The sequence below is a fragment of the Podarcis erhardii genome (genome assembly GCF_964252035.2).
Source record: "Podarcis erhardii genome assembly, chromosome: 1".
Classification (NCBI taxonomy): domain Eukaryota; kingdom Metazoa; phylum Chordata; class Lepidosauria; order Squamata; family Lacertidae; genus Podarcis; species Podarcis erhardii.
The window spans coordinates 6,811,885-6,956,063 of NC_138497.1; positions in this window are offsets into that span (position 1 = coordinate 6,811,885).

Sequence of the window (144,179 nt, forward strand, 5' to 3'; positions counted from 1 at the left end):
ATAGCATAGTCAAGGATGATGGGAGTTGTAGTCTAGCAACATACACAGGGCACTCGTTTTCCTACCCTGGCTTTCGATATGTTGGCTCTGTCAGCAGAAAGAATTTTGTCTTGGGCTGGCACAGAAAATGGACTGGAGAGCTGTGAGGGCCTGCAGGTACCTGGACACCTGAATAATGAGAATTCCTCCACAGACCAGCCCTAACACAAGCAGGTCTGTAGGCCCCAAAGCAACATCAGCTTCGTTGGACTGGTCATGTTGTGCAGATGCCTGATGATCGTCTTCCAAAGCAACGACTCTATTCCGAACTTAAAAATGGAAAGCGTAAGGCTGGTGGTCAACAAAAGAGGTTCAAAGACTCTCTCAAGGCAAATCTAAAAAAATGTAGTATAAACACCAACAGTTGGGAAACACTGACCTGTGAGTGCTCCAGTTGGAGAACAGCCTTTACCAAAGGTATCACGGGCTTTGAAAACACTCAAACTCAGGACGCAAGGGAGAAAAGTGCTAAGATAAAGGCATGCTTGGAAAATCCACACCGTGATCAACTCCCGCCCACGAACCAATGTTCCTGGTATGGAAGGATGCGTAGATCCAGAATTGGCCTCCACAGTCATGTACGGACTCATTGTTAAAACCGTGTTTTATTTACACGGCTTTGAGTGATGGCCAAAGAAGAAGAACAGGATACTTCCATCCAGTCTCCTGCTTCGGTTTCTGCCTCCGATTCTGGATTTCTTTCTGCCATGGATTCTTCTCTCTCACTAAACCCTGTGACCACTTCAGCTTCTGACTCCTCCTTTTCCCAGTCTTCTCCCTCTGACCACTCCTCACTGTCCCACCACCAATCCCCTGGCTCTGAGCCTTCTTCCCTTGGGGGCTCCCCAACTGGTTCCTCCCACCATTCCTGTGTCCAACCAGCCCACGACATAGTCAGGGACAGCCTTATGCACTGTGAATTTTGTCTAACCCCTTTTAAAGCCACCCAAGATGGTGGACATCACTACTTCTTCTGGGGTTGAATTCCATAGTTTAACTATGTCCTGAATCTCCCAGCATTGAACTTTATTGGATGTCCCTGAGTTTCACTATTATGAGAGGTGGGCATCTCTATAGTCCTTCTTCACAACTTGGAATTATTCCATACGTCTCTATATTGTCCTCTTTTACTTGACCAACATCTGATAAACATTTTGAAGTATTGCAAAAGGAGCGGGAAAACCACATATAATTTGCAAGGGGAAACATTTTGTCTCTTAACCTGTTTCCCCCCTTTCCTGTGCATTGAGGAGGTGGTAATATATTGGAAGTGTGAGTGTAACCTGGGAAGATTATTCATGTCACATGCTTGCCGACTTCTTGGCTAGGTAGCTTTCAACAAAAGGAGGATATTCAGTTACATTCATCTTGGTTCTTAATAAACTAGTAAATCTCCCATTGTTCTTTGTTGTTCAATTATAAAAAGCCATGTGTACGAGACTCTAGGTACTTTAAGATAACTGCAGCTGTAAAGATAGACAAAAAGAGAGAGACAAACCCTCTAAAAACACTTTATAGATTTGCATCGGAACAAAAAAATTGCCATTGTTTATCACATTTTGATGAATACGGTTTTGCGAATTGAAATGGCTTTTCTTAGGAAATGGCCGTAGAGATTGCTCTTTGAATGTGGCACACAATGCACACTTTTTATTCATCCAGGTAATGAAGATGTGTGGAACCCTGGCCGAGAGGAAGATGCCAGTGAAACCTGATTTGAAAGCTACCTTATAAAGATGTTTCTCAGAATGCATTTGTCCCCAAATGTTTTTGTTACGGAACATAGGTAGATAAAGATATAAATATAAAGATATATTCATTCATATCCTTAGGGCTGATAGTCCCTCTCAGCGCAGACCCATTGAAATTCAATTTGCATTACTTTCTCTCTCTTCTGTTGGTGTCTTGTAATATCTATATCCATAACTATATCTGAATGAAATGAAAGAACCTTAGCTACTCATTCACATCCATATCAGTGGGTCTGATACTAGCGACCAATGAGCATGCTGCTTTATGGTAGTGAGACATGGGGACTTTTACCCGCCAGGAGTGAGGCCTCAGTGCCTCCCACATGTGTTGCATCATGAAGATTTTGGACATGGTCTGGCAGGACACAGTCTCAGACAAATATGTGCTCTCCGAAGCCAACATTCCCAGCATGTTTGTGCTCTTGTCTCAGCAACGTCTCTGCTGTCTTGGTCATGTTGACAGTATAGGATAGCAGGAGCCTCAAGGATGTGCTCTACGGGGAACTGGCTTCAGGCACCAGAAGGGGAGAAGGGGAGGAGGAGGAGAGAAGGAGGAGAGGAGAGAAGGAGAAGGAGAAAAGGAGATGGGAAGGAGAAGGAGAGAAGGAGAAGGAGAGAAGGAGAAGAAGAGAAGAAGAGAAGAAGGAGAAGGAGAGAAGAAGAGAAGAAGGAGAAGGAGAGAAGAAGAGAAGGAGAAGGAGAAGGAGAAGGAGAAGGAGAAGGAGAAGGAGAAGGAGAAGGAGAAGGAGAAGGAGAAGGAGAGGAGAAGAAGAGGAGAAGGAGAAGAAGAGAAGAAGAAGAGGAGAAGGAGGAGAAGGAGAGGAGGAAGAGAAGAAGAAGAAGAATTTGGATTTGATATCCCGCTTTATCACTACCTGAAGGAGTCTCAAAACGGCTAACGTTCTCCTTTCCCTTCCTCCCCCACAACAAACACTCTGTGAGGTGAGTGGGGCTGAGAGACTTCAGAGAAGTGTGACTGGCCCAAGGTCACCCAGCAGCTGAACGTGGAGGAGCGGAGATGTGAACCCGGTTCCCCAGATTACGAGACTACCGCTCTTAACCACTACACCACACTGGCTCTCAATGAGAGAAGGAGAGGGAGAGAAGGAGGAGGAGGAGGAGGAGAAAGTGGTGGTAGTAGTTGCAGTATTTATATCCCACACATCTGGCTGGCTTTCCCCAGCCACTCTGAGCGGCTCCCAACAGAATATTAAAAACACGATAAAAAATCCAAAGTTAAAAACTTCCCTAAACAAGGTTGCCTTCAGCTGTCTTCTAAAATCAGATAGTTGTTTATTTCCTTGACATCTGATGGGAGGGCATTCCACAGGGCGGGTGCCACTACCGAGAAGGCCCTCTGCCTGATTCCCTGTAACCTCACTTCTTGCAGGGAGGGAACCGCCAGAAGGCCCTCAGCGTTGGATCTCAGTGTCTGGACTGAACAATGGGGGTGGAGATGCTCCTTCAGGTATACCGGGCCGAAGTTGTTTAGGGCTTTCAAAGTCAGCACCAACACTTTGAATTGTGCTCGGAAATGTACTGGGAGCCAATGTAGGTCTTTCAAGACCGGTGTTACGTGGTCTCGGCAGCCGCTCCCAGTCACCAGTCTAGCTGCTGCATTCTGGATTACTTGTAGTTTCTGGGTCACCTTCAAAGCACCAACTGTGGTGCTGAACCACATCTCTAATCAACCCCAGCACCCATGCTAAGTGGTGTGGGGTGATGGGAGTTGTTCAATGACTGGTGAGGCCCCAAATTTTCCTACACCAGGCTTTGTCTTGATGCTGCAACCCACAGTTACAAATACTTCAGCCGAGAACTAATCTTTTGTGGTCTGAAACTTGGGGAGGAAATGTCCCCAAGAATACTGGAAGCAGCAATGGAGAAGGAGCCAGGAGCTCTGGCTCCAGAAGTGCCAGGAAAAAAAACAGTTGCCAGTCCCTGGGAGGAGATCCAAAACAGAACATCTTGTGCCTACTTGGTCCTAATTCAAAGTTTTAGCTACCAAGGCTCCAGAACACCCGAAAGCCATTTTTCTAGCTACTGAACGCGCCATTCCTGCAAGTAACATATAACACCCAGGCTTGGCCTCTGAGCTTGAAATCCCTGAAGCCGTGTATCTGCTCACACAACTTCCTCACAATTATTTACGAGCTCTTCTTCTTTTTTTTTAAATAGCTGCTCTGGAACAGATGGATGAAATGGGGAGGGGGGGCGGGAGAGAATGAAAGAAGCAAAGGCGCCCACAGGAAAGAATCAAAACGATGGAAATGTAAAGCAGCAGAACATATAGATGAATACCTGCTCTGAAATGCCACCCAGCATCCCAAATGTGTGTTTTCCCCCAGGGGAAACCTCTTATCAAAGACTGCAGGTTGTTCCAGCAGAGCTGATCAAACCAGTTCCTCGTTAAATGAGAGTCGCTGCCTCTCACGCGAACCTACCTCGCAAGGTCGTTGTGAGGATGAAACAGGGTGGGTGGGGTAGAACCCATGGCACACATGCTACCCTGAGTTCCCCGGGTGAATGGCAGAATATAAATGCAATCCTAAAATAAATTTTAATACGTGAGTGAACGTGTTAATAAAGCAGTCCGAACCACCTTGGGAAGCAAAGCAAGGAATGGAAATGTTTTGAATAGTAACAAAGAGAGGTGATGTGGTGCAGTGCTTAGATTGCGGGACTAGGACTTGGAAGTCCACAGTTCGAATCCCCACTGGGCCAGGAGGCTCACTGGGGGACCTCGGAGGAAAAATGGGATATAATGACCGCTCCCCACATTAAACGGGGGGCGCCCTTTGCGTGGTCACGCGCAGCCCCCTGGACCCTATGCGGCACTATTAGCACAGGCTTGGCTTCGCCTTCCCCAGGTGGGATACCTGGAGGTCTCCGCCTACCTCAGCCAGTTGCCCAATCCCGCCTGGGGAGGCGTTGCCAAGGTGATCAGGCCAGGTAGGGGGAGGGACCACCCTGCCCACACAATTGGGGGAGGATCTTACCTGGGAATCGTCAGTTGGCTCCAGAGCTTCTCCCAGACTCCTTTTGCAGGTTAACCTTTTCTCCACAGGTACGCGGGCGCTGCTACGTCAGGGTCGATGTTGAAGGTCCAGAAAGGAATTCCCCTGCATTGGCAGGTTTGCATTTCCCGTAGCAAAACGTCACAACTTTGGCGGTATCAGGCCTTGGGCGGAATCCTTTAGTCTAGCTTTCCCTAAATTGGGGGTGGGCGTGTAGCCCCCCTTCTCTTTGTGACAGTGATACCAGGGTTCCCCATTAAAGGGGTTGTTTTGAGGGGAGGTTTTGGCTGTACGCCGAGAGGTTGTCATTGCTCTCCCCTGTGACGGTGGCCTAACGGGGGCGGGCTCTCTCTGCTTGAACATACCGTATTTTTCGCTCCAGAAGGCGCACCTGACCATAAGGCACACCTGCTTTTTTGGGGGGGGGGGAATTCAAGAAAACAAAATTATTTAAAGGGAGCGCTGAGCAGAGCCTGTATGCATGCCAGGCTCTGCTCAGCGCTCCCTTTCATGAGCCGTGTGGAGCGTGTGTGTGGCGCTTGCAGGCTTTTCCCCGAGGAGGGAGGGCCTTCCCGCTACTCCCCGAGCTTGTGGGGCTGGCGGTGGGGGGAACCCGGGTCCCCCCCCCAGCCCAGGGACCACACATTTGCTCCATAAGACGCACAGACATTTCCCCTTAGATTTTTAAGAGGAAAAAAGTGTGTCTTATGGAGCGAAAAATACGGTATGTTCTCCAGAGCCAGCCCATCTCTCGCACACACTCTGGATAACCCTGATGTTCCCCAGATCTGCGGCAGGGGACTGGGAAGGATAAACGCCCACTGCCTGAGCCAAGGTCTACCCACATCTGAAACATAATAAAGTTGTGGCCAATTTTAATCCCATAGCACATTGTTTTGAGTCGTTATTCCACAAGGTTTTGGGGACTCCGCCTGTCCACGCAAATGTAATCAAAAAAGATATTGGCATGACCTATGCCCTTATACTTCCTTGCAGAGAACCATGGGTATTTGTTTATTTCTGCCACCTCCCAGCCACCTGCCCTCTCCTTTGACCCAGTCCCTGCCCAACTGTGTGAAAAGGTATTTCTTTAATCTCAGGTCAGCGACTGAGATGAGGGGCTTGAAGGACATATATTAAGCATCTCTCAGCAATCCAGCCGTCCCGAGAGCGGAAGGTCAGGCGATTTGACTCTTCCCAGAAGCCCTTGAACAATGCAATTATTCAGGAAGGAAATTTCAAATTATTTTCATTAGACTTCTGTTTTTCCAATCTAACCAAAGTGATTAATTAGGGATTAAAATATTTACACTCTGCGCACTGCCTTGGCACAGCGCTAGAATATTTAAGCGTTCTGCTAAAGGGGTCAGCTATTTTCCAGGACTTCTGGTATTCTGTTTTTTTTTTTTTTTAAGAAGCATTTTTTCCCCTGGGGAGTGGAAGAAGGACACTTGTTGCGGTTGCATATAGAAGCTGAACTTCAGAGTAATCTTTTTCTCCGCGGCCAACATTTGCACTTAACCACACCATAACTCTGGAGCAAAGACTTAAGAAAAATGCACATATCTACCGAGGAATCAGTTTACCAGCTATGAACGTTTGCTCCAACCGTTTTTGGAATCTGTCAGCAAACTTTTAAGACTTGTGAGAAGCCCCCTTTTTTTTAATGGATTTTATTATGAGGAGGAAAATGTGCAAAACATTTAAATGCCTTTTGTATACAAAAGAAGTATCAGCAGGCCGCTCCCAACAGAGGAAAGCTGTTGTGCTCATTAATATCAAAATAATATCTAGCTTTTGTAAAGTTAATAAAAGGGGACTATCGCCTCGACCACCACCACACAGAGGTCTGTAATTGTTTTCTGCTCTCTCTCTCAAGGGGATCCATTCAGCTGACACGGAAATTTCAGCCAGTCTTGAAATCTTCCCAAACCATTCTTTCAATGAAGGGGTTGTTGAATCGTGCCATTTCTATGCAATTAAAATCTTTGCTGAAGTTAGCAGATTCCATGCTTGCTCCTTCTGCTGTTACATGGAAAGCTACTGGCAGTTCAAAGCGATACTAGGGACCATATTGCATTTTGTGCTTGTTGTCCTATTTTAACCCCCCCCCCGGTATTTCCTACACATGCACAAACACCCAACCCCAGAGATTAACTTGTGGGGTGCAATGATGTAATTGTCTAGTATTCTTTCTTTCTTTCTTTCTTTCTTTCTTTCTTTCTTTCTTTCTTTCTTTCACCACACCTAAACCCCAATTAAATATTTGTTAATTAATCTAAATTAATTAATCTAAAGATTTCACACTTTCCCATTTTTCTTGACTTAACACACAAGTCATGTCCCTATTCCATGTGGTTAGCCTCCGACCGAATGTCTGAAGCATCGATCTTGAACACCGGTCTTGAAAGACCTACATTGGCTCCCAGTACGTTTCCGAGCACAATTCAAAGTGTTGGTGCTGACCTTGAAAGCCCTAAACGGCCTCAAAGGCCCAGTATTCCTGAAGAAGCGTCTCCACCCCCATTGTTCTACCCTGACACTGAGGTCCAGCTCCAAGGGCCTTCTGTCAGTTCCCTCGCTGCGAGAAGCCAAGTTACGGAGAACCAGGCAGAGGGCCTTCTCAGTGGTGGCACCCGCCCTGTGGAACGCCCTCCCACCAGATGTCAAAGAGAAAAACAACTACCAGACTTTTAGAAGACATCTGAAGGCAGCCCTGCTTAGGGAAGCTTTTAATGTTTAATAGACTATTGTATTTTAATGTTCTGTTGGAAGTTGCCCAGAGTGGCTGGGGAAACCCAGCCAGATGGGCGGGGTATAAATAATAAATTATTATTATTATTATCAATCGATTAAATAACTAGATTCTGCTTAAAATAGTACTGAGCTGCATTTAACCGGCTGAACATTTTCAGCCACCTCTCACAATATTGTGTCAGGTGGTCTTGTAAGTTAGGGGAGTTTACTTCCAGCTATGCCTGGTTCACCAGCTACAGCAGTTCGTGGATCAAAATAGAATCATAAAATCGTAGAATTGTGGAGTTGGAAGGGACCCAAGGGTCATCTAGTCCAACCCCTGCAATGCAGGAATCTCAGCTAAAGCATCCATGACAAGATGGCCATCCAACCTTTGCTGAAAAACCTCCAAGGAGTGGGAGTCTGTTCCACTACTGAACTGTCAGAAAGTTCTTCCTGATGTTTAGTAGGAACGTCCTTGTAACTAGAAGCCATTGGTTCGAGTCCTACCCTCCTGAGCAGGAGAACACAAGCTTGTTCCCTCCTCCATGTGACAGCCCTTGAGATATTTGAAGATGGCTATCATATAGAATCATAGAATCATAGAGTTGGAAGAGACCACAAGGGCCATCGAGTCCAACCCCCTGCCAAGCAGGAAACACCATCAGAGCACTCCTGGCATATGGTTGTCAAGCCTCTGCTTAAAGACCTCCAAAGAAGGAGACTCCACCACACTCCTTGGCAGCAAATTCCACTGTCGAATAGCTCTTACTGTCAGGAAGTTCTTCCTAATGTTTAGGTGGAATCTTCATAATTGTAGTTTGGAACCATTGCTCCGGGTCTGCTTCTCTGGAGCAGCAGAAAACAACCTTTCTCCCTCCTCTAGGTTGATGCAGCCTAGAATAGCACTGGCGTTTTTTGCTGCTGCATCACACCATTGACTCACACTATTGTCTGCATTTGTGCCTTCAATATTTCTCCTTTTAGAAACTCACATCCTTCTTGGACGACTCCCTTCTCGCTGAGTATTTCTGACCACGGGATCACACCCAGTAGCTCCTTCAGCTTTTCAAAATTGGCCTTTTTAAAGTCCAGAGTGCGTGTCTGACTACACTCAGTTTCTCCTTGCCTCTGTATCCTCAAACCCAAGTTTCTGAGAACTTCTACTTCATCAATCAGCTCCTCCCTATTGGTGAGGACCAGGTCCAAGATAGATGATCCCTTTGTTGGTTCTTCCACCTTCTGGGAAATGAAATGGCCAGTGATTCCATGGAGGGATCTGTCAGACCTTACACTCTTGGCAGAGTTTGAGTCCCAACAGATATCGGGGAAGTTGAAGTCCCCCATGATTACTGTTTCTCTCCTTTTTGAATATTTGTAAACTGCTCTTTCCACTGTCAAACAGCTCTCACCGTCAGAAAGTTCTTCCTGATATTTAGTAGGAATCTCCTTGCTTCAACCTTGAAGCCATGGGTCCGAGTCCTACCCTCCAGAGCAGGAGAAAACAAGCTTGCTCCATCTTCCATGTGACAGCCCTTGAGATATTTGAAGATGGCGATCATATTTTCTCCAAGTCTCTTCTTTTCCAGGCACAACACTGGGTTCTCTAGACACCTCAGATGTTGTTCTTGTTCTTTAGTCGTTTAGTCATGTCCGACTCTTCGTGACCCCATGGACCAGAGCACGCCAGTCACTCCTGTCTTCCACTGCCTCCCGCAGTTTGGTCAAACTCATGCTGGTAGCGGGGGCCACTAGGTGGCGCATCGGAAGATGGCTGACAATAACATCTCTCCGACCCACATGAGGTAATTTGGAGGCTATGATGGGGGTAATTAGCCTCCTTAACCCCACCAGGATTGTGGTGGGGACGGCCCTTGCCTGCTGTGCCCTATACCACCCCCGAATTTGTGGGGGTGGGGGCACTAGGCACAAAGCCCTCCTGTGGGATTTTCGGCACTCCTTGACGCCATCCCTGATTCGCGCCGCTGGTTGCAATGATCTTTAAAAGAAACAATTTGGACCTGTGAAGAGATCCAAGATTTAGAACCTCAAAGCCAAAGTGAGAGCATTTGGGTCAAAATTAAGGGAGAGAAGAATAACAGGGACCTCATTGTGGGAGTTTACTATAGATCCCCAAGCCAAACGGAGGACATAGATGATGCCTTCCTGGAACAGATGGCCAAGCATGCAAAAGGAAGGGAAATAGTAGTAATGGGGGACTTCAATTACCCGGATATTTGCTGGATGTCAAACTCAGCCAAGAGCATAAGGTCAAACAGATTCCTCACTGGCCTTGCAGACAACTTCATTGTCCAGAAAGTGGGAGAAGCAACAAGAGGAAAAGCCATTTTAGATCTGGTCCTAACCAATGTTGATGACCTGGTTAGTGGAGTAGAAGTGGAAGGATCATTAGGCGCGAGTGATCATGCTCTTCTGAAGTTTACTATACAGCGGAAAGGAACAGCCAAGCATACTAGGACTCAATTTCTTGACTTTAAGAAAGCCGACTTCATAAAACTTAGGGAAGTGCTGGGTGAGATCCCATGGACAGTAATACTAAAAGGAAAGGGAGTTCATGATGGCTGGGAGTTTGTTAAGAGGGAGATAGTAAAAGCACAACTTCAGGCAATACCAATGAGACGGAAACATGGAAGGTGCCTAAAGAAGCCAGGGTGGCTATCTAAAGAACTTTTAACTGAGTTAAGATTAAAAAGGGATGTGTACAAAAAATGGAAAAGGGGGGAACCACCAAAGAGGAATTCAAACAAATAGCCAGCACGTGTAGACACAAAGTCAGAAAAGCTAAAGCACAGAATGAACTCAGGCTTGCTAGAGAGGTTAAAAGCAACAAAAAAGTGAACAAGCAAAAAACCAAGGTCCTGGAGAAAAACTTGACACCTTTGGAAATAGATGGGTTTCAGAAAGAGACAGAATTAAATGTTGTTAAAAAGGTAAAATACCTAGGGGTAAACTTGTCTGCCAAAAATTTGAATCTATTTAAAGACAATTATGAAAAATGCTGGTCAGAAATTAAGAAAGATTTAGAGATTTGGTCAAGATTGAAACTTTCCTTGATAGGCCGAATTGCAGCTATAAAGATGAATGTATTGCCGAAGATGTTATTTTTGTTTCAGACCCTACAGATTGTAGACAGAGTGGAGTGTTTTGGGAAGTGGCAGAAAGATATCTCTAGGTTTGTCTGGCAGGGCAAAAAGCCCCGAATAAAATTTAAAATATTAACAGATGCCAAAGAGAGAGGGGGGTTTGCCCTGCCAGATTTAAGGTTATATTATGAAGCTGCGGCTTTCTGCTGGATGAAAGATTGGTTACTTCTTGAGAACACTGATGTCCTAGATCTGGAAGGGTACGATAATGCTTTTGGATGGCATGCATATTTGTGCTATGACAAGGTAAAGGTTCATAAAATGTTCAGAAACCATATTGTCAGGAAAGCTATATTTATGGTCTGGACAAAATACAAAGACTTATTAGAAGGTAAGACTCCGAGGTGGTTATCACCAGCAGAGGCCAAGGCCAGAAAAAGACTCAATATGGAGGTCGGATGGCCAAAATATTGGGAAATAATAGAAAAAACTGGAGATAATTGGAGGCTGCAGAGCTTTGAAAAATTAAAGAATAGGGTGCAAGACTGGCTTCATTATGCTCAAATTCAAGAGGTTTTTAAGTTGGATAAAAAAATAGGATTCCAGGTGGAAAAATCGAAATTAGAGACAGAATTGTTAGAACCTAAGACCAAGGTACTCTCGAGAATGTATAACTTGCTGCTTAAATGGAATACCCAGGATGAGATAGTTAAATCAGCCATGATAAAATGGGCTCAGGACATTGGGTACAACATTATGTTCGAAGACTGGGAAAGGTTATGGACCACCGGAATGAAATTTACGGCATGTAATGCCCTGAAAGAGAATATTATGAAAATGATATATAGGTGGTACATGACCCCAGTCAAACTTGCAAAAATTTACCATCGGTCTGATAATAAATGTTGGAAATGTAAGGAGGCTGAAGGGACATTCTTTCACCTTTGGTGGACTTGTCCAAAAGTGAAGGCCTTCTGGGAAATGATCTACAATGAGTTAAAAAAGGTGTTTAGGTACACCTTTCCCAAGAAACCAGAGGCCTTCCTCCTGGGCATTGTGGACCAAAGGGTGTTAAAGAAGGATAGAACACTTTTTATGTATGCAACTACAGCAGCAAGAATACTTATTGCAAAATATTGGAAGACACAAGATCTTCCCACGCTGGAAGAGTGGCAGACACAGTTGATGGACTATATGGAACTGGCTGAAATGACTGGCAGAATCCGAGATTTGGGAGAAGAGACAATGGAAGAAGACTGGAAAAAATTTAAGGACTATTTACAAAAACATTATAAGTTGTATGAATGTTAAGAATCTGCATGACTTGGAAAATTTAGCTCCTGCAACTAGATTGAGAAAACAGAAAATTAAGTTATAAGTAAGAAAAAGTTGAAATTTAAAGCTATTATATGTATTATTTTAAGGTATAAATATTTGACAAAAGGTACTTTAAATTTAGAAGTAAAATATTTTGAAAGATATAAATAAGACATGAAACAAGGTAATAATTTGCTGATATGTTTTATTGTAAAGAACGCAGGGTGAGGGAGATGTGGGGAAGTTCAGTTAACAACTTAAAAATGTATTCTGAAAGTTGGATTATTTTTCTTTTTTCTTTTCTATCCTTTTCTTTCTTTTCTGTAAACTGAAAATATAATAAAAATTTTATTAAAAATAAATAAATAAAAGCAACAAAAAAGGCTTTTATGGGTATGTTCGTAGCAAAAGGAAGAACAAAGAAACAGTGGGGTCACTCAGAGGAGAAGATGGTGAAATGCAAACAGGGGATACAGAAAGGGCTGAACTCCTCAATGCCTTCTTTGCCTCAGTCTTCTCCGATAAAGAAAACAATGCCCGACCTGAAGAATTTGGAGCAAATGATTCAGCAGAGGTAACACGGCCCAGAATAACTAAGGAGATAGTACAAGAATACTTGGCTAGTTTAGATGTATTCAAGTCTCCAGGGCCAGATGAACTGCATCCAAGAGTATTAAAAGAACTGGCAGATGTGATCTCAGAACCACTGGCAGTCATCTTTGAGAATTCCTGGAGAACAGGCGAAGTCCCGGCAGACTGGAGGAGGGCAAATGTTGTCCCTATTTTCAAAAAGGGGAAAAGAGAGGACCCAAATAATTACAGCCCAGTCAGTCTGACATCAATACCAGGGAAGATTCTGGAGCAGATCATTAAGCAAACAGTCTGTGAGCACCTAGAAAGGAATACTGTGATCACCAATAGTCAGCATGGATTTCTGAAAAATAAGTCATGTCAGACTAACCTGATCTCGTTTTTTGACAGAATTACAAGCCTGGTAGATGAAGGGAACGCAGTGGATGTATTCTACCTTGATTTCAGCAAGGCATTTGACAAGGTGCCCCATGATATTCTTGTAAAGAAGCTGGTAAAATGCGGACTTGACTAGGCTACCACTCAGTGGATTTGTAACTGGCTGACTCACCGAACCCAAAGGGTGCTCATCAATGGTTCCTCTTCATCCTGGAGAAGAGTGACTAGTGGGGTGCCACAGGGTTCTGTCTTGGGCCTGGTCTTATTCAACATCTTTATCAACGACTTGGATGATGGACTCAAGGGCACCCTGATCAAATTTGCAGATGACACCAAACTGGGTGGGGTGGCTAACACCCCAGAGGACAGGATCACACTTCAAAACGACCTTGACAGATTAGAGAACTGGGCCAAAACAAACAAGATGAATTTTAATAGGGAGAAATGTAAAGTATTGCACTTGGGCAAAAAAAATGAGAGGCACAAATACAAGATGGGTGACACCTGGCTTGAGAGCAGTACATGTGAAAAGGATCTAGGAGTCTTGGTTGACCACAAACTTGACATGAGCCAACAGTGTGACGCGGCAGCTAAAAAAGCCAATGCAATTCTGGGCTGCATCAATAGGAGTATAGCATCTAGATCAAGGGAAGTAATAGTGCCACTGTATTCTGTTCTGGTCAGACCTCACCTGGAGTACTGTGTCCAGTTCTGGGCACCACAGTTCAAGAAGGACACTGACAAACTGGAACGTGTCCAGAGGAGGGCAACCAAAATGGTCAAAGGCCTGGAAACGATGCCTTATGAGGAACGGCTAAGGGAGCTGGGCATGTTTAGCCTGGAGAAGAGGAGGTTAAGCGGTGATATGATAGCCATGTTCAAATATATAAAAGGATGTCACATAGAGGAGGGAGAAAGGTTGTTTTCTGCTGCTCCAGAGAAGCGGACACGGAGCAATGGTTCCAAACTACAAGATAGAAGATTCCACCTAAACATTAGGAAGAACTTCCTGACAGTAAGAGCTGTTTGACAGTGGAATTTGCTGCCAAGGAGTGTGGTGGAGTCTCCTTCTTTGGAGGTCTTTAAGCAGAGGCTTGACAACCATATGTCAGGAGTGCTCTGATGGTGTTTCCTGCTTGGCAGGGGGTTGGACTTGATGGCCCTTGTGGTCTCTTCCAACTCTATGATTCTATGATTCTATGAGATTAATTGCACATACATCAAGGAAAAAGGGGAGTAAAGACTGCTGACAGAAGAGATCTCTGATAACAAGACAACAATAAAATACGAGAAGATACGTCAAGATACGGTATGATAAATGACTGAGGGGGGAGGGGGAAAAAAACCTGCCTTTCCCTTTTCTATGTGATTTAACAAGAATCCCCCTCCCCTAATGAGTCAGAAATTAAGGACTTAAGCTATGGATTTAAGGCTGTGTGGAGATAAACTTTCAATCCAAAGCAATGTTTCAAGATGAAGCTGGAAAGCTAAGAGTTTTGGAGTGACGCAGTCAGGAAAAAATGCCGTCGCCATTTTGTGAGGCTTTGTGGGAGCTCTTGGGTCTGGGAGGAGAAAGAGAGAAATAGAGTTGTTTACATATCGTGAATCAACTTCTCGGTGGGACTTAAGAGCGACAAATGCCAAAATTTACGATGGAAAGAGTGACGTTATCTACGAAGGAGATATATGGAAACCATCTGGACTTAGTGGAGGAACGGGAAATCCACACAGGAATATAACACTTGCTATCGGCTTAAGGAGACTAACAGAAGAGATCGTAAAGGAAAAAGAGAAATTATACGAACAAGATATGATGTGGCAACACCAAGATAAGACTGGATAGAATTATGAACTTTGTTTGGACTGATTGGGCCTGATTTGGACATTAACGCAGTAATAAGAAGATGATCTGAATCCCCCTTTGGATCTTGAAGTATGGGTTCCCCCAACAAAATTTAAAAATTTGGCTTTGTAATTTGGAATTTATATGATGTGATTTAATTTGATGTGATTGGCCAGTTAATAAAAATTATTAAAAAAACAAACAAACTCATGCTGGTAGCTTCGAGAACACTGTCCAACCATCTCGTCCTCTGTCGTCCCCTTCTCCTTGTGCCCTCCATCTTTCCCAGCATCAGGGTCTTTTCCAGGGAGTCTTCTCTTCTCATGAGGTGGCCAAAGTCTTGGAGCCTCAGCTTCAGGATCTGTCCTTCCAGTGAACACTCAGGGCTGATTTCCTTAATAATGGAGAGGTTGGATCTTCTTGCAGTTCATGGGACTCTCAAGAGTCTGCTCCAGCACCAGAATTCAAAAGCATCAATTCTTCAGCGATCAGCCTTCTTTATGGTCCAGCTCTCACTTCCGTACATCACTACTGGGAAAACCATAGCTTTAACTATACGGACCTTTGTTGGCAAGGTGATGTCTCTGCTTTTTAAGATACCTCAGCTATAGACTGCTGCAATGTGCTCTTTGTAGGGCAGCCCTTGAAAACAGTCCAGAAACTAGCGCAGAAAGCTGCAGGAAACATCTTAACTGGCACCTCTGTGTAATGTCATATTACACTGATTCTGCGAGATCTGCACTGCACGTCTGTATGTTATCACCTACCAGGCCTTGTTTAAAGGATGAACATTAACATATAAATTCCTCAGTGGCCTGGGACCTAAGCCATTGCTGGAGTGCCTCTCTCCATATCAACCAGCCTGAGCTGTGCTCACAGCTGCTCTGATAGCTACTGATCTATTTCCCCAAGCTTATAGGCCAAGTCTGGTTTAATTTCAGCCTTTAATCTTTGCATTTCTTCGTGGGAGTGTTGCTGTATTGCTCTTTTTGATTATATGCTGTGAACTCCCTGGATGTTACTGTGCTGGTTTATGTAAACTGCTTTGGGGTTACTTGGGAGAGAAAGCTTGATGCAAGAAGTCACCAGAAGAGGAATGACTGCTGTGAGGAGCACAGAGAGAAGAAACTGCAGCAGAAACTGCTGCTGTATCTGCAGCGGCACAACTGGACTGTCATGGCTAAAAATTGGCCGCTGTTTCTTTAATGCTAAAAGAACCAAGTCAGCATGAGTCAGTGGCCTACAATGACTCATGCAACCTTTCACCAAATTGTACCTGTATATATAGAGTGGTCAATGTTAGTGTTGTGTTGTGTTGGTTGGATGGTAAAAAGCTGGTTGCGTTTGGTGTGTGTAAAAAAAGCTGTCGGTCGTGGTTGTAGAAGACTTTTTAAGAATAAAAGCAGCAATACTCTGCAAGAATACTCTTTCTCAAAGACTCTTTTGTGCCAACTAAGGTCTGAGGACTAGGGAATTAGTAGAAAGGAGGTCAGAACCTTTGTTGTTATGTACTGAGTTGAATAGGATCCAAAAGGCAGCAGTCTGACTGGTCCTAGAACAATAGGATTCAGAATGCAGCAGTCTGATTGGTCCTAGAACAATAGGATCCAGAATGCAGCAGTCTGACTGGTCCACAGGAGCCACCCAATCCAGCTCCAGGTGGAAGTGAATCCGCAACCTGATTGGCCTACAGGAGAATCCCGGAATTAGCCAATCATGTGGGGCCCATTGTGTAAATAATGTATATAAAGCAGACATTCTGGGGGAACCTCCATTCCTCCTCACCACTATGAGCTGAATAAAGTGCATGAAATTCACTCTCAACTCCGAGTATATTTCATCCTTTTCAAACACTGACACGGACAACTTCCTCTGCCCCAGCTGCAACAAAACATTCCATATTGGTATCTGTAGCTGTAACTCTCCAACAGTTTGACCTCACCCCCAAAGGCGCACTCCTTCGTTGCCTCCTGAAACAGACGCATGACAACCGAATATATAAATAATGAATAAATGATACTTCAAAAAATAAAATAATTAAAGGTGGGATTGTCTGGCTCAGATCTCCTGTCAACCAGATTTGTTGCAGAACCCTGGGTTCTAATATTAAAAGAGCAGCACAAGAAAAAAATAATGTATCTTTTGACTTATGAACAAAAGATGAGCCTCCTGGATCAGGCCCATGTAGTCCAGCATCCTGTTCTCACAGGGCCTGACCAGATGCTTGTGGGATATCCAGAAGCAGGATCTGGGCACAAGAACACTTTTTCCTGCTTGTGATTCCTTGTAATCGTATTCAGAGGTATCCTGTCTCCGTCGGTGGACGTAGAGCATAGCTTTCCTGTTTGTTGTTGTTGTTTAGTGGTTTAGTCGTGTCCGACTCTTCGTGACCCCATGGACCAGAGCAGGCCAGGCACTCCTGCCTTCCACTGCTTCCCGCAGTTTGGTCAAACTCATGCTGGTAGCTTCGAGAACACTGTCCAACCACCTTGTCCTCTGTCGTCCCCTTCTCCTTGTGCCCCCAATCTTTCCCAATATCAGGGTCTTTTCCAGGGAGTCTTCTTTTCTCATGAGGTAGCCAAAGTACTGGAGCCTCAGCTTCAGGATCTGTCCTTCCAGTGAGCACTCAGGGCTGATTTCCTTAAGAATGGATAGGTTTGATCTTCTTACAGTTCATCGGACTCTCAAGAGTCTCCTCCAGGACCATAATTCAAAAGCATCAATTCTTCGGCGATCAGCCTTCTTTATGGTCCAGCTCTCACTTCCATACATCATTACTGGGAAAACCATGGCTTTAACTATACCGACCTTTGTTGGCAAGGTGATGTCTCTGTTTTTTAAGATGCTGCCTACCTGTTTAGTAGCCATCAATAGCCTTTCTCCACACTTTCCACAATTTTTGTAGACCTCAGTCCTATCCAGTCACCAATTTTTCCTAAATGGGAAAAAAAACCAACCCCACACATTTTTCACATAGGGAAATTGCTTCAACCACCCGATCATCTGGGTTGCCCTTTCTTCTCGCTCCTTTCTTGGTCTACCATTTTCCTGTATTGCCAGGCAGGGCTTTGAGCAAACGTATCATATACCTAACATAATTTGTGGCCACAAGACATGGTTGTGGCCATTAGAGAGGATTAGATATAGAGCAATTCATGGAGAATTATTGATGGCTCCTGGCCCTTTCAGCTCAGTCAGAACCTCTACATTCATGCAAGTTGCTTTGGGTTACTTTGGGAGAAATGTGACTAACTAATAATAATAATATTAATTCAGTGTCTCTGCTAGCCAGATCCTGGCTCCCAGCCACGACAAATGGCTGTCCTCTGCCCATGTCTCCCTTGCATGATCTTCCCTGCAGAATCTGCCTGGTCTAAATGGACCTCGATCTGCTGCAACAAGGGAATTCTCAAAGCATCCAGACGCGAGGTGCAATAAATAAATAAATAAATACATAAGAATGCGAGTGAATCACGGCGAGAATACCAAGTGCGCTTCTGTGACCTTTGAAGTTAAGGATAATCAATTTGCTTCACATCTCAATCCTCTCCCGCCTGCTTTGCTGCATCAAAAGAGGTCAGATAAGTAAGAAAGCACAGAGTAACATGCAGTCAACTTGGAGTTTACCTGCTACTTTGCCCCGGAAGTGCGGCCATGTCGCTTAGGAGCACTTTGCCTTGATTTTATTAAACTGAGCTCTGAAGATGCCTAACTTGTGTTGCCTTCCACGATGGGCTCGATGGAAACCAGAGGGCTGGGATGGTGGGGGCAAAGGGGGGTCATTCCTCGCAGCCTCCTGCCGTAGTCTCTGCAACTTTCCCCGAGATGAAAAAGGAGGTGAATAACAGGATTTGCATTCCTTTTCCCCAGAACGAGACTGCTGCTGCAAGCAAAGGTTTCTCGGTGCTTAATATATGTCGCCAATATTATCAGGCTCGTCAACCCATTTCCTGGCCGGGACATCTTTCCCCCAGGGGCCTGGAGTTACCTGCCATTTCCTGATGTTACTTAATCGTTTTAGCCCAAGCTGCTAACCGGTATTTATTTAGTTACCTTGAATGCATGTCCACTGATGGCGCAGGGCGACCGGCAAGGAATTCTTTGCATCTTTCTTTGGAAGGGGGTCACCAGGTAGCGTAACGGGGGCTGAAAGACAAGATTGCTCACTGCATTTCCTCCAACGTGTTTAACGGCGTGGAAAAACACCTCCCCTTTCTGGCCACGTTTCCATTTTTCCTCCCCTAAAATGTTCACATTCTCGTGAAATGCCCTCGCTTACCCCTTGTCCTCACTTGCCATCAGTGACTCCATCATGCTTTAGGACAATCCTAGAGAACAAAGACAACAGTACAGTGTCCAACAAATATTTCTTGTGCCAAAACTGGGGTGGCATTTTCGATTTCAGCGGGGAGGGAGAAAGTGATCAATGGCAACGGAGAGGCATGGCTGCCACTGTCTGCTCCTCTCTGCCCGCCTTTCTTCTCCCTCACCGCCTTCACATACCCTCCAACATCCCTCAGGTGAAAATAGGGACATTTCCTCCGAGCACAATTCAAAGTGTTGGTGCTGACCTCGAAAGCCCTAAACAGCCTCGGCCCAGTATACCTGAAGGAGTGTCTCCACCCCCATCCAGCCTTTCGCATGATGAATTCTGCATATAAGTTAAATAAGGAGGGAGACAATATACAGCCTTGTCGTACTCCTTTCCCAATTTTGAACCAATCAGTTGTTCCATATCCAGTTCTAACTGTAGCTTCTTGTCCCACATAGAGATTTCTCAGGAGACAGATGAGGTGATCAGGCACTCCCATTTCTTTAAGAACTTGCCATAGTTTGCTGTGGTCGACACAGTCAAAGGCTTTTGCATAGTCAATGAAGCAAAAGTAGATGTCTTTCTGGAACTCTCTAGCTTTCTCCATAATCCAGCGCGTGTTTGCAATTTGGTCTCCGGTTCCTCTGCCTCTTCTAAATCCAGCTTGCACTTCTGGGAGTTCTTGGTCCACATGCAGTCATACCTCGGGATAAATACGCTTCAGGATAAGTATTTTCGGGTTGCGCTCCGCAGCAACCCGGAAGTAACAAAGTGCGTTGCTTCCGGGTTTTGCCGCTTGCGCATGTGCAGACGGTCAAAATGACGTCATGCGCGGAAGCGGCAAAATGCGACCCGCGCATGCACAGATGCACAGTCGCATCTAGCATTCTGTTCAGGATGCAAACGGGGCTCCAGAACGGATCCTGTTCGCATCCCAAGGTACCACTGTGTTTGTTTTTATCTTATATTTTGGAAATGTACATCCAGTTTTTCCCCTTTAAATTTTTTTGGGGGCCCCTAAGAGAGTGGGGCCCTAAACCATAGCTTGCTTAGCTTATACATAAATCTGGCACTGCCTTCAGAGCACGAGGGCTTCCCCAGACTGCTTCCAGTTGCCTCAGGCGGTGGCGGCGGGAGAGCCAGTGGAGGTGGGGGCACCATTTTCAAGAGGCAAAATGTTTTGTGCCAGCCCTGGCCTTCTGAAATGAAAAGAAAAGGCTCTTGAAGACAGTATGGAAACCAGCAGGGAGGAAAGGGAGTGACACGCTGCTGACGGCAGAGATAAATTTGTGATTTCCTCCCTGATTTTCCGTGCTCCTTTCCCAGAGAGAATGACCAGATCCGTTCTTTCTCGATGCCACAACCAAAGTGGCCACAGGCTGAACAGAACAGGGATGTTCCTTGGACAGCTTTGGAAGAAACGAGGATCTTTTTAAATAGAAAAACCTTCTCCTAATCAACTTTCCGTACAAGCTATCCCTTCACAAGTCTCAAACCAATATAATTAGCATTATCTAAATTAGTTATCACACAGGGCCTCCTTCTTTCTTGGGGCAGGAAAATGAAGACGAGGAAGCAGGTTTCATTTTGATGTTATAGGTGTAGCTATAGGCTTCAGCAGAACTATATGCTTGGGCACATTTTAGTAGATAATATTTTTAATCCTAATTAAAAAAAAAACCTCTTCTCTCACATAAATATTAAGATTCATGAATAACTTTATTTTCCTTTAGAAATCAACTGATTTCCATATATCTATACTTCACCTATCTTTGGAATGTAGCAGTTTTTAATTTCAGCTCCCATATAAACAGATTTGCATTATGTTAAGGTTGCATTAAAGTTTTTCGGCATTTTAAGTTTTCAACCGAGTTGAATGTTAATACTTTTTTTTTCCTGTAAAGAAAGTCTATAAAGTTCAGGCATTGGCATTCAAAGGTAATGTTTGTATCTCTGAAAAAAATAATAATCCCAATAATTTATAAGATGAAAAACTGCAAAAGAAGAGCAGGACTACATGACCTCATCCCTATGTTATCTTCTATATTCACAACATTAAGGACTAGAAAGTTGCTTCTTTTTAAGGAATTAGGAAGCTGAATTCTGTGCCCTGATTTTTTGTGTGTGATGAGGTTTCCCCTCTATGTTTTTAGCTTGCTCTTATTTTTATCTGTAAGCCACTTTGGGTTCCCACTCGTGAAAAGGCAGGATATAAATAAATATACAACAACAGCAGCATAATGTTCTTGGACTCACATTAGCCCTGGCAATCATCATCAATGGTTAGGGATAATGGGAATTGTAGCAACGCCTAGAAGGCTACAGGTTCTCCATCCCTAGTGTAGACGAACACAAGACTCACCTTGCTGGATGAGCCCATGTTCTAGCTATTGCCATTGCCAAATTTCCCACAAATAAAATGTGTGCTCAAAGTGGTACATACACAGAATCTAAATACAAAAATTCAATAACAATATATGCAGGTCCTGTTTACCAAACACAACATGCTCCCTAGAAATCGTTCGTTAGGCGAGCATTCACATAATGAGTCCATGATTTCCATTGATTCCGATGGGGACATTTCTAATCGGGGATTTGTCCGAACACCCCTGCACCGCTTTTTCAATGGTTTCTTCCTGACATGGCTGCAGCCAACCAGCAAAAGAGAGACAAAGGAAAAACTGATTTATCTGATCTCTCCTCTGATTCGTCCAATCTCGTTTGCTGGATTCCTGCATGGTTTCTGCCCGAAAATGACTGACCAGCAAAGCCCAAACAAGTGAGGAAGTGGGGCAAATTCTGGCTGTTTAGGATATCGGAATCTGTGGAGTGCATAGCAAAGTTTCGGCATAATTCTTTACTTTTGGATAAGTGAATTTTCACATAGGGAGCAAGCAGATAGCAGGGTCCTGTTTATAGATAGTTGTTGTTGTTGTTGTTGTTTAGTCGTTAAGTCGTGTCCGACTCTTCGTGACCCCATGGACCAGAGCACACCAGGCACTCCTGTCTTCCACTACCTCCCGCAGTTTGGTCAAACTCATGCTGGTAGCTTCGAGAACACTGTCCAACCATCTCTGTCGTCCCCTTCTCCTTGTGCTCTCCATCTTTCCCAACATCAGGGTCTTTTCCAGGGAGTCTTCTCTTCTCATGAGGTGGCCAAAGTCTTGGAGCCTCAGCTTCAGGATCTGTCCTTCCAGTGAGCACTCAGGGCTGATTTCCTTCAGAATGGAGAAGTTGGATCTTCTTGCAGTCTATGGGACTCTCCAGAGTCTCCTCCAGCACCAGAATTCAAAAGCATCCATTCTTCGGCGTGCAGGAAAAGAGGGAATCTTGTTTTATGCTCCATGATATATAATTACAGACTTCAGATCTTTCTGTTCTCGGCTATTCTGTATCAGAGGGGCAGGAAATGAATCTTCCCAGGCAAATAATAATAATAATAATAATAATAATAATAATAATAATAATACCCCATCCATCTGGCTGGGTTTCCCCAGCCATCTGTGTGGCTCCCAACAGAATATTAAAACCACAACAAAACATCAAACATTAAAAACTTCCCTAAACAGGGTTGCCTCCAGATGTCTTTTAAATTCAGGTAGTTGTTTATTTCCTTGACATCTGATGGGAGGGCACCACTACCAAGAAGGCCCTCTGCCTGGTTCCCTGCAACCTCACTTCTCGCAGCAAGGGAACTGACAGAAGGCCCTTGGAGCTGGACCTCAGTGTCCGCCCAGAACGATGGGGGAGGAGACGCTCTTTCAGGTATACTGGGCCTTTGAGGCCGTTTGGGGCTTTCAAGGTGATTACCAACACTTTGAATTGTGCTCGGAACTGTACTGGGAGCCAATGTAGGTCTTTCAGGTGTTATATGGTCTCGGCAGCTGCTCCCAATCACCAGTCACTCCCAGCCAGCGTCCTACATTCTTAGGGATGTGCATATTTTAACTGAAACTGTGTTGTGCAATTCCGAGAAGCGCACAACTCAGTTGACAGCTGTGTTCCTTCCAACCTGCATATAAATCAGAGACTGGCAAAAAGATTAGGCTGGTTCATTTTAAAACGCGGCACAGATTCTGCTCTCCTCCGTCCCTCGGCTCCTTGCAGCATCACGCCATCTCCCACGGCACATCGGGGAGGTCTGCTGTGCCTTTACTCAGCGAAGGGGACCTCTGCAAGTGTGACAGACAGCAGCACCGTCCTCCCGTTCCTTCCCTCTGTCAGGCCCGGCGCTAACAAGTGCTTGTCAAACACAAACAGCAGCGCACAAGAAAGGGGGCCTTGGCAGAGAAAAAACAACTGTGTATTTCCTTTCTTGTTGGCCGCTTTCTTGCAGCAGAGCAGAGCAGATGGCTTTCTGGTAATGATGGAGTAAAAATTAATTACTCTTGTGTGTGTGGTTTTTTTTTTTTTAAATGATTGCAACTCGGGATAGGAGTTAAAATATTCAGTTGCTAGGACTACAGGAAGTAAGGCGCTCGCAAACAAACAAGGAAGTGGGGAGCGAAGGATCGCAATAACTGTTTAAAAAAAGGTCGGGGAGGAAGGAGACTTTTTTGTGCAATGCCCACAAGGGAATCCAGGATCACTTGACCATTGTCCTCCAAGGATGGGGTCGGCAATGTGTGACACATCGATCATGGCCGGACTTCGGCCATGCTGGCTGTGAGGCAGTGCGTAACCATCCTGGATGGTAGCCACTGAATTTGTCAAATCTGCTTTTAAAACCGTCCAAGCTGGTGGCCGTCCCTGCCTCTTGTGGCAGAGAGTTCCAAAGTTTATATGCTGCATGAAAAAGTTATTTTCAAAAACCTGCCACGAATCTTCCAACATTCCTCTTCATGAGTTGTCCACAAGTTTTGGTGATAAAAGGTAAAGGGACCCCTAACCATTAGGTCCAGTTGCCAATGACTCTGGGGTTGCAGCGCTCATCTTGTTCTATTGGTTGAGGGAGTCGGCGTACAGCTTCCGGGTCATGTGGCCAGCATGACTAAGCCTCTTCTGACGAACCAGAGCAGCACACGGAAACACCATTTACCTTCCCACCAGAGTGGTGCCTATTTATCTACTTGTACCTTGACATGCTTTTGAACTGCTAGGTTGGCAGGAGCAGGGACCGAGCAACAGGAGCTCACCCCGTCGTGGTAATTCGAACCGCCGACCTTCTGATCGGTAAGTCCTAGGCTTTGTAGTTTAACCCACAGCGCCACCCGCGTCTCTAGTTTTGGTGATAGATATAGATATAGATATAGATATAGATATAGATATAGATATAGATATATAGATATAGACTTTTCTCTTCCCACTTTCTCCATGTCATACACCGTTTTTAAAAACCTCTATAGCATTTCATGGCAGATAAGCCAACTCTTAGGGGCTTATCTTAGGGACCAACTCTTAGGGACCAAGGCCCCCACAATAAAATATTTGAGGGGGCCGGGCTCCCACAAGTTGATGGGCATTCCCATTCAAATGCTGTGTGTGCACTGCTTCATGTTATTGATTATTTGGGATGGGGCTTACCTGGGCCCCCACAATATTTTATTCAAGTTGGCACCCCTGTTTCACGGCCAGGCAGGGGATAGACAAAAGTACAGTCTTTCTGGTGTGAGCAACTGCAGTGCCCAGAATTTTGTTTTTAACCCGCCTACACTCTTCAGTAATGAGCCCCATTTACCTCTCTTAATTAGTCACAGGGAATATTAATTAGCACGATACCTGGGGAAGGAAGCAAATTCCTTGAGCAAACTCCACGCTCCTCAGGTGACTCCAGAACAAATACATGCCATATCTCGGAGCATCGACTCTTCAAAAAGCCTGGTGGAATTCAAGGTCCTCCTCTCAAACTTGACAACCAGACAATGGGAAGACTCAAGGAGGACATTTTATGGCCCAGCTAGGGGCTATTAGAGGGGAACCACGAAATAGTGGCTTTGTTGAAGCAATTGCCCATCGCACTCTGGCTCTAGAGGTCTTCCCAGCTAGCTGCAAAAGCATCGCATATAGTGGGAGGAATTTCCTTCACATTTAAAAGCAAACCTGTTGGATTTTCACTTTCTGAAACGTCGTTTGAAATGCAGCTCTCCTGTGAAATTTGCACTTCTTCAAATTTTGCGATGCAATTCTCCAAGCAAACAATGATTACGAAAATGCATATATTGGGAAAAAGCCTGTGTCAAAGCCAATGTGTTAGTGAAAATGGCATACAAAAATGTCTTACATTAGGGATAATTGCTTGCATATTTTTTATGGTCACAGACAAAACAGCATTAGGAGAAATTCGGTGTAGAATGCTGATGGGTTTTGCAATTCCCTCTCTCCAAACGAACCTACCCAGACCCTGAGATCATCTTCTGAGGCCCTTCTTCATGTGCCCCCTCCTCGAGAGATCCGGAGGGTGGCAATTCGAGAACAGGGCCTTTTCTGCAGTGTCCCCCTATTCATGGAATACTGTGGGAATGTTCTGGGGTGCAGGAGAGGATATATTGACTAATTATATCCTTATCCAACTTGTACTAACAAGTTCCCAAAATATCAGCAGAGTTTATAGACATTCCCCTTTAAGTTCGCAACGGTAACGCTTGCACAGGTTCGCTAGAACCTCTATAATAATTACTCTGGTAATTTCCCCTTTGTTCCCTCTTAAAATACAAGACACGACACAGTCTTTATAAAAGTATAAAAGAGTTTACTCACGTTCTGTTCACAATATGATCCCAGAAGGTAGGCAGGCTTAAAAAGGTTACATGCACTTAGAAACATGCACTTATAGGAAGATAGTACTGTCCTCTCTTGGCTGAGAGCCAAGAGGGCATGTTGCTCCTTCAGAAGATGAAGATGGCAGAGAGGCAAGAGGCAAGAGGCAAGAGGCAAGAGACAAGAGGCAAGAGAGAGAGTGGCTGCCTGCCCTGTGCTTTTATCATTACCTGCACAGGTGAGGCCACACCCACCTCTGGTCACATGCGGAGGAAGTCCGTCCCCAGGAAGTTTACCTGCTTGCTGGACAGACATCCCTCCCCATGTTCTAACATGTACACTCTAGGAATGTTGTCATTGACTGCTCCTGTGTTTACATCCCACAAATACTCTCCCCAGGGAAGTTTGCCAGGTGACACCAAACTGGGAGGGGTGGCTAACACCCCAGAGGACAGTATCACACTTCAAAATGACCTTGACAGATTAGATAACTGGGCCAAAACAAACAAGATGAATTTTAATAGGGAGAAATGTAAAGTATTGCACTTGGGCAAAAAAAATGAGAGGCACAAATACAAGATGGGTGACACCTGGCTTGAGAGCAGTACATGTGAAAAGGATCTAGCAGTCTTGGTTGACCACAAACTTGACATGAGCCAACAGTGTGACGCGGCAGCTAAAAAAGCCAATGCAATTCTGGGCTGCATCAATAGGAGTATAGCATCTAGATCAAGGGAAATAATAGTGCCACTGTATTCTGCTCTGGTCAGACCTCACCTGGAGTACTGTGTCCAGTTCTGGGCACCACAGTTCAAGAAGGACACTGACAAACTGGAACGTGTCCAGAGGAGGGCAACCAAAATGGTCAAAGGCCTGGAAACGATGCCTTATGAAGAACGGCTAAGGGAGCTGGGCATGTTTAGCCTGGAGAAGAGGAGGTTAAGTGGTGATATGATAGCCATGTTCAAATATATAAAAGGATGTCACATAGAGGAGGGAGAAAGGTTGTTTTCTGCTGCTCCAGAGAAGCGGACACGGAGCAATGGATCCAAACTACAAGAAAAAAGATTCCACCTAAACATTAGGAAGAACTTCCTGACAGTAAGAGCTGTTTGACAGTGGAATTTTCTGCCAAGGAGTGTGGTGGAGTCTCCTTCTTTGGAGGTCTTTAAGCAGAGGCTTGACAACCATATGTCAGGAGTGCTCTGATGGTGTTTCCTGCTTGGCAGGGGGTTGGACTCGTGGTCTCTTCCAACTCTATGATTCTATGATTCTATGATTCTATGATTCTAGGTGCCTTCATTAAACACCTTTGGGTCCAGGCAAATACATTCCAGGCCTTGGGCTGATTGATATCCAATGCACTTTTAAAATGTGTTGTGGAAAGGGGGGAGGGTTATCAGGTTGTCATTTTTATTTTTATTACATCTCCTGTGGTTTTTATGTTGTGGTTTTATGTTATAAACCGCCCAGGTATAGGGCGGTATGCATATTAAACAAACAAACAAACAAACTTGCTGCAGAAAATGTGGAGAACTGAATTTAGGACTGGGAAAATGTGAAATGGGGAAAATCAGAACTGACATCCCTAACCAAGTCTGGAAAGTCCATCACTGAGGGAACTCTACTCATATATTCAATTATATTCACTATTTTGATAGCCAATAATTTTTTTGTTGCCACTGACAACGTTGGATGCAACCTTCCAAGACATTTCACAGAGTTTGAAGTCCATTGGAATATAGCAAGAATGGGGAATCTGTGACCCTCTAGAACATGGGTAGGCAAACTAAGGCCTGGGGGCTGGATCCGGCCCAATTGCCTTCTAAATCCGGCCCGCTGATGGTCCGGGAATCAGCATGTTTTTACATGAGTAGAACGTGTCCTTTTATTTAAAATGCATCTCTGGGTTATTTGTGGGGCATAGGAATTCGTTCATTATTTTCTTCAAAATATAGTCCGGCCCTCCACAAGGTCTGAGGGTCAATGGACTGGCCCCCTGCTGAAAAAGGTTGCTGACCCCTGCTCTAGAAGCTCTTAGACTTCCAGCGCCCATTGGCCAATGGTCAGGGAGGATGGGAGTTGTAGCCTAGCAACTTCTGGAAAAGCTATAGGTTCTACATCAGTGAAATGGAGAACTGCCCTCTGCGTAATAGGGCACACGACCACCCTAGTAACTAGTTGGGGATCTCCAGTCCCCTTACCACATTGTGTTCTGCTTTAAGAAGCTCTGCAGATCTGAAGGGTAGAAGATGCTTCATCCACCTGGCAATCTTCCATCATTTTCCTGTCACACAATATTGCATTGTGGGAGGTTTTTTTAAATAAATATTTTAAATCTAGTATGTCCCATTCATAAATAAAGGGTTTATGTCGTCTCCTCGCCTCTCTTGGTTCCTTAAGCACATTTCACTTGAAGACCACACACACAAGCCAGGAAGAAATGAAACAATTGCCCAATTCACAAATTAACGGGGAGGTCAAAGCGCTGATTTAGGCTGGTGCAACCGACTCAAAGCTATTCACTCCTTTTGCCACATGATCCAGGCTGCCCTGAGCTGAAACAGCTGAGCCACTTTAATCCTCCTTAATTTGAACGCAGAGTGGCTCACATGTGATACTAAGAACATTTCAAGAGTACACTGTGCCCATTTTGCTCAGTTCGGCTCCTGACCTGAAATATATATTGACACACACATGGTCTTTGGACCTCACTCAGAGACTCGGGGAGGAATTAAAATGCTTGGGGACCGGCCACATGACTCAGGAAGTTGATAGTGCTTGCATTACCCAGGATCAGTGGCGTAGCGTGGGTTGTCAGCACCCGGGGCAAGGCAAGTAATTTGCGCCCCCTAACCCGTGGATTCGCGCCCCCTAACCCTAACCCCCAGATGTTGCGCCCGGTGTGGCCGGCCCCCCCTGCACACCCCACGCTACGCCACTGCCCAGGATGGACTGGTTACCAGAAGGATCTGAAAACAGGACATATGTACATCACTCACTCACACTGGCACAGAGAAAAGGTGACTCCAAAGGAATAAGGAATTTCACCACTACCCAGAAAGCTGAAATTTAGCATACAGTGGTACCTCTGGTTACAAATTTAATTCATTCCAGAGGTCCGTTCTTAATTTGAAACCGTTCTTAACCTGAGGAACCACTTTAGCTAATGGGGCCTCCTGCTGTCAGATTTCTGTTCTCATCCTGAGGTAAAGTTCTGAGAAAAGCAATGACAAACCTAGATAGCATCTTAAAAAGCAGAGGCATCACCTTGCCAACAATGGTCTGTATAGTTAAAGCTATGGTTTTCCCAGTAGTGGTGTATGGAAGTGAGAGCTGGAGCATAAAGAAGGCTGATGGCTGAAGAATTGATGCTTTTGAATTCTGGTGCTGGAGGAGACTCTGGAGAGTCCCATGGGCTGCAAGAAGATCCAACCTCTCCATTCTGAAGGAAATCAGCCCTGAGTGCTCACTGGAAGGACAGATCCTGAAGCTGAGACTCCAAGACTTTGGCCACCTCATGAGAAGAGAAGACTCCCTGGAAAAGACCCTGATGTTGGGAAAGATGGAGGGCACAGGGAGAAGGGGACGACAGAGGACGAGATGGTTGGACAGTGTTCTCGAAGCTACCAGCATGAGTTTGACCAAACTGCAGGAGGCAGTGGAAGACAGGAGTGCCTGGTGTGCTAAGTAAATAAGTAAATAAAGGAAGGTCTCGTTCACTCACTAATATTGAAATACTTTATTGTCACTTGTACAATTTATATACAGTGAGATTACACGAGCGCCAGTAATCTCATGGTAATCTTATGGCTACATATATATATATGTTACTCATGTCATTCAGATTTGCTTTTTCTTAAACCGTTCTGATGCATGCAGAAGGTCCCAAGTAGTAGTAGTAGTAGTAGTAGTAGTAGTAGTAATAATAATAATAATAATAATAATAATAATAATAATAATAATGTCTTCTAAAAGTCAGATAGTTGTTTATTTCCTTGACATCTGATGGGAGAGTATTCCACAAGGCAGGCACCACCACCGAGAAGGCCCTCTGCCTGGTTCCCTGTAACCTCCCTTCTCTGAGTGAAGGAACCACCAGAAGGTCCTTGGAGCTGGACCTCAGTGTCTGGGCTGACCGATGGAGGTGGTCCAATCCCCAGTATCTCCAGGCGAGGCAAGGAATGTCCCCTGCATGGAACAATGAGAAACTTCTGCCAGGTCAGTCTAGATCTGGCACCCCCAAACTCGGCCCTCCAGATGTTTTGGGACTACAACTCCCATCATCCCTCGCTAACAGGACCAGTGGTCAGAGATGATGGGAATTGTAGTCCCAAAACTTCTGGAGGGCCGAGTTTGGGGATGCCTGGTCTAGATGATACTGAGCTCAGTAGTTGCTGCAAGGCAGTGTCCAGTGTTGTGCTCTCATGGAAGAGCAGCAGGATAACTCCAAGACCAACATTGTCCAGCAAGTCCACTTCTAAAGCATGAAGGCAGGAGGCATCAGTGTGTGTTCATGTGTCTTCAGAGACCCATAAGCCATAGCTGTCAACTTACAGATTTGAAAATAAGGGACCAGCAGCCTTGAAAATCAGGGACCAGCAGCCAAAATAAGGGATTTTAGTCAACCAGTTAAAAGGGACCAGATAATTTGGGAGAGCAGCGCCAGTTTTTAGCCCTTCGTTTCCAGAGGTTGCTGCTCAAGACACCAGCTGATGAAACACTGCAATTAAATAACTACAAGCAGCAACCACTTTTCGCGCAAAACGAAGTCCAAGCTACGAAGATGCTGCTGCAGTTCTGTATCTTTTCTCTCGTGCTCCATCTGCAGCTCTCAGTTCCATCAGGCGGGGCGGGAGGAAGGGGGGGAAAATAGCGCCCGAAGTAAGCCCCCAGATCAGACCATCTATGCATCTATGCTAGTGAGGGCGATCTGGCTGCGACATCTGTCACCCCATTGATCGCCAGGGTTGATTCGGCTGATCTGGCTAGCTAGGCAGGTGTCCCCTTCAGTGGCATAGCGTGGGTTGTCAGCACCCGGGGCAAGGCAAATAATTTGCGCCCCCCAACCTGTGGATTTGCGCCCCCTAACCCGTGGATTTGCGCCCCCTAACCCTAACCCCCAGATGTTGCGCCCGGTGCAGCTGGCCCCCCCTGCACCCCCCACGCTAAGCCACTGGTCCCCTTCCTCCCTCACCGCTCCATGTGCGTCCCTCCCGAAGCTGCGCGCTCGGTGGAAGAGGACGACCATCCCAGATAGAAGGAGTGTACCGTTCTTTGGTCAAGGCTATACGATAGCTGTGCTCCCCTGCTAGAACCTCCAAACAAGTACAAATCTATGGGAGAAGCGCTTGCGGTCCTTCCCTTGTAGCCCTTGGAACACCTGCCCACGCCTCCGCCTCCGCCTCCGCCTCCGCCGCCTCCTCCTCCTCCTCCTCCTCCTCCTCCTCCCTCTGAACTGCTTTCTCCTATGGTTGCCCTCGCTCTCCTCTCAAGGCTCCTCAGCAATTCATAGGCCACGCTAGGCTGCCCATCTCATCCGGGTCCTTCGGTGGCGCAGCCGCAGTATGGCCTAGCGGGAGCGCCGGGCAGAGGGGAGGCCCCAGGCAGAGGCGCTCAGTTCAGCGGCTGCAAGGAGGATGGTGGCGGAAGGGCCTGAGGCTCCCGCCAGTCCCCGCGGGGAGGGGCTCCCGGGGGCCAAGGCTGGTGAGAGGAGGCCGGAGGGGGGCGGGCCGGGCAGCCAAGCAACGCAGTTGGAGCCTCCCTCCTCCCTGGCCAGCAGGGAGGGAGGGAGGGAGAGGAGCTGCTTCCTTTGTAACCCGGGAAATTTAAGGGACATCCATCAATAAGGGACAGCAGCGGGACACGGCGCTGGGATAAGGGACTGTCCCTCCAAATAAGGGACGCTTGACAGCTATGCCATAAGCCTTTGGAGAGGCCCTTTCAGATGCCGTCAGGTTTGCTCAGTGGCTTCTGCGCTTGCATCCTGCGCTGGGGTTGCTTATCACCCACGAGGGCGCTCAGCTATTCAGCAAGCTGCAGGAGGCGTCTGATACAGTTCCGTGGATGTGAAAGGAACCTATTGAGCACTAAAGGAGCAAATTATCAATAAAGGAAGACGGAGCAATGAAAAGGCTATAATAAAGTTCAAACAAAGTGTGCCTGTCAGTTCACAAGATCCGCATGCATGCAAAATTTTCCTGAAAATTACACATCTTACGGTCGATTACATCCTCCTCCTTGAGCTCAAGGAGCCGCTTCGGCATTTTCATTAAATGTGGAGTATTTGGGGGGATGATAACGATAATTAATAGAGCAAAACCACTTAACATGCAGATAATAAAGTATACGAAGCACTCCTTCTAAAACTGTGACCCTCACCATAGGATATGGATTTGCTATTTTTGACAACATAATGAAAAATCTTCCCCCCTTTAGGCGACTCGATCCGCTCCCAAGTTCGTATCAAGATCTGCCGGCGTGCTCACAAATCGAGAAGGGCACTGGGGGAGCTGAATCAGCCGGTTCCAGGCCCAAAGAGCAGAAACAAAGGAGGTTGGGTTTGTCCTATCAAACTGCCCATCTATTTAGTCCTGTAGTGTCTACTTTGACTGGAAGCCTCTCTCTGGGGCTTCATGTAGAGAAAAGCCAGTGGCTATTAGCCACGATGGCTACGTTCTACACCCACCATCAGGGGCACTATGCTGGGCACTCTGCGGGTTTCATAATAATAATAATAATAATAATAATAATAATAATAATAATAATTTATTATTTATTATTTATACCCCACCCATCTGGCTGAGTTTCCGCAGCCACTCTGGGCGGCTCCCAATCAAGTATTAAAAACAATACAGCGTTAAATGTTAAAAGCTTCCCTAAACAGGGCTGCCTTCAGATGTCTTTTAAAGATAGGATAGCTGCTTATTTCCTTCACATCTGAAGGGAGGGCGTTCCACAGGGCAGGCACCACTACTGAGAAGGCCCTCTGTCTGGTTCCCTGTAACCTTACTTCTCGCAATGAGGGAACCGACAGAAGTCCCTCGGCGCTGGATCTCAGTGTCCGGGCTGAACGATGGGGGTGGAGATGCTCCTTCAGATAACAAATTGAAAACACTTAATTGATGCAACAAAAAACAGCATAAAATACCTTATAAAATGTGAATAGTAAATTAAAAAATCAATTTAGGGGGGAAATCCATCCAATAAACATTAGATGATCAACAGGGCTAGCTGGCTAAATTAGTCCTATTCGGGCCAGTGAGGAGACCAGGGGAGAATTAGCTGTGGGATCCCAGAGCGGGTAATTTTCCTTAAAAGGGGAGAAGGAGGGAAGGAAGGGGAATAAAAGATCAGGCTAAGTTCAAGTTGAAAGCCAGGCGGAATAGCTCTGTCTTACAGGCCCTGCAGAAGGAAGTTAAATCCTGCAGGGCCCTGGTCTCACGGGACAGAGCATTCCACCAGGTCGGAGCCATCACTGAGAAGGCCCTGGCCCTGGTGGAGGATAATCTGACTTCCTTAGGGCCCGGCACCTCTAAACTATGATTATTCATGGACCTTAAGGTCCTCTACAGTGCAGACCAGCTCCTTAAGGCAGGGGAATCCTCTGGCTTTTTTTTTAAAGGAAGTGACGTGATGGATCAGATGATTCTGAGCCCATCTTATCTCCGTTACCATACTTTTCCGTGTATAAGACGCCCCCATGTATAAGACGCCTCCTATTTTGGGGGACTCAAATTTAAGAAAATGGGTGGAGATGGCGCATAGTTGCTGAGCTTTTTTTGGGTGGGGTTGCCGAAAATCGCTCACCCGCACGCGTTGCTAAATCCGCCTCCCGTCTGTCCCGTCGCCGGCAGAAGCTGCCAATCGCCCACCCAACCGACGGAGCGTCAGCCAATCAACATCCCCCACTGATGCAGCAACCAATCACACACACAATAGCCGCTGACAGCCTCAGCAGCAACCAATCAAGCATTCACCCTATGCACTACTCCCACTTTTTAGCATGATTTTTAAACTAAAAAGCTTAGTCTTATACATGGAAAAGTACGGTACTTCTTTTCTGTTGGATGTCACCTTAGGTTCCTTCCAAGATTCTTTGATTCAGCAGATGGTTACAGGACATGCACCGAAGGGAAACAAAGCAGCGTGTCTCCCCTGAAAGTTTTGCAGGGGGGAAACGGTATTAAAAGTGGGATTGTGGGGATAACAGCCATAGTGCTGTCTTGAGCACAATCATCATGGATGCACAGTCCAAAGGATGTGACGCTGCTTTTTGTGGGTGAGAGCCGAGCGCTAGCTGGGTGATCTTGCACCCCTAAGTAACCAAACAATTTAACCCCTGTGTTGCAAACAATAGTCAGTAACATCCAAGGCAACATGCTGACCAAATACACTGATATGATATCAATATACACTCTTTATATAATATGGTGATACCTCGGGTTAAGAATTTAATTCATTCTGGAGGTCCGTTCTTAACCTGAAACTGTTCTTAACCTTTAGCTAATGGGGCCTCCTGCTGCTGCTGTGCTGCTGGAGCATGATTTCTGTTCTCATCCTGAAGCAAATTTCTTAACCCGAGGTACTATTTCTGGGTTAGCGGAGTCTGTAACCTGAAGCGTCTGTAACCCGAAGCGCCCGTAACCTGAGGTACCACTGTATGAAATATATGAAAGTCACAAAATATGCACTCTTAATGGATTCTCTTGAGAACATAAACTTATGTTTATTTGGTTTTATGTTTTCAAGAGAATTCATTAAGAGTGCATATTTTGTGACTTTCAGAGATTCATAAGTTTTCTGTTTATGTGATTTCATATAATTCATATTATATAAAGAGTGTATACTGATATCATATTGTGTTTGGTCATCATGTTGCCTTGGATATTACAGATGATGAAGAAGAAGAGTTTGGATTTGATATCCCGCTTTATCACTACCCCAAGGAGTCTCAAAGGGGGCTAACATTCTCCTTTCCCTTCCTCCCCCACAACAAACACTCTGTGAGGTGAGTGGGGCTGAGAGACTTCAGAGAAGTGTGACTAGCCCAAGGTCACCCAGCAGCTGCATGTGGAGGAGCGGGGAAGCGAACCCGGTTCACCAGATTATGAGTCCACCGCTCTTAACCACTACACCACACTGGCTCAGATCCTGGTGCCTGGCTGCCAGGAGGGCCAAAGGGTGAGAGGGGCAGCTGGGAGCAGCTGCTGCCCAGAGCACCCTCTCTCTTGCTCTGCCTGGGCTGCGGGCAGGGAGCGCTGAACAGACAGGGCACCTGGTGGAGGGTCCCGGCAGCCAATTTTGTGCCCCCCTTTCCTGCCCCCCTGGTGGGGGCCCACCTCACCACCCCCTAACTACGGCCCTGGCTGAGAGAGAACCTCACAAGGATGAACATAAGAAGAGTCCTCTGGAACAGGCTGGGCATTGGCCAGTCAAGTCCACCATCCTGTTCTTATAGTGGCCAACCAGATGCCTTTGCTGGAAAACCCACAAGCAGGATTCGAACACAGGAGCCCTCCCCCCTCCTGTGGTTTCCAGCAACTGGTACTTAGAAGTATTAATTATCTCCAACTGCGGAGGCAGAGCATAGCCTTCCTGGCTGGTATCCGTCAATAGCTCTCTCCTCCATGAATTTGTCTGGTCCTCTTTTAAAACCTGTTGTCTTTGTCCATGGAGTTTTCTTGGCAGTGATACTGGAGTGGCTTGCCGGTTCCTGCTCCAGGTGGATCACGTTTCGTCAAAACTCTCCACTATGACCTGTTCATCTTGGGTGCCCTGCTCAGCATAGTTCATAGCTTCTCTGAGTTCTTCAAGCCCCTTTGCCACGGCAAGGCAGTGATCCATGAAGGGGCTCGTATAGTTAAAGCTATGGTTTTCCCAGTAGTGATGTATGGAAGTGAGAGCTGGACCATAAAGAAGGCTGATCGCCGAAGAATTGATGCTTTTGAATTCTGGTGCTGGAGGAGACTCTTGAGAGTCTCATGGACTGCAAGAAGATCAAACCTCTCCATTCTGAAGGAAATCAGCCCTGAGTGCTCACTGGAAGGACAGATTGTGAAGCTGAGGCTCCAGTATTTTGACCACCTCATGAGAAGAGAAGACTCCCTGGAGAAGACCCTGATGTTGGGAAAGATGGAGGGCACAAGGAGAAGGGGGCGACAGAGGACGAGATGGTTGGATAGTGTTTTCGAGGTTACCAGCATGAGTCTGACCAAACTGCAGGAGGCAGTGGAGGACAGGAGTGCCTGGCGTTCTCTGGTCCATGGGGTCATGAAGAGTTGGACACGACTAAACGACTAAACAACAAACAACAACAACTTTTAAAACCATTCAAGATGGCGGCCATCACTTCCTCCTAGGGGAGCAATTTCCATCGTTAACTGTGGTGCACAATTAAGTCCTTTCTGTTATCTGTCCTGAATCTTCCATCACTCAGCTCCATTAGATGTCCACCATTTCTAGTATCAGGGAGAAAAAACTGTTCTCTATCCACTTTCTCCATTCCGTGCATAATTTTATATTATTTTACATCATGCCACCTCTCACTTAGGGACACGGGTGGCGCTGTGGGTTAAACCACAGAGCCTAGGGCTTGCCGATCAGAAGGTCGACGGTTCAAATCCCCTCGACGGGGTGAGCTCCCGTTGCTCAGTCCCTGCTCCTGCCAACCTAGCACTTCGAAAGCACGTCCAAGTGCAAGTAGATAAATAGGTACCGCTCCGGCGGGAAGGTAAACGGCATTTCTGTGCGCTGCTCTGGTTCGCCAGAAGCGGCTTAGTCATGCTGGCCACATGACCCAGAAGCTGTACGCCGTCTCCCTCGGCCAATAAAGCGAGATGAGAGCCGCAACTCCAGAGTCGGTCACGACTGGACCTAATGGTCAGGGGTCCCTTTACCTTTACCTTTTACCTCTCACTTGTTCAACTAAAAAGCCCCAAATGCTGCCATGTTTCCTCGGGGGGAGGGGGGGTCTCTCCATCCCTCAATAATCCTGGTTGCCCTTTTCTGAACCTTCCCTTGAAATGGTAGGAAGGGCCATTCCAGCTACAGGCTCTCTGGCTTCTATGGGATCTTTTCCCACATGAATCTGATTCCTAGATCAGGGCATCTGCCTTTGACACAGAATCCTGCTTTCTTCCTTACTTGCTCACCATCCTGTTTCGCGAACATAATGCATGGGAGGTTACAATGCATCTGGTTGTTGCAGCCCGTAATTCTCCTCTCCTCTGGTGGGTGGTGGGTGAGAGTTACTAATCCTGTCTCCTTGAGGTTAACTCAAAACAAGGATTAGGGTAAAGTTCCAGAAAATGTTAATCTTCCCCCTTCAGAAGAGTAAAGTTGAGTGCTGTTATCAAGCCCTGTTGGTACAGAACTCCCAGGAACAATGGCTTGATTTAACAAGGTGCAGGAGAAGAGAGAATCTTGCTTTATGCTCCTTGATAGTTACATACAGACTTTAGCCACTTTGGGCGGCTCCCAACACAATATTAAAAATATAATAAAACATCAGACATTAAAAACTTCTCTAAACAGGGCTGCCTTCAGATGTCTTCTAAAAGTCATATAGTTGTTTATTTCCTTGACATCTGATGGGAGGGCGTTCCACAGGGCAGGTGCCACTACCGAGAAGGCCCTCTGCCTGGTTCCCTATAACCTTGCTTCTTGCCGTGAAAGAACCACCAGAAGGCCCTTGGCGCTGGACCTCAGTGTCCGGGCAGAACGATGGGGGTGGAGACACTCCTTCAGGTATACAGGATCGAAGCTGTTTAGGGCAATAAAGGTCAGCACCAACACTTTGAATTGTGCTCAGAAACGTACTGGGAGTCAATGTAGAAGAAGAAGAAGAGTTTGGATTTGAGATTCCACTTTATCACTACCCGAAGGAGTCTCAAAGCGGCTAACATTCTCCTTTCCCTTCCTCCCCCACAACAAACACTCTGTGAGGTGAGTGGGGCTGAGAGACGTCAGAGAAGTGTGACTAGCCCAAGGTCACCCAGCAGCTGCAAGTGGAGGAGCGTAGATGCGAACCCGGTTTCCCAGATTACGAGTCTACCGCTCTTAACTACTACACCACACTGGCCTATGTAAATGTAGGTCTTTCAGGACTGGTGTTGTATGGTCTCAGCTGTCTAGCTTCCACATTCTGGCTTAGTTGTAGTTTCTGGGTAACTTCAAAGCTTGCCCCACATAGAGCGCATTGCAGTAGTCCAAGCGGGAAATAACTAGAGCATGCACCACTCTGGCGAGACAGTCTGCGGGCAGGTAGGGTCTCAGCCTGCATACCAGGTGGAGCTGGTAAACAGCTACCCTGGACACAGAACAAACAAATGGAAGATCTGAGACCCTTTGAACCAGGGGTCAGAGTCGAAGCGCTTACCACTCACTCCGAGTTGTGCTCACTTAGAAGTGAACCTCATCGCTTTTAATGGCACTTGTGTCCCAAGTAGGGAAGTTGTAGGAGTTCGATGAAAATAGAAACGGGAGCAGAAATTGGTGACTTTTAAAAAATTACCTGTTCTCTCCCTGTTCCTCTGCCCTTGTGTGCTATGTTTTTATTAGATTGCAAGGCTGTGGGTAAGGACTGTCTTAGGTTAGACCCCTATTCCCAGAATGCTTTAACAACAAACCCCTTTTCCTAGGGAGCTGTGGGAATTGTAGCTCTGTGAGGGGGGCTCTCCTAGCAACCCTCAGCACCTGTAACAACCTACAGTCCCCAGGGTGTTTTGGGGTGCGGGGTGGAAAGCACGACCCTTTAAAGTGGGGTGATACTGCTTTAAATGTGTGGTGCAGATGGGATCTCTCTGTGTGTATGGGAGGCTAAGTAGCTCTAACTGCATTTTGAGACTGGAAGGAAGGGGGAAGGGTGATTAATTCGAAAGCCAGCCTTTTGGTTGCAGCCAAAGATGTGGGGAGCATGGCTCTCTGCCCCCCATCCCTGCACCACAGAAAGAAGGGGAGCAAACGAGTTTGATGTGAAGTTAAAGCAGTCGGGCGGAAGATGCCCAGCGAAGCTGCCAGGATGAGTTTCCAGGCCGGCTGTACATATTCCCATCACGCTTCCAGCCGTGAGATTAAGGCCATGTCAAAGGGAAGAGGTAAAGTAGTTCTGTTTATTTGCTTGTTTGCTTCTTAAATGTAGAGTCATAGAACTGTAGAACCATCGCCATTCTAGGAGAAAGAGAGAGGCATTCTTAGTGAGTTTCGGCACATCTTTTTCTAGAGTCATTGAATCATTCCTCACTCATTCTCTAGGTCAGTTTGACAACTCTTCTTTTTTAAAAAATTCTTGGGCTTATCAGTCTTACTGATTATCAGGGGATCCTGCTCTGCTCACCAGCCACCCTTCCCTCCGCCTCTTATGTGAACGAAGACGCTCCAAACTCTGCAAGCTTTCTTCCTTGGGGAGTCTCCCCCTCCCCACGGTAATTTTGCTTGCCCCTTTCTGAACCTTTGCCAACTTTACAATATCCTTTTTGAAGGTGCCTTTCTCCCCCGCTCTCTGGGGTTTTAGACAGGGCACCTCCTCAGCACAGCCTGGAGATAATGCGGAACGAACGTAACGTAAAGGAAGTGACCTGCCGCTGCGCTGTGACCTTTGCTTAAAAACAGTAAGATGCTAGTCCCTGTGATTCTGGAGCTGCTCATTTAAATAGGAAATGGTGAAGCTGCCATATGCAGAGTCCAATGGCCTCTCTAGCTCAGTATTGTCTACACCAGGGTTTTTCAAACCTGGGTCTCCAGTAGTAGTAGTAGTAGTAGTAGTAGTAGTAATAATAATAATAATAATAATAATAATAATAATAATAATAATAATAATTTATTATTTGTACCCCGCCCATCTGGCTGGGTTTCCCCAGCCACTCTGGGCGGCTTCCAACAAAGATGAAAAGTACACTAAAATGTCACATATTAAAAACTTCCCTGAACAGGGTTGCCTTAAGATGTCTTCTGAATGTCAGGCAGTTGTTTATCTCCTTGACATCTGATGGGAGGGCGTTCCACAGGGCGGGCGCCACTACCGAGAAGGCCCTCTGCCTGGTTCCCTGTAGCTTTGCTTCTCGCAGTGAGGGAACCGCCAGAAGGCCCTCGGCGCTGGACCTCAGCAGGCAGAATGATGGGGGGTGGAGACGCTCCTTCAGGTCTACTGGGCCGAGGCCGTTAGGGTTTTAAAGGTCAACACCAATACTTTGAATTGTGCTCGGAAACGTACTGGGAGCCAGTGTAGGTATTTCAAGACCGGTGTTATGTGGTCTCGGCGGCCGCTCCCAGTCACCAGTCTAGCTGCTGTGTTCTGGATTAGTTGTCGCTTCCGGGTCACCTTCAAAGGTAGCTCCACACAGAGCGCATTGCAGTAGTCCATGCGGGAGATAACCAGAGCATGCACCACTCTGGCGAGACAGTCTGTGGGCAGGTCGGGTCTCAGCCTGCGTTCCAAGGTGGAGCTGTACAACTCCCATCATCCCTTGCTAGCAGGACCAGTGGTCAGGGATGATGGGAATGGTAGTCCAAAAACAGCTGGAGACCCAAGCTTGGAAAACCATGGACTATGCTAAATGGGAGCAGCTCTCCAGAGGGTTTGGGCAGGATTTTTTCCCAGCCCAACCCGGAGAGACTGGGGATTGAACCTTGGACGTTCTGCATGCATAGCAGGTGTCCTGCCGCTCAGCCACAGCCCTCCCCTGAAACATCATCTTCCAAGTTCCTTTAAAGCCTGCTTGATTTGCAAGACCCCTCTTTAGGCTTCAGTCGATGAATGAGCAGACTGAACAAAAGGGCCCTTTATTTGTTTTTGTTTCGTTTCACGCATAGCAAATATATAATTTTCTCCTTCTCTCTCTTAAATCGCAGTAATTGTCTTGTCACGATTAGGGTCTCTCCCTCCCCCCCCCGCTGCCACACCTCCCCCTTCTCTTCCTTTCCCCTCCATTCGCTGTTATTTTACATGGAAGCCCCGGGAAAGAGAATTCTCAAAAATTAAATTTCATGCTTGCATGTGTTTCTGTGATCTGTCATGTGTATGATCTCCGAGTGGAAAACTTCTCTAAAAATAAATGGATTACCCTTTTTACTACACCGTCTGATGTCTCTTCAGTAGATATCGCTGCCTGCCTCTGATCTCTAACCCGCCGCAATCGGAATGACAGGCATTGAATTAAAAGCCGCTGGGTGACGCCCTCTGCCTTTGTGGCCCCTTCCAGAGGGTGCCAGGCTGGTACAGCAGGCCTGCCACCCCCCCAGCCCCCGTTTGTCGACTGCAAGTACACCATCACTCTTTGGCAAAGGACAAATCTCTGACCTTTTCTCAAAGAGCATTGTAAATACCACACTCACTTGGCTCCTTGGAAAAGATGATTTTTATTTTTTAAAATATCGCCTAAGAACCACAGCACCTTAAGAATTGGAAAGGATCACCATGAATTATCAGGGCCAAGCCCTTCCTTTGAGGCCGGATAACCCAGGCATCCCCTGACAACAGTTAATGGGTGAATACCTACAACCACTTATAAATATAAAGGTAAAGGGACCCCTGACCATTAGGTCCAGTCGTGACTGACTCTGGGGTTGTGGCACTCATCTCGCTTTACTGGCCGAGGGAGCCGGCGTACAGCTTCCGGGTCATGTGGCCAGCATGACTAAGCCGCTTCTGGTGAACCAGAGCAGCGCACGGAAACGCCATTTACATTCACGCAGGAGCAGTACCTATTTATCTACTTGCACTTGGACGTGCTTTCGAACTGCTTGGTTGGCAGGAGCAGGGACCGAGCAACGGGAGCTCACTCTGTCGCGGGGATTCAAACCACTGACCTTCTGATTGGCAAGTCCTAGGCTCTGTGGTTTAACCCACAGCACCACCCGCGTCCCTACTTATAAACATGGAGCACTTATAAATGCCATCTCCAACTCCTCAGAAGATTCCAACAATGGTGTCTCCGAAAATTTTTACACATCGCTTGGGAAGACAGGCGAACTAATACCAGTTTACTGGAAGAAGCAAAGTTCACCAGTGTCGAAGCAATGATTCTTCAACATCAATTTTGTTGGACTGGTCATGTTGTGCAGATGCCTGATTATCGTCCTCCAAAGCAACTACTCTATTCTGAACTTTAAAATGGAAAGCGTAATGCTGGTGGTCAATAAAAGAGGTTTAAAGACTCTCTCAAGGCAAATCTAAAAAAATGTAGTATAAACACAGACAACTGGGAAACACTGGCCTGCAAGCGTTCCAGTTGGAGAACAGCCTTTACCAAAGGTGTCATGGGCTTTGAAGACACTCAAACTCAGGATGCAAGGGAGAAAGGTGCTAAGAGGAAGGCACACTTGGCAAATCCACACCGTGATCAACTCCCACCTGGAAACATATGTCCCCACTGTGGAAGGACGTGTGGATCCAGAATTGGCCTCCACAGTCACCTACGGACTTACTATTACAACCATGTTCATGGAAGGCCATCTTACTTGGCTACGAGTGATTGCCAAAGAAGACAAAGACTCACGACCAACTTTGAAGTGGCCATCTTACCATGTGACCCAGGCGTGGGGAAAACCCACGATACTCCGAATGCTGCCAAATGACAACTCCTGCAATCCCTGACCATTGGCAGTGCTGTCTGGGACTGAAAAAATATCCAAAGAGCCACAGGTTCCACACCTCTGATGTTGTTGTTGTTGGCTTCCGTCTGTCTCAACAGACAATGGAGTGCATCTCCGGGGGTGAAGCCAAACCACTGGAGAATCACAGCACCTGCAGTGGCTGTGGAGACTGGTAACTCGCAAGTGCTGCCTCCCGTGTTGTTTTTGCTGTGTGAATAGCACCTAAGTGGCCTCTAGGGGACAAGCTTGGCCAGTGTGTATGGAGGTCCTATGCTGCCCAGACAACAAAAGCCCTCTCTCGGCCTTGCTTTGGGGGTCCCAAGGAAAGCAGAGCAATATATTTGGCCCCACTACACTTGATCTTAGCCAAAAGGCCCAGAAGCTTGGCTGCAAGAGTTCCAGGAAGGAACTCTTCAACTAGGTCTTTGGGTGATCAATCAATCAATCAATCAATCAATCTTTATTACGGTCCAGAGACCCAACAAATCGTTACAAAGCAATGCACAATTCACACAGCCTTGTTGTTGTTGTTTAGTCGTTTAGTCGTGTCCGACTCTTCATGAACACTATCCAACCATCTTGTCCTCTGTCATCCCCTTCTCCTTGTGCCATCCATCTTTCCCAACATCAGGGTCTTTTCCAGGGAGTCTTCTCTTCTCATGAGGTGGCCAAAGTCTTGGAGTCTCAGCTTCAGGATCTGTCCTTCCAGTGAGCACTCAGGGCTAATTTCTTTACGGATAGATAGGTTTGATCTTCTTGCAGTCCATGGGACTCTCAAGAGTCTCCTCCAGCACCATACCTCCAGGTTAAATAAGCATTTTGTTCAAAAGATAAGGATCATTGGTTCTTGCAACCACTGATAAAAACTTTGCCACTGCTAATGTTCTAGCATTTGTCTGGTCTTCCAATAGGAACCTGACATAGTGAGCCTCTGAGTTTCCCGGGAAAGGTACCAGCAAGGGTAATATCATTTCAGCCCTGGCTTGCTCATATTTTGCACAGTGCAGCAAAATATGTTTTATGGAATTGATGTATTGAGCACACGAGCAAAGTCTGTCCTGGTAGGGAACTCCTCTCAACCTGCCTATGGATGATAAATGTGTTGGCGGCGGCAGCGACAGCGGTGGGGGTATTGTTTTGTTTTGTTTTGTTTTTGTTCCAACTATTTATTTTGTGCTTTGATCCTTTATTTTTACCTTGTGAACCACCTTGAGATCTTCAGATGAAGGGCGGTAAATAAATTTAATAGATAATTATAATTGTCAGATGTTATGCACAGAATGGGGAATGTGCCATCTTGCCGTCAGGCAACAATATTCCTCAAGGGGGATGCGGGGGGCGCTGTGGTCTACACCACTGAGCCTCTTGGGCTTGCTGATCAGAAGGTCGGTGGTTCAAATCCCCACGACGGGGTGAGCTCCTGTTGCTCTGTCCCAGCTCCTGCCAATTCGAAAGCACACCAGTGCAAGTGGATAAATAGGTACCACTGCTGCAGGGAAGGTAAGCGTTTCCTAGTGCTCTGTTTTCTGTCACTGTGTCCCGTTGTGCCAGAAGCAGTTTAGTCCTGCTGGCCACATGACCCAGAAAGTTGTCTGTTGGCAAACGCCGGCTCCCTCAGCCTGAAAGAGAGATGAGCGTTGCAAGCCCATAGTCACCTTTGACTGGACTTAGCCGCCCAGGGGTTCTTTACCTTTACCTTTACCTATTGCTCAAGGCTGCTTCTGCTTCAGTTTTTGCCTTCATACAGTTGGACAAATGCCTCAAGAGGAGCATAAGGACATGAGGAGAGCCCTAGCCATACCTAGTCCATCATTTGTTCATCTTCCTGGTCACCAAGATGCTTCTGGGAAGCCCACAAAACAGGCCACAGGCACACCAGCAGCACCCCCCTCTTCATGACACCCTGATAAATGACATTCAGAGGCATGGGGGGCCCTTGTACTGCAAGCTGGGCATCACTGTTACAACTGTTATTTCTTTATTCTACTTACAGTTGCAATCGAAATTATTCAACCCCCACTGCAAATCAGGTTTATTCTCCAAATTTGCAGACTTTCAGCAGTTTGCAATGAGCAAATCAAACAAAAGCAATTGAATTAGCTCAACACAACAGATGCTTTCAGTGGTTTCCCCCAAATTCAGCTGAAATTGCAACTAATACTGGATTCCTGAATAGTATTTGCCCATTCCTCACATTTCAAGCCAAGAGCAGCCATGAATACATTTCATCAAAATCCAACACCCATCTAACACAAAATCTAACACCCATCTGTCTCGGGAGGAGTGTACCTTTGGGGGTGAAGTCAAACTGTTGGAAGGTTGCTGTGGCTGTAGAGACCGATACAGGAGAGACATGTTTTGTTGCAGCTGCAGCAGAGGAAGACACCCAGTTGTGCTGCTGAAGATGCACCAGGGTGTTTCTTCTCTGTATGCACCTCCCAGCATGGAATCTCCCGGGATCCTGAGCAGGAGCTGTGGGACACAGAGGGCACCTAGCAGCAGCGGGGGATGTTGGCCCCCTCAGTATTGGTGGGGCTGGGCCCCCTGCTTCAAAATATTGAGGGGTCTGGAGCCCCGTGAGCCCCATATGCCCAGCGCTGCTGAATGGGACTGTTACTTCCCTTGATCTGGACATTATACTGTCGACATGCAGAGGGGCCAGGAGGCCAGCTGGCAAGCCCAGCTCGGACATCTCCTTCCATCGGCCCATTGTTGTTGTTGTTTAGTCATTTAGTCGTGTCCGACTCTTCGTGACCCCCTGGACCAGAGCACACCAGGCACTCCTGTCTTCCACTGTCTCCCGCAGTTTGGTCAAACTCATGTTTGTAGCTTCGAGAACACAGTCCAACCATCTCGTCCTCTGTTGTCCCCTTCTCCTTGTGCCCTCCATCTTTCCCAGCATCAGTGTCTTTTCCAGGGAGACTTCTCTTCTCATGAGGTGGCCAAAGTATTGGAGTCTCAGCTTCAGGATCTGTCCTTCCAGTGAGCACTCAGGGCTGATTTCCTTCAGAATGGATAGGTTTGATCTTCTTGCAGTCCATGGGACTCTCAAGAGTCTCCTCCATCACCAGAATTCAAAAGCATCAATTCTTCGGTGATCAGCCTTCTTTATGGTCCAGCTCTCACTTCCATACATCACTACTGGGAAAACCATAGCTTTAACTATACGGACCTTTGTTGGCAAGGTGATGTCTCTGCTTTTTAGAATGCTGTGTAGGTTTGTCATTGCTTTTCTCCCAAGAAGCAGGCATCTTTTAATTTCGTGGCTGCTGTCACCATCTGCAGTGATCATGGAGCCCAAGAAGGTAAAATCTCTCACTGCCTCCATTTCTTCCCTTTCTATTTGCCAGGAGATGATGGGACCAGTGCTCCGACGTAAATCAGCGACCCGAACTTCAATAGCCAAGGCACGCAATTAGCAGAGTGTACTGCGCACACCGAAGTAGGTGTGAGGCCTTAAGTCAGCTACAGATTTAATCAACATAAATCAGAACAAAGAAACATGTTGTCTCTCTCTCATGTCATCTCTGAGAGAACAGCAAAAGCAAAAGCTATACAGAAATGGAAGTTCCCAGCATACTGTGCTGGAATGTAAACAGATATGTGACACACAACAATCTCATGCCTGTTCCTTAAGGTGAAATGGAAATGTCATCATATACAGTGGTACCTCAGGTTACAGACACTTCAGGTTACAGACACTTCAGGTTACAGACTCTGCTAAGCCAGAAATAGTACCTCAGGTTAAGAACTTTGCTTCAGGATGAGAACAGAAATCGCATGGCGGCAGTGGGAGGCCCCATTAGCTAAAGTGGTGCTTCAGGTTAAGAACAGTTTCAGGTTAAGAACGGACCTCCAGAATGAATTAAGTTCTTAACCCGAAGTACCACTGTACTTCAATGTGGAAGAACCACTGGGAGATGCTAGGGCATAGCTGTCAACTTACAGATTTGAAAATAAGGGACCAGCAGCCTCGAAAATAAGGGATCAGCAGCCAAAATAAGGGATCAACAATTACTTTGATAAAATACATATTTTGTTGCATGCAAATTGCTTTAGATACCTATTAGGTCCATAAATTACCATATAGCATATATTCAACACAAAAAACAGCAACAATTTGTTGCTGGACATAGAAAGGGCCCCATTACCTAGGGACAGCAGCGGGACATGGCGCTGGGATAAGGGACTGTCCCGCCAAATAAGGGACGCTTGACAGCTATGTGCTGGGGGGGTATGGGGGGTAGGCGCAAGTGTACTTTTCAGATGCCTATGACTTAACTAACAATGTGCTCACAGCAGAATGCAGACATCAGACTCTGCACAAGCTGACCTACTTTTATTGGGAACAAAAGCAGGATTATATATATAAAAAACATTTTTCTCTGTAACATCTTCTTTTTCTTCTTTGGAAAGGGGAATGGGAAGTTTTCGATGCATACAGGTACGTCGGAAAGATGGCAACTTATGAGAGAGGAAGGTCAGGCAAGAACAATGGGAACATTTTCCCCATCAAACTTCCGTCCTAACCTTTCATAAATTACTTTTTCAAGCTGCCTTGATAGCTCACAATGGGGCATGAAGGAAGAGAAGATAACACAGTGAGAACAAGAACTACCAACAAAAGAAGAGTGGCAGGTGAAACTGATGGACTATGCTGAGTTGGCGAAATTAACTGGGAAAACTCAGAACCAGCAAAACCAGACTTTCCTGAAAGATTGGAAGAAATTCCACCTGTTATGGACCACAGGTATGAAGTTTACAGCATGTAATGCCTTAAGAGAGAATATAATGAAAATGATATACAGGTGGTACATGACACCAGTCAAGCTTGCAAAAATCTATCATTTGCCCGATAATAAATGTTGGAAATGTAAAGAGACCGAAGGTACATTCTTTCACCTTTGGTGGACATGACCAAGGATTAAGACTTTCTGGGAGATGATTTATAATGAAATGAAAAAGGTATTTAAATATACCTTTCAGAAGAAACCAGAGGCCTTTCTCCTGGGCATGGTCGGCCAATTGGTGTCAAAGAAGGACAGAAATTTCTTTATGTATACTACAACAGCAGCAAGAATACTTATTGCAAAGAATTGGAAGACACAAGATTTACCCACCCGGGAAGAATGGCAGATGAAGGTGATGGACTATATGGAACTGGTGGAAATGACTGGCAGAATCCAAGACCAAGGAGAAGAGTTGGTGGAAGAAATTTAAAGTTTATTTACAGAAACATTGTAAAATTAAGGAATGTCAGAAGGATGTTGGAATGAAGTTATGTGGTTTTAGCAGAAATGATATTAAGTAAAAATGGATTGTTAATTGGTGAAAGAAGAGAATGTAAAATTACAGTATGTTAAGATAAATTATTAGGATAAAAACAAAGATGGAAAGGATTTGCAGAAATATCTAATGGAACTAGAATACAAAAAAGGGAGGTGTGAGGAGGTCAAGGAAACAAGCAGATGAAAAATAAGTAATGGGAAGGTTTGACTTGTTTTTCTTTTCATTTTTTTAATTGTTTGTATTTTTCTGTGTTTCCCCCCCTTTTTTCCCTGTTTGTATCTATTGTGATGTATTGTTTTGTTTTTTCTTGTTTAATTTAGTGTTTTCTTTTTGTAACCTTTAAAACTTGAATAAATATTTTTTTTTAAAAAAAATGAAAGATCGGAAGAAATTTATGATATATTTGAAAGACAATTGTAATCAGCTGACATCGTTTGCAGGGTTGCAAGAAGTTTTGTAAGGAGAACTATATGAATTGTTGCCAAAAAGGACTAAGAAGGAGTTTGTTTAGGATATGGACTTTATAGCAATAACCATTAGAATAAAATGCAAAATCAGAAAGAAAGTTAGAAAACCATTAGTCAAGGTTGGCGGAAGTCCTAGGCTCAGATAGCCAAAGGTTTGTTGATGGGCTGTTATGTTTGGAAAACATGTGCAAAAACCAATAGAAATTATATATATAAGTGAACAGTCCTGCTGCATCAGGCCAGTGGCCCATCTGGTCCAGAATCCTGTTCCTACAGTGGCCAGTCGGATGCCTTTACTGGGAAACCCACAAGCAGGATTCGAACACAGGAGCCTTCTCCTCCTTGAATTTTTCCAGTTCTCTTTTTAAGCCACCCAAGTTGATGGCCACTACTGCCTCCTGCGATGGGACGTGGGTGGAGCTGTGGGTTAAACCACAGAGCCTAGGATTTGCCAATCAGAAGGTCGGCAGTTCGAATCCCCATGATGGGGTGAGCTCCTGTTGCTCGGTCCCTGCTCCTGCCAACCTAGCAGTTTGAAAGCACGTCAAAGTGCAAGTAGATAAATAGGTACCGCTCTGGCGGGAAGGTAAATGGTGTTTCGTGTGCTGCTCTGGTTCGCCAGAAGTGGCTTAGTCCTGCTGGCCACATGACCCGGAAGCTGTACGCTGGCTCCCTCGGCCAATAAAGTAAGATGAGCACCGCAACCCCAGAATCGGCCACGACTGGACCTAATGGTCAGGGGTCCCTTTACCTTTTTACTGCCTCCTGCAACGCACTATTGGGTTATCTATCCATCCTTTCTAAATTTCTCCCTCTGACCTACCCTGCTGTCAGATCACTGTAACGTTAAAAAATAATAATGCTGGGCTGACAAATTTCTCCAGGGGCCATTTGGCCAAGAAATGCTTAAGGAATGTCGAGCCGTGGAACTGTCCAGGCAACAACGGGGTTCTCAATTTGCAAGTTTGTGTGCCTCCCCGTTAATTAAACTTTGCAAACAGAATTTAATTTAGAAGCTGACGCTTTTCATTCCTGACTTTCAGGTTTGCCTCTTTAACCTTTCCCTGTGCCAAAGAATTCTCAGTTGCTCAAACTCACTTTCTCTCCTTCGTTTGGCCGACGGACTTCCCTTCTCGCCAGAACTCCAGATGATGCATTGTCAAAACTCTTTTTCTTTTTTTCCTTTAAATTTTTTTTTTATTTTATGTTTTTTCAATGCAAAATCACAACATAAATTATACACATAAAACCAAAAAGAAAAAGAAAAGAACCCAAAAAAACCCATAATATTCACAATACATAACAAAACATACATAGACTTTGACTTCCTTCCACTGTTTTGGGACTTCAAATTTTCAGTCTTCTTAATTGTTGTGTTATATTTATATTACTGATAGCTTTAAACCTATTATAACCATTTCTTTGACCTTGCAAAACTTTACTCGTTACATACCAATATTTTTGCTCCAGAACAGTGTTTTTCCATGTACTCTTTAACGCAGTCCCATTCTTTTATTAATTTTTGTTTTGAGTGTCCCCTTAAGACTGCCGTTAATCGTGCCGAATCTATATATTTACAAAGTTTAATTTGCCATTCTTTTACTGATGGGATTCCCCCCCCCTTCCAATGTTTTGCTATAAGCATCCTTGTCAAAATTCTTTTGATGCAGGGTGGTTTAAAAAAATAAAAATCAGTGACTACAGTATCATATGTGCACTGATACAGAGCATATTTTCTACAGCGTTTATATTTGCTTACATGTCAGATTGGCTTGTTAAGAAACTGAACTGCATTCTTCTCATATTAATTCTTACAAGTCTGGCTGATGAAGAACTGATCAAGATTGGCTGATGAAGCATTGAACGAAATAGATTGGTTATCCAGAAACTCTTTCTCCGGCGATATTTGGTGACAGATTATGGATATATTGAACTTTTGAATTATTCTACCGCGACTGGTGGAGAAAATTTAGAGACTTTGGTTGTAATTTCTGATTATTGTTATTAGTCTATAAATAGGGTTTGGTGCCATTGTTATTGGCCATTGTGTTGTGTTATATTGTTCAGCTTGTCTATGTTGCAACACAGGGGTTTGTTTTTGGGTCAAAGTGTGCCTGTTTGCATCATGAGTGAGTGCACAGCATTGGGCTGTTTTGTCCCCATTAGCTACGGAAAAGTTGAAAGTTGCATAAGCACAACTTTCCTTCCGTTTTGGCTCAGCTCTAGGCTTCTATAAATTCTTTCTAGGGCAGCAGAGTTAAGTCACTGACAGCTCAGGAAGCGATGCTGCGTCTGGTGTCTGTCTAGAATTGCAACCTTATTTAATAAGAAGAATATTTACCACCTCCACCACCATTTATTTCCTATAAGTTTATTGCATTTATAGCCGAACTTTTCTCTGCAAGGGGGAGTATGTGGTTCTCCTTTTCCTTATTTAATCACTGAGCACTGCGGTAATGTAGTGGTTAGGGTGTCTGGCTAGGAGCTGGGGGATCAGGGTTCGAATTCCCACTCAGCCATGAAACTCACTGAGTCTGACCTTGGGCCAGTCACCCACTTTCTCAGTCTAACCTACCTCACAGGGTTGTTGTGGGGATTAAATGTGGAGCAGGAGAAGTGCGCATGTCGTCTTGTCCTCCTTAGAAGAAAGTTGGTATAAATAATAATAATATAATAAATTATTATTTATACCCTGCTGTCCCCGGCCAGGGCTGGGCTCAGGGCGGCTAACACCAAATATGAATTACAATAAAATGTAATAGAAACAACAAACAAACAAACAAACAAACAAACAAACAAACAAACAGTTAATTAAAATACAGCTCATTTTAGTAAGGCAAAGGTAAAGGGATCCCTGACCATTAGGTCCAGTCGTGGCCGACTCTGGGGTTGCAGTGCTCATCTCGCTTAATTGGCCGAGGGACCCGGTGTACAGCTTCCAGGTCATGTGGCCAGCATGACTAAGCCACTTCTGAATACTTGGCTAGTTTAGATGTATTCAAGTCTCCAGGGCCAGATGAACTGCATCCAAGAGTATTAAAAGAACTGGCAGATGTGATCTCAGAACCACTGGCAGTCATCTTTGAGAATTCCTGGAGAACAGGCGAAGTCCCGGCAGACTGGAGGAGGGCAAATGTTGTCCCTATTTTCAAAAAGGGGAAAAGAGAGGACCCAAATAATTACTGCCCAGTCAGTCTGACATCAATACCAGGGAAGATTCTAGAGCAGATCATTAAGCAAACAGTCTGTGAGCACCTAGAAAGGAATGCTGTGATCACCAATAGTCAGCATGGATTTCTGAAAAATAAGTCATGTCAGACTAACCTGATCTCGTTTTTTGACAGAATTACAACCCTGGTAGATGAAGGGAACGCAGTGGATGTAGCCTACCTTGATTTCAGCAAGGCATTTGACAATGTGCCCCATGATATTCTTGTAAAGAAGCTGGTAAAATGCGGACTTGACTATGCTACCACTCAGTGGATTTGTAACTGGCTGACTGACCGAACCCAAAGGGTGCTCATCAATGGTTCCTCTTCATCCTGGAGAAGAGTGACTAGTGGGGTGCCACAGGGTTCTGTCTTGGGCCAGGTCTTATTCAACATCTTTATCAACGACTTGGATGATGGACTCAAGGCATCCTGATCAAATTTGCAGATGACACCAAACTGGGAGGGGTGGCTAACACCCCAGAGGACAGGATCACACTTCAAAACGACCTTGACAGATTAGAGAACTGGGCCAAAACAAACAAGATGAATTTTAACAGGGAGAAATGTAAAGTATTGCACTTGGGCAAAAAAAAAATTAGAGGCACAAATACAAGATGGGTGACACCTGGCTTGAGAGCAGTACATGTGAAAAGGATCTAGGAGTCTTGGTTGACCACAAACTTGACATGAGCCAACAGTGTGACACAGTAGCTAAAAAAGCCAATGCAATTCTGGGCTGCATCAATAGGAGTATAGCATCTAGATCAAGGGAAATAATAGTGCCACTGTATTCTGCTCTGGTCAGACCTCACCTGGAGTACTGTGTCCAGTTCTGGGCACCACAGTTCAAGAAGGACACGGACAAACTGGAACGTGTCCAGAGGAGGGCAACCAAAATGGTCAAAGGCCTGGAAACGATGCCTTATGAGGAACGGCTAAGGGAGCTGGGCATGTTTAGCCTGGAGAAGAGGAGGTTAAGGGGTGATATGATAGCCATGTTCAAATATATAAAAGGATGTCACATAGAGGAGGGAGAAAGGTTGTTTTCTGCTGCTCCAGAGAAGCGGACATGGAGCAATGGTTCCAAACTACAAGAAAGAAGATTCCACCTAAACATTAGGAAGAACTTCCTGACAGTAAGAGCTGTTCGACAGTGGAATTTGCTGCCAAGGAGTGTGGTGGAGTCTCCTTCTTTGGAGGTCTTTAAGCAGAGGCTTGACAACCATATGTCAGGAGTGCTCTGATGGTGTTTCCTGCTTGGCAAGGGGTTGGACTCGATGGCCCTTGTGGTCTCTTCCAACTCTATGATTCTTGTGGGATGTAAACACAGGAGCAGTCAATGACAACATTCCTAGAGTGTACATGTTAGAACATGGGGAGGGATGTCTGTCCAGCAAGCAGGTAAACTTCCTGGGGACGGACTTCCTCCGCATGTGACCAGAGGTGGGTGTGGCCTCACCTGTGCAGGTAATGATAAAAGCACAGGGCAGGCAGCCACTCTCCCTTTTGCCTCTTGCCTCTCTGCCATCTTCATCTTCTGAAGGAGCAACATGCCCTCTTGGCTCTCAGCCAAGAGAGGACAGTACTATCTTCCTATAAGTGCATGTTTCTAAGTGCATGTAACCTTTTTAAGCCTGCCTACCTTCTGGGATCATATTGTGAACAGAACGTGAGTAAACTCTTTTATACTTTTATAAAGACTGTGTCGTGTCTTGTATTTTAAGAGGGAACAAAGGGGAAATTACCAGAGTAATTATTATAGAGGTTCTAGCGAACCTGTGCAAGCGTTACCGTTGCGTACTTAAAGGGGAATGTCTATAAACTCTGCTGATATTTTGGGAACTTGTTAGCACAAGTTGGATAAGGATATAATTAGTCAATATATCCTCTCCTGCACCCCAGAACATTCCCACAAAGGGTTATGGGCCCCAGTATTGCATATTTCTGCGTATTTTTGAAGGATTGCGTTGGATTGTGATTTTGAGTTGAGTAGTATTTTTCTGAGTTAACTTCCTGGTAAGCACATGGTCCTTTGTTCCATTGTGCAGTGGGGATTAAGCACCCCCCCCTTCCCTCAGAGTTCACAGTGACCCAAGGCAGTGAAGAATTGTTTTGTATTTTGAGATTTTTGAGATTTTGATTTTAAAATTTTGAGAAATTTTGAAATTTTGAAGAATTTTCAAATTTTTGGATTTTAAGATGGCTAGAGCAGCTTTTGATAGTGATGCAAAGCTAGGAATGCCTGTGCTGAATGAACACAATTTCATACACTGGAAGCAGCGCTTGATAGCATGTTTAGATTATAAGCACATTTTGGAAGCTTTAAACCCTCAACCTACAGGAACAACTGAGGACGATTTAGCCAAGATAAGTGCTTGGAAACGCATGAACAGCGAAGCTAGACACATAATTTTGAGTGGACTTCGTGATGAGCAGCTATCATTAATAAATAGTACAGATGATGCATCTCAAATCTTAAGAGATATTGAGCGCGTGTATGGAGAATCTAGCATAAACTGCTTCAGAAACTTGGTGTGTAAATTAACCAGAGTGAGGATGAATTCAAAAGAGGAATTCACAGAGCACATCAACAAGTTTACTGAGATTATTCAAAGAATTGATCTGACTCCCAAAGCTTTTGATGAAGATACAAAGATAGCATTTTTGTTATCATCACTTGGACCACGCTTTAGCGCATTTGTAAGTTTGATGGATCATAGACAAGGTCTGACTTTTAAAGACTTGATTGGTTATTTAAAAGAAGAATGCAGAGATAGAGCTGAATCTCCAGTGAGAAATGCTAGAAGCAAAGACAGTAGTTATGCATCTAGGCAATTTACAAAGTCCAAAGAGATGCCTAAGAAAGTGATTTGTTTCAATTGTAACAAAGAAGGACACATTGCAAAGAATTGCAGGGCTCCTAAAGCCAAGATACCCCACCCCTTTCAGCCAAAAGGAGAAAAGAAGGGGAAATGTGAATGCACATGGCTACTGCAAGAAAGGAATTTAACTGTCCAGAATCGTGAGAATAGACGTAATAAATGGATTTTAGATTCAGGTGCCAGCTCACATTTTTCATATAAAAAGGACTATTTTAATGAGATAAATGATGAAGAAGGATCTGAAATTGAAATTGCAGATGGGAACATTGTTAAAGCAAAAGGTGCAGGTTCCATGAGTCTGAAATGCAATATAAACAATGAATGCATTGAGAACACAATCTCTAGAGTTTTGTATGTACCAGAGCTGAGCTGCAATTTAATCAGCGTGTCCACTTTGGACAAGAAAGGTTTCCAGATCACATTTGGAAATGGAGAATGTAAAGTGACTAGAAATGGCAAAGTGTTTGCTCAAGCAAAGCTAATCAATGGTGTATATGAGCTTGATGTTTCAGAGAATCAGTCTGCAAAAGTGGCACATTCCAGCCAGAAGGATGAAGCAGATCTGGACCTATGGCACAGAAGGCTTGGACATAGAGACACCAACGTCATTCTGGATCTACAGAAAAGAGATCTTGTAAGAGGTTTGCAGGTAAAGCAGAGCAACAAAGCTCCAGCAAAGTGCATAAGCTGTATTACTGAGAAGGCTGTAAAACCTTCATTTCCACGTTGTGCAGAACAAAGAAGCAACAAAGTGCTTGACATAGTGCACACTGACATATGTGGACCCATGAATGTTCCCTCACTGGGAAAGAATAGATATATTTTAATATTTCTGGATGACTTTTCAAGATTTTGTGTTGTGTATTTCCTCAAAGAGAAGAGTGAGACAGTGGACAAGCTCCAGGAATACATTGCCATGGTCAAGAATAAATTCCAAAGAGCTCCAGCTGTGCTAATGAGCGACAATGGAGGTGAGTACTGCTCAAATGAAATGCAGGCTCTCCTGGCCAAGGAAGGAATTGCACATGTAACCACAATTCCTTACACACCACAGCAGAATGCCATAGCTGAGAGAAAGTTTAGGTCCATTATGGACATGACAAGGTGCATGCTAAAGGATGCATGTTTGCCACAGAAGCTGTGGGCCGAAGGAGTGTACACGTCGGTCTATTTGCAGAATAGACTGCCAACTAAAGGTGCAGAGCGCACACCATTTGAACTTTGGCATGGGAAAGCTCCCAATCTGTCGCACATACGTGTGTTTGGAAGTCCGTGTTACTTCCACGTGCCCAAGGAACACAGACACAAGCTTGACTCCAGGGCAAAAGCAGGTGTCCTGGTGGGATACGCCTCTGGAGGCAAAGGATATAGAATTATGGACTTACAAACTGGTAAGACAAATGCATACCATGCGGTTTATTTTGATGAATATGGAAAAGTAGACACTAAGAACACTGTTGTGGATTCTTCTGATGAGTCAGAAAGGACTCAAGAATTTGTATATTTCCCTTTTGAGACCCCACAAAGTACTAATCTGCCTTCGAGTGTTACAGCACCCCCTACAGGCGACACAGAGGACCAGAACCCTGGCGGCACCAGAGACGAAGATGAGGACTCAGATGGGGACATGCCTGCGTTGGAGGAGGATGAGGAAGCTGATGCGGTCCCAGAACCAGAGGTCAGACGCTCGTCCAGAACCAACAAAGGTGTCCCACCATTACGGTTGTCCTACTTTGCAGGGTCGGCGTTTCCACAGGAACCTTCCACTTGGGAAGAGATACAGGAGATGCCAGCTGCAGAAGCCAGTCTCTGGAGGAAGGCCGCACAGGAGGAGATGGATGCACTGCATCAGAACAAGACCTGGACACTCACTGAGCTGCCTCCCGGTAAGAAGGCCATTGGCAGTAAATGGGTTTTCAAGGTTAAGAAGGGGTCAGAAGGAGAAGTGCAGCGCTACAAAGCTAGACTTGTAGCACAGGGATTTTCACAGCGTTTTGGTGAAGACTATGAGGTACAGCAGCGTAAGAATGCTTCTAAGCATTGCAGCCTCCAAGAAAATGAGAGTGAAACACATAGACATTGCTACCGCTTTTCTACATGGGCAGATTTCTGAAGAAATTTATATGAAACAGCCCAAAGGTTTTGTGAAACCACATGAGGCACATTTAGTGTGCAAACTGCAGAAAGGACTTTATGGACTTAAACAGGCTGCTAGAGCCTGGAACCAGAAGTTGCATAAAATGCTGACGCAACTTGGGTACAAGCAAGGCGACGCTGACAAGTGCTTGTACAGTAAGTCAAATAATGGACAATTCTCATATATCTTAGCTTTTGTCGATGACCTGATTATTGCCACAGCAAGTGAGAAAGACTATACACAGATAGTAAAACACCTTAGCAAAGAGGTGGAGGTCAAGGAGCTAGGAGATGTCCAGTACTACCTCGGGATCCAGGTGGAAAGAGAAGAGGACGGCTCATTTCTTCTCAGCCAAAGACAGAAGATCCACGAGCTAATTGAGCACATGCAGATGCAAGACGCACATCCAGTTGCTACACCGATGGCTACTGACTTCCTGAAGAATCAGCAGGATTCGAAGCAGTTGCCAGACAACAATGACTACAGGTCGGCGATTGGTAAACTTTTGTATTTAGTTACCACATGTAGACCTGACTTAGCAAATGCTGTGGGGATTCTTAGCAGAAAAGTGAATTCTCCCACTGAGCATGATTGGGCAGGTGTAAAGAGGGTGGTGCGATATTTGAAGGGTACCATGAATTGTAAATTAAGGTTACCAGCCGTCAGAGACCCTAAGTTGGTTGGGTATACTGATGCGGATTGGGCTGGGGATAATGCTGATTATAAATCAACAAGTGGTCATGTTTTCATGTTTGGTGATGGACCTGTTTCATGGGGCAGTTATAAACAGAGCTGTGTAGCATTATCTTCCACAGAATCAGAATACGTTGCAGCAACAGAAGCCTGCAGAGAGATCGCCTGGCTTGATCAACTCATAAAGGACTTTGGGTTGGTGAGAAAAGGGCCTGTCAGCTTGCTAGAGGACAATCAAAGTTGCCTGAAGCTGACACAGAGTGAGAAGTTCCTGGCCAGAACAAAACACATTGGGGTTAAATACCACTACATACGCCAGATGATCCAGGATGGACTTGTGGAACTATCCTACTGCAGCACCCAAGAGATGACTGCTGACATCCTGACGAAACCCCTACCAAGAGAGAGTTTCCAGAATCTACGTGTCAAGCTGGGACTCTGGGTGGTTGAATAAAGTTGTTTATGTTTTGTGTATGTTGTATTGCCTGAGAAGGGGTATGTGGGATGTAAACACAGGAGCAGTCAATGACAACATTCCTAGAGTGTACATGTTAGAACATGGGGAGGGATGTCTGTCCAGCAAGCAGGTAAACTTCCTGGGGACGGACTTCCTCCGCATGTGACCAGAGGTGGGTGTGGCCTCACCTGTGCAGGTAATGATAAAAGCACAGGGCAGGCAGCCACTCTCCCTTTTGCCTCTTGCCTCTCTGCCATCTTCATCTTCTGAAGGAGCAACATGCCCTCTTGGCTCTCAGCCAAGAGAGGACAGTACTATCTTCCTATAAGTGCATGTTTCTAAGTGCATGTAACCTTTTTAAGCCTGCCTACCTTCTGGGATCATATTGTGAACAGAACGTGAGTAAACTCTTTTATACTTTTATAAAGACTGTGTCGTGTCTTGTATTTTAAGAGGGAACAAAGGGGAAATTACCAGAGTAATTATTATAGAGGTTCTAGCGAACCTGTGCAAGCGTTACCGTTGCGTACTTAAAGGGGAATGTCTATAAACTCTGCTGATATTTTGGGAACTTGTTAGCACAAGTTGGATAAGGATATAATTAGTCAATATATCCTCTCCTGCACCCCAGAACATTCCCACAATTCTATGATTCTATGATTCTATGATTCTATGGCCAGTATGACTAAGCCGCTTCTGGCGAACCAGAGCAGCGCACAGAAACACCGTTTACCTTTCTGCCGGAGCGGTACCTATTTATCTACTTGAACTGTGATGTGCTTTCGAACTGCTAGGTTGGCAGGATATCTGAGCTATACCAGGGGATAAACTGGGAGAGGAGGGCAGACCTCCCTCCGGAGTCTCTATGCCAGAGTCACTGCCTTGCGCCCAAGACTGTGACGTCATGCGCAACGTTGCAGCATCAATAGGAGGCTGAGTGTAGAGAACAGCGCAGCTTCCTCTCGTGGGCTCAGGAGGAGCCAGCCACTGGACTGCACAGCCCTTGGCTTGGCTACCAGCCTCCTCCACCCCTTCAACATTGAGGGTGCCTGGCCCTGTGCCAGCATATTTTATTGGGGTCGAAGATACCTCTGCCCCTAGGAGTTGGCGTGACTGCTCAGTGCTATCATTTGCAGCCGCTTCCTGCCAAGCTGAAACTCGCCACTCGGAGGAGGGGGAACCAGGCAAACCTGGAGACTTCAGGCCAGCCCTGGCAGCGTGGTTGACTTGAATAATAATAATGCTGGCCGCAGAACTGGGCATATGAAAGCAGAATCCTTCCCCGCTCCTCCGTTATCATTGTGGGTCTTATTAACTTTGCATGTTTAATTGGCTGGGATGATTATGCATTCCACACTGAACTGAAGGACAGAAGCGGAGGTATTTGTTGTACAGTAGGCGTGATATTCAGAGCCACTGGATTTCAGGAGAGGGAACAGAATGCTGGAAAATTCTCCCGACGCTAATCACGCTCCTGATTTGCTATGCCTGTTCTCTTCTCCGCGAAATCAAAGAGGACACATCTGAAAAAGTAGATAGTCTAATGAGTAAGACATTTGGTAAATAAGACCAATTAAAAAATCAAACGCGGTACACATCTGTAAAAGCAGATAATATACCAGGTAAGACATTTGGCAAATAAAACCAAATAATGATGTTGTAAACCTCAGACCCAGCCGCATGTTCTGAAAGCCCATCTTTATAAGCGAGCGGTTTTATTATTGAAACCGTGCTGGAGAATATTTAAATACGAGGAGGAGATGGTTGAGCGTTTGGTAATGCGATCCTTCCCAGGTACACAGGCAGGGGCGCCGACTTATAAAAAATATTGGGGGGGCCATACCGGGGTCCTGCCCCGGGAAGTTTTCTAAGAGCCGCTCCCGGCCCGTTGCTGCTGCTGCCGCCCGCCTCGTGGCCCCCTCGCCAGCTGAGGGAGGGAGAGAGACCGAGAAGGAGAGAGATGCGTGGTGGGCTCTTGGCCTTTGCCCCAGGAACTCGCCGCTGTTGGGGTTGTAGATGAACCTCCGCCACTCGGCCATAGACTGGCTGAAGGGCTTCTTCTCCTCCTTGGCCATAGCGAGAGAGAGAGAGAGAGAGAGAGAGGCTGGAAAGAGAGAGGGAGCTCGGCGGTTCGCGGGCGGCGGTTTTTCCCCTGCCGAAACAACAGCGGCTCCTCCGAACCGCTAAGTAACTCTCCCTCAGGCGCCCGGCGGGAGAGCAGAAGAGAGGAAAAGGAAAGAGGGGCTGGGCCAGTCGCACGCACCGAGCAAAACTACTCGCGCCGCCTCTTTTACTACCGTAATAATTATTTGTTTTAACTCATTACTGAATGTATTTTAAAAGGTAACTATCGTCAAACAAGGAAAATAAAAAATACCAACATAATTTTATGATTTTACAAAGCATAATATAACTAATAATTTTTTTAAATTATTGGGGGGGCAGAGCCCCCCCAAACGAATTTTTGAGGGGGCTCGGGCCCCCTCAGGCCCCATGGAGTCGGCGCCTATGTACACAGGGGTGGAAGGGATGCGGATCAGTGGCAGAAGGCAGAAAACCCCAGGTTGATCCCTTGCACTTCCAGGCAGGGCTGGGGAAACTTCTGCCAGACCAGGGTTCTTGAAACTTGGGAGCCCAAGTGTTGGACTACAACTCCCATCATCCTTGCAGATCAGCTAAAATGGATGTGGGTGGTGGCAGGTGTACTCCTACATTATTTCTGGTGTTCTTCAACCTTGGTAGCCCAGATGTTAGGGGAGGAATAAAATAACAAAGGGAAAAAAATAAAATAAAATAAAAATTCCTTCCAGTAGCACCTTAGAGACCAACAAAGTTTGTTATTGGTATGAGCTTTCGTGTGCATGCACACTTCTTCAGATACACTGAAACAGAAGTCACCGGACCCTTATATATAGTGAGAGGGTGGGGAGGGGTATTACTCAGAAGGGTGGTGGGAATGGGTGATTGGCTGATAGGTGTGGTATAATAATATAATAATAATAATAATAATTTATTATTTATACCCCACCCATCTGGCTGGGTTTCACCAGCCACTCTGGGCAGCTTCCAACAAAACACTAAAATACAATAACCTATTAAACATTAAAAGCTTCCCTAAACAGGGCTGCCTTCAGGTGTCTTCTAAAAGTTTGGTAGTTATTTTTCTCTTTGACATCTGGTGGGAGGGCATTCCACAGGGCGGGTGCCACTACCGAGAAGGCCCTCTGCCTGGTTCCCTGTAACTTGGCTTCTTGCAGTGAGGGAACTGTCAGAAGGCCCTTGGCACTGGACCTCAGTGTCCGGGCAGTACTGGTAAACCAGTTGACGACTGTTAATGACTGCAATTAAAAATAGCTTTATCATGTATAATGAGATAAGAATCCAATTTCTCTATTCAGACCAGGTCTCTCCATGGTTTTAAGTTTGGTAATTAGTTGCAATTCAGCAACTTCTCTTTCCAGTCTGAAATTCTTTTGTAATAAGACAGCTACTTCGAAATCTTGTATGGAACCTCCTGGGAGATTGAAATATTCTCCTACTGGTTTCTCTGTCTTGTGATTCCTGATGTCAGATTTATGTCCATTTATCCTTTGGTGTAGGCTTTGGCCTGTTTGTCCAATACAGTGGTACCTCGGATTAAGAACTTAATTCGTTCTGGAGGTCCGTTCTTAACCTGGAACTGTTCTGAACCTGAGGTACTACTTTAGCTAATGGGGCCTCCTGCTGCCACCGCGCCATCCGAGCACAATTTCTGGTCTCACCCTGAAGCAAAGTTCTTAACCTGAGGTACTATTTCTGGGTTGGCAGAGTCTGTAACCTGAAGCGTCTGTAACACGAGGTACCACTGTATAGAGAGCTGAAGGGCACTATTGGCATTTGATGGCACACACAATGTTAGAAGAACAAGTTACCTACCTGTAACTATAACACAGGAAAGTTGAAATAAAAAGGTATCCCACTGACCTCTTAAATCTCATGGCTTTATTATCATTTATAGAAGGTTTATGGTGTTTTAGAGTATTTGAAGTGCTAAGTGCTTAATAACATCACGGCAAAGGAAAGCTGTCTTCCACCAATTTTTACCTAGCACAAATGACATCAAAGTGGAAACTGGGGCGGGGGGACATACTTTAAAGCTAATTGAAGGGAAATCATTTTTGTGGTTAGTGCCCCAACAATCTGCAGGACCTTGAAATACAGCTTACTTTTTGCCACGCTAGCTCACTGCACACAGTACCTTTAAAAAACCACAAGCAGTGAGCTCAGCTTGGTGTCCTCCTCACCTAAGTGCCCCAGGTTCACCCGCCCTTAAGGCCAGCTCTTCTTAGGTGAGACCTTGTAAAAGCAGGGAGACAGACAGCCAAACATATGGTGGAAAAACTCTCCAAGAACTACTCAGCCAATCAGATCACGTGCTACGTCTGACCAAGCTACTCTGCTTGGTTGCTAAGCCGCACCTCCATCCCTCATTGACCAGCAGAATGATCTCTGCTGTCTCACTTCCAACTCCCCTCAACCAATACATGGGTGATGCTGGGAGCAAGGACTGAGCAATGGGAGCTCACCCCGTCACAGGGGTTCGAACCGCCAACCTTCCGATCGGCAAGTCCTAGGCTTTGTGGTTTAATCCACAGCACCACCAGGTGGAGGCAACTAATTCTAGTTTTCTTCCCATTCTCCTCCTCCTGGCTGAGATGTCCAAGGGCAACATGGAGACTAAGGAGCTGATAGGCAAGGGCTAGGCTTGCCATACATCTGGAACATTCCAGACATGTAAGGAAATTCAAGTACCTTTGGCCAAAGTGGGGTGGGCCCAGGAGGAGAGAGCATGAAGCTGAGGGTGGACATCGGGTGGCACATGGGGCCAGTCTCATGTGTGTGCATGCCCATGTGCCCGTTCGTTGCCCTCCCCTCCCTCTTCCTCTCCCTCCAGCGAACTCCGCAAACCCGGAAGTAGGTGTTCCAGTTAGCGCACTATGCCCCGCAAGACGAACAGAAGCTGAACACCAGTGGCGAGAGGCCTCATTAGGGAAAGTGCGCGCCTCCGTTTAAGAATGCTTTGGTCTAAGAACGGACCTCCAGAACAGATTAAGTTCATAACCCAAGATACCACTGTGCAAAGAATAGAAATAAAAAGTCAATTATATAAAATACATTTTAGGATTTTGAATCAATAGTCAAAGAGTGGATCTTATTGTGATTGGCCCAGCTAAAAACCTTGCAACCTTTGCTGTCGCCCGCTCATCTTGATCTGCCAAGAGAAAGGACACTGTGGCAGTGGTTGGGCAACCTGGAATGGACAATAAAAGAGGGGTGGTAATCTCATCCCTCAAGTCTTTATAAAGAGCGCAAGCCAGAAGGGCATGCGTCACCAAATGTGGTTGTGTAAGGTAACAAAAGCCTTCTGGGGAATGATATATAATGAATTGGGAAAAAAATGTTTAAAATAACTTTTGTAAAAAAACAACAACCAGAAGCTTTTTTATTGGGAATTGTAGGTATTGACATCCCAAAGGAGCAGAAAAGACTTTTTATGTATGCAACAACAGCCACAAGGATGCTACTAGCCCAGAAAGAAGGAGGAATCCCTGCCAGAGAGGAATGGCAAACCAAGCTGTTGGGTTACGCCGAAATGGCAAAACTGACCAGAAAGCTCAGGAACCAAGAAGACAAAAACTTCAAGAAAGAATGAGGGAAATTCATAATTGATTTAGGAGACGGCTGTTCGCAGATGAAAACATTAGCAGGATTTGAATAACACCTGCAATGTAACAAACACTATGGACAATATGGACAGTTTTGAAATATAGATTACTAAAAAATATGCAGTTGAAAATGTTGACAACAGGACCCATGGAGGGGATGGTGGGAAGTCTTGAGATTCAGAGAAATCTCTATATATGGATATGCATTTGGTATTTTTTAAACTCTATATTTGTAAAATGTAATAATAATAATAATAATAATAATAATAATAATAATAATAATAATATACCCCACCCATCTGGCTGGGCCATCCTAGCCACTCTGGGTGGCTTTCATCAGAACATTAAAATACAATAGTCTATTAAACATTAAAAGCTTCCCTAAACAAGGCTGCCTTCAGATGTCTTCTAAAAGTCTGGTAGTTGTTGTTCTCTTTGACATCTGATGGGAGGGCGTTCCACAGGGTGGGTGCCACTACTGAGAAGGCCCTCTGCCTGGTTCCCTGTAACTTGGCTTCTCGCAGGGAGGGAACCGCCAGAAGGCCCTCGGCACTGGACCTCAGTGTCCGGGCAGAATGATGGGGGTGGAGATGCTCCTTCAGGTATACTGGGCCTTTGAGGCCATTTAGGGCTTTAAAGGTCAGCACCAACACTTTGAATTGTGCTCGGAAGAGTACAGGTAGTGAATATAGGTCTTTCAAGACCGGTGTTATGTGGTCCCGGCGGCCGCTCCCAGTCACCAGTCTAGCTGCCGCATTCTGGATTAGTTGTAGTTTCCGGGTCACCTTCAAAGGTAGCACCACGTAGAGCGCATTGCAGTAGTCCAAGCGAGAGATAACCAGAGCATGCACCTCTCTGGCGAAATAAAAACGATTTCAAAGAAAACACAAAAACAGCAGAGCTGGCCTTGCCACCCAGCATGGACTGGGCAGGTGAGCTTAACAGAAGAAGCAAATGAGAAGAGGAAGTGGAAGATGTTGATGACAGCAGAACAGTCAAGACATCAGCTGGCTGGTGGCCGCTACCTGTTTTCTGGAGCATTGTGGGTAATTCCAGGGGTGGCTCTCTGGTCCCAATCCAAGGGCCAGAAGAAGGGGGCCAGGGCAGAAGTGTCGCCACCCTGAGCACCACACCTGCAAAAACACACGGCGCACAGCCCATATTTTGACCTCGGCCATCCTTTCTGGGAAGCAAACAGTCCAAACCATCGTTTATTGTCAAGGAACTAACATGGTGTTAATATCTATAAGCAGGGATTTATGAGCACCCAGTACTTTGGGGGGGGGGGGAGATGAAATTTAACACCTTTTGGGAAGTTTGTTTTCCCAACCGCCACCACGCACACCTCCTTCGGAACCTCAGAAGGAAAGGTACTCTCCCTTCTTTCTGTTTTTGGTTTAGAGGATTTACAGCCTGGGTGACCCTGGGGAATTGCAGGTGTAAATAATCGCTTAGGAAGCTGGTGTCCTTGTTCTTGATTAAAACAACAGCAACCTGGCTTCTGTCTCTGTTTGTTTTAGAGTAGGCATTTGCAGGGAAACATTTCGCAATGCACTGGGTCCTTTGGGGCGGCCCAAGATGTTTTGCTGCCTGAGGCAGAGGACAAGGGGACACAACCCTACACACAGACACACACACACTGTGCAGAAACTGATGGGACTAGCAGCTGAATCCTACATCAGCAATGTTTCAAGAAGCCTGTATATTTATTTTCCTGTTTCAAGAAGCCTTTTGAGCCAAGATCTGTCCCAGAGTGGCTGGGGAAACCAAGCCAGATGGGCAGGGTTTTATTATTATTATTAATAATAATAATAATAATAATAATAATGTCACCATCTGTATTGAAATTCTTTTTAAGATTTTCATTAAAAAAAGTTTCTATTCTATTGTTTTATCGCTTGCGGTTGCCAAATTGGGCACCTTGGGAGCAAGGGCAGAAAATAATAATAATAATAATAATAATAATAATAATAATAATAATAATGATGATGCCTGGAACATCTCTTCCCACCATCCCCTAAAATAGGGACTGATTAGATCCAAGAAAGAATTTGACATTCATTTGAAATTTTAACATTTAACTCCTGGTATCTCCCCCGCCCAAATGCCACCACTGAAATTCAGTGATGTAGAAGGGATGGAGAGCTTTGTTACTTTCACCTTATATTCTTGCTCTTTTCCCCTGAGCCTTAAGTTCAGTTTGCCCCATTTTTCACATTGGTTTACAATCATTCATTTCCTAAAAAGAAAAGAAAAGAAAAAAGCATGCACATGAATTTTTGCATGTATTTCTCCTAAGGGGCACATTCTGTACACAATTTCCCCTACTATACAGTGCATAATAATAATAATAATAATAATAATAATAATAATAATAATAATATTGTTACATGTACCATGCCCAGCTGGGCAGCTTCTTCTTCTTTTTTTAAAAAAAATATTTATTAAGAGTTTAAAGATTACAAAAAGAAAGAAAAAGAATTAAACAAATAAATATAATACAATACAAAAACAAAAACACTACGTAGAACATTGAAAACAAAACAAAAACAATTCAAAACACTTCCAATGTTTTCAATCTTAACTTTCATTCACTTACAGATAGGTAGCCGTGTTGGTTTGCCATAGTCAAAACAAAATAAAAAAATTCCTTCCAGTAGCACCTTAAAGACCAACTAAGTTAGTTCTTGGTATGAGCTTTCATGTGCATGCACGTCCAGCAGCCTTTTCTCTCTGTCAGGGTAACAGCCGGTCCTGATCCCCCGGTGACTCACCTCCCTGTCTCACCCAAAGGCGAGCACTCCTCCTGCGAGTACTCAGGTCTCTCCTTCTCTCAGACCTCAGTCTCTGCAGCTCGGGAGATGTCGGTGGGTTACTAGACCCAGGGGCTGCCTCAGCCTTTCCTGACCCAACTGGTAGTGGAGCAGCTGTAAGTGATGGCCCAGCTGGAGGCAACGAGGTAAATCCCGTCGGTGGGTTACTGGACCCAGAGGCCGCCTCAGCCTCCCCTGACCCAACCGGTAGTGGAGCAGCTGTAAGTGATGGCCCAGCTGGAGGCAACGAGGTCATCCCCGCATCTGGAGCCAGGGCAGGCTCAGGCCCCTGATTCGGCCCAGCTGGTGCTTGTTGCAGGGGGACCTGTGCAGACTGGGACTCTTCAGGATCAGGCCCCAGACTTGGTTCAGCTGTCGCCTGAGGCAAAGGATCCGGTGCAGACTGAGACTCCTCTGGTTCTGAGTCCGAGCCCGAGTCCCAGGCCATCACAGGAGTTTAGACTAAATGTGATCCACCTGGAGAAGGAACTGGCAAACCACTCCGGTATTTTGCCCAGAAAACCGCATGGACATAAAAAAACGAGAAGAGTTGAGAAGAAAGCAAGAGTTTCCAAGGCATGCTCTGGTTCATGGGGTCACAGAGAGTCGAAAACGACTAAGACGACTAAACACCAACAACACACAACCTGAGCCTACGATGGAGGGACTCACACCATTGAGCTCCAAGAGGGTCTCATTTCTCCCATGGCTGCTGCCTCCGATTCCAGCTCTTGTGTTTGAATCGTGCTTGTGTTTTTTCCACTTTCAGAACAGCTTGCTCAGCTAGATGGGCCATTGGCCTAATCCAGCAGCCTCTTCTGATGTTCTGGTGTTCTTACCTGGTTCAGCATTCCCTTCTCACGAACCCCCAAGCAGGACCTGCAAACCACAGGCCATCAGATTTAATTTAGAACAGTTCCCCTGTGCATTGACTGTTTCCCTGCAAATTCAGCCCAGCTCTTGATGTGTTTCCTGTTCACCTGTCGAGGGCCGGCTTTTGCAGCGGGGTTGATTTGGTTGCCAACACCCGATCAGCAGGATCAGGCCATACGTTCACTGCCAAACTTCAAAGGAAACGATGTGCTCCTTTTTGATCGAGACCGCTGCTGTTCCTTCAGCAGATGTACACTAACAAGTATCTTAAATGCGCAACTCCCTTCCCCGCCACTTTGTGTGCGTGTGTGACTTAATCACTGTTGATGTTTAATGGAAGATCAAAACAAAGTAGTGCACTAATTTGTTTATGCACAGGGAGTTAATTACGACATCAAAACACAGGCATACAATGGGGCTGTGGTTCAGAATATTCCAGTGTGAAATATGCATCTTGTGCAAGGGCTAGTTCAGCCTTTTCTTTGGACCAATGAGGACTGGAATCTTGCTTTTGTTTTATTTTTTTAAGCTCAGTGGCAGAGTGCAAGCGTTGCTTGCAGAAGGACTTAGGGTTCAGTTCAGGGTTTGATCAGGCCCTCAGCTCCTGAAGGTAATGGGGCCCTTTATATGTCCGGTTGTCCTTTGTCAACACAACAAATTGCCGCTGTTTTTTGTGTTGAATATATGCTATATGGTCATTGATGGGCCTAATAGGTATCTAGAGCCATTTGCACATAACAAAATATGTATTTTTATCAAAGTAATTGTTGAACTGAAATACACTTAAGAAGTATATTAATAGTGAAATACACTTAAGAAGTATATTAATAGTGAAATAATTATTCAGCTCTAACTTAAAATGATATTTTATTCTTAACAAACTTAATAATGCAAACACATTGGCATTTGGCAATAACAAAAGTTCCTTTAGAAACACACTTTACAAAGACTCATAATCTAGTCTCTAGAAACTTGCTATAATATGAAATAATAATAGCAAACAAGTGATATTTTAGGGAGCAGGCTAGCAGGTGGGGCCCATGACTTACATCATAGGAGCCTACGCAACACAAAACACTGTTGCTGTATGTAGGTTTTATTTTATTTGTTTTTTATCTTATATTTTGGAAATGTAAATCCAGTTGTTGTTGTTTTTTAAAAAATTGGGGGCCCCCAAGAGAGTGGGGCCCTAAGCTATAGCTTGTTTAGCTTATAAGTAAATCCGGCACTGGTTCAGTTCCTGGCATCTACATATAGAGAAGCAGAGTGACTCCTTACCAGAAGCCCTGAATAGTTGCTACCCTGTTAGTGTAGACAATATTGAGCCAAGTGGAAGATGGAACAAGCTTGTTTTCTTTTGCTCTGGAAGGTAGGAACCAAACCATAGGATCCAAGAAAGAAGAAAGGAGGAACAGATTGAGGTTGAATCCTGACAAGACAGAAGTACTGTTTTGGGGGGACAGGAGGCGGGCAGGACTTCCTGGTCCTGAATAGGGTAACTGTGCCCCTGAAGGACCAGGTGCGCAGCCTGGGAGTCATTTTGGACTTGCAGCTGTCCATGGAGGCACAGGTCAAATCTGTGGCCAGGGCAGCTGTTTACCAGCTCGATCTAGTACGCAGGCGGAGACCCTACCTGCCCGCAGACTGTCTCACCAGAGTGGTGCATGCTCTAGTAATCTCTCGCTTGGATTACTGCAATGTGCTCTATGTGGGGCTACCTTTGAAGGTGTCCCAGAAACCACAAATAACCCAGAATGCGGCAGCTAGACTGGTGACTGGGAGCGGCCGCCAAGACCACATAACACCGGTTTTGAAAGACCTCCACTGGCTCCCAGTACGTTTCCGAGCACAATTCAAAGTGTTGGTGCTGACCTTTAAAACCCTGAACAGCCTTGGCCCAGTATACCTGAAGGAGCGTCTCCACCCCCATCATTCAGCCCAGACACTGAGGTCCTCCTTCGAGGGTCTTCTGGCGGTTCCCTCCCTGCGAGAAGGGAGGTTACAGGGAACCAGGCAGAGGGCCTCCTTGGTGGTGGCACCCACACTGTGGAACACCCTCCCATTAGATGTCAAAGAGAAAATCAACTACCAGACTTTTAGAAGACATCTGAAGGCAGCCCTGGCTAGGGAAGCTTTTAACGTTTAACAGACTATTGTATTTTAATATTCTGTTGGAAGCTGCCCAGAGTGCCTGGGGAAACCCAGCCAGATGGGCGGGGTATAAATAAATTATTGTTGTTGTTATTATTATTAGGAAGAACTTTCTGACAGTAAGAGCTGTATGACAGTGGAAAGTTGTGGACTCTCCTCCCTTGGAGGTTTTTAAGCAGATGTTGCATGGCTACTTGCCCTGTATGATCTAGTTGAGGTTCCTGTCTTGCTGGGGGTTGGACTAGATGACCCTCGGGTCCCTTCCAACTCTACAATTCTATGATGTGTGGAATAAGTATTTTATACAATCCTAGACAATTGGTTCATCTATCTCAGTACTGTCTACACTGAGTGCCTCTCCTTGGGTTTAGGCAGGGGTCTCTCCCAGACTTACCTGGAGATCCCGGGGTGTGACCATGGGGTATTCTTCTTTTAACACTTAGCAATGCCCTTTCCCCAAACATTTAGCTACCCCGCAACACTGCTGCTTGACACCCAGCTCTTTCAAAACCCAGGGAAGTCTTCTGGAGCTGCCTGGAAGTTACCCAGCCCCGTTCAGGATGAGTCCCTCGATGGCATCGTCTTCTTGCCTCTAATCTTGAAACTAAAGGCAGTCTTGATTGCAACCCTAAGCAGGAGCTAAACATAGTTTCTCTCCTAATCTCTCGGGATCAGTTCATTTTATCTCCCCGCTTAATTGAATGAATGAGAAATTAGATAAAACTTTGCAGAGCAAATCTTTCAGCAAACGTGGGCGGAAGAATATTCGGCAGGCTCTCTGCATGCTCACAGCTGCTCCTTTGTTTTGCGGGAAGTGTGGGGGTTTGATTTAATGCAAGTCCTGCTACACACTTCCATCCCTATTAATTCTATTGTACATATTAAATGTCCTCCTTGCAGAAGGGGAGACCAAAAACAAATAGCATGTGTTTTAAGTGTACGCCGGAGAAGAGAGCACCAATATTTCTTCCCCCGAAAAGCCCTCTGTGGTTTAAGGATGTAAAACTCTCCACTAAAAAGGATTTTGATTTAGAGGGAAAGTGATCGCCTTGAATTGGGCAAGTGCTCGGGGAATTTCCGAAGGGGATTAGGGAGGGGGAGGAGGAGGAGGAGGAGGAGGAGGAGGAGGAGGAGGAGGAGGAGGAGGAGGACAAAACTGTATGGTTTGGGAGCCCTGTAGACAGAGCCTGATGTCAGAACATCAGCGCTGCCCTCTGCCTCATGCAAGTTGTGTTCTTTTGTGGGGGCTCAATCTGTGTGTCAAATAGTAGAATTGTAGAGTTGGAAGGGACCCCATAGTTTATCTAGTCCAACCCCCTGCACCGCAGCCCTCCAGACCGCTCCCCAGGAACTCTACTCAGGCCACAACCCTCCCTGGTTTTGCTCTGTGCCCGCATGTGAGTGCTTTTGCATCACTGGGATCCTTGAAAGCCCTAAACGGCCTCAGCCCAGTATACCCGAAGGAGCATCTCCACTTCCATTGTCCAGCCCAGACACTGAGGTCCAGCGCCGAGGGCCTTCTGGTGGTTCCCTCGCTGCGAGAAGGGAGGTTACAGGGAACCAGGCACAGGGCCTTCTCAGTGGTGGCGCCCGCCCTGTGGAACGCCCTCCCATAAGATGTCAAGGAAATAAGTAGCTATCCTATCTTTAAAAGAAATCAAGGCAGCCCTGTTCAACTACAGTGATACCTTGGGTTAAGAACTTAGTTAGTTCCGGAGGTCCGTTCTTAACCTGAAACTGTTCTTAACCTGAGGTACCACTTTAGCTAATGGGGTCTCCCGCTGCCGCCGCGCCGCCAGAGCACAATTAGAATAATAATAAAGGAGAAGAGGTTAGTTAATGAAAGGAGTTAATACTATTAGAAATATGAAACTGGAGAACTGTTATACAGGTGATATAATGAAATTCAGATAGAGGGGATTCGAGGAAGTCAGTTACCAATGTTAAGAGATTTAAGTATCTGAAGTAATAATTCTCTTACGTGTTTATCGTCTTCGTTGTGTGTTTTGTCATGTTTTTTCTTTTTTCTGTGTGAAAAATTTGGAAAATCAATAATATTTTTTTGAAAAAACAAAACAAAACATGGAAGAGGTCCTGGAGGACAATGCGTGGCTAGATGGGCTATGCAAGGACCTCTCCACTTCCATGTCCTGTTTTCCTCTCTGGTCCGATTTCTCCTCCCACTCCCTCACACCTTTCAGTAAGAAGGCAGCTCCTCTTGGCAGACAGCTTCGCGGAAGACCAGCGGAGGTCTTATTCATCCAAAAGCAAGCCCAGCTCAATGGGAAGGAAAACCCTCTGCCAAACCTCTGAGGAGCAACAGCCATCTTCTGGCCAGTCGGCCTGCATTCGTGTTGGCACCCTGTCATAGCCTTCAGGTCCAGATTCTGCTGGCTTCTGCCGATGTCGCCTGCTGGAGAGGTGACCCTCGCCGGTGGAATTCCTTCCAGGTTAGCAGCTGAGCACACCAGGCAACCTCGTCTGCTCACTGGCACCCGCCGTCTCCGGAAGAACCCAGCTGGAACGGAGCTTGCCTCCCCGTGCCACCAGGCCAGCTTGTGGTGGCATTTTGCAAGCCAAAGCGCTCAAATGAGTTGCACGCGCAGGAGAAATAAAAGAGGAGGCCTCCCCTGCTTGGTTTGCAGGAAGGGCAAAGAGGTGCCCGGTTCCTGCTCTGTGAACTGGGCGCACTTTGCAAAGGAAAATCTGAGAGCCAGCTTATCTGCCCAACGATGCAACAACATGCAATGCCCGGGATATCAGATGGCGAAGCAGTCTGTCCAAAACCTGAGATGCCCTGCTGGATGGGTGTCTGAGGCTGTTCTGTCTGCAAAAGGCTCCACTTGCCAGTGGGTGGGCTTGGATTCAGCTTGTGTCAGAAGCCCCCCCCCCCCCCAAGCAACCTGGAGCAAGACTATAGTTTCTTCCAGAGCTTTTCTTCAAGGGCAGCATCGCAGATTTCTGGGGCGGCTGGGGAAAGACAGATTTCAGAGGGCAGGTTCTAAAAAGGAATGGCGAGTAAAGCTACCACTTTCGGTTTCTCTCAGTGTCTCGTTTTCCCAATTCTAATTGTTCAGGTTGCCAAATTCTGGCAGCGATTTGCAATTTTTTAGTAAAAAGGAGGGGGGAGTCCTCATGAAATTTCATCGGCATCATGCTGCAAATTTCTCCCCGCATAAACATTTTTGCAAGCAGTTTCCCCCTGATACGGTGCATTTTGTATGCTGTTTTCACAAATCTATATATTTTTATGCACACTTTCCCCTAATATAATCCATTTTTGAACACATTGTTTGGCTGCATCGCAAAATTCAGGGAAGTTTGAATTTCAAAAGATAATTGTGTTCGTGTATCAGTTCCAGAGGGGAAGCCGGTGGCGCTGTGGGTTAAACCACAGAGACTAGGATTTGCAAATCAGAAGGTCGGCGGTTTGAATCCCCACGACGGGGTGAGCTCCCGTTGCTCGGTCCCTGCTGCTGCCAACCTAGCAGTTTGAAAGCACGTCAAAGCGCAAGTAGATAAATAGGGAGCGCTCCGGTGGGAAGGTAAACGGTGTTTCCGTGCGCTGCTCTGGTTCATCAGAAGTGGCTTAGTCATGCTGGCCACATGACCTGGAAGCCGTACGCCGGCTCCCTCGGCCAATAAAGCGAGATGAGCGCCACAACCCCAGAGTCGGTCACGACTGGACCTAACGGTCAGGGGTTCCTTTACCTTTATCAGTTTGAGATGTGAATTTGCCAGCTTCTCATTAAAAGAAAGGCAGACCAAACCAAATTTCTCCCCATTCTGAATTGTGGCTTACTCCATGCTTGGAGGTGGGTGTCCGTCACTGAGGACCTGTGGCTTCTAGCGTTGGCCCCAGTCCTCTCTTACCTCCCAAGCCATATGAAATAACACAAGTCTGTGCCAAATATTTGCCCATTTCAAATGTTTAATAATAGTGGCATGGGAGATTCTTCAGAAAAACCATCAAGATTGTGACCATTAACTCAATCCTGTTCTGCTCCTTCATTTCTCTGGGCTGCTCCTTCCTCCTTCCAATGATTACTCACGTCGGCGATCCCATCCAATCAAGGGCCAGCATATGAAATGACACCCCAGTGCTAACTATCCTGCATCTGGATTGGCCGACGGTGTGCTCTGCAGATGTTATAGGACTCCAAGTCCCAGCCGCTCCAATAATAATAATAATAATAATAATAATAATAATAATAATAATTTATTATTTATACCCCGCCCATCTGGCTGGGCCTCCCCAGCCACTCTGGGCGGCTTCCATAGAAACCAAAAATACAGTAAAATATCACACGTTAAAAACTTCCCTGAACAGGGCTGCCTTAAGATGTCTTCTGAATGTCAGGTAGTTGTTTATCGTTTTGACATCTGCTGGAAGGGCGTTCCACAGGGCGGGTGCCACTACCGAGAAGGCCCTCTGCCTGGTTCCCTGTAGCTTTGCTTCTCGCAATGAGGGAACTGCCAGAAGGCCCTCAAAGGAGGACCTCAGTGTCCGGGCTGAACGATGGGGGTGGAGATGCTCCTTCAGGTATACTGGACTGAGGCCGTTTAGGGCTTTAAAGGTCAGCACCAACACTTTGAATTGTGCTCGGAAACGTACTCCAACCAGCATGGCCAATAGTCAAGGATGATGGGAGTTGTAGTACGGGAACATCGCAAGGGCGCTGAATTGGCTACCCTCACCCGACATCAGTGGTTCCCAACTGGTGGTCCACAGACCCCAGACATCCACATAACTCACCCAGGGGGGTCCGTGGCATAAACCCATCAACTGTCTGGGACATCCCATTGGGCGGCATACTCTCATGCAAGAGCATGGCACCCCAAGACGTGTGAAATCACAGCTGGTCACAGCACCCCGAAACATGCATCTTTGGGTGCTGTGCTCTCACGTGGGTCACATGACTCGCACGGGAGCATGGCCCAGAAAACACGCACCCCAATTTGGTGCTGGGACATGTTGTAGGGTGTGTTGGCACCATTCACAAAATGAAAACTAACACAGAGGTATCAATGTTTTCAAAAGCAAGGGGTCCATGGCTTGCCTAATTTGGAATGACTGCTCTACATGATAGAATGCATAATGTCACTGGGGACAAGTGAGGGCAATGCAGAGTGAAGAAGTTTGGAAGGGAAGTAGCTCAGTGGTAGAGCATCTGCTTGGCATGTAGAAGGTCTCAGACTCCATCCCTGGCATTTAAGAACTTAATTCGTTCTGGAGGTCCGTTCTTAACCTGAAACTGTTCTTAACCTGAAGCACCACTTTAGCTCCTGTTGCCACTGCACCACCGCTGCATGATTTCTGTTCTCATCCTGAAGCAAAGTTCTTAACCCGAGGTACTATTTCTGGGTTAGCGGAGTCTGTAACCTGAAGCGTCTGTAACCTGAAGTGTCTGTAACCTGAGGTACCACTGTAATTTAAAATGCATCCTCATTTTAATAGTAGCCCATAGATCAAAACCATAAGGGGAGGGAAAACATAAGGGTCAGAGTGAATCCAAACCAAAGGCTAGGTGGAACAGCTCTGTCTTGCAGGCCCTGCGGAAAGATGTCAAGTCCCGCAGGGCCCTAGTCTCTTGTAACAGAGCATTCCACCAAGTCGGGGCCAGTACTGAAAAGGCCCTGGCCCAAGTTGAGACCAATCTAACCACCTCATGACTTGGGACCTCCAAAGTGTTGTCATTTGCGGACCTTAAGGTCCTCTGCAGGGCATACCAGGAGAGGGAGTCCCGTAGGTATGAGGGTCCTAGGCCACATAGGGCTTTAAAGGTCAAAACCAGCACCTTAAACCTGACCCTGTACTCCACCGGGAGCCAGTGCAGTTGGTAAAGCAATGGATGAATGTGATCCCCGTAAGGAGCCTCGCCGCGGCCTTCTGCACCTGCAGAATACAGACCTAGGTAGACCAGTGATCTGAGTGAGCATTAGGCCACTTAAAGGTAAAGGTAAAGGGACCCCTGACCATTAGGTCCAGTCGTGGCCGACTCTGGGGTTGCGGCGCTCATCTCGCTTTATTGGCCAAGGGAGCCAGCGTACAGCTTCCGGGTCATGTGGCCAGCATGACTAAGCCGCTTCTGGTGAACCAAAGCAGCGCACAGAAACGCCGTTTACCTTCCCGCCGGAGCGGTACCTATTTATCTACTTGCACTTTGACGTGCTTTCGAACTGCTAGGTTGGCAGGAGCAGGGACCGAGCAAAGGGAGCTCACCCCGTCTCGGGGATTCGAATCACCTACCTTCTGATTGGAAACTCCTAGGCTCTGTGGTTTAACCCACAGCGCCACCCGCGTCCCATTAGGCCACTTACTCTGTTCTTAATATCCCGAAGTAGGGGAAAACAAGAGAAAGCTGGCTGACATTTTGGGTAAAGTTGTGCCCTCACAAGTCACCCAAAATTGTGAGCTGTTATTTGAGGCTGCTGAAAACATATGAGATGAGAAGTCGTTTCAGCCAAGCTCTGTTCCGAGATTAAATTTGGGGGGAAACAAAGCAAAACACAAAGCACAAGCAGCCGCCCCTTGCAACAAACTATGCATTTGAAGTGATTATGTTGCAGCACTTATTTTTCTTTTTCATACCCATAGCAACCAAGTTCAAAGAATTCGCCCCTTTCACCTCCTTTATTATAAAGGAAAGGCATGAGTGGCTTCGGCATGTATAGATTCACTGCACACACCGACTGGAGTCGCAGAATCATAGAACTGTAGAGTTGGAAGGGACCACAGGGGTCATCTAGTCCAACCCTCTAAAATGCAGGTATCTTTTGTCCAATGTGGGGCTTGGACCTACAGCCCTGCGATTAAGAGTCTCGGGCTCCATTGACAGAGCTACAATAAAAAAATATATTTAATAATAAGTTTATTATTTATACCCCACCTATCTGGCTGGGTTTCCCCAGACACTCTGGGCGGCTCCCAACGGAATATTAAAAACATGATAAAACATCAAAAACTTCCCTATACAGAGGGCTTCCTTCAGATGTCTTCTAAAAGTCAGAGAGTTGTTTATTTCCTTAACATCTGATGGGAAGGTGTTCAACAGGGAGGGTGCCACCACCAAGGAGGCCCTCTGCCTGGTTCCCTGTAACCTCACTTCTCGAAGGGAGGGAACTGCCAGAAGGCCCTCAGAGCTGGACCTCAGTGGCCGGGCTGAATGATGGGGGTGGAGACACTCCTTCAGGTATACTGGGCTGAGGTCGTTTAGGGCTTTAAAGGTCAGCACCAACAGTTAGTGGGTCGATTCAGTGTTCAGGACAGACTCCTGATGGATATTCAGATGTGGTCTAAAATGAAGAATGAGGTCTACTCTCTACCCCAATGGACACCTTTCTTAAATTTCTATCCTTGCATTTCTACCCCTCCTCTCTTATTGACTGGTGCAGTTCTGGCAGTGAGCTGAGCTTGAGCCTGAGAACAAAGGTTGACAGACAGAAAGGACGATGACCAACTTCTTACCTGGAGATTAGGGCACCTGGGATGAAGATGCATTACAGGGATGCAGATTCCTCTGAGCAGTGCCAGATTTACATATAAGCAAAACAAGCTATAGCTCAGGGCCCTACTCTCTTGGGGCCCCCCAAAAAAATTAAAGGGAAAAAAAACCTGGATGTACATTTCCAAAATATAAGATAAAAAACAAATAAAATGAAACCTCCATACAGCAACAGTGTGTTGTGTTGTGTAGGCGCCTATGATGTAAGTAATGGGCCTTGCCTGCTAGCCTGCTCCCTAAAATATCACTGGTTTGCTCCTTTCTATATACAGGGTGCCTACATTCTGCATGGACTGGTTGCATGGCAACGTGGGCAAATGTCTTGAGATACCTATTAGGTTTTACAATATAGCATATATTCAACACAAAAAAACAGTGGCAATTTGTTGTTGACAAAGGACAGCTGGACATATATGTGAGAGTTCAGAACTTAACTGGTTAAGTGTTCTGAGATGTGCGTCACTTTCTGACGTCAGCTTAGAAGCTGGGAGGAGTCTGGGAGGAGACTGTACTTGTTGTTCTCTCTGTGTGTCTTGAGAGAGACGGACATGTTTTCTCTCTGTGTTTGAGAGAGAGATGGCTGCAAGCAGCGATGGGCTGAAATGTTTCAATAAAGAGCTGTAAATAGACAAACCTGTCTGTGTATGCTTGCATGGAGCAAGGGAGAAAAAGACTGCTTTACACCGCTGTATGCTACTCTGCTAAGCCGTGGCTAAAGAGACAGCAGAATTTGTTGCGCAGCTCGGAAGGAAGTGTGCTGGACGCAGTAAAAGACTGATTGGGATCGTAAAGCTATCAGAGGCCACGGCTCAAAGATCGGGGTCCAAAGATCGTTATCTCAACAGGTTATGGAGGTCAGTAAACGCTCGTAAAACAGTCGGCTTTGAGCCACTGGAATGCTTTGAAGTCCGCACGGAAGCTAGCCGGAGGTTGGAAGCTGCATTCCGTGAGTCTAGCCTGATGCCGGGAAGCAGAGGGAGTTTTTGCCTGCTTCTGAGAGGCAAGAGAGCTGCTGAGAGACAGAGCTAAACGCTGAGAGCAGCTGAAATCGTTCCTCCACGGAAGGGAGAGCCGAGCAGCTGGGCCGTTTCTCCACGGACAGGAGCCGGAATCAGCTGGTACTGAGTAAGTACAGCTTGTGGGGCACCTTGGGAGAACGGGAGAAAATGGCAGAGAGCCAGGATATGCCGGTGGAGAAGCTCACTTTAAGAAGTTGGGCAACCTGGAGCAGAAGAGTAAGGGGCTGGTTCCTGGTCCATGGGCTTTGGGAAGGAAGCCAGAGGGAGCCAAAAGCACCACCCCTTAGCTGGGAAGATGGCCAGCAGAAAATGCTTCAGAGAGAGCTGGATATGCTCAGAGCATGCATTCATGCATCGCTGAAACCCCATTTGGAGGGTGTACAGTCAGCAAGGGCTGCCTGGGATGTGCTGAAGGGCTTGTGTGAAGCTTCAGCAGAAGGCCAGAGCCCTGGAGACGCTGGACTGGCAGGCCCATTTCCCGATGTATCGGCCTCTAGGAGCGCTGGTGAGCAGATCGGGGGGGCGAAGAGTTCCAAAGGCAAGTTTAAGAAACTTTCCACAGGAAGTGCTGGAGCGGAGAGGAGCTTCAGAGGCAGTTTCAGGAGGGGCAAGGCTGGTGGGAGGCGCCGTTCCAGGAGAAGGAAGGCCAGGCCAGCTGGGAGGAGCCCCGGGCAGTGTTTTTCCACTGGAGTTCAACGTCTGCGTCGCACTTGCCCCCACCGGAGCACAGGGCCAAGACAGGATGTTGTGAAGGACACTTCTCATGGGAATCAGGCGGGTTTCCATGGCAACAAGCCTGCAAAGGCAGGCAGGCGTGGGATTGAGTCCGGCCGACGTGGTGAACAACAGGAAGAGTCTTATCAAGTCACTGCTAGCATGGCTTTGTTTGAAGACAGCCGTGTGGAGCTGAATCTTGTCATCGACTCTGCAGCTAACCGCAACATGGTTCCAGGGACCCCTGCAGTCGAGATGTGGAATTGCACGGCAGTTCCAAAAGGACAGGGACAGACTGTTAAGTTTGCAAATGGACAAAGAGCTGAAGTTTATAAGTTTGCTAATGCCTATCTTTCTGTTTTGCAGGAAAGGATGGAGTTTTGTATTGTCCCAGAGGTGCATCACTGTTTGTTATCTGTGCCTTATTTGTTGAAAAAAGGGTTTCAGGTTTGTTTCCAGGATGATGTCTGCACAATCTCCAAAGGGGAGAGGGTACTTGCCCAGGTTAAGAAGGGGCAGAATGATCTTTTCATTCTTAAAACGTCTCTTGGGGGTGAGGGGAAGGTTGAGAGAGCACAGGCGCAGCGTGCTACAGTTCCCACTCATGTTCAATGTGCTTGTGCATGGCATCAGAGGACTTTTCATGGTTCTCTAGAAGAACTGCAAGTGCTTCCTGAGGTTACCAGAGGGTGTAAAATTAGAGATTGTGGACGTGCCATTAATTGCGCCACATGCAAGCAGGCGAAGAAGAAAGGGTGCAGTTACCCAAAGGTGGAACGGGTAACCACTAAACCTTTTCAGCTGGTAGACATAGATCTGTTCAATCCGGTCAGGGAACAGAGTCTAGGGGGGGCCAGGTATCTGCTAACGTTTCAGGATGATTTTTCGCAGAACACCTGGACCCACGGTCTCAAATCCAGGGAGGATGCAGCACAGCTGATCAGGAGCTGGATTGAGGGGGTGGAACTAAGGTTCTCCACCAAGGTGAAAGCAATCATCAGTGACAGAAATGCTAGGTACACTGGTTCTGCTTTGCAGCAGTTCTTTCACAAAAGAGGGATAAGTTACACAGTTACTTCACCCAGTAAGAGGGGGGGGTGGCAGAGCTGAGGAGTGAAGCTCTGGTTAAGGCTGCACAGGTGATGCTGACAGAAGCTAGATTACCTCCGAAGTTTTGGCTGGAGGCAATCCGTTGTGTGTCTTTCACCTGGAATCGTGTCTACAACTCACTGGTAGGTGACACACCGTACTCTTTGTTGAATGGCAGAAAACCCCAGGTTCACTTTCTGCGCAAGTTTGGATCTCCTGCGGTTGTCCCTGTGCCTAAGGCTTTGCAAGGGCCAGATGGAGCCAAAGTCCAGAAAATGATCTTCTGTGGGTATGAGCCAGACGCTCGTGCTTGGAGGTTTGCTTACCCGTCAGGTGATCAGAGTAAGGTGCTGATCAGTAAACACGCTGAGTTCTTTGAGCAGGATGAAAGACCAAAGATTTCTGCACAGCGTGATGTTCTTTCAGAATGTCTCTCTGATCCAGAGGACAGTTCTGTTGAGGAGGAAGGAGAGGCTGAGTCTGCTGATGACGATCAGGTCACTGACCAGAAGTCAGGAGCAGGATGGGGCGTCTCCACGAGTTGTTAGAAAAGGACAGCCCAAGAGTGAGCCTAGTTCTCCTGTGAGTGTAATGGAAAGGATTCAAAGACGCTTTAAATCAGAGGGTGAATCCTGTGATACAGAGGACACACCTGCTGGTGACAGTGAGCCAGAGGAAACACCAGAGTTTGTGCCCAGGCGTTCCAGTCACACAACCAAAGCTATTCCACCTGAGAGGTACCAGTCCACAGGTGCGTGGGTAAGTTTCGCACAGTGCGATTCTGAGAGTTGTGAGGTGGTTCCACAGATGCCTAACAGGTACTCCAAGGGAGGGCGCAAGGCATTGGGAAAGGGATTGATCTCACAGGGTGTTGCTGAAGATGTTACACAGGTCTTGTCAGAAAGCAACGCAAGGGGGGGTGTGAGAGTTCAGAACTTAACTGGTTAAGTGTTCTGAGATGTGCGTCACTTTCTGACGTCAGCTTAGAAGCTGGGAGGAGTCTGGGAGGAGACTGTACTTGTTGTTCTCTCTGTGTGTCTTGAGAGAGACGGACATGTTTTCTCTCTGTGTTTGAGAGAGAGATGGCTGCAAGCAGCGATGGGCTGAAATGTTTCAATAAAGAGCTGTAAATAGACAAACCTGTCTGTGTATGCTTGCATGGAGCAAGGGAGAAAAAGACTGCTTTACACCGCTGTATGCTACTCTGCTAAGCCGTGGCTAAAGAGACAGCAGAATTTGTTGCGCAGCTCGGAAGGAAGTGTGCTGGACGCAGTAAAAGACTGATTGGGATCGTAAAGCTATCAGAGGCCACGGCTCAAAGATCGGGGTCCAAAGATCGTTATCTCAACAATATAAAGGGCCTCATTCCCTTCAGGAGCTGAGGGCCTCATCAAACCTTCCAAGTGACCCTATTTTCCAGGGACAGTTCTGGAATTACAAACGCCATCCCAGCTTCTGATTTGATCCTGGAATGTCCCTATTTCCCCTACCAGTGCTGCCGCCGCCAAGCTTGGGGAGGAGGACGAGACGGCGCTTATCCCGAGTGACAGCAGTGGCGGCGGCCCTGCCTCTGAGCCACTCACGTTCACAATAACACCAATCCTCTGGCCAGTTATAGCCAGCGAGACTTGAAGTCTGCACAGCTGCAGTCCTGCATGTAACCTCTTTTTGAAGGTGAATGCATCAATTTGCTAGGAGGACCTGGCAACTTTTTTTGTTCAGCAAAGGCAACTCCACTGATGATGCATTGGGAACTGAGGAGCTCCCTGAAAATACTGTATTTTTCGCTCTATAGGACGCACCGGACCATAGGATGCACCTTGTTTTAGGGGGGGGGGGAGAACAAGAAAAAACAACTCCCCCTCTCTGCTCAACACCCCTTCAGCGAAGCGGCAGGAGAAACGGAGCCCCTTCCATTTCTCCTCCCACTTCGCTGAAGGGGCGCTGCGCAGCTCTCCATCTCTGCTGAAGCCAGAGAGTCTTGCTCTCTCAGCTTCAGCAAAAGGAACCTGAAGCCTGCGGAGCGCAGCAGGAACTCACGCTGAGCTCCGAAGGCTTCAGTGCGCACCGACCCCTCTCGCTCTCCACGCTTCAGCGAAAGCAGTGCGAAGTCTCTGGAGCACAGAGGAAGCGCTCACTCTGCGCTTCGGAGGCTTCGCATTGCTATCGCTGAAGCCAAGGAGCCTGCATTCGCTCCATAGGATGCACACACATTTCCCCTTAATTTTTGGAGGTGAAACATGCGTCCTATAGAGCGAAAAATAAGGTATATCTCAATATACATCCCTGCATACAGAATTGATTGTGGGACAGTATCACCCTCAGCTCTCTGGGGATCTTTGCTCTTTTCAAAGACTCGTCCCATCTCTACTCTCTCTGCCTATTTCCGGAACTCCCTTCCAGAATATCCCACATATTTATTAATTTTTGCATTTATATAAGATTTTTGAGGACATGGGTGGCACCGTGGTCTAAACCACAGAGCCTAGGGCTTGCTAATCAGAAGGTCAGTGGTTTGAATCCCCGTGACGGGGTGAGCTCCCATTGCTCGGTCCCAGCTCCTGCCAACCTAGCAGTTCAAAAGCACGTCAAAGTGCAAGTAGATAAATAGCTACCGCTCTGGCGGGAAGGTAAATGGCGTTTCCGTGCGCTGCTCTGGTTCGCCAAAAGTGGCTTAGTCATGCTGGCTACATGACCCAAAAGCTGTACGCCCGCTCCAGCGGCCAATAAAGCGAGATGAGCGCCGCAACCCAAGAGTCAGTCATGACTGGACTTAATGGTCGGGGGGCCCTTTACCTGTACCTTTAGAGTGTTCAGAGTGCTTCTCTGTGTACATTATTTCATTGCATTCTTTAACAACAGCCCTTCAGAGCATGGAAAGGGAAGCTTCCATGTCTGTAAGAAATTAATCTTTGGAACTCCCTGCCTAATTTATTATACCAAAAATTGTACAGTCATACCTTGGGTTACAGACCCTTCAGGTTGCATTTTTTCGGGTTGCAGACTGCTGGAACCCGGAAGTACCTGAATGGGTTACTTCCAGGTTTTGGCGGTCGCACATGCGCAGAAGCACCGAATCGCAACCTGCGCATGCGCAGACACGCCGCTGCGGGTTGCGAACGTGCATCCCAAATGGATCATGTTCGCAACCCGAGCATCCACTTTATACCAAGCTATACCTACATGTCTCTTTCAGGTGTTTGTTTTTTACTCAACCTCAACAAATCATAAGAGCATAACAGTGTTTGCTAACAACCCTCCCTTAACCTGTGTCTCCCTGTTTTTCCCCTCTCTCTCCTACTGATGCCATCATCACAATCACCATTAACTACCAGCCTTTCACCCTAAAGTCCCAGGGCAGGTTAGAAGAACTTATAATTCAACATCAAAAGCAGTTTAAAGGAACCTGCAATCACTAAAATAGGGTGGGTCTCCAAAATACAGACTTCCAGGGTGTCAGAGGCGAGGGTAGAGGGGTGCATTGTAAGGTTGTAGCCATGTCTTTGGTATATTAATCTGTAAAGCAGGGGTAGCTAATCCATTTTTCACCTTGAGGGCCACATTCACTGTTGGCCAAACCTTCGAGGGCCACATGTCAGCAGTGGGCGTGGCCAAAGGGAAAGCAGGTGTGGTCAAAATGGGGACCTTCGCTGTCTCTCGATTGAGGTGCATGCAGAAACACACACAGGCCCACCGCAGAAAGAGACTTACTTACCCACACAGATAGCACACATGCACACTTAGTCTGCCTCCCCATCACCCCCTCTCAACTACAGGGCACTAGTGGGGCACGGAAATGGGGGTTTCAACAGATTTCCCTGCACTGATCTGGACAGGGAGAAAAAAGTCACCTTCAAGCCCAGCACATACACCCCACAATTAGATGATATATTTTTTAAAAGGCTCTGTTCCAAGACGAAGCCCCATGTACCTTGCTCCTTTGCGCTCCCTACTTGTAGCAAACTCAGCACAGGAAAAGTGTCTTGCAGCTGGTTGGAGCGCTCCGGAAATACAAAAGTGCTCTCACGGCACCAATAAATTGGGTCTGGGGTAGGGGCTGCCATATTTCAAAAAGTGAAAATCCGGACACAAAAATGGTTGGGCTTTTTGGAGCAAAGTTGATGACATTTTCTTTTTTTCTTTTTTTCTTTTTTGACATTTTCAAGATTATTATTATTTTTTTGGGATAATTCACCAAAATATAGACTTTCCCTGGACATTTCAGCGATTTCCGCCCGGACACTGCTTCCGACTGCCACATTCCGACAATGTCTGGGAAATTATGGACGTATGTCAAGCCTAGTCTGGGGTCTGGTGGTCCGCAATAAATAGATTGGTGAGGCTAAATGAAGCCTACCTTACCATCAATGCCAAGGATTGGTGAAACCATCGTTCTGTGTGTGTGTTGTCATTTTCACACGCATTCATTCTGTTGCATTCCATTCATCTACTAAAAATGAAACAAACCTCAAATCTGCACCAGCATTTAAATCTACCTAAGTATTCTCTTTCACTTTATTTTCTCTTAAAATGTGCATTTCAAAACTTGCAGAATGACTTAACCACCCAGAGCTTTGCTTTGCAGTGTCCATAAAAGTGGGGAATCTAGGAATTGCGTTTCCGATCCACATGTTAATCTGAAATGCTCATATTGAAATCTGCAAAGATCAAATTTCCTGAGCATCTGTAACCCAGGCATACCCTCAACACGCCCCTACCTTCAGCCAAACATTGGCTGGTTGTATCACAGGGCAAACTTGCTGTTTATCTCCACACACCCCAGCCCCAAATTGCACCGGACTGGGACCTTTAAAGCAGGATCAGTCCCCCACGAGATGTGTACATATTTCCCTCAATATTTCATTCGGGGAAAGTCGGAGGGAGACATGTTAAACACACATGACCCAAACAAACCCTGAAAAGAATTGAATTTAACTGAGTGGAAATTGCTGACCGACAGCAGTGCGCGAGCGCCGAACGAAAATTCTCCCTGGCTCTCTAATTATCCTTTCCTTCTCGACTCCAGTATCACATGTAACCATGTGTAGAATCATAAAATAATTATGCAGTGTACAAGCTTTTCTGGGAGCATGTACCACTGTTTTCCTAATTCTTTATCGCTCCCATTGATCGTGGCATGTGTGCATTGATCCAAGTCGGCCATCTGGTAAGGAAAGATAAGCGTGGTACTGTCTTTGCAATGCACTGTCACTCAGGGAGGGGGCAGATTTTGGCTGTAGGGAATTACGGGGGCAGGATTAGCCCTCGTCCTATGAGTAAACTGAATTTGAAATGCAATGTTGCAGCTGCATGGGCCACGCTGCTAACTTCTGGGCTTTTGCCCATGCATTGGGAAGATGGGTGGCTGGTGGGCTGGGTTTTGTGTTTTTTTGTTTGTCTCCTTCCTAAGTGTAAGGAGAGGGAGAGACGGTGTTGTGGGGGGGGGCGGCGACCCCTCTCTCTAGCTATCTCTATCTCCCAAATCTTCGGTAGTCCTAAGCCTGCAAATGGATAGGGAATATCTAAATAATAATAATAATAAAAAAAATTGTATGCACACAAAAACTACTGGATCGAACACAATTTGGATAACAATAAAAAACAGGAATGAGAAACAGGCAGGAGCAAAAAAGAAGGGACCATATTATGGAAGGATCAAGAAAGAAACAGACCCACTGATATTGCAAATATTCTGGTGGATTGCGCAAGTATTTATGACAATGATGGTGGAAACATCGCCTTTTTAATAATAATAATAATAATAATAATAATAATAATAATAATAATAATCCTCATGATCTTTTAACGCACAACTTTACCCGACTTTGTGAGGCTTTCAACTTTCTATTTCCCCCTCTCTTCACACTTATTTTCTCAAAGCTGGTCAATTAGACGTCGCTGGTTGTTTTTGTTTATTAAAAAAATAAATAAAAAATAAATGCGATTGTGCTTTTTGCGAAACAATGAGGCCAGCAGCCAAGGGGATGGTGCCTCCATTGTTTGCCCCCCTTTCCTCGCCCCCTGCAAATGCCTGCCTGATCTTCTCAAAGCCGCCCCTCTAAAATTGAACAATTCTGTCAAAAAAGATTAGTTCTATTTTGTCTGCTGCTCGCTGACTATTCATGAATGCAAAGAGAAGGGGGGGGGGAGCAGAGTGTCATACTAAGTTGTGGAGGTGGCAGCCTTTTCTGCTATTGACTTCAGGATACGAAACCGAGAGGCCACAAAGGGCCAGCCCTCCGGGAGGGGGCAAGGAGGTCCTGCCATGTGTTCGAGTTATATCCCTCCTCCAGCTCACCCATTCGATTCCCTTTGTGGCTGCAAGTTTATATTGTCATACAGTGGGGAGGTGGAGGGGGGGGGAGCGAAAGAGAAAGAGGCAGAGAGACAGAGAAGCTTCAGGCAACACCAAGCAGGAAAAAACGGATTAGCATATCACAAGGATCATCTTGCATTGCACCAAAATCTTTTCAGTATGTATAATTAGTGAATACAGTCCCTCTTCAACCACCCCTTCTCCCCCCCCCCCGCCCCCAATTGCCATTTTCTGAGGATTTTTTTATTTATTTTTTGCTGGGGGGGAACAAGGCAAATTAGCTCCTATCTCTGGCTAGAATATCAGAAAATGGAAAGTTTATCTGGCTGTTATATTCTTTCTTTCCTCTACAGCTGGCCTAACCCGCGCTCAGAATATTTTCCAGGTTGCGCTCTTGAACGTGCCATGCAAATTCTGCACACAGAAGCTGGGTTTACTCCAGGAAAAATCAGGGCGAGGAGGGAGGACACCGTGTTTGTTTTTTTAAAATTTATCACGCAGCCACTGCAATGAGTCGAAAAGTTTTCTCTCCTCGTCCTGCACCAGAGACTTACACAACAAAGGAGGAGGATAAGAAACATTTTTTTTAAAAAAATAGAATTTCTGTTAGGAGTGGATGTGACGCTCTTCAAGTATACCTTCCCAAAGCACTGAGTATTCATTTACTTGCTAGAGGCAAACTTGTCACTTACTTCTACCTTCTACCATGTCCTTATAAGTTGATCCGAATTAAATTGTACATTATTTAAGGCACACTCCAAAACACAGGGGTGTGGTTTTTTTTAAAGTTAGTTAAAGCTATGGTTTTCCCAGTACAGTGGTACCTCGCAAGACGAAATTAATTCGTTCTGTGAGTTTTTTCGTCTTGCGAAGCACGGATTCTGGAAAAGCTTCAAAAATCACCAAAGTCTTCAAAAACCTCAAAAAAGGCTACCACACCGCGTGCTATGAGTTGCTCCTCGAAGTCAAGTCGCAACTGCAGCCCCTGAATGCACAGTTTTAAGAAAAAGGAAACAAACTTGCAAGACAAAGGAAACAAACTTGCAAGACGTTTTCGTCTTGCGAAGCAAGCCCATAGGGAAATTTGTCTTGCGAAGCAACTCAAAAAACGAAAAACTCTTTCGTCTTGCGAGTTTTTCGTCTTACGAGGCATTCGTCTTGCGAGGTACCACTGTAGTGATGTATGGAAGTGAGAGCTGGACCATCAAGAAGGCTGATCGACAAAGAATTGATGCTTTTGAATTATGGTACTGGAGGAAACTCTTGAGAGTCCCATGGACTGCAAGAAGATCAAACCTATCCATTCTGAAGGAAATCAGCCCTGAGTGCTCACTGGAAGGACAGATCCTGAAGCTGAGGCTCCCATACTTTGGCCACCTCACGAGAAGAGAAGACTCCCTGGAAAAGACCCTGATATTGGGAAAGATGGAGGGCACAACGAGAAGGGACGACAGAGGACGAGATGGTGGGACAGTGTTCTCGAAGCTACCAGCATGAGTCTGACCAAACTGCGGGAAACAGTGGAAGACAGGAGTGCCAGGCGTGCTCTGGTCCAGGGGGTCACGAAGAGTTGGACAGGACTAAACAACAACAACAACAACAGGTTTTTGTGGGAGTGGAGGCAGAGTCGAAAAGCGCCGTTTGACAATCTTTTGAGATGAGCTTCTGAAGCCTCCTTCTGCTCTGAAAGAAGCACCCGTACTTTTCCTTACCCTAAAACTGCTTTGTTTCCCCTTTGTGACGTCACAGCAGAAAGCAAGGTTTTATTTATTTAGATGATTTAGCATCTTAAAAAGTAGAGACATCACCTTGCCAACAAAGGTCCGTATAGTAAAAGCTATGGTTTTCCCAGTAGTGATGTATGGAAGTGAAAGCTGGACCATAAAGAAGGCTGATCACAGAAGAATTGATGCTTTTGAATTCTGGTGCTGGAGGAGACTCTTGAGAGTCCCATGGACTGCAAGAAGATCAAACCTATCCATTCTGAAGGAAATCAGCCCTGAGTGCTCACTGGAAGGACCGATCATGAAGCTGAGGCTCCAATACTTTGGCCACCTCATGAGAAGAGAAGACTTCCTGGAAAAGACCCTGATGTTGGGAAAGAGAAGGGGACAACAGAGGATGAGATGGTTGGACAGTGTTCTTGAAGCTACCAGCATGAGTCTGACCAAACTGCGGGAGGCAGTGGAAGACAGGAGTGCCTGGCGTGCTCTGGTCCATGGGGTCATGAAGAGTCGGACACGACTAAATGACTAAACAACAACAACAATTTATTTAGATGGCACCCTCTTTGCTCACAGTTCGTTGCAAACAGCCGATGTGGCAGGTCTCTGTCCCAAGGGGATTACAGTCCACAACAGAGCCAGGGAAGCAACAGCAGGAGGGAGGAAGCAGAGACAGGCGCAGAATATAGGGTGACTGCCAACTGCATGCCTTTTGGGTTAGCGACAATAGAGACCGGGGGGGGGGGTGAGAGAAAAATGAATTTGGAAGAGAGGCTTAATGGAAAGAAGGGAGGGTTTCGCACGAAGGCATCCTGGAGGGTGGTTCCAGGAGTGCAGAGCAACGACAGCGTGGTTTAAACGAGAACAGATGATACCCAGCTCTACCTCACTTTCAAATCAGAACCAGTGAAGGCGGTGAAGGTCCTGTGTGAGTGCCTGGAGGCGGTTGGGGGATGGATGGCGGCAAACGGATTGAGGTTGAATCCTGACAAGACAGAAGTACTGTTTTGGGGGGACAGGGGGCGGGCTGGTGTGGAGGACTCCCTGGTCCTGAATGGGGTAACTGTGCCCCTGAACGACCAGGTGCGCAGCCTGCAAGTCATTTTGGACTCACAGCTGTCCATGGAGCCCCAGGTTAATTCTGTATCCAGGGCAGCTGTCTACCAACTCCACCTGGTACGGAGGCTGAGACCCTCCCTGCCTGCAGACTGTCTTGCCAGAGTGGTGCATGCTCTAGTTATCTCCCGCTTGGAATACTGCAATGTGCTCTATGTGGGGCTACCATTGAAGGTAACCCGGAAACTACAACTAATCCAGAATGTGGCAGCTAGACTGGTGACTGGGGGTGGCCACCGAGACCACATAACACTGGTCATGAAAGACCTACATTGGCTCCCAGTACGTTTCCAAGCACAATTCAAAGTGTTGGTGTTGACCTTTAAAGCCCTAAACGGCCTCGGTCCAGTATACCTGAAGGAGCGTCTTCACCCCCATCGTTCTGCCCGGACACTGAGGTCCAGCTCCGAGGGCCTTCTGGCGGTTCCCTCGCTGCGAGAAGCAAAGCCACAGGGAACCAGGCAGAGGGCCTTCTCGTAACACCCTCCCATCAGATGTCAAAGCGATAAACAACTACCTGACATTCAGAAGACATCTTAAGGCAGCCCTGTTCAGGGAAGTTTTTAATGTGTGACACCTTAGTGTATTTTTGGTCTTTATGGAAGCCGCCCAGAGTGGCTGGGGAAACCCAGCCAGATGGGCGGGGTACAAATAATAAATGATGATGATGATAAGGCCTTTCGATGGCTAAATGTGGTTGGGCATATTGAGCAAAAAAAGGGGCGTTCCAGGAAGTAGGAACGAAGGAAGGAACCATAGAATCGTAGAGTTGGAAGGGACCCTGACAATTATCTAGTTCAGCCCCCTGCAATGCTGCAATCTTCAGCAGTCTCATGCGGGGATCGAACCTGCAACCTTGCCGTTATCAGCACCAGGCTCTAACCAGCTGAGCTATCCAGTCAGGAAAGTGATAGACGGATTCTAAGCCTGATGTGGATCTCCCATGTCGCTAATTCGGGGGGAGGCGTCACCCTCATTTACTGAGAGTGATGTCAGCACATGCAGCATTATGACATCATCACATTCACTATCAGGTCCCTGATTGGCTGCAATCACTGATGATGCATGAAGGCGAAAGGAGCCCTGTTAGAAAAGATTTAGCCACACGATCTGCTTCTATGTACGAGGAGGAGATTAAACAAACAGGTCAGTGATGGCCTTTGTGGTCGCTGTCAACACCTGTATCACACCCAGCTAACAGCTCTTCTTAAGCCTGTTTATGCATCATATGTTTAATTACATTCCCTTCCCCTCAAAGAATCTTGCAGTAGTTTAGCCCACAAAGAACTGCAATTCCCAGCACCCTTAACCAACTACAGCTCCCAGGATGCTTTGAGAGCTGGTATGGTGTGTACACAGCCAAAGTCTTTTAAGTCTTAAGTTCTTGAAGTCTTCAACCTGCCATCCAAACCAAGAGAGGGAGAGAGATGGGACCACTCATTGAGAGCAGAAATAAACTTGGCAATGAGCAATACAAAATTTGACTATTAAACCACACCGATGATAATACGGCAGCACCTACTTTTTGAAACTCCTCACTCATTTATATTAGACTGGATTCCTATCAGCGCCTGCTAATTTTTTTAAAAAAATTAGGCAAGCCTACAAAGACATGCAATTTTAACACGCGGTTTTAACTTTAATACAAATGCATCGCCCTCTGTTGCCACCGCTGCACTCCCATCTTGTTCTCAGAATACATTGTCATTCCTCCCTTGTTCCCAGTCTAGATCTTTATTCAGCCCTTATTATCCCCTGGTGGGTGGGCAGGGCACCGTTTTGTGGTTCGCCTCAGGTGCCAAAATATCTTGGGCCAGCCCTGATTTATTGCATCATATCTCACCTTTTCCTCCAAGCAGCTTGTGGCCGTGTACATGGTTCTCCCCATCCTCATGGAATCACACAACAACAACCCTGTGAGGTAGGTTAGATTGAGAGGCAATGACTGGCCCAAGGTGGGCTTCATGGCCAAGTAAGGATTCGAACCCTGGTCTCTCCGAGGTCCTTGTCAGACACTCTTTAAACACTGCACTGTGCTGGATCACAATGTATTATTGGCTGTTTTAATTCCACTTGTTGTTGTTGTTGTTTAGTCGTTTAGTCGTGTCCAACTCTTCGTGACCCCATGGACCAGAGCACGCCAGGCACTCCTGTCTTCCACTGCCTCCCGCAGCTTGGTCAAACTCATGCTGGTAGCTTCGAGAACACTGTCCAACCATCTCGGCCTCGGCCCAGTATACCTGAAGGAGCGTCTCCACCCCCATCGTTCAGCCCGGACACTGAGGTCCAGCACCGAGAGCCTTCTGCCAGTTCCCTCACTGCGAGATGTGAGGTTACAGGGAACCAAACAGAGGGCCTTCTTGGTAGTGGCGCCCTGTGAGAGTTCAGAACTTAACTGGTTAAGTGTTCTGAGGTGTGCGTCACCTTTCTGACGTCAGCTGTCGAAGCTGGGAGGAGTCTGGGAGGAGACTGTAATTTCTTGTTGTTCTCTCTGTGTGTCTTGAGAGAGACGGACATGTTGTTTTCTCTCTGTGTTTGAGAGAGAGATGGCTGCAAGCAGTGATGGACAAATGTTCCAATAAAGAGCTGTAAATAGACGAACCTGTCTGTGTATGCTTGCATGGAGAAAAAGGAGAAAAAGACTGTTTTACACCGCTGTATGCTACTCTGCTAAGCCGTGGCTAAAGAGACAGCAGAATTTGTTGCGCAGCTGGGAAGGAAGCGTGCCGGACGCTGTAAATCACTGATTGGGATCGTAAAGCTATCAGTGGCCACGGCTCCAAAGATCGTTATCTCTGACACGCCCTCCCTGCGGAACGCCCTCCCTTCAGATGTGAAGGAAATAAGCAGCTATCTTCTTTTTAAAAGACATCTGAAGGCAGCCCTGTTTAGGGAAGTTTTTAATATTTAATGCTGTATTGTTTTTAACACTTGATTGGAAGCAGCCCAGAGTGGCTGGGGAAACTCAGCCAGATGGGCGGGGTATAAATAATAATATATTATTATTATTATTATTATTATTATTATTATTATTATTATTATTATCTCGTCCTCTGTCGTCCCCTTCTCCTTGTGCCCTCCATCTTTCCCAACACCAGGGTCTTTTCCAGGAAGTCTTCTCTTCTCATGAGGTGGCCAAAATATTGGAGCCTCAGCTTCAGGATCTGTCCTTCCAATGAGCTGATTTCCTTCTTCTGCATTTTACCCAACTAATATGCATTTTTGTGAACCTTGCTTTATTGGAGAAGCGCATTGCAAAATTTGGAGAAGTGCAAATTTTGAAGGACGGCTGCTTTTCGGTAAGTTTGGACGGCTGTGAATCGGGTAAGTTTGTTTATAGATCTGAACCAAATTTATCCCCCTTATCCCTAGGCTGTCAGGAGTGCTATCTACTGCTGGCTCCCTGCTGGGCCGCAAGTTTTCCTCTGTATGTGTATGGAGAGTTGGCAGGAGCTGTGTGGTTTGTCTGTCTCCAGGAAATGGAAACGGAGTCGGTGGTAGGTTTCGAAAGAGGCAGGCTGGGGTTAAGCCAGAACCACACTTCAATCTGTACCCCCTGGGCTGATGCAGGGATTGGAACAGAGTTTTCCACTGCATTGCACACCTTTCCAGACATTCCAGCTTGAAAACCATATCAAAATGCATTTTAAGATGCCTGTTTTTGAGATAAAGTATGTTTAGAAATGCATAGAGATAAAGAAATGCATATTTTGAGATACTGTGTGCATTTAGAAGAGTGTACTTGGGAGGAGAATGTGTTGAGAAATGCATACTTGGAAAGAACATGGGTTTTAGACTACATACTCAAATATCTTTTTAAAAAGATAACCGGCAAATTAATGTAGAGGCAGGGTGGAACAGGCTAAGGAGTGAGTATCTGCAAAAGAGACAGGATGATTTCTCTACCCCTTTTTTTTGCAATCCTTAGGATCATCAGACTTGCTCATACAGCCTTCCCCATCCTGGTGCCCTCCAGTTGTTTGGCACTGGTGGGAGTTGTACTCCAAAACATCTGCTAGGCACCAGATTGGGACACCAAGCTGTCCTAAGCAGTATAGATAGAGGCAGGGAGAGATTTTACTTTCTTGGGCTCCATGATCACTGCAGATGGTGACAGCAGTCACAAAATTAAAAGATGCCTGCATCTTGGGAGAAAAGCAATGACAAACCTAGACAGCATCCCTGGAAAGACCCTGATGCTGGGAAAGATGGAGGGCACAAGGAGAAAGGGACGACAGAGGACGAGATGGTTGGACAGTGTTCTGGAAGCTACCAGCATGAGTTTGACCAAACTGCGGGAGGCAGTGGAAGACAGGAGTGCTTGGCGTGCTCTGGTCCATGGGGTCACGAAGAGTCAGACACGACTAAACAACAACAACAACAACAACAACAACAACAACAACAACAACAACAACAACAACATATGTATGTATGTATGTACAGATGCCTGGCAAATGGAGGTCTCCAATACACCACACAGATTTATGCAGCAGAGCTTTGAGAAGATACATCTTTGGTCAAGCTTGACATTCATCACCTACAAGATAGATAGATAGATAGATAGATAGATAGATAGATAGATAGATATATGATAGATAGATAGATAGATAGATAGATGATAGATAGATAGATAGATAGATAGATAGATAGATAGATAGATAGATAGATATAAACGTCGAGTAGCACATTAGAGACCAACTAAGTTTGTTCTTGGTATGAGCTTTCGTGTGCATGCACACTTCTTCAGATACCAAGTGTATCTGAAGAAGTGTGCATGCACACGGAAGCTCATTCCAAGAATAAAGTTAGTTAGTCTCTAAGGTGCTACTGGACAATTTTTTATATATTTCTAGGGCTTTAAAGGTCAGCACCAACACTTTGAATTGTGCTCTGAACCACACTGGGAGCCAATGGAAGTCTTTCAGGACCGGTGTTATATACAGTGGTACCTCGCAAGACAAAATTAATTCGTTTTGCGAGTTTTTTCGTCTTGCGATTTTTTTGTCTTGCGAAGCACGGATTTTGGAAAAGCTTCAAAAATACCAAAGTCTTCAAAAACCTCAAAACAGGCTACCACACCACGTGCTATGAGTTGCTCCTCGAAGTCAAGTCGCAACTGCACCCCCTGAATGCACATTTTTAAGAAAAAGGAAACAAACTTGCAAGACAAAGGAAACAAACTTGCAAGACGTTTTCGTCTTGCGAAGCAAGCCCATAGGGAAATTTGTCTTGCGAAGCAACTCAAAAAACGAAAAACTCTTTCGTCTTGCCAGTTTTTCGTCTTACGAGGCATTCGTCTTGCGAGGTACCACTGTAGTCTTGGAGGACAGTAGAGAATATGATGTCTTTAGGATACAGTGGTACCTCGGGTTAAGTACTTAATTCGTTCCGGAGGTCTGTTCTTAACCTGAAACTGTTCTTAACCTGAAGCACCACTTTAGCTAATGGAGCCTCCCACTGCCACTGCGCCGCCAGAGCACGATTTCTGTTCTCATCCTGAAGCAAAGTTCTTAACCCGAGATAATATTTCTGGGTTAGTGGAGTCTGTAACCTGAAGCGTATGTAACCCGAGGTACCACTGTATATGGGCAGACTAAGTCTGTGTTACAATGATGTCTGCAAACAGGACATGAAGGCTGGCAACATGAACCCTGCTGTGCTGGAATCCCTTGCAGATGACTGCAATGCCTGGAGATGGACAGCCAGGTTGTGCATCTACAGTAGTGACCAGAGGAGCAATGACCGCTGGGAGGAGCACAGAGAGAAGAAACACCCTGGTGCATCTGCAGCAGTGAACCGGCTGCCTTCCTCTGCCCCAGCTGCAACAAAACATGTCTCTCCTGTATCAGTCTCTACGGCCACAGCAGGTGCTGTAACTCTCCAATGGTTGGACTTCAGCCCCAAAGACCACCAAGGGCTTGACAAACGTCTCATGGGAAGAGGCCTTTTCAGTTGTAGACCCAACCTTCTGCAATTCCCTCCCATGAGATGTTCAGGAAGCTCCATCAGCTGAGAGGCTTTTAAACATCACTTTAGAACCTGTTGTGTTTACTTAGGCGTTTTCTGAAGTTTAGCAGGATTCTCCCATCCAGCTGCTTATTTATTTATTATTTAAATTTTGCATGCCACTTTCCCATAAAAAATACGCTCAAAGTGGCTCACAGCAGAAGAACAAAGGCTGCAAATCACCAACTTGTGACAATAAATTGCTTCAAAACGCAGCCCGACAACCCAACAAATAACAAGGCGGATTAAACAAACATTGCAACACTTTGAATGTCATCATACAGTGTTGGACTGTCAACCATTGAGACGTATCAATTAATGATAAAGACCGTAAACATTCCAATGCAATCTCATCGGTGTTTCTATAACTGACGGATTTTTAAAATGTATTTGTTATAGTCTGGTTTTTAATACAACGATGACTTTTGTAAACTTCTTAGAGGTCCCCCCTGCCCCAAACATGATAAGCAGCATTTTGTATGCAAATAAATTAATATCATAAATAGTATAAATTAATAAAGCAAGCTTCTAGTTTTGCATCAGCCAAAAAACAAAACAAAAAAGGAATGCAATAAGCCACAATAAACTGGATAGGATCATATATATACAGTCATTATACAAAGCCAGCCTATTGGTTCATCTAGTCCAATATTGCCTACTCAGGCTGGCAGAATCATTCCTGTCCTGTCCTGCTTGAGATTCTTTTAGAAGGAGATGCTGAGGCCTGGACTTTTGCTTCTTCTGCATGCAACAGGCAAAGTGGGACAAGTCTGGCGCAGCAAATTACAACTTGTGCCAATATGAGAGGAGAACGGATAGCCATCTTCAAATATCTCAATGGCTGTCACATGGAAGATGGAGCAAGCTTGTTTTCTCCTGTTCCAGAGAGTAGGACCCAAACTTCTTCTTCTTCTTTGGCGATCCCTCGTAGCCGAGTAAGATTGCCTTCCATAAACACGGTTTTAACAGTGAGTCCATAAGTGACTGTGGAGGCCAATTCTGGATCCACACATCCTTCCACAGTGGGGACATTGGTTTCTGGGTGGGAGCTGATCACGGTGTGGATTTGCCAAGCGTGCCTTCCTCTTAGCACGTTTCTCCCTTGCGTCCTGAGTTCAAGTGTCTTCAAAGCCAGTGTGGTGTAGTGGTTAAGAGAGGTAGATTCGTAATCTGGTGAACCAGGTTCGCTTCCCCGCTCCTCCACATGCAGCTGCTGGGTGACTTTGGGCTCGTCACACTCCTCTGAAGTCTCTCAGCCTCACTCACCTCACAGAGTGTTTGTTGTGGGGGAGGAAGGGAAAGGAGAATGTTAGCCGCTTTGACACATAGGATGTCACATAGAGGAGAGAGAAAGGTTGTTTTCTGCTGCTCCAGAGAAGCGGACACGGAGCAATGGTTCCAAACTACAAGAAAAAAGATTCCACCTAAACATTAGGAAGAACTTCCTGACAGTAAGAGCTGTTTGACAGTGGAATTTGCTGCCAAGGTGTGTGTTGGAGTCTCCTTCTTTGGAGGTCTTTAAGCAGAGGCTTGACAACCATATGTCAGGAGTGCTCTGATGGTGTTTCCTGCTTGGCAGGGGGTTGGACTCGATGGCCCTTGTGGTCTCTTCCAACTCTATGATTCTATGATTCTATTCTATGACACTCCTTTGGGTAGTGATAAAGCGGGATATCAAATCCAAACTCCTCCTACTCTTCTTCTTCTTCTTCTTCTTCTTCTTCTTCTTCTTCTTCTTCTTCAAAGCCCATGACACCTTTGGTAAAGGCTGTTCTCCAACTGGAGCACTCACAGGCCAGTGTTTCCCAATTGTTAGTGTTTATACTACATTTTTTAAAATTTTGCCTTGAGACAGTCTTTAAACCTTGAAATAAATAAAAAATTGTCCAGTAGTCCCTTAGAGACCAACAAAGCTTGTTCTGGGTTTGTTCTTTTGTGTGTATGCACACTTCTTCAGATACACTGAAAGAGAAGTCAGCAGACCCTTATATATAGTGGGAGGGTGGGGTGGGGTTTTAAAAAACCCTCCCACTATACCAGCTTTTCTCAACCTGTGGGTCCCCATATGTTGTTGAACTACAACTCCCATCACCCCTAGCTAGCAAGGCCAGAGCTCAGGGATGATGGGAGTTGTAGTCCAACAACATCTGGGGACCCACAGGTTGAGAACCGCTGCTACAGTATATAAGGGTCCGGTGACTTCTATTTTAGTGTATCTGAAGAAGTGTGCATGCAAATGAAAGAACAAACCCAGAACAAACTTAGTTAGTCTCTAAGGTGCTACTGGACAATTTTTTATTTATTTCGACTGCGTCAGACCAACACGGCTACCTACCTGAATCTTTAAACCTCTTTTGTGGACCACCAGCACGACGCTTTCCATTTTTAAGTTTGGGATGGAGTAGTGCTTTGGAAGATGACAATCAGGCATCCACACAACATGACCAGGGCCCAAACTAATGTGTGCCGGTCCTGTGGGTTAACTGTGAGGTGAGGTCCGAGTCCAGTCTGAGGTCAAGGGCGCAGTCCGTCAAAGCTGTAGCTGGGTTCAAGGCAGGGGGTTGGGTGAGGTCAGCAGCTCTGGAAGAAGAGCAGAACAGGATGTACGCAGGAACTGGCTACCAACAACGTTGCTCCCGCAACCTGGGACTGGGGCTGGCTGGCTTTTATCTGCCCTGAGGCACAGGGCAGCCCCGGTCCACAGGTGACTCGCCTCTCCTGGCCTGGAGGCGAGCACTCCTCCTGTGGGAACTTAGTTCCCTCTGCCTCTCTGCCCTGAGCCTCTGCAGCTCAGGAGAGGCTGGAGGGTTACCGGACCCAGAGGCAACCTCAGCTTCCTCTGACGGGGCTGAGAGTGGAGCACCTGCAGGCAATGGGTCCTCCATCCCCTCAGGGGCCAGAGCAGATTCAGCTGGTGCCTGCACCTAAGGATCCCGCACAGGTGAGGACCCTTCAGGCTCATGCCCCAACCCCAGCTCAGCTGTTTCTGGAGGCGGGGACTCCTGTGCAGGCTGGGATTCCTCAGGTTCAGCCTCCGAGTCCGAATCCCAGGCCATCACATAATGCCTACCTAAACCACCACCCGAGCCAAACACACATTCGCATGGACCATGTGACATTCCACCCTCCCCCCCCCCCAAACAAAACTAATTGCCAACCAGGGAAATATATACATACGCAAATTGCAACAGCTCCAATATCCTTCTTCATCTCCCCCATTGTTTCCCCCCATTGTTCATAAACAAGTGTAGCCTGTAGAAATGTTCATTCCACCCGCCCTCATTAGCATTGCAAGCCGATTGTGCGGGGCTAATATCGAGGCGGCCCGGCGGAAGAGTATATGATCTACAGAAAATGGGCAATTTAATAAGAAAGGGATTGGTGCGACTGGGCCGTTATTTATTTATTTTCTAAATAGCCATTTCACCGGAGAATTATTGCACCGTTTGTGTATAATTTGGCGGGGACGGTTATTTAAATATAAATGGAGAAAGCCCATAACTCAACTCCTTGCCGGGGCTATCTTGTGGCTGCTGCATCTCCATAATTTTTAATAGTGCAATAAACAAAAGATTAAAAAAAACAAAACCCCACCACCCACCATCTCTAAGCCACACAGTAGTCAAAAGAAGATAATTGGGCCTGTATGTGTTTATTGTAATTTGAATGTGCTTCAATTAACTTTGCTTCTTATTTGCTAGTTCTTTTTTTTTTTTTAAAGGAAACTTAAATTGGATTTTGTTGTTTTTGGTGGATGTGTGAAATTTGTTTTCAGTGTTAATAACAATGCGAGGCTGGGGGGGGGGACACCCTCCCTCTTTTGTTGACTCCATTAATGGTCCAACTTTCCCCAAGAGACAGAGTACATATCTCTGTTTCCCCAACGATCTTGTTTTTCTTCTGAAACGCCCCATGTTCTCAGAAAAGGTAATATGCAGCCTAGTTCTTGGTCAATAGCATTGCTGTTGCATTTGGCGGTTTTTTTTTTCTGTTGCAGCATGGTCTGATTCTGCTTAAATTACATTTACTGATTTGTTTTGATTCTATAGCTTAAATCTGTTGTTGTAAATTACTTTGGGGCATTTTATTTTTGGGGAAGAGAGAAGTCTAGAACCATCCAAACTCCTGCTGCACAGATGGAGGTGGAGAAATGAGGTGGAGAAGTCTCGTTGCCAGGTCTGCCTGGCTGCACCAGGCTCTGCTGATGGAGAGGATCTCCCAAAATGCAGTGGAGAAGGAGGAGAGCTAGGCCGGTCAAGGATCCGCTGGATCCTAAGCCAGTTCAGCTACTGGTAGCAGGTCCAATCTGGGCTTCTCTGCTGCATCAGTCTGGAGCTGGTACAGCAGAGAAACCCAATTCTCCTTTCAGATGGAGGGAAGTCATAGTACTGCTCTATTCTGCCTTGGTCAGATGCCACCTGGAATAGTGTGCCCACTTCTTGTCAGTGTGATGGCCTGGGACTCAGGCTCAGACTCGGAACCAGAGGAGTCTCAGTCTGCATCAGATCCTTTGCCTGAACCAAGTCTGGGGCCTGATTCTGAAGAGCCCCAGTCTGCACAGGTTCCCCTGCAACAAGTACCAGCTGGGCCGAGTCAGGGGCCTGAGCCTGCCCTGGCTCCAGATGTGGGGATGACCTCGTTGCCTCCAGCTGGGCCATCACTTACAGCTGCTCCACTACCAGTTGGGTCAGGGGAGGCTGAGGCGGCCTCTAGGTCTAGTAACCCACCAACGTCTCCCAAGCTGCAGAGACTAAGGTCTGAGAGAAGGAGAGACCTGAGTACTCGCAGGAGGAGTGCTCGCCTTCGGGCAAGACAGGGAGGTGAGTCACCGGGGGATCAGAACCGGCCGTTACCCCGACAAAGATAAAAGGCTGATGGACCCTGTCCCAGGTTGTGGGAGCAACATTGCTGTATGCCAGATCCTGCCTGAGATCCTGTACCTGTCCTTGCCTGGTTTCCTGCCTCATGTCTTGCCTTGGTCCTGTTGGACTGACTCCCAGCGGAACCTCTGGATTCTGGACCGGTCCTGGACTGCATTTCAAGGGTTACCCCTGCACAGTCAGTTTAAGAAAGATGTTGACAAGCTGGGATGTGTGTGGAGGAGGGCAACCAAGATGATCTGGAAACCAAGCCTTATGAAGAATGGTTGAGGGAGTTGGGCATGTCTAGCCAGGAGAACAGAAGACTGAAAGGTGATAGGATAGGCATCTTCAGATATCTCAAGGGCTGCCACATGGAAGAGGGAACAAGCTTGTTTTCTCCTGCTCTGGAGGGCAGGATCCGAACCATTGGATTCAAGTTAGAAGAAAGGAGATTCTGACTAAATATTTGGAAAAACTTTCTGATAGTAAGAGCTTGTCAGTGGTGGAACAGACTCCCATGAGGAGTGGTGGGCTCTCGGAAGCAAGAAGAAATTCCGGTAAAAGAAGAATGGCAGATAAAATTAATGGACTACACAGAATAAGATAAGATGACAGGAAGGATTCGAAACCTGCAGGACCAGAGATTCACAGAAGATTGGAAGAAATATACAAACTATTTGAAGAGCAACTGTAATCAACAAATTACGCTAGTAGGACTACGAAAAGTTTTGTAAGGAGGAATATATGAAACATTGCAAAGTAGAGAAAGAAGAGAGATATTAGTTGTGAGACTTAAATGTAATAGTGAAAGTAAGAAATGTAAATGAAGTGAATAGATTGGAAAATTTTCAGACGTGATTGATGGAAGTAAAAAAAAAACAGTATAAGATATAAAAGTATGTTTAATTATTGTGTTGAAAATGATATGTTAAAAAACTAATAAAATTTATTTATTTATTTATTTTTAAAAAGAGAAGTGGTGGACTCTCCTTCCTTGGAGGTTTTTAAGCAGAGATTGGATGCCCCCACTTGGAGGAGGTCCTGGATGCTTTAGCTGAGTTTCCTGTGCTGCAGGGGTTGGACTAGATAACTCTTGGGTCCCTTCCAACTCCAAGATTCTATCACTCTATGATTTCTTGGAGATAACTGCACGACAGCCTTCATCATCCACTCCAGGGTGTCCTGTCGTGACCTCGGGCAGAAGGTCCCCAAAGAACGATGGGGTAAGTCCTGCCAGGGCCCCAGAACCTCAGAGATTTCTGATGGCCACCAATCTAGGTGGCTTTAAAAGAGGACCAGACAAATTCATGGAGGAGAGGACTATTGATGGCAGGTAAAGGTAAAGGAACCCCTGACCATTAGGTCCAGTCATGATCGACTCTGGGGTTGCTGTGCTCATCTCGCTTTACTGGCCGAGGGAGCCAGTGTACAGCTTCCGGGTCATGTGGCCAGCATGACTAAGCCGCTTCTGATGAACCAGAGCAGCGCACGGAAATGCCACTTACCTTCCCGCCACTTACCTTCTACTTGCACTTTGATGTGCTTTCGAACTGCTAGGTTGGCAGGAGCAGGGACTGAGCAACGGGAGCTCACCCCGTCATGGGGATTCGAACCGCCGACCTTCTGATCAGCAAGCCCTAGGCTCTGTGGTTTAACCCACAGCGCCACCCACGTCCCTATTGAGAGCAGGTAGCCATGGTGATTATGCTCCACCTCCACAGTTGGAGACAGCAAGGCTTCTGAATACCAGTTGCTGGAAACCTCTGGAAAGGAGAGGGCTCTTGTGCTCGAATCCTGCTTGAAGGTTTTCCAGCAAAGGCATCTGGTTGGCCACTGTGAAAACAGGAAGGTGGACTAGATGGGCCACTGCCCAGCCTGTTCCAGCAGACTCTTCTTATGTTCTTATGAGGCTCAGAAAAGAACATTTCTCTGATGAAAATAGGGATTTACAGCAGCAGCAACAACAACTACAACTTTATTATTTGTTTTCTCCTGCTCTGGAGGGTAGGACACGAACCAATGGATTCAAGAAAGAAGATTCCAACTAAACATCATGTGTTGGCGGGGGGCTTATTGAGTTGTTTTTGTTTTGATTATGTATTTTGTCGTTTTATATTCTGACTTTATCCTGTGACCTGCCCTGAGACCTGCCGGTATACGGAGGTACAGTCATACCTCGGGTTACATTTTTGGTTTATAGATGCACCGAAACCCGGAAGTACCAGAACAGGTTACTTCCAGTTTTTGGCGCTCGCACATGCACAGAAGCGCTAAATCGCACTTTGCACATGCGCAGAAGCACCGAATCACGACCCGCACGTGCACAGAAGTGGCGCTGCGGGTTGCGAACGCTGCAGGTTGCAAACGTGCCTCCCGCATGGACCACGTTTGTAACCCGAGCGTCCACTGTATACAAATTTAATAAACAACAACAACAGCTTTCTGATGGCAAGAGCTGTTCACCAGTGGAACGGTCTCCCTCGAGAGGTGGTGGACTCTCCTTCCTTGGAGGTTTTTAAGCAGAGGTTGGCTGACCACCTGTCATTGATTCCTCAGATTCTTGCCTTTTAGGAGGTTGGGCTAGATCCTTGGGACCCTATGATTCTAGGAGCTGTCTGTGAGCAGGGAGGATTGCCCCAGGGGGTGGGGGTGAGATATGGCAGATGGAAAGATGGTCACATTTCATAGCCAATGCTGGAAGGGACCCCACACACGCACCCTGATTGGGGGTTTACTCATCGTTTAAAGATGGGCTCCTTGAATTTCATGTTGTTTTCTGTCAGCAAAGAGGAATGGTGGACTCTGAGCTGCTAATGTCCCAGAACACTTAGGCCAACAGATTAGGCTTTGGGAAAACATTAAGACAAAAAAAGGTGGGGTGCAAATAGGTTTGGTAGGGGGAAGGTGGTAGCTTTGCTTAGCTGCTGTTTTTCTTCTTCTTTTTTTCCACAGGCCAGATTGTTTCTGAGATAAGCGTTTACTGAAGCCACACTGACAATAAGGGAGAGATGGTGTGAAAACCACTCAGTCTGATGCGAAAATGCAGGGTGGGTTAAAAACAAGGGGATAACATTTTCACACGCAGCCTTGAGGAACAATGTCAGAGGAGATTAAACTCCTTGGCCTCCACAATTTGCACACACACACACACCCCACAGGTGTTTAAGTCACCAATTTGCAATTTGAGCATATATTGACCAGGGGGAAAACAGAAAGAACCTTGTAATTAGTCTAAGGTTATTTCTTGCAAATCCCTTTAAAGAGAGAAGGCAGGTTTTTAAACACCACCATGCATATCTGCATGATTTAAATTTGGAAGAAGTCTATTCCGTTGGAGGGGGCTGGACTAGATGACTTTGGGTCCCTTCCAGCTCTACAAGTCTATGATTCCGTAAGTAAAGGCAAGCATTGGAAGAGAAGATTTAGGACACGCCACACTTCAAATGGGTGTAATGGCCATTCAGTCCAAAGAACTTCACTAGGAAGAGGAGTTGACTGTTAAAATTCCTCTGGCAAAGATAGTTCTGGGAGGGCAGCTGCACATTTAACAAATGACACTTCCCAGACTATTTTGGAAGGAGCCGTGGTTCTTTAAAATGATATTATAGTGCTTTAAATGCATAGCATAGACGGGGTCCAAGAGTGTCTCTCAAGGATCAGAGTGTTCAGGCAGAGGTATCAGAGTTATACAAGGTAAGGAGTGCCCAGAGGGAAAATATTAGGATTATTATTAGAAATATTAGGACTATTTGCTAGCATGGTCCGTCTCCAGGGCCTCCAGAATTTAAATCTCTCCGTGGATGAGAAACTCATGAGTGACATGCCTCTTACTTTAGATGCACATCTATATAAACTTGTGCCCACATCAAGTTGCCATTTGGTACATATCCTGTCTGCCTTCTCTGTTCGCATTCTGGTAAAGTTCTATTTTGAACTGTTGATTCATCTATGGGTTATTTATAACAAATTGTTGTGACACACACACACACACACACACACCCTCCCCCAGCCTACCCAGTGAGGTGGCCTATCATTACAGCCTTGAGGGCTAGACACATGGAGATATTTCAAAACGGAAGCTGAGTCTGAATTCTGGACCCGATACTGAACTGTGCATTTATTTGGTGCAGATGTAGAGCACACACGCTTCCTTGCTTTGGGGACATTCCCAGAGGGTACCCAGATATAGGACTGTGTGAACCGTGAATCAGGAATCTCCAGTTTAAGCCAATCCTTCCCTGGTGGTCTCAGCCCTCACCCTCGCCTTCCATGGAATTGTCAGGAGTTCAGCCTACACTCGAGTAGGACCCTGGCAGAGACACATGTCTGACTGGCATGTTCTCTCCCTCCTGGTCGATCGTTCGGGAGCTTCAAAAGCTTTCTTCAGCCCGAACATCACAGCGACCGATGCCAACAGACATTGGCACACTTAGGGATCCGCAGAGTCTTCGCATCATTGCGTGACAGACCTCAGGAACTCAGCATTTCGGCTAATCTGCTTTATTTACATATAAACACACACGGAGCACTGCAACATGGCTCCCTCTCTCTCTAGCATCAGACAGCAAAGAGAAAATGGACAAAGGACAATAGTCCCACTTCACGGAACACAGTAACACAAACATCCTGTCTCCGTCAATTCCCACTCTGTGAAAGGCAAAAATCCCATGACTGCAATCATGGAGCAGGAATTCTAACAGGAATATCAGTACAGGGTTGTAGGGAGGACAAGATCACACTTTGAGAGCACAAAGAGAGAGAGTGTGTCATCTCAATGCTAATAAATAAATGAATGAACAATTTTGGCTACCTACCGTGTGGGTTCCTCCAGAATTGCCCATTAGGACTGTGGACCACTGGGACATCAAATGACCTTGGAAAAGTTTTGGAAAGGGCAGCCAAAATGAGTATGGAGAAAGGGAGAGTTAGAGGCCGCATGATAAGAGTTAAAGAATTATTCATGGAATGTAGAAAGTGGATAGAGAATTCCTGGCCCCCCCCCTCCATAACACTAGAACTCGTGGGTGCCTAACAAAGCTGAAGGCTGCACAGCTGTAGGCAGTGATGCTTCTGAATACCAGTTGCTGGAAACAATATTAGAGCAGGAGGCTCTTATGTTCAGATCCTGGTTGGCCCCTGGGAGAAGAGGATGACATCTGGTTGGCCCCTGGGAGAAGAGGATGCTGGATTGGTGAGCAAGTGGCCTGTTCTAGCAAGGCTTTTCTTTTGTACGTTTCTCTCAGTACATTTCCGAGCACAATTAACAGTGTTGGTGCTGACCTTGAATGCCCTAAATGGCCTCAGCCCAGTAGACCTGAAGGAGCATCTCCACCATCATCGTTCAGCCCGGACACTGAGGTCCAGCACTGAGGACCTTCTGGCGGTTCCCTCTTTGCAAGAAGTGAGGTTGCAGGGAACCAGGCAGAGCGCCTTCTTGGTGGTGGCGCCCTCCCATCAGATGTCAAGGAAATAAACAACTACCTGACTTTTAGAAGACATCTGAAAATAATAATAATAATATCAAAAATATCAAAAAGTGTCAGACATTAAAAACTTCCCTAAACACCTTCAGGTGTCTTTTAAAAGTAGAATAGTTAATAGATAATGAATTATAATATTATTATTTGTGCTTATGGAATGCCCCCTCCGCCCTTGCCTGGACTCCGAGGACCAGAAGTGCTGAAACGTGCTGAATCCACTTGCCTGAAACCCAGCACTCCTCTCCTCTCCAGGAAACGGCAGGCTAGTGGATAAGGTGCCTCTTGGTTGAAACAAAAAGACTTGCATTATCTGCCATATCTCTTGATACCTATTAACGCAATCAGATTTACTTAGCGCACCAGCGGGGGCTGCAATAATCTCTTTCCCTTCTTATTCCCATCTCGCTCCCCTTTTCCTGCTCAACTTGGGCTGCTTTGTTTGCCTACCTTCCTACTCTTGGGATGTGTTTGCGGCGCTTACCTTTGGCTCCCGGAAATGCTATGATGCTGAGAGATGTTGCCTCCTTCCTCCGTCCAACCCCCCTCCCCCCCCCGGCTCCATCCCTGATCACACTTGTCTTTGAACGCTCCCAAACTTGACTTTGATTAGCCACGCTAATAAACGAGAGAGATTTCATCCTCTCCCCACCCAGCGCTCTTTATTAATGTCACTCGTTCGAGTTGAAAAGATGTGCACTTAATGCTCTCTTTTCATCTCCGCCAAGAAAGCAACACTAAGCAAACAACAATAACAGTAGTAATAAAAGTATTTAACGATAGCATATAGGATTTGTCGAGATGGTAATCAGGGAAACTGGTAATTGAAGCTTTCTTTTCCTTCCTTTCTCTTTTTGGCGGGGTGGTGGTGGAGAGAAACCCTTTTCTTCTGAATCCTTCTGCCTGCTTAATAGGATGAAATTAGCTGGAGTGGCTCCGTGTTTGAAGAGGTTATGATCTAATTGGCAGTGCCCCCTGGGTTTGCGGCTGGACCAGGCGATCAGGTGGAGTCGCAGGAGGGCATGGGAACCTCTGAAGTACAAGGCTCAGCTTCCGCCATACTAATTAGCCTAAATTAGCTATGCTGGTTTTTGTGCCGGCTTTTGAATTCCCCCGGTAATGCTTTTATCAGGGCCGTACGGAGAGAAATATTAAGCGGCCAACCAAGTTCACCTGCTTAATAGCAAGGATGCCAGGGGTCGCTCGGTGAGGTTTTTCCTTTTCCTTTTTAAGCACCAAACCTAAAGGAACAAGCTTATAATAGGAAATAACACCTGGGTATCAAACGTGTCCCTAAAGATAAACTCAGGAGAACCACGCATTGTGCTTCTCTTCAAGGAATGAAGATGTTTCCTTAGGTCAGTTCCTCATCCCTCTTGGACTACTGCCATGCGCTCTACGTGGGGATACCTTTGAAGGTGACCCGGAAACTGCAATTAATCCAGAATGCGGAAGCTAGACTGGTAACTAGCAGTGGCCGCCGGGACCACATAACACCGGTCCTGAGAGATCTGCATTGGCTTCTATTACGTTTCCGAGCACAATTCAAAGTGTTGGTGCTGACCTTTAAAGCCCTAAACAGCCTCGGTCCTGTATACCTGAAGGAGCGTCTCCATCCCCATCGTTCTGCCCAGACGCTGAGGTCCAGCGCCGAGGGCCTTCTGGCGGTTCTCTCATTGCGAGAAGTGAGGCTACAGGGAACCAGACAGAGGGCCTTCTCGGTAGTGGCACCCGCCCTGTGGAACGCCCTCCCATCAGATTTCAAAGAGATAAACAACTACCTGACATTCAGAAGACATCTGAAGGCAGCCCTGTTCAGGGAAGTTTTTAATATGTAATGCTGTACTGTTTTTAACACTTGATTGGGAGCTGCCCAGAGTGGCTGGGGAAACTCAGCCAGATGGGCGGGGTATAAATAATAAATTGTTGTTGTTGTTGTTGTTGTTGTTGTTGTCATCCATTTAAGCACACATCCTTCTCTCACACTGGCCAAGCAGTGAGCTTCCCCTAGAGAGGGCTATTGATGGCTCCTAGCCATGAAGGCAGATGACACAACCTTGATGGCAGAAAGTGAGGAGGAATTAAAGAACCTTTGAATGAGGGTGAAAGAGGAGAGTGCAAAATATGGTCTGAAGCTCAACATCAAAAAAACGAAGATCATGGCCACTGGGCCCATCACCTCCTGGCAAATAGAAGGGGAAGAAATGGAGGCAGTGAGAGATTTTACTTTCTTGGGCTCCATGATCACGGCAGATGGTGAGAGCAGTCACAAAATTAAAAGACGCCTGCTCCTTGGGAGAAAGGCGATGGCAAACCTGGACAGCATCTTAAAAAGCAGAGACATCACCTTGCCAACAAAGGTCCATATAGTTAAAGCCATGGTTTTCCCAGTAGTGATGTATGGAAGTGAGAGCTGGACCCTAAAGAAGGCTGATCGCCGAAGAATTGATTCTTTTGAATTCTGGTGCTGGAGGAGACTCTTGAGAGTCCCATGGACTGCAAGAAGATCCAACCTCTCCATTCTGAAGGAAATCAGCCCTGAGTGCTCACTGGAAGGACAGATCGTGAAGCTGAGGCTCCAAGACTTTGGCCAACTCATGAGAAGAGAAAACTCCCTGGAAAAGACCCTGATGTTGGGAAAGATGGAGGGCACAAGGAGAAGGGGATGACAAAGGACAAGATGGTTGGACAGTGTTCTCAAAGCTATGAACGTGAGTTTGACCAAACTGCGGGAAGCAGTGGAAGACAGGAGTGCCTAGCATGCTCTGGTCCAGGGGGACACGAAGAGTTGGACACGACTAAACGACTAAACAACAACAACATGATTCTGTTATTGCTTGTATGGCTATGGTTAGTTTGTACATAAGTTTATATGTAACATGTCACTATTATTGTCATTATTATTATTATTATTATTATTATTATTATTATTAGTGTTCAAATGTGAGCAGAATTTGACTACCAGCTTCCATGCGTAAATCCATTAAAACTCATTCATTCTCCACCTGCCTTGCCCCACATGCTTACTCTAATGCAAGTCCCTCTGTCTTCCGCAGAGCTCTCTCCCAGCGAAGCTTGCCTCGGTTTGCAGCCTCCGTCTGTTTTGTCACGGAAGAGGCGAGACCCTTTTCAAAGCCATGCGACTTTCCATCCTGCAGGGAGGGCCCAGGAGAGGCACTCTTATTCCTCGCTAGCTTCTCCTCCTCTTCTGTAAGCTATTGACGTTTTTTAATTTTCGCTTCCCATCCCCCGATTAATCAACTTTAACCGTGCAAAGAGATTTGTGGTGCATTCAGAATAATTTTCACAAATCTGTTTTAATTGAAAAATGTGTCTGGGTGGAATAAAAAGAAACAAAGGGGAGAATTTTCTCAGCCCGGAAAGTATCTTCCTTTGAGTTGCCGGCAAGCAAGAAAGCAGGGTTGGGTGGGTGTTGGAGAGTCAATACTCTATTTTGAAATACTGATAAGATGAACAGTTAGACAGTTTTCACATCCTAGTGACCACAAGTGGCCCCAGACAGCCTAGCTAGATAAGATCTCTCCAGGTAAAAGACCATAATTCTTCATAATCATAGTTTAGAAGTCCTGGGCCCTAAGGAAGTCAGATTATCCTACACCAGGGCCAGGGCCTTCTCAGTGATGGCTCCGACCTGGTGGAATACTCTGTCCCATGAGACTCGGGCCCTGCAGGATTTAACTTCCTTCCGCAGGGCCTATTTCACCTGGCTTTCAATTTGAACTTGGCCTGATCTTTTATTCCCCTTCCTTCCCTCCCCCTCCCCTTTCTTTGAAGATTACCCGCTCTGGGATCCCACAGCTAATTCTCCCCTGGTCTCCTCGCTGGCCCAAATAGGACTAATTTAGCCAGCTAGCCCTGGAGATCATCTAATGTTTATTGGATGGATTTCCCCCCTAAACTGATTTTTGAATTCTGAATTTACTGTTATTCACATTTTATAAGGTATTTTAGGCTGTTTTTTGTTGCATCAATTAAGTGTTTTAAATTTGTTGTTAGCTGCCCTGAGCCCAGTTTTCTGAACCGGGAAGGGCGGGGTATAAATTAATAATAATAATAATAATAATAATAATAATAATAATAATAATAATAATAATAATAATAGTTTATTATTTATACCCTGCCCATCTGGTTGAGTTTCCCCAGCCACTCTGGGCAGCTCCCAAGTGAGTGTTAAAAACAATACAGCATTAAATATTAAAAACATCCCTAAGCAGGGCTGCCTTCAGATGTCTTTTAAAGATAAAACAGCTGCTTATTTCCTTCACATCTGAAGGGAGGGCGTTCCACAGGGCGAGCGCCACTACCGAGAAGGCCCTCTGTCTGGTTCCCTGTATCCTCACTTCTCGCAATGAGGGAACCGCCAGAAGGCCCTCGGCGCTGGATCTCAGTGTCTGGGCTGAACGATGGGGGTGGAGATGCTCCTTCAGGTATACTGGACCGAGGCCGTTTAGGGCTTTCAAGGTCAACACCAACACTTTGAATTGTGCTCAGAAACGTACTGGGAGCCAATGCAGATCTCTCAGGACCGGTGTTATGTGGTCTCGGCGGCCACTTCCAGTCACCAGTCTAGCTGCCGCATTCTGGATTAATTGCAGTTTCCGGGTCACCTTCAAAGGTAGCCCCACATAGAGCGCATTGCAATAGTCCAAGCAAGAGATAACCAGAGCATGCACCTCTCTGGCGAGACAGTCTGTGGGCAGGTAGGGTCTCAGCCTGCGTACCAGGTGGAGCTGGTAGACAGCCGCCCTGGACACAGAATTAACCTGCGCCTCCATGGACAGCTGTGAGTCCAAAATGACTCCCAGGCTGCGCACCTGGTCCTTCAGGGGCACAGTTACCCCATTCAGGACCAGGGAGTCCTCCACACCTGCACGTCTCCTATCCCCCCAAAACAGTACTTCTGTCTTGTCAGGATTCAACCTCAATCTGTTAGCTGCCATCCATCCTCCAACTGCCTCCAGACACTCACACAGGACCTTCACCGCCTTCAGTGTGGTGTAGTGGTTAAGAGCGGTGGACTCGTAATCTGGTGAACCGGGTTCGCTTCCCCGCTCCTCCACATGCAGCTGCTGGGTGACCTTGGGCTAGTCACACTTCTCTGAAGTCTCTCAGCCCCACTCACCTCACAGAGTGTTTGTTGTGGGGGAGGAAGGGAAAGGAGATTGTGAGCCCCTTTGAGACTCCTTAAAGGTAAAGGTAAAGGTAAAGGTAAAGGTACCCCTTTTTGTAATTTCTCATCGTCCTGCTGTCGGATTCTTCCAGTTAGCCTTGCTATTAATGCATACTCCAATACTTTCTGTTGCCATTCTTCGATTGTCGGAATATCCTGTTGTTTCCGTCTCTGTCCAAGGAGTAGTCTTCCTGCTGTTGTGGCATACAGGAAGAATTTCTGATCTTCCTTTTTAATGTCCTCTCCAACCATTCCTAGCAAAAATGCCTCCGGTTTTTTATTAAAGGTGTACCTAAATATCTTTTTTAACTCATTATACACACAATCCCCAAAAGTCTTCCCCTTGTCACACAACCACATGGTGGAATTTTTTTACTAAATCAGCAGTCATATTATCTGAAAAACAGATTTTTTATTTTTTATTTGTTTTAAAAAATAAACAACTGCTGCCTTATTTCACACCACTTCTTTCAGTGCCACTTTTCTGATTTTTTTTTATTTTTAAAAAAGGAATATTTACATATTGATTGTGTGGAGCCTTATTACCCAAAGGTCTCTAAGCGACTTTAATTACATTATATACCATATTTAATGGTATGTTTTCAATCTCAGGGTTGTTCCAAGGAACTGGAAGTGGCACATGGTTGTCGGTTGTCTCCTTTTATAGTCACAGCAGCCCTGAGAGGTGGGTTAGGCTGAGAGCGTGCGATTGGCCCAAGATCACTTTGGAAGCTTCAAAGCTGTGTTGAGGATTTGAACGCAGGACCCGCCAGTCAAAGGCCAATATCACAATGGCTCTTGAAAAGTGTGCCGAGGAAAAATAAAGGGAAAAGGGATGCATTTTTAAAATAAATGAATAAAAATGAAATAGAGAAAATGGGAGTGATTTGGTTTGACATCAGTAAACAGAAAGGTGTAGTTCTTAGTGCATATTTTAATTCCCAAATTTCCTTCTTCATAATCCTTTTTGCAAACTGTTTTTTTTTTTAATAGAAAACATCAGCATATTTTACATTTCCATGTAGAAGGGAGTTATTCTAAGAGTTTTCTCATAAGTGATCCATATTTCTTCTATTACCATCTCTTCTCCCCCTCCCCTTTTTTCTTTGGTAAACTTAATTTGAATTTAGAAAGTCTCCAAATGATAATTGAATCACAAGTTTGGATTAGAATTCTAGCAGCAACACTTGACTTGGTCAAAATCACTGTTATGAAGAGATGCAATTTTTACACAGTACTTCACATTGATTAAGTAATGTGTGAAAATGGGGAAAAAAGAATTTGAATCTTAATCATAGTCATTTGCATGAAATAAAAGTCTGTGTCAAGGGAACGCGCATTATAATAACTCTTCGGTGTTTTGGTTGCATCAGTGAGCATAGAAGTTGTATACTTCCCCCGCCTGACCCCACCAACAATGTATAAAAATTCCTTCATTTCCAGGGTGGCTTTTTTTTGATGATGATGTGAGAGTTTTGCAATATGTGAGTTATTTCAGTTGGTTGAGCCAGTGTGTACATGGTGACAGAGGCCAATTTTACTCAAGCTTGGCACACCTAAGAGGAAAGGGTTAATAAACTGGTAACCACATCTGTTGCATACCCTCCAACATTTCTCTGATGAAAATAGGGAGGCTCTATTTAATAATAATAGGGACGCGGGTGGCGCTGTGGGTTAAACCACAGAGCCTAGGACTTGCCAATCAGAAGGTTGGCGGTTCAAATCCCCGTGACGGGGTGAGCTCCCGTTGCTCAGTCCCTGCTCCTGCCAACCCAGCAGTTCGAAAGCACGTCAAAGTGCAAGTAGATAAATAGGTAGCACTTCGGTGGGAAGGTAAACGGCGTTTCCGTGCGCTGATCTGGTTCGCCAGAAGCGGCTTAGTCATGCTGGCCACATGACCCGGAAGCTGTACGTCGGCTCCCTCGGCCAATAAAGCGAGATGAGCGCTGCAACCCCAGAGTCGGTCACGACTGGACCTAATGGTCAGGGGTCCCTTTACCTTATTTAATAATAATAATAATAATAATAATAATAATAATAATAATAATAGCACCAGCCCCATTGGCTGGGTTGCCCAGCCACTCCGGGTGGCTTCCAACATATATAAAAACGTAATAAAACTTTAAAAACTTACCTATACAGGTGTCAGGGCCAGATTTAGGTTTGATGAGGCCCTAAGCCATGGATAGGCAAATTAAAGCCCGGGGGCCGGATCCGGCCCTATCGCCTTCTAAATCTAGCAGACAGTCTGGGAATCAGTGTGTTTTTACATGAGTAGAATGTGTGCTTTTATTAAAATGCATCTCTGGGTTATTTGTGGGGCATGAGAATTCGTTCACCCCCCCCCCAATATAGTCCGGCCCTCCCCAAGGTCTGAGGGACAGTGGACTGGCCCCCTGCTGAAAAAGTTTGCTGACCCCTGCCCTAAGCTACTGAAGGTAATGGGGCCCTTGATATGTCCAGCTGTCCTTTGTCAACAAAAAATTGTAACTGTTTTTTGTTGTTGAATATATGCTATATGGTCATTTATCGACCTATTAGGTATCTAAAGCTATTCACACATAACGAAATATGTATTTTTTCAAAGTAATTGTTGAACTGAGTTTGGAAATGTGCATCCAGGTTTTTTTTCCTTTAAATTTTTTTGGGGGGGTCCCCAAGAGAGTGGGGCCCTGGGCTTATACGTAAATCCGGCACTGACAGGTGTCTTCTGAAGGTTGTATAGTTACTTATTGCCTTGGCTTGGGGGGTTGCATAACTCTATACCCTCCAACCATTTCTCTGATGAAAATAGGGATGTCCTAAGGAAAAGTGGGACATTCCAGGATTACATCAGAAACCAGGACGGCTTCTGTAGATCGGGGACTGTCCCTGGAAAACAGGGACACTTGAAGGTCTGCTCTTGCCTCTGAAGGATGCTAGTGACAAGACTAACACCCTGCTCTACGTCTCTGGAGTTGAGAGATGACCAAACCTGGGGAGAAAACAGCAAAGACCTGACGAAGAGAGCACAGCAGAGGTTATATTTTCTGAGAATCCTCCGGCAAAATAATCTCTCAAAGGACCTGTTGATGGCATTTTACCATTGTACTGCGGAGAGTGTATTAACTTATGGTCTATGTGTATGGTTTGGGAGCTGCACGGTCAGGGGAAAAACAATGCTGTCCAGGGTTGCAAAGACTGTGGAGAGAATAATTGGGTGCACTCTTCCCACCTTGGATCAAATCTATGCTTCCAGGTGCCATAAGAAAGCGGCAGAGATAGCGCAGAATAGTGCGCACCCCGGAAACGATCTCTTTCAGCTTCTGCCCTCTGGAAGAAGGTCCAGGGTTATAAAGACTAGGACTAGCCGCCTGAGAAGCAGTTTCTATCCAAATGCGATTTTGGTTTTAAACGCAGTGTAAGGTAGTCTCTATGGGAGTATAGTGTATTTAATTATGGGGTATCAGAGCTTTTAGGGGGCTAACCAGGCTGGGATAGCAGGGATAGCAGGCTTGTTGGTTTTTGAAGGTCTGATGTAGATTTTTTCAATTTCGTTGTTCTATATAGGACAATGACAATAAAGATTATTGTATTGTATTGTATTGATTGTATCGTATCGTATCGTATCGTATCGTATCGTATCGTATCGTATCGTATCGTATCGTATCGTATCATCGTATCCTTTATAGGCAACTTTGCCCCGGGAAACCTTTAGGCTAGGCTTCTGTCCTGCAGTCTATGTTGGGCTGCCTTTGAAGGTAGCTTGGAAACTTTATCTGGAATATGTCTGCAAGAACGTTAACAGGGATGCTCAATTTCATTAAGATTTCTTCATGTAGGCTATTTGAATCCTGACCCACAATCTTCAATCTCCGGGTGCATCAGAATAAAATCCACGCAGCAGTTAAAAATGCACGTTCCAGAGAAAGTACGATGAAAACAGACTATCAGCAAAGTCAAACAACGGCAGTTCTAATGCCCAAGGCCTGAACAAACAGCCAGGTTTTTCACCTGGCACCTGAAAGCCAGCAGTGTGGGTGCCAACTGAATTTCCAGGGTAGGGCATGCCAGAGCTGGGGTGCAGCCATGGAAAAGATGTGACTGCCAGGCTCGGTGGTCGAGTGCTAAGGTGGGCATCCTTGGAAGATATCAAGTCACCGGCTTTTCCCCATTCTACCAGCATCTACCACTACCTATGAGACACCCTTTCTTACTGGGTGGTCATTTACTTCTCCAGGCTAAAGATACCCAGATCCTTCGACTGTTCCTCATAAGGCTTGGTTTCCAGACCCCTGGTCATCTTGGTTCAGAACCTCCAAATGTCCCTAATTTCCTGGGACAGTCCTGGGTTTACAGAAGCCATCCCAGCTTCTGATTTGATCCCGGAATGTCCCACTTTTCCTTAGGATGTCCCTATTTTTAATCAAAGAAATGTTGGAGGGTGTGAAGTTATCCAACCCCCAAGACGTCTGGAGGCAATCCTGTATAGGGAAGTTTTCTTTTATGTTTTTATATATGTTGGAAGCAGTAAAATTATCATTATGGAATGGGACGTCCCTATTGTAGGAGGGTGTGTTGATTGCCCTTCTCTGCACACCTTCCAGCTTGTCAATATCCTTTCTAAATTGTAGCAGCCAGAACCTGACACAGAACTCCAGTGGCCAGATACAAATACTCAAAACAAACACAGCTCTCCCTTCTCATCTAGTCTGGTCTTTAAGAGGCAGATTTCTGGCACTGCTTAAGCCAGTCTCCAGCACCTGAATCGGTTTCTTAGGTCAGCGTTATTTTGCAGTGCAATTCTATGCATGTCTACTCAGCACAAGTTCCCATTGTGTTCAACGAGTCTTCCTTTTTTATTATTGCATTCATATTCCACCTTTTTCCTCCAGGGAGCTCGAGGTGGCGTACATGGTTCCCCCTCCCCTGCTCATTTTGTCCCCACAACAACCCTGTGAGGTAGGCTGGGCTGAGGAATAGTGACTGGCCCAGGTTGCCCAATGAGCTTCATGGCTGAGCAGTGATTTGAACCCTGGTCTCTTCCAGGTCCTAAGCTGACCCTCAAACTTGCTGTGCCTCACTGCATCTCTAGATAAGTGGCTGACAACCTGTTGCATCTCTGCTGAAATGAAACCCTGCAGGGTGTAATGTTATGTTTTTCCTCTATGCCCCCCGCAAGATGTCTCTTTTTAAAACAAAACGAAAATGAAACAAGCCGTTCTACGCCCCCTGAAGCTCTCCGGCCTCTGAGTCATTCCACCCCCCCCCATATGCCCTTCTCGGAGGACCACCACCACCACCCTGTTCGCTGAGAGCAATTCTGATGAGGAGACCAGAACGTTACACAGTGTTCTGGATAAGGGCAGGCCATTGATTTGTATAATAGCATTATAATCCCTCTGAATTAGTCTGCTTCCACATTCGTAATGCAGTCTAACACCCTGTTCCCATTTTTATCCTTAGTGGCACGATAATCTTATTTATGCAATTACATTTATCTGAATGACCTGAGGGATGCCCAAAACATTCCAATGACCAGACGCTTCGGATAACCGGGAGTCTCGTTTATGGAGGGCAACGAAGGCACAGGGGTGTGTGTGTGTGTGTGTGTGTGTGTGTGTGTGAATATACCCTAACTTTGGGAAATAAAACCACTGGTTACACACTGAGTGACATGGGTTCCATATCGTCTTTGGGAGGACAGGCGGATGGCAGTGAATGTCTTGTGTGTGTGTCTGGAGACAGTTGGCGGATGGATAGTGGCTAACAGATTGAGGTTGAATTCTGACAAGGCAAAGTACTGATTTTGGTGGACAGAGGGCAGACAAGTGGGGGGGACTCCCTGGTCCTGAATGGGGTAACTGTGACCCTGAAGGACCAGGTGTGCAGCCTGGGAGTCATTTTGGACTCACAGCTGTCCATGGAGGCACAGGTCAATTCTGTGTCCAGGACAGCTGTCTACCAGCTCCATCTGGTACGCAGGCTAAGACCCTATCTGCCCGCAGTATTCCATTACTACATCCATCAAAACTTATTTACGCTGCTGAATTTATCTTAATGCTGTCAGCATTTTCAATTTTCCCCCATACATTCAATAAACATTTCCCATCTTCTTTAAATGTATGTTCTTCTTGTTCTGTATGTTAGGTCCGCAAGCTGCGCATATTCCATCAGTTTAAGTTGCCATTCTGCTTTGGTTGGGACCTCGCTCGTTTTCCATTTTTGGGCTGACAAAACACAGGCTGAAGCATGCAGTATCTACGCAGTAAAGGTAAAGGTAAAGGTAAAGGGACCCCTGACCATTAGGTCCAGTCGTGATCGACTCTGGGGTTGCGGCGCTCATCTCGCTTTATTGGCCGAGGGAGCCGGCGAACAGCTTCCGGGTCATGTGGCCAGCATGACTAAGCTGCTTCTGGCAAACCAGAGCAGTGCACGGAAACGCTGTTTACCTTCCCGCCGGAGCGGTACCTATTTATCTACTTGTACTTTGACATGCTTTCGAACTGCTAGGTTGGCAGGAGCAGGGACCGAGCAACGGGAGCTAGCCCCGTCGTGGGGATTCAAACCACCGACCTTCTGATCGGCAAGTCCTAGGCTCTGTGGTTTAACCCACAGTGCCACCCACGTCCCTTAAATCTACACAGTAGTGGCATACATAAATAACCTTTTCTGACACCTGGGGATTTCCGTCTGAATTATCCCCAAGGGATAATTGTAACAAGGAAGTCATCTGCTCCTAACTAGCCCCAGTCGACAATCTGGCTGCAGCTCTTGAGGAAGGTTGAAGTTTCTGCACCCTTTCCAAAGGCAGCCCTACGTAGAGCAGTTACAGTGATCCAAGCAGGATTTGTCACTGCAGCCAAATCAGACATCTCAAGGAACGGGTGTAGCTGGTGCACTAGCTTTAATGGTGTGAATGTGCCTTTGGCTACTGCAGAGACTACGCAGCCATTGTTGTTGTTGTTTAGTCGTTTAGTCGTGTCCGACTCTTCGTGACCCCATGGAGCAGAGCATGCCAGGCCCTCCTGTCTTCCACTGCCTCCCGCAATTTGGTCAAACTCATGTTCGTAGCTTCAAGGACACTGTCCCACCATCTCGTCCTCTGTCGTCCCCTTCTCCTTGTGCCCTCCATCTTTCCCAACATCAGGGTCTTTTCCAGGGAGTCTTCTCTTCTAATGAGGTGGCCAAAGTATTGGAGCCTCAGCTTCAGGATCTGTCCTTCCAATGAGCACTCAGGGCTGATTTCCTTCAGAATGGAGAGGTTGGATCTTCTTGCAGCCCATGGGACTCTCAAGAGTCTCCTCCAGCACCATAATTCAAAAGCATCAGTTGTTCAGCGATCAGCCTTCTTTATGGTCCAGCTTTCACTTCCATACATCACTACTGGGAAAACCATAGCTTTTGCTATATGGACCTTTGTTGGCAAAGCCATGCTCAGGAATGAGTCCCAGAGCACACCCAAAGGACGAACCTGTGGCTTCAGAGAGAGTGTTGCTGAATCCCTGTTCCCTGTTCCGCCTTGACCAAGAGCACTTCTTCCTCATCTGGTTTAAGTTTCAAGAGACCTCTAGGACTGCAAAACGCAAGCATTTCGCAATGTATGCAAACACGTTTGTGTGCATGCGTGCGCAGCATGGAGGTTTGGTGTAAGTGGCAGCTCGATCAGCATGAATACGAGGTGGCTGGATTGCTCCCACATGGCTAAACCACTGTGCGTGCCAATAGCAAATCACTCTGTGCTTTTTTATATATTTTCATATTACATTTGCTGCTCCTGTGGCTAATCCACTCATCACCCCCTCTCTCTGCTTGGTTGGTGATTTGCAAGCAGCAAGCCTTGGTCGATCGCTGTGTGCTTTGTTGACAGTAGCACATTCCGTAGCTGTAGTTTGCCAGAGGGGCAACTGCGAAATGTGTGGGATTTCTTGGTTTTCCACAACATGGGTGGCTCAGGGGTGGGGGAGAGGCGTTGTTGTTATATGATTGTAGCCCACCTAGGACAGCTCCATCATTCCGAAGTGGAGTGGGTCATTGTGCCCCATCAGTAAGGCAATTAGCTACTCATAGGGCTTAATTAATCCATAATGTACTAAAACAACTGCCCAGTGCCCCCTCAAATTTATCCATAATTTAAGCCCTCAATGAGACTCTGCTGTGCATTTATATAATGACTATATAAGTGTCCAATCTGAATTTCAGCATAAGGCTGGACACCTTCAGCCAAGGATGAATGGAATTTATCAATTCTAGTTTGGCATTTTTCCAACCTGAAGCTCAGTTTTACCCCATTTCTGTTTGTTTGTTTGTTTGTTTGTTTGTTTGTTTGTTTGTTTGTTACAAAACGTCCACATGAAAAACTGAGATTTGCATGCAGCATAATGTATCTGTATATATTATTTTCACTAATATACGAAATAATGCACACTAACGCATAAGCATTTTTATACACATTCTTTTGTTTGCAGCACTACGTCGCAAAATTAATGGATTTCAAGGGCTGCTATGGTTTGCACATGGTTTCAGGAAGTGCAAATTAGGTTTGGATCAACATGTGAAACGAACCAAAGTTCTCTTCCATCCCTCCATTCAGTTCATGCATATTCATGCTGCTGATGATTTATCAGTTGCTTTACTCATAAAAATGACTCAAAGCGACTCACACGAAAACAATGCAAATGCTAAAATCAATTACAATTAATTGGAAGACACAAGATCTACCCACCCGGGAAGAATGGCAGATGAAGGTGATGGATTACATGTGTCAGGGAACTGCCATAGGAGCCAAGGGTGGAGGTAAGGCTCCCCAATGACGCCGGAGAGGGAACCAGCAAGGAGAGAGGGAGAGCTTCCGCTGGGGAAGGAAATAAGCGTGACGCTAGGAAGAAAGGGGAGGCTGAGAGGGCTTCGGAGGGAGGGCTCCGAGACTCTTCCAGCGAGACCAGCGGGGAGAGCACAGGACCTCCGCTTGGCACGCCCACTCTGTGCAGAAAGCTTCCGCGCAGGGAGGCTAGGTGGAAACTTGGTGTCAAAGAACTTTTATGTTGGAAGAAGTTCAGGAAACGCCCACTGACGGATTCTGCCAGTGACTGAGACAGCCACGGTGTGAGGGCTGTCCAGCCAGGGAAAGGTTTTAGCCAGACAACCCAGCCTGGAGCAGTTTGCGGCTTATGCACAAGCAACCCCAATTCCCATTACAACATGGAACTGGTGGAAATGACTGGCAGAATCCGAGACCTGGGAGAAGAGTCGGTGGAGGAAGATTGGAAGAAATTTAAAGACTATTTACAGAAACATTGTAAAATTAATGAATGTTAGAAGGATGTTGGAATGAAGTTATGTGGTTTTAGCAGAAATGTTATAAGGGTTTAGGAAAAAATAGACTGTTAATTGGTGAAAGGAGGGAAAGTAAAGTTACATCATATTGAGATAAATTACAGAACAAAAATTGGAAAAGATGGAAAGGATTTGCTGAAATAGTTAACTGAATTAGAATACAAAAAAGGGAGGTGTGAGGAGGTCAAGGAAACAAGCAAATGAAAGATAAGTTATGGGAAGATTAGTTGTGTTTTTTTTCCTTCTTTTTTTTCTTTCCTTCTTTTTTCCTTATTGTGATGTGTTGTTTTGTTTTTGTTTAATATGATGTTATTACTTTTACTTTTGCTTTTTGTAACCCTTAAAATTTTAATAAATATTATTTTTTAAAAAAATCAATTACAATTAACACAGTAAATAAAAACCTAGCAAACAAATAAAAGGCAGGCCCTAGCCCACCAAAAAGGGGCACAACTACATAAAAACCCATTCAAACTGATGCCCAAAAACCCACATGAAAAGGAGAGCTCCTGAGGAAATCATTCCACAATCACGGGGCCACCATGGAAAAGGCCTGTTGCCACCCTCCACACCTCCTGTAGAAGGGGCTCACGGAGAAAGGCCTCACATTGTATGAGATGTCCCAGAAGTCATGATTTCCAATGCATTTCCTGCAAAAGCAGCCTTCTTCCTTTGCCTTCAGCAAAGGAACAGCTTCAGATTGCCCAAGTAGCTACTAGGCGTGGTTCCACCTGCCAGAAGCGCTGACTTGGGCCCCAAGTTATGGGTGCCCAGCACAAACGCAGCATGACGTCATGATGTCACACGCCCCGTGACCTCAGAACCTGACTTCCGGTTGGGGAGAGAGAGCAGCAGGTGAGTTGGAAAGCGACTTTGAGAGATGGTCAGCCTGTGAGCTTCTTGGCTGTATGGCTATTTGAACCCAAGTCTTCCTCGCGGCAGTCAAACATGCTAACAACCACAGCACACAGGCTTTCCCCACTTTCCACGTCAAGGAGGAAGACACTATAACTGAAGCGATTCTTCTTCTTCTTCTTCTTCTTCTTCTTCTTCTTCTTCTTCTTCTTCTTCTTCTTCTTTTTCGATCACTCTTAGCTGGGTAATATTGTCTTCCATAAACAATGAATCCATAAGTGGCTGTGGAGGCCAATTCTGGATCCACACATCCTTCCACAGTGGGGATATTGGTTTCCGGGCAGGAGTTGATCACGGTGTGGATTTGCCAAGCGTGCCTTCCTCTTAGCACCTTTCTCCCTTGCGTCCTGAGTTCGAGTGTCTTCAAAGACCATGACACCTTTGGTAAAGGCTGTTCTCCAATTGGAGCGCTCACAGGCCAGTGTTTCCCAATGGTTAGTGTTTATACTACATTTTTAAAGATTTACCTTGAGAGAGTCTTTAAACCTCTTTTGTTGACCACCAGCATTACGCTTTCCATTTTTAAGTTCGGGATAGAGTAGTTGCTTTGGAAGACGATAATCTGGCATCCGCACAAGAAGACCAGTTCAACGAAGTTGATGTTGAAGAATCATTGCTTTGACACTGGTGATCTTTGCAGAACGCTCCTGTATCTGCAAGGGATCATGGCAAAGGCTGGGGGAGAATGATTGAGGCTACATGCACACCACACATTGAAAGCCCTATGAGACCACTTTGAACAGCCATGGCTTCCCCCAAAGAATTATGGGAGCTGTAGTTTGTTAGGGGTGCTGAGAGTTGTTAGGAGGCCCCTATTCCTTGGGTTAAACCACAGAGCCTAGGGCTTGCTGATCAGAAGGCCGGCGGTTCAAATCCCCGTGACGGGGTGAGCTCCCGTTGCTTGGTCCCTGCTCCTGCCCACCCAGCAGTTCGAAAGCACGTCAAAGTGCAAGTAGATAAATAGGTACCACTCCGACGGGAAGGTAAACGGCGTTTCTGTGTGCTGCTCTGGTTCGCAAGAAGCGGCTTAGTCATGCTGGCCACATGACCCGAAAGCTGTACACCGGCTCCCTCGGCCAGTAAAGCGAGATGAGCGCTGCAACCCCAGAGTCGGCCACGACTGGACCTAATGGTCAGGGGTCCTTTTACCTTTATTCCTCTCACAGAGCTGCATTTCCCACAGATACCTGGGAAGAGGGGTTGACTGTTAAACCACTCTGAGAATTGTCGCTCTGTGAAGAGAGTAGGGGTTTTCCTAGAACCTTCAGCAACCTTAGAAAAAACTACAGTTCCCAGAATCCTTTGGGGAAGCCATGACTGTTTAAAGTGGTATCATAGGGCTTTACATGTATAGCACAGATTGGGTCATAGTTTGAGTTGTTGTTGTTGTTTCCAGTGTTTTTGTGTGGACATTGAAGGTGATTTTAACCTGTGTTTGTATTTTAACTTTTGTATGTTTTAAAGTACAGTTGTGAAATTTTCTCGTCCTTATTTTTTTTATCTCTTTGTAAAATGCTTTGAGGTTGTTGTTGTTTTTCACAGTGTGTGACTTTCGTGAAATAAATAAATTCCTAGCATGACTCAGGTGCACAAGACCAGCTGTGGCACTGGGTCTATGAAGGCTCATTCATACCTATAACAGCCCTCGATGCGCATGTAGGAGCCAGTCAATTCCTTTTCGAGGTATAATTGCCATTTACACCAATATAGCATGTCTAAATCTCAAGCCGTCCCCTCCTCCCTTCCCCCTCTTTTTAATTCACTTATTAAATGTACATACTGTAGGACTAAAACTTAGCAAACAAAATCTATGCCCGGGAGCAAATCCTTTGTACAATATTTGAGGGGGAAGAAAGAAATAGTTATCCTGGGTGTCAAATGACAGAGGTGAAAAATAATTAAATTAGCCCCCTCTCTCTCAAATGCATCAATTACTCCGGAGGAAGACTCCCCTGTTTAAATATTAATTTGAAATTTGGCATGCCATTAATCCATAAATATGGGTTGGTGGCGCATTTGTGTGACTTAAATGTGTGCATACCAGAGGTGTATTGACATAGCTGGCTGTAATTACTGCTCAAGGAAATGTTATAGGCTTTAGTCTGTTATGTAAGTTGAGCTGCGGATTGGGAAGATGCCTCCTGGATTGGCCTAATACTGCCAGTCAGTTGCTCCCCTGCGAAAAACTCTCCGAAGGCGTTTCCATCTCCGGAGTTGTTTTGTTCGGATGAAATACCACTTTGGATTCAGTTCGATCGCTAAAACAGAATAGATCAGCTCAACACTTGCATACATTTCCAGATGACCCAATAAAGGCTTTTGCTAGCTATCAAACCGTCCCCCCCCCCAGTTGCATTGGAACAATCTTACCCTAAGGGACTCATTCCCACTGGCAGCGCGATCCCCAGGGTACCATTGCAGCTGGCCCAAGCTCCCCGTGTGCTGCGTGCTGCGTGCCCTGCCCCCAGGCCGTGCCCCAGCCCCGCGTCCGCCTGCTCTCCGCCCCCCGTTGCCAGAGCATGAAGCTCTGCCCCTGCGCATTCCTTCAAGGAGAACATTATGAGGACCTCGGCCCAGTTTACCTGAAGGAGTGTCTCCACCCCCATCGTCCAGCCCAGACACTGAGGTCCAGCGCCAAGGGCCTTCTGGCAATTCCCCCACTGTGAGGTTACAGGGAACCAAGCAGAGGGCCTTCTCAGTTGTGGCACCCTCCCTGTGGAACGCCCTCCCATCAGATGTCAAGGAAATAAACAGCTATCTGACTTTAAGAAGACATCTGAAGGCAGCACTGTATTGGGAAGTTTTTAATGTTTGATCTTTTACCGTGTTTTTAATGTTCTGTTGGGAGCCGCCCAGAGTGGCTGGGGAAACCTAGCTGGATGAGTGGGGTATAAATAAATAAATTATTAGTAGTAGTAGTAGTAGTAGTAGTAGTAGTAGTACTGTTGCTGGGACGTGAGTGGCGCTGTGGGTTAAACCACAGAGCCTAGGGCTTGCCGATCAGAAGGTCGGCAGTTCGAATCCCCGCAACGGGGTGAGCTCCTGTTGCTCGGCCCCTGCTCCTGCCAACCTAGCAGTTCGAAAGCATGTCAAAGTACAAGTAGATAAATAGGTACCACTCCGGCAGGAGGGTAAATGGCATTTCCGTGTGCTGCTCTGGTTCGCCAGAAGCGGCTTAGTCATGCTGGCCACATGACCCGGAAGCTGTATGCCAGCTCCCACAGCCAGTAAAGCGAGAACCCCAGAGTCATTCGCGACTGGACCTAATTGTTAGGGGTCCCTTTACCTTTACTACTCTTGCTGGGGTCAGAGTAATGGGTCATAGAATCATAGAATTGTAGAGTTGGAAGAACCTAAGGGTCATCTACTCCTGCAATGCAGGAATCTCAGCTAGATCATCCAGGCAGATGACCATCCAACTTTTGCTTAAAAACCTCCAAGGAAGGAGAGTCTACCACCTCCCATGGGAGTCTGTTCCACTGTCAAACAGCTCTTACTCTCAGAAAGTTCTTCCTGATGTTTAGTCGGAATCTCCTTTCTGGCAACTTGAAGTCATTGGTTCGAATCCTACCCTCCAGAGCGGGAGAAAACAAGCTTGCTCCCTCTTCCATGCGACAGCCCTTGAGATATTTGAAATGGTTCAGTCTCCTCTTTTCCAGCATGTGGCTTTTATGCGCAGGCAACTCCCCATTTACGAGGGGTTATGTTCCGAGGCACCACATGAGTCAGTGAGACTGTGCATATTTGAAACACCATTTGAAAGGCCTGCAAACACCCTCTGAAATTCTGAAAACCCTGGGGAAACCCTTTAAAAAACCAGCCACACTTATCCGAATGGCATGAATGGTGGCAATCGCTCCCTCCAAACCTCCTTGCTCAGACTCCAGGTCCCCATGGACCACAACGATCACAGACCCTCCAAGTCTCCCTTTTTTCCAGAGACATCCCAGATTTACAGAAGCTGTTCCAGTTTCTGATTTGATCCCAGAATGTCCTGCTTTTCCTTGGGATGTCCCTATTTTCATTGGAGAAATGTTGGAGAGGATGGTAACATTTTCATTAAATGTTGGAGGGTATGTGGTTGGTGCAAGGGCTCATGGGAATGCACTTGCAAAGGCTTGTGGGATTGCAAAGCGCAGTTTTTGTGCCTTTTTTTATACCTTTCTGTGCCATTTTTGAGCCATTTCCGGCCATTTCTTCCACTTCCAAGTTCAGGCTGATGTGCGTATGTGCAGTCACGCATATATTGCACAAGCGTCAATGGGGGTTGCCTGCATTTGTACATTCTAACCGCACAAACACCAGAGGTATATATGCACACAGTTTTGTCTTCAAAGTAGTCAGTCTCTCGTTCCGTTAGTGCAAAGGTCTGCTCTTGCACAACATAAATAAATAAATATTTTTTTAATATATATACGCTGCCCTTCCCAGTCCAGAAAACCAGACTCAGGGCAGCTAACAACAAATTTAAAACACTTCATTGATGCAACAAAAACCAGCATAAAATACAGTATAAAACGTGAATAACAATAAATTCAGAATTCAAAAATCAATTTGGGGGGAAATCCATCTAATAAACATTAGATGATCACCAGGGCTAGCTGGTTAAATTAGTCCTATTTGGACCAGTGAGGAGACCAGCTGTGGGATCCCAGAGTGGGTAATCTTCATAAAAAGGGGAGGAGGGGGGAAGGAAGGGGAATAAAAGATCAGGCTAAGCTCAAATTGAAAGCCAGGCGGAATAGCTCTGTCTTACAGGCCCTGCGGAGGGAAGTTACCGTATTTTTCGCTCTATAACACGCACCCGACCATAACACGCACGTAGTTTTTAGAGGAGGAAAATCTGTAGGCATGCCACCCATAGGCATTCCCTCCATAACACACACAGACATTTCCCCTTACTTTTTAGGAGGAAAAAAGTGAGTGTTATGGTGCAAAAAATACAGTAAATCCTGCAGGGCCCTGGTCTCATGGGACAGAGCATTCCGCCAGGTCGGAGCCATCACTGAGAAGGCCCTGGCCCTGGTAGAGGATAACAGAACTTTGCTCTGTCTCCTCTCCCTGCACTGCTTCCCAAAATCCCTTCTGAGTTTCTCCCCGGTTGGAGAGGGGCAGAGGAGATAGGGGGAAAGTTATGTTGTGCAAGTGTAAATCCTTACACTAATAGAATGATGGCACTGGACGCCACACCCCTGCATGCACATCTTCCATCCAAAAAAGCTGAGGGGTGAGGCCTGGTACGATAAGAAAAGTATGTGGCCAAGAAAGAGAGTTCAGAGATCTGGATGAAGAGGTCTAGAGGGCTGCATTTGGTCCCCAGGAGGAAGGATCCACTCCCTCGACCTGGTGGCTAAGATAGCGAGCTGCTTCCCTTCTTAGCTCTGCCATGAACTCAACAAGTAGGCCTACAGAGACACAGGAAGCTGCCTTTATACAGAGTCAGACTGTTGCTCCAGCCAGATTGTCTACTTCAGGGTTTCCCGAGCTTGGGTCTCCAGCTGTTTTTGGACTGCAACTTCCATCATCCCTAGCTAGCAGGAGGACTAGTGGTCGGGGATGATGGGGACTGTAATCCAAAAACAGCTGGAGACCCAAGTCTGGAAAACCCTGGTCTACATTCACTGGCAGTGCCTTTCCAGGTTCCTCTGTTTCTCATTTGTTCACTCATAAGTTCGGTTTTCCATATTTCCAGATCAGTGCATTTATCTCCTCTTGAAAATTCACCAGCAATTCATTCTCTCTCTCTCTCTCTCTCTCTGTACAATTTTGCCAAATATGCACATTTTTTAAAAACCGACTTCCCCAAATATAATTTTATTTCTTTATTTCACAAAAGTTACATACTGTTTGCCTGTAAAAAAAATCCCACAGATCTCAAAGAGGTTTACAAAAGATAAAACAGTAAAATCAAGAAAATTCACAACCGTACTTGAAAACGTACAAAATTCAAAAAAACTGAAACCAATTAAAACATACAAACGTTACAGTATCAAAACAGATTAAAATTACCACAACTTTCCAAGCATTGTCTAAACGAGACTATTGTTTCTCAAGGACTTCCAAAGTGCAGGCCCTGCCACACTGAATAAACGTGTTCTTACTAAGGCAGAACTGATATTATGTGGCACCTTTAGTAGTTCCAGTAATGCATTTTTTTAAATGTTATTTTCATGAATAAATGCATTTTAATGTGCATTTTACTCGAGAATATGCATTTTTGTACAAGTTACCTGGCTGGAGAACTGCACTGCAAAATTCGGAAAAGTGAATTTATCTCTCATCTCTACCTGGGAATGCCAGAGATTGAACATTGCAGGGGGTTAGACTAGATGACCCTGGGGCTCTTTTCCAACTCTACGATTCTGTGATTCTAAGTCATATCCGCTGCCACTGAGCTGTGGCCCTTCCCTTCACCGTTAGCTAAACCAATGTTCCCCAAACTTGTGTTGTTGGTTTGAAACCAGTGGTTAAAACAGTGCAGCTTTGAATCAGCACCACCTGATTCAAAATAGCACCCAGTTGTAAAATTAAAAACCTGTGCTTTGATCTCAGGAACCATTATGAGAAATTTGGTTACGGTGTTGAAGGTGTTCAAATGCATAGCAAACAGCAGAAAAAAAAACAACTTTCCAAAATCAATACAGTGGTACCTCGGGTTAAGAACTTAATTCATTTTGGAGGTCTGTTCTTAACCTGAAACTGTTCCTAACCTGAAGCACCACTTTAGCTAATGGGGCCTCCCGCTGCAGCCATGTGATTTCTGTTGTCATCCTGAAGCAAAGTTCTTAACCCGAGGTAATATTTCTGGGTTAGCGGAGTCTGTAACCTGAGGTGTCTGTAACCCGAGGTACCACTGTAATAGTTATAATTTTGAATGTGTGTGTAGATAGATAAACAATAGATAGATAGACAAAGACAAAGGGACAGAGGTTCCCTTGCTAAGGTCAGAGCTAAAGATGGATCCTAAAAGTAAAGATACTCCTGACCGTTAGGTCCAGTCGTGTCCAAATCTGGAGTTGCGGCGCTCATCTCGCTTTATTGGCCGAGGGAGCCGGCATACAGCTTCCAGGTCATGTGGCCAGCATGACTAAGCCACTTCTGGTGAACCAGAGCAGCGCACAGAAATGCTGTTGACCTTCCCGCCGGAGCGGTACCTATTTATCTACTTGCACTTTGACGTGCTTTCGAACTGCTAGGTTGGCAGGAGCAGGGACCGAGCAACGGGAGCTCACCCCATTGTGGGGATTCGAACCACCAACCTTCTGAGTGGCAAGTCCTAGGCTCTGTGGTTTAGACCACAGCGCCACCCGTGTCCCAAAGATGGATCTTAGACACTGCTATTTTTTAATAGAAAAATAGGTGCCAGAAACTTTCCATGGACGCCTCCCTTGTTCTGTTATAATGGCAATGGCACCTGAGAGGTGCCAGAACTAAGTTCTGGTGGGAAAAAATCCCTGGTCTTAGGTATGAAAGGGTTGAAGACTAATGTGTTAAACCCATAGATTTTATTTATTTATTCTGACTTTGTCCATGGGGCAGTGATGGGGGTTGTGGTTTTTTATTGTTGTTTTGTGTTTGGGATTGTAGAGCTGCCATTTGGCCACATCCTCTCTTGAGACAAGTCTTTAAAAAAGACACCAAGGTGTGGCAAAGCGAGATCTGAGAAGGCCTGCTGCTCCAAAACGGAAGACACATTTCCAGGTTTTTATCCTATAGCATGTCGTTTTGCACATGTGGGGCAGGTGCTTTGACTTTCCGAAAACAAGACGCCCCTGTTTCTGTGCTTGCAGAGCCCTTGCCATCACTACGGGAAAATACAGAATGGAAAAGTAAAACCCTGCACAACAGCACCCAGTTCGTTTTCCAGCTCGTCTTGGTGCTGAAACCTTTCCAACACCATATTCCTCAAAAGTGCTAAAGCCTTCGGAAACCATCCCAGAATCCCTGATTTTCTCACCCGCTCTCCCCCTCTGCTCCAGCAACTTCTCCTTTTGTGTGCCTTTCAAGGTCTTCTGAAGTGAGGCAATCTTTTTATATATTTCTCCCCTCCCTCCCCTCCAGCCTGCATCAAAGTTAGGACTTTGTTAGGGGAGCTTGCGACCAGCATCTGTTCCCTCTTTTTCTCAGGGGCTAAGGAGCCGAGTGCTGTTTGGCTGAAAAAGGCCCGCATTCAGGCTGAGATTGCCTCTCTTTTGCTTCTCTGTCACACTGTCAAGCTCAATCAGAAAGCAATGAAAGTGATACAGAAGGAAGACTTTGCTGGCTAGTCTTAGAACAAAGAGAACTCTGGAGCCTAGCACAGATTTCACATCCAATTTAACTCTTTGCAAAAGGATTTTAGGAAATACATAGTCAAGAGTTGGGGGAAAAAATGGAGTTGGGTCTACTATAAAGGCTAAAAGTATTATCCAGGCTTAGATAAGCCACAAAGATAGGTTGATAGTATTTTCGAGCATAAACCACATTAGCCGGTATTACATGTTGAAGCTTTCTTTACTCGTTAAGTTGCAAGGAGATTTGAGGGGAATTTAGCAGCTAAATAAAATGACTCTTTCATGATTCTTAGCCTTAACAGTCATTTTACTTGTACAAGGTGCATGAATAGCAGGGGCTGAAATCACGTTGTTTAACAAATCTGGTATTAGAGGGTTAGTCTCAGTTTACTTATTAAGAATTTAGTTGAGTAAAGGATTTTAGGCTCCAGGTCTTTGTGCTGGTGACAATGAAGTAGGCCACTACTGACATTTTTGGATACATAGATTGGCTCGTCCTGTTTGATCTCTCTTGTTAGGCCTGCAATTAAGCCTCTGCTTAATTAGACTTTGCAGATTGGATATGTACGGGAAAACCTCCATCGAGGGAACGGTGGTGGTTATTTCTAAGGCTTACACCAATAGTCTGTTTTTTCCAGTTTACATTTACAGGTCTCTTTTTTCAAAAGGGTGAAATATTTTGATATTTCAGAGAGATGACTTTAAACATTAATGTAACACGCCGATGGGGAGACTGGGAGACAAGTTGGACGTTTGAATGGTTTTTTTGCTTTCTCTGTGCGAGTTACAAACACAAGATGGTGTTATTGCGGCTTCACTTCACACAGGTTTGCCCTGAAATAAGTCCCATTGTATACAGTGGGACTTACTCTAGAGTTAGGAATGCAGCCTTAGTACAACTAAAATCTGTGGCCCATGATCATCTTTAAATCCATGAATTTTAGTGCTATGATGCTCTCTGATGCTCAGTATAAATGCTCATTTGCACAAATCTAAACAATAGCAATTCTTTAAAGAATCGATGAGGAATAATGTCTCTTCTCTCTTCTCTTTCTGCTTCTCTCTCTCTCTCTTGCTTAGGCATGCATAAAACACAGAGAAAATAATGCAACTTTTGGTTGACAATCAATTCATTCTGTTTAAAAACGTCCAGTACTGTGAAATTTCCGTTATCCTTCTGCTTGCCTCCAAAAAAAGAGGGCTTGTGGTTTTGCAACCATAGCATTCATCCGGCCGTCCAAAGCTGCTAATATCTTGTAAGCACCCTTTTCTAACATCCAGCCCCGTCTTCCTAGGACACATTATGGAAGCAGAAGAGAAAACGCCTCTCCGAAAAGTCATCTTCCTTGGAGAGAACGTATCTCTTTAGAAATTCCCCAAGAACAAGAGATGATTACAAGGAAGAAATATGACGGACACTAACATTTCATCTCTGCATACAATTATGGGACAAATTAGAAATGCTATTATGTTAGTGCTTCATAATTAAGTAAGCAATTAAAAACAAAAACAGTTCATTAGCAAATTGTCAGCGCTTTGCAGACAAGTGCCCAGCAAGGTCATGGAAAAGCAGCAGATGACTAAACACTGGGAGGGAGGGAAGGAGGGAGAAAGCCAGGCTAATGTGGTGGCAATTTGCAGTGTTTAGTTATGGTGGGGGAGAGTGGTGCTTTTTCCCAATTAAAATAATAATAATATTTTTTCCTAGCAAGTTAGTGAGACGTCTTCACTAACGCTGCATGGCTGATGGTTCTCTCCCTCTCGCCCCTCCCCCTCCAAAGTGCAGCCTTTTGGTTGTAACTAGGGGAAGGGAAGAAATTCGACTCAGTTTGCATTAAAAGGCAAATCAACCACATTCGCGCTTGTGAAACAAAAATGTAGCCATCCTTCAAATTGTCCACTTCTCCGAATTTTGCAATGCAGTTCGCAAGCCAAGTCACTTGTGCAAAAATGTAAATGCTAGGATAAAGTGTGGGGGAAATGCACACATTTCTGAAAATAAAACCCAAAAGATGCTATATTTAGAGGAAACGTCTTTGCACAAATGAGTATCTCAGGCAAAATTGCACCCAAAATGTGGATATCATGAGAAATTACCGCTGTAATGCTGATGAATTTTCCAGAGTGCTTGGAAAATAATAACAATTGTAATCAAAAATTGATGTGGAAAAGCGAGAGACTTAGGAAAAACTGGTTTGCACGTCCCTCGTTGTGAGGGATAGAGATGGCTTCCCCTGAAATTGAAGGAAACTGCTTTTTGCCAGTACTCCAATCGCCAGTTGTGCTTGCTGGCAAATTGTGATTCATGTCCCATGTTGTGCAACATCATCACTGCTAGAGAGTGCAAGAAGGGAGGCAGATGTAAGAGTTTGGAAGTGCTGGAGGAGGTTTGGTAGCTCTGTACATAAACTTTTATTTGTCTCTGTTGGGATGAGAGCTGAGCCAGCACGGATAGCGTGGGCTTTCTATACAGTTCAGATTTAATAAGGAAAAGCTGGCTGTGGAGGAAGCCTATTGGCTAGCACCTGTGACAGCACCGATTCATCTCATCTCCACTTCAATTCATGAAGTTTTACAACTCTTCTTTAAATGTCTGTGATTTTTATTTTTTTGGTACAATGAAACATGAATAAACCTACATTCTACAGCATGCCTAGGGTACACAAGGAAGAGCAAGACCCAGGACTAATCTAGCATTTTCCTATGTTGCACAAGGCTGTTATGGATGCTACTGAAAGCAAGATACAGCCCTCTTTGCCTCTTAGAAAGCCCAACACCCTGCTTGAGCAAGTGCCTATTGGACTGTATCTGTAACGTCGTTGAGTACAGGACACAAATCTCTGCCACCCCCCCCCCCCACATACACACCCCGTCCAGCCATATACAACCCTTTCTTGAAGAAGAAACAAACCCTAAAATAAATATTGAGCTCTTCCCTATCATACCCCCCAACCTTGCAGCAATTAATCTCCATTTTCAAAAATTCTCTCCCACTACAAAATCACAAGTGAAGCACACTAAGATGGTAGCTGTTCCAATTCCTTTGGAGATCACCGTGCCTGACAGCTCTTTAAGATTGCAAGACTGTATTTTGCATGTGTAAGTTGCATTGATTTCAAAGGGGCCTGTTTACTTAAGTAGATACAAGACTGGAGTCCAAGGTGACAGCTTTAATTTCTAGCCAATATATGCAAGAGAGAAATGTCATCTTAATATTGACAAGCTCCTGAGGTAGTCTGCCAGAAGAAAGAAAGAAAACAATGTTTGCGGCAGCTTTTAATACAGTTATTGCATTAGATATGTTGAGCCATTTTTTTGCAACATAAACTGAAGTGGGCTCTAGGCCGCAACTTACATCACGATAAGTGCGTTAGTCTTTATGGCGCCACAAGACTCTTTGCTGGCTCAAAAAAGATCTCCACATTATTCCGTTGCTGGACTTCAGATAGGCAGAGACCTAGTTATAAAGGCATGGCACAGAAGTCATTTCAGTCTATAGCAACAGGATTTCGTTCACCCTGTGAGGTGCTTACGATCGATACATTCCTCAATTGGTTTGATTCTTTTTATATATAAAAAAATACCCATGTTATATGTAAGCTGTCTTCTGAGCAATTTATTTAGCATTAAAACCCACCGAAGTTCGAAGAGGACTTATTTCCAAGTAAACGTCTTCAGTGACTGATTTGTTATTAAAGCAAAACATAAGCAGATAAACGAACAACTTATATCTTTTTTTGGGGGGGGGGGAGAGTTTTCTGTTAACGTCATTCTGAGATTCGCCTTCGGAATAATTTTATCTGCAGCCTCCAAATTCTTGGGTTTTGGGGTTGTTGTTTTTTCGCTTTTTAAAAAACACTCAGCTTTTATTAGGCAACACAACCAAACCCTCTCACTGGCCACCATCTTCTGCCGCAAAACATGTTTTCATGATGTTTTTTCAAAAGGCAAACAGTTGGCTGTTGCTAATGATTTATCCTGTTGTTGTTGTTGTTGTTGTTAAAAAATGATGCTGATAGCAGCAAACACATTTCACTCTGTGGATGGCAAGTCTGAACAAACACTGTCGTAAACTGTTGAATTGACTTTGAAATGGATTCTGAGGAAAGAAATGGAAGGTGGTGTTGCTTTTTGTGGGGGGGGGGGAGGGGAAGAAAATGGCAGGATCCATCCAAACTTGGCTGTGGTCCGTCTCCAGTTCGGAACAGATGCCCACCGATTTTGGCGAGGATTTTTGTCCTCCGTCCCCCACCCCCACCCTATCTGTTGTGGTTCACAATCCTAATGAATGTTATGTTTAAATAACATGAATAAAGATAAACTGACAATGAATTCAACTCCGGTTTGAGCAGCGGAATAAAAATGAGCAAGGCGCCTTAATCTCTTGCTACCTAATCTGGGTTGAATTTCCTCTGTATCTCTGTGTGTGTGTGTTTGTGTAAGAATCCTTTTCTTGAGTCTCCTTGGCCATTGACAAGGTCTTTTGAGATGAATATGAAAAGATAGATTTAAAGGTTAAGGTCCGGGTCAGTTGGTTGCAGATGTTTTGTGAGAGATTGTTCGGTCGAGTTGCAGCTACTTCTCGAGACGAAGGAATTTCCAAGCGCCGCCGCCATGACCAGTGGGCTGCTGACTGGTGAAATGGGGTTTTGTTTCACAATTGATCCTCGCAAACACAAACACATGAGATGAAGTGTTTGCTCTCTTTAAAAAAAAAAAAAAAAGGAAAAAAAATTAAGAGAAAGACGGTTGGGTCCTATTCCAGACACCCACCAATTGTTTCTCTGTACGGTTCTTAGATTCCTAACCTGTATATACTTCATGGGCTCAGAGCAGGTGACAGACCCCCCCCCACCAAAAAAAAAGGGCAGCTGGGGGGGGCAGGTATACACTAATCATCAACCAATGGAACTGTATCTATAGAGATTAGCATGTGGGTGGCATTGGTAGGAGATCTACAAAAAAGGCAATTTTAATATAATCACCAAAAGTTTTAAGTTCAACATGCAAATATTTTACAACACACATCTCTCCTGAACAAACATCAAAGCAGATGACAGGGCTGATAAAATGTGCAGAATTTCTGTTATTTATTTAAGACATTTATATAGCGCTTGGTTATCCGTCTTTTTTAGCGGCGCGCGTAAGAGCAAGCCACAGAAAATGGGGCAATAAAGCAATAAAAGTTTCTCAGGGGATGAAAATTACAATATCTATTTTTTAAAACACACAGACACACAGACACACACACACACACACACACACACACACACAAGCATACTGAAAGAAATTTCTGGAAGGATCAATACTCTTGTTTCTCAGGGTCAGCATTTAGGGTGGAAGTTACCAGAAACGTTTGTGTAACTCACAAATTTGGATTTCCTATCTAGGCTGATGGGCTATGTAAATGCGTGTGGTGTGTATTTTGTCCACTCAAATTCTGGTGTTGCTGCCGCAAATAGTCCCTTGTGTTGTCCTTCATGGGACACCCCCCCCCCCAAAAAAAAAATTTGAACTGAGAATAAAATATTGTGAGATTTTAATAATTCATTTTCAGGCTGAAAATCTTTCAGATCCACATTTTGAAATTTATTTATTATGAATGCTCTTTTCTTTTTTCAGTCCTAAATCATATGTCTTGTGCAGTTGTTGGCCAACTATTGTTTTGTGATAAAGCGGGATATCAAATCCAAACTCCTCCTCCTCTTCTTCTCTCTAGTTCAGTATTGTCTGCACTGACTTGCAGAGTTTCAAGCAAGGGGTCTCTTCCCTAGATATTCTGGCAAATGAACTTGGGACCTTCCGCATGCAATGTAGATGCTCTACCCACGAGCTAGGGCCCTTCGGTGAGACTCTGGCTGCAAGAACCAAAATCGGGTATATGTAGAGATGCTCCAGATTCTACAAAACACTGTTCTTCCCTTGTGATTTGGGACCCTCAAGTGGGTTGCCTGAGCCAACTATCTGGCTATTTAGTAGTTGCAGTGAGTAGAAGATTTTGTTAGGAGAAGGTTTAGTCTTAGTTAAAAGCCATGTAGTAGAGCAAAGGCTTAACCTGTGGTTCCCTTTCCCCTTCTCTCTTTCCTATAACATTTCCTCTTTCTTCTTCTTTGGCGATCACTCGTAGCCGAGTAAGATTGTCTTCCATAAACATGGTTTTAAACATGAGTCCATAAGTGACTGTGGAGGCCAATTCTGGATCCACACGTCCTTCCACAGTGGGGACACTGGTTTCTGGGTGGGAGCTGATCATGGTGTGGGTTTGCCAAGCGTGCCTTCCTCTTAGCATGTTTCTCCCTTGCATCCTGAGTGCGAGTGTCTTCAAAGCCCATGACACCTTTGGTGAAGGCTGTTCTCCAACTGGAGCACTCACAGGCCAGTGTTTCCCAGTTGTCAGTATTCATACTACATTTTTTTTAAGATTTGCCTTGAGAGAGTCTTTAAACCTCTTTTGTTGACCACCAGCATTTCGCTTTCCATTTTTAAGTTCGGAATAGAGTAGTTGCTTTAGAAGACAATCATCAGGCATCCGCACAACATGACCAGTACAATGAAGTTGATGTTGAAGAATCATTGCTTCAACACGGGTGATTTTTGTTTCTTCCAGTACACCTGCATTAGTTCGCCTGTCTTCCCAAGTGATGTGTAGAATTTTTTGGACACCGTTGATGGAATCCTTCAAGGAGTTGGAGATGGCGTTTATAAGCGGCCTTGAGAGAGTCTTTGAACCTCTTTTCTTGACCAGTAGCATCACGCTTTCCATTTTAAAGTTTGCAATGGAATAGTTGCTTTGGAAGACGATCATCAGGCATCAGCACAACATGACCAGTCCAACATTGTCATGATCCTACACTTTGTTGAAGGGAAACTGCCCTATAACGTTTACAGCATGGATGAGTAACCCTCAAGACGTTGTTGAACTACAACTCCAGTCACAATAGCTCGGTTGCTTAGAGTGTGCTGCTGATAACACCAAGATTGCGTGTTTGTTCCCCATATAGGACTCCTGCATATTCCTGCATTGCAGCTGGTTGGACTAGACAACCCTCAGGGTCCCTTTCAACTCTACAATTCTATAATTTTAAGAACATAAGCATAGCCTGCCACGAAATCAAAAGACGCCTGCTTCTTGGGAGAAAAGCAATGACAAACCTGAACAGCATCTTAAAAAGTAGAGACATCACCTTGCCAACAAAGGTCCGTATAGTAAAAGCTATGGTTTTCCCAGTAGTGATGTATGGAAGTGAGAGCTGGACCATCAAGAAGGCTGATTGCCGAAAAATTGATGCTTTTGAATTATGGTGCTGAAGGAGAATCTTGAGAGTCCCATGGACTGCAAGAAGATCCAACCTCTCCATTCTGAAGGAAATCAGCCCTGAGTGCTCACTGGAAGGACAGATCCTGAAGCTGAGGCTCCAATACTTTGGCCACCTCATGAGAAGAGAAGACGCTGGGAAAGACGCTGATGGGCCACAAGGAGAAGGGGACAACAGAGGATGAGATGGTTGGACAGTGTTCTTGAAGCTACCAGCATGAGTTTAATCAAACTGCGGGAGGCAGTGGAAGACAGGAGTGCCTGGCGTGCTCTGGTCCATGGGGTCACGAAGAGTCAGACACGTCTAAACAACAACAAAGCATAGCCTTCTGGATCAGGCCAATGGCCAATCTAGTCCAGCATCCTATTCTCACAGAGGCCAATCAGATGCCTGTGGGAAACTAGAAAGCAGGATCCAAGCACAAGAGCAACTCTCCCCTCCTGTGGTCTCCAGCAACTGGTATTCAGAATAATAATATAATAATAATAATTTATTATTTATTATTTATACCCCGCCCATCTGGCTGGGTTTCCCCAGCCACTCTGGGCAACTTCCAACAGAATATTAAAATACAATAGTCTATTATACACTAAAAGCTTCCCTAAACAGGGCTGCCTTCAGATGTCTTCTAAAAGTCTGGTAGTTGTTTTTCTCTTTGACATCTAATGGGAGGGCATTCCACAGGGTGGGTGCCACCATTAAGGAGGCCCTCTGCCTGGTTCCCTGTAACTTGGCTTCTCACAGTAAGGGAACTGCCAGAAGGCCCTTGGTGCTGGACCTCAGTGTCTGGGCAGAACGATGGGGGTGGAGACGCTCCTTCAGGTATACTGGGCCAAGGCCGTTTAGGGCTTTAAAGGTCAGCACCAACACTTTGAATTGTGCTCGGAAACTACTGGGAGCCAGTGTAGTTCATTCAAGACCGGTGTTATGTGGTCTCGGCGGCAGCTCCCAGTCCCCAGTCTAGCTGCCACATTCTGGAATAGTTGTAGTTTCCGGGGCACCTTCAAAGGTAGCCCCACATAGAGCGCATTGCAGGAGTCTAAGTGAGAGATAACTAGAGCATGCACCACTCTGGTGAGACAGTCCGTAGGCAGCTAGTGTCTCAGCCTGCTTACCAGATGGAGCTGATAAACAGCTGCCCTGGACACAAAATTGACCTGCGCCTCCATGGACAGCTGTGAGTCCAGAATGACTCCCAGGCTGCGCACCTGGTCCTTCAGGGGCACAGTTACCCCATTCAGGATCAGGGAGTCCTCCACACCCGCCTGCCTCTGACTATGAAGGCAGAATTTAGCCATTACACCTGGCAGCCATCGATAGCCCTCTTCTCCATGTTTCCTAAGTCCGGCTGGATATAAAGGTAGCAGGCAAACATTTTGACATTTTGACAAATCATCACACGCACACGAAAAGGAGCTCATTTCCCGGAACTGCCAGAAACATTCATGAAAAACTGAAAATAGTTTTGGCCTTCTTCCTAGAAAAAGATACACAGAGCCTAACTGTTGCCTGGAGCCTTGGGTTTGGGCAAAATGTTAGGAATTATAAGAAAATCCTCGCAGAACTTTAGAAGTCTAAGAAGTTCCCAGACAACAACTAGATTGCAATCTTCCTGTGCGCTTTGCTTCAATTATCGCATCTCTATCAGTCGCTCCTCACATTAACATTCTTGTGAGTTTTATCCTGCATAACATTACCAATATAATGTTACTAATATAAGCCTTTGTGCATTATTCTGACATGATACTTCATTAAAAAGGAAAAAACAGAGCGGGGGCTTGGGTATAAAGATTATATGTTCTGAAACCCAAAGTGGCTAATCTCGCAAACTTCTTTGAAAGGAGAAGAGGGTGATGATCCTTTTAGATGGCAAAGGCGAAGTCGTGTTTCTCGTGTTTAATCTTCTTCCTGACATGTTTGCTCAAACGCAAGCTCAACTTGCTGCAAAGTTTACTTCTGTGCCCCATATTTATCTGTTGTTCTCACAACATGCCCTATCAGCAACCACTGCGCGTGGGGGGGTGGGGGGTGGGAGAGAGACAACAAATTAAACGATTCTCCACTACTGGTCTATAGTAAACATCGAAAGAGATACCCGCTGGATCAGGCCGATGACCCATGAAATTCGGGAACCTGTTCTCGCAGTGGCCGATCAGATGCCTGCGGGAAAACAGCAAGCAGGGGAGTGGCTGTTTCCAACCTGGTGTCCTCCAGACAATTCCCATTGCCCCCATAGGACTACAAGTCCCATCGGGCATGCTGGGGAAGGCTGGCTTAATCACACAGCTGGAAGAGGATGCTATCCCAATGATAAGTGGTTTCATGGATGGCTTCAAGGCCCTTTGTGGCTTAGGGCCCTCGTATCTACGGGACCGCCTCTCCTGGTATGCCCTGCAGAGGAACCTAAGGTCCATGAATAACCATAGTTTAGAGGTCTCGGGCCCTAAGGAAGTAGGACTATCCTCCACCAGGGCCAGGGCCTTCTCAGTGATGGCTCCGACCTGGTGGAATGCTCTGTCCCATGAGACTAAGGCCCTTCAGGATTTAACCTCCTTCCGTCAGGCCTGTAAGACAGAGCTATTCCGCCTGGCCTTTAATTTGAATTCAGCCTGATCTTTTATTTCCCTTCTCTTCCCTCCCCCTCCCCCTTTTATGAAGATCACCCGCTCTGAGACCCCACAGCTAATTCTCCCTTGGCCTCCTCGCTGGCCGAAGTAGGACCAATTCAGCCAGCTAGCCCTGGGGATTATCTGATTGATTTTTTATTTTTGAATTTTATTGTTATTCATGTTTTTTATACTGTATTTTATGCTGCTTTTATAATTAAGTGTTTTAAATTTGTTGTTAGCCGCCCTGAGCCCAGTTTTTGAACCGGGAAGGGCGGGGTATAAATAAAAAATTATTATTATTATTCAAGACCGTTTTCCATCCATAAACCATACAGATGCAAATCCAGTTGCTTTCAGAGATGAAGTTGGAGCTGGCAGCTTGTAAACATTCCTCTCTGGCAAAGAGCCATAGTAGAGCATCTGCTTTGCATGCGGAAGCTCCCAGATTCAATCCCCAGTAAGGGATGGAAAGATGGTCCCAATCCCTCGGAACCTGCTGGCAGTCAGTGTAGACAATACTGCACTAGATGAACCAATGGTCTGATTTGGTAGAAGACAGCTCCCTACTTTTCCACGTTCATTGGCTACTTCTATGTTGGTTACCAGAGGGAAGGTCCTCAAGATGCCTCCTGAAAACTCTACAACCATCTTCACCAGCCTGGTGTTCTCCAGAGGTAATCCACATCTCACGTGATGGGAATTGTGATCCAGAACATCTGGATGACACCCAGCTCTGGAACGCTGTGCTAAGGGATTGTGTTATGGACCAAGGAATCCTGAATTCAAATAACGTCTGAGCCAAAAATAATTTTCCAAAAAGAGAGAGATGGTTTGTTTTTCGGTTGCCTCACCAAGTTCCGCTTCCACAAATTCTGGATGCAGCAGTGGTCCCAGTTTTATTGTTGTTTAATATTATTTTAATATTGTTGAAAGAAGCAATGGGCTTGAACTCTGTTCCTTCCAGAACAACCCTGTTGCCCAGAGCTTCTTTCACCCACCAATTATGAACCAATCAAATTTCATTCAGCATTTAGTGAGCTGAAAGAACATCTTGAGAACTTCTTGAGAACAACTGTTGGAGGCATGGTTACATCTACCTCCGCCACCCCGCAAGAATATTCAGCAAGGAGACCTTCAGTTTTGCCACCTGCAAACACACAGTGCTTTCAGTGTTCATTCCACACTTGCAAATAATTGAGCCTTTGGTGTGACAGCATTTGCACTTTGGAACTCCTTGCCAATTGACATTAGGCAAGTGCCTTCATTGCATCGTTCTTAGCGCCTGCTAAAAAGTTTTCGTTTTGGCAAGCGTACCCAGGCATGCAAATCCCTTTAAACTACCCAGAAGTTAGAGGAGTCCAATCTTTTCCCACTTGACATTCCTATGCATTTGGAAAAGGAAAACCCACATTTGAAGCATGTGCGAGCTTTTTCAAGCTGGTGCTTCATGTTTTGTCCTTCTTCCGTGCCTGAGCAGAATATAAATAAATCTCATGTGAAGCATCTCTACAGCAGGAATGTCAATGACCCTGCTCTGTTGCTTTTGTTCCTTGCCCTGCTGACACATTATCCCCATGGAAGGCTAACATGTGATGTGGTGGCCACCAGCTTAGAAGGTTTTGAAGGGAGGTTAGATATATTCGTGGAGGATAATGCTGTCAGTTGCCGTGGCTCATGTTAGCTATATTCTAGCTCTGGGTTTGGAAGTAGGATATGATGTGATGCCATTTGCAGAGGGTGGTAAATGAATTTTCAGATTGCAAGTCCAAAAATAATAACAGCATGGACTAGAACATGATTACCGCTCCCACACATATTTTTCCCACCAAACCTTGCAAGCTTCAGCCACGCTGAACTCTCTTTACAGAGATCTTGCATACCTTTCAAATCTGCTAATTAGGACTGTTGTTGTTTAGTTGTTTAGTCGTGTCCGACTCTTTGTTACCCCATGGACCAGAGCACGCCAGGCACTTCTGTCTTCCACTGCCTCCCGCAGTTTAGTCAAAGTCATGCTGGTAGCTTCGAGAACACTGTCCAACCATCTCGTCCTCTGTCGTCCTCTGTCTCCTTGTGCCCTCCATCTTTCCCAACATCAGGGTCTTTTCCAGGGAGTCTTCTCTTCTCATGAGGTGGCTAAAGTCTTGGAGCCTCAGCTTCAGGATCTGTCCTTCCAGTGAGCACTCAGGGCTGATTTCCTTCAGAATGGAGAGGTTGGATCTTATTGCAGTCCATGGGACTCTCAAGAGTCTCCTCCAGCACCAGAATTCAAAAGCATCAATTCTTCGGTGACCAGCCTTCTTTATTGTCCAGCTCTCGCTTCGATACACCACTACTGGGAAAACCATTGCTTTAACTATACAGATTAGGATAGAGAACAAAAAGCTTGCTTCTCAGAATAGAAGGGCCGTAGCTCAGTGACAGAGCACTGAGGTCTCAGATTCAACCCCCAGCGTCTCAAATAAGGACTGGGAATATGCCTCATAGGAAAATCTGAAGAGCAGCTGCCGGTCAGAGGAATACTGAGCTGAAAGTACCCATGGTCTGACTCTGTATAAGGTAGCTTCCAATGTTCCTAGTGGAGAGAAGCACCACCGTGTTGCCATCTTTACACAGAAGAAGCTGCCTTGACCCAGATTAGGTCACTGGTCCAGCCAGATCAGTATTGTTCATGGGTGGCGCTGTGGTCTTGACCACTGAGCCTCTTGGGCTTGCCAATTGGAAGGTCAGCAGTTCAAATCCCCATGGTGGGGTGAGTTCCCATTGCTCTGTCCCAACTCCTGCCAACCTAGCAGTTTGAAAGCACACCAGTGGTATTAGATAAATAGGTTCTGCTGCGGCGGGAAGGTAAACGGCGTTTCTGTGTGCTCTGGTTTCCGTCACGGTGTCCCATTGCGCCAGAAGCGGTTTAATCATGCTGGCCCCATGACCTGGAAAGCTGTCTGTGGACAAACGCCGGCTCCCTCAGCCTGAAAGCAAGATGAGCACCTCACCCCATAGTCACCTTTGACAGGACTTAACTGTCCAGGCGGTCCTTTACCTTTACCTTTACCTTTTTACCTTGTTCATATAGTCTAGGAGCAACTCTTCAACTTGTGAGGTTACGATGCATAGACAACTGTGGTCAGCCTATCCCAATCCAGGAACAGCTGTAGTTGTATTACCAACCAAAGTTGGTACAATGCGCTTCTAGCCACCAGGACCTAGTTCCGGGAGCACCCTCAAACTATGCACTTGCTCTTTCAGAAAGAGTGCAACCTCGTCCAGGGCTGGCAATGCACCAATTTCTTGGACCCTTGGAGCCACACACCCACAGATCTTCCATCTTTCCAGGACAATCAAGTGAATTTCCTTCTGTCTGCCCATTCAGTCCCCACAGTGGCAAGGACTCCTGCTGTGAAAGGTTGGTTCTCTGCAACCATTTTTTTAAAAAAACATGCACACACTATATGTAAAAGGGTACGTAAAATGCTTCACATTAAATGCTATATTACTTTCCTGCAAACAGCCGCCTTTCTTATTTCTAAAGTGCTTGTTGCTAAAGGCAGCACACTTTTATTTATTTATTAAATTTCTGTCCCACTTTTCTCCAGAAGGGGACCAGGGGGGCAAACAAGGAATGAAACAAAAAACAAAAAAATATTTAACCACCCTGAGATCTGTGAATGAAGAGCAGTATATAAATTTTAACAACAACAATACATTTTTGCACTAGACCGCAATCTGAACCATGTGTACTCAGAAGTAATTCCCAATGAATTTGGTGAGGCTGCCCCCAAGTAACTGGGGTTAGGATTTCAGCCTTAATCTGCTTCCTTTTGTGAATTTTATTAACCAATGGAATGGAATGCATCGTGCAAAATGGGGAGAAACATCTGGATTTGGCTGCCCACTTTGACCATCCTGAATCTTCATCTTAGAAGTGAAATTAAACTTAAAATGCATTTATTTCACCCTCCCTTATGTTTTTTTTTTTTGTTTTTTTGTTTTTTTTACTTAGAAATAAACTGTGTCTGCCTTTGCTGGAGCATGTACAGAGGACAGTGTTCAAGATGATAAAGGGTCTGGAAACTGAGCCTTATGAGAAATGGTTGAGGGAGCTGGGTATGTTTAACCCAGAGAAGAGAAGACTGAGTGGAGATATGATAGCCGTCTTCAAATCTATTAAGGGCTGTCACGTGGAAAATGGAGCAAGCTGGTTTTCTCCTGCTTCAAAGGGTAGGACTCAAACCAATGGCTGCGAATTACAAGAATGGAGATTCTGACTAAACACCAGGAAGAACTTTCTGACAGGAAGAGCTGCTGGACGGTGGAATGGTCTCTCTTGGGAGGTTGTGGACTGAACTAGATGGACCAATGGTCTGATCCAGTAGGTTCTTCTTATGCTCTTTAATATGGTCCCCAAAGGGCAACCCAAATGATCAAGGGGATGCCAAGACACAAAGGGCCTCTGCAGATGTCCTTTTCAGTCTGCATTCATTGATCCGTAAGACATCTGGTCTGGGGAAAAGATGGGATATAGATGATAATAATCAGTGCTCTGGAGGGTAGGACTCGAACCCATGGCTTCAAGTTACAAGAATGGAGATTCTGAATCAGCATCAGGAAGGACTTTCTGACAGTAAGAGCTGTTTGGCAGTGGAATGTTCTCCCTCTGGAGCTGGTGGACTCTCCTTCCTTGGAGGTTTTTAAGCAGAGGTTGGATGGACCTCTGTCATGGATGCTTTAGCTGAGATCCTTCCATTGCAGAGGGTTGGTCTGGATGTCCCTTGGGGTCCCTTCCAACTCTAAAATTCTGTGATTCTGTGATTCTAGAAGAAGATGTGCCAGAACTCACCAAGAATGCCTCCCTCTTTCTCTTAGAATGGCAATGGTGCCCACCTGAGAGGTGCTGGGGGGAAATCCCTGATGATGACAACAACAACAACAACAACAACAACAACAACTATGCTCATGAAAATATTGAGATGGTTATGCAGGATCCCACTTTCTGTTTGTGTCTGTGAAAGCACTGCTTGCTTTCCAATCACTACCCCTGGAGGGTAGGACTCGAACGCATGGCTTCAAGTTCCAAGAAAGGAGATCCCGAATCAGCATCAGGAAGGACTCTCTGACAGTAAGAGCTGTTTGGCAGTCTCCCTTGGGAGCTGGATAATTCTTCTTCCTTGGAGGTATTTAAGTAGAAGTTGGATGGTCATCTGTCATGGATCTTTTGGTTGAGATTCCTCCATTGCAGCTAGTAGATGACCTTTTTCCAACCCAAGTCTACCATTCTATGTCTAAATGGCAAGTGTACACTCAGTTGTAGAGAGAGTGCCTGCAGTCCTAATTCAACTCACCTGGGAATCAGCTTTGCAGATGTCATTTGGGCCTTGAATCAGAAAGAAGAAGAAGAAGAAGAAGAAGAAGAAGAAGAAGAGGAGGAGGAGGAGGAGTTTGGATTTGATATCCCGCTTTATCGCTACCCTAAGGAGTCTCAAAGCGGCTAACAATCTCCTTTCCCTTCCTCCCCCACAACAAACACTCTGTGAGGTGAGTGAGGCTGAGAGACTTCAGAGAAGTGTGACTGGCCCAAGGTCACCCAGCAGCTGCAGGTGGAGGAGCGGAGACGCGAACCCGGTTCCCCAGATTAGGGGTCCACTGCTCTTAACCACTACACCACGCTGGCTGGTGTATCCA